Genomic DNA, 144179 nt, shown 5'->3' on the forward strand with positions numbered 1-144179 from the left:
GATCATCAATTTGTTTTCAATGCTTAAAAAAAATGACTCCCAGGGGCCAGAGAGATAGCATGGAGGTAGGGTGTTTGCCTTGCCTGCACAAGGACGGTGGCTCAAATCCCGGCATCCCATATGGTCCCCCAAGTCTGTCAGGAGCGATTTCTTAGCATAGAGCCAGGAGTAACCCCTGAGCGCTGCCAGATGTGACTCCCCCCCAAAAAAATGACTCCCATATCTTTACAGTCTTCTTGGTCTATTGGAATTTACCCTTTTTTGATTCCATTGGAAATTATTTTGGGGGATCAACCACACACAGCAGTTTCATGCTTGAAGTGCTCTGGGGTTCCCACATAAAATCATTTGCTACAATCCTTTGAGTCATCTTCCTAGACCTCCTTTGAAAGTTTAGATAAGAGTAAATTTTAATAAACCATATAAATTTATAATTTATAATTCACTCTAGGTAATAAAGTATTACCTATATAATGATAATGTGCAGCCCCACAAATAAATCAAAAAACAAAATTTTCAAGTTATTCATAGACCAGATAAATATGGCTCAGTAATAGTTTATCAACATTGAATAGAGATAGACAGACATAAGAAAACTTACACCAGAGAGATCAAGGTTAGAAGGTAAAAATAACTTGAGTTAGGACAGGAGCCATAGCACAGCAGGTTTGTCTTGCACATGGCTGACCTGGGTTCAATCACTGGTATATCCCATATAGTCTCTGAGTCTGCCAGGAGTAATTTCTGAGCATAGAGACAGGAGTAACTCCTGAGTGCCACTGGCTGTGGCCTAATTAAAAAAAAAAATGTAATGAGTTTACATTTTTGTTGGTTCTTTTTTCTGTCTGTTTGTTTCTTTGGTGGGTCACACCTGGCTGCGCTCAGGGGTTACTACTGGCTCTGTGCTCAGAAATTGCTCCTGGCAGCCTCAGGGAAACAAATGGAATGCTAGGAATCTAATCCAAGTTCATCCTGAGTCAGCATCGTGCAAGGCAAACGCCATACCATTGTGCTATTGCTCCAGCCCCATGAGTTTACTTTTTGTTTGTTTGTTTATTTTGGGGTCACACCCGGCAGCGCTCAGGGGTTACTCCTGGCTCTAAGCTCAGAAATCGCCCTGGCAGGCTCAGGGGACCATATGGGAAACCGGGATTTGAACCGCTGACCTTCGGCATGCAAGGAAAATGCTTTACTTCCATGCTATCTCGCCGGCCCCAAGTTTACATTTTTAATTGTTTTATTTTGATATTTGTTTTGGGGGAACCACATCTAGCTCTGTTCAGGGCTTACTTCTGATTCTGTGTTCAAGGATAATTCCTGGGGGTATCCAGGAGACCATATGTGTTGCTGGGAATAAAATCAGGGCCTGTGCATACAAAGCATTAACTAACCCTTTAAGCTATTTTTGCAATCCTAAAATTTTGCTTTTCATTTCCTGCTTTCAGTTTAATTATTATATTGGCTAATTTTATGTACTCATTAATAAAAATTAAAATTTACAATTATTTGAGGCCAGAGCAATAATACAGTAGTAGGGTTCTTGCCTTGCATGCAGTTGACCAGGGTTCAATCTCTGGCATCTCATATGGTCCTCCCCGAACCACCAGGAGAAATTGTTGAGTGTAGTAGAGTCAGGAGTGATCCCTGAGAATTGACAGTTCTTGACTCAAAACACTAAGAAAAATTAGTAAGCAATTTTGAGAATCAAAGCTCCCTGGGCCTAGGTCCAAGGTGGTTCCTTGTCCCCAGTAAAGCCACTGTAAAATATTTTTCCCAACTTCCCCATAGGCAGAGAGTGTTAGCCCAAAGATAAAACTGCAATATGTAGCCACCCTGTAAAGGGCAAGACTCTCCCTATTCAGCTCAAATAGAGAAACTAGGTGGGTCCGAATGTTCTACCAGATAAGAACCCCCAACACAAAGTAAAGTCAGCAATAAGTTGCAACATCAACCCTAAGCATGCTGTGGTTTCTGTTCAAGTGGCTGAAATGCTTGCATTGTTCTATTAACCAATGGAATGCTTAAGTTATGAAAGCCTGAATAGTCCTTGAAGATTTGACTCAGAGACCTTGTCACCTCCACTGGTTGGATGGTATTGGACCTCGGTTAGCAGAATAAACTCCCTTTTGCATCTTGTATTATCGGATGTAGTCGTTGACTCACACCAACTCGGGTGGTCTACTCGGACCCTAACACAATAAAAAATAATTTCTATTGTTATGTGAGTAGTACTATTTATTTGTTGATATAAAGAAAGTTTTTTTTTCCAATTTCAGGCTATCATGAATAAATCTGCTATTAGAATTCATGTACAAGTCTTAGTGTATAGTTTTCTTTTTTGTTTCTCTTAGATACTTAAAGTAAAATTATAGGGCTATATGACACATTTTATATATGACAGTTTTCTTTTTTGTTTCTCGTAGATACTTAAAGTAAAATTATAGGGCTATATGACACATTTATATTTAGCATTTTAAGGGTTTTTTTGGTGGGGTCACACCCTGCAGTACTTAGGGGCTACTCCTGACTCTGCGCTCAGAAATTGCTCCTGGCAGGCTTGGGGGACCATATGGGATGCTGAGATTCAAATCACCGTCCATCCTGGGTCGGCTGCATGCAAGGCAAATACCCACCGCTGTGCTATCTCTCTAGCCTCACATTTTAAAAATGTTTTAAGACTTTTATATTTATAAATATAATTACATAGGAATATTTAAGTATACAGGGCTGGAGGGATAGCTCAGCATTAGGGTGTTTGCCTTGCACGTGACTGACCCAGGACTGTCCTGAATCGATCCCCAGCATCCCAAATGATACCCCAAGCCAGGAGCAATTTCTGAGCACATAGCCAGGAGTAACCCCTGAGCATCACCCCCCCAAAAAGAAAAGAACAACAACAAATATTCAAGTATTTTAAGAATACTAGCTATTTTTGAAATTTTTTATTACCACAGCAACATATAAAATGCTAGCTAGCAACATCAAACCCTGCTAGTTAAAACTGCTTGTTAAGGACCCGGAGAGATAGCACAGCGGCGTTTGCCTCGCAAGCAGCCGATCCAGAACCAAAGGTGGTTCGTTCGAATCCCGGTGTCCCATATGGTCCCCCGTGCCTGCCAGGAGCTATTTCTGAGCAGACAACAGGAGTAACCCTTGAGCACCGCCGGATGTGGCCCCCCCAAAACAAACAAACAAAAAAAAAACTGTTAGGGGCCGGAGAGATAGCATGGAAGTAAAGCGTTTGCCTTGCATGCAGATGGTTAGTGGTTCAAATCCTGGCATCCCATATGGTCCCCTGAGCCTGCCAGGAGCGATTTCTGAGCGTAGAGCCTGGCGGAACCCCTGAGTGCTGCCGGGTGTGACCCAAAAACCAAAAAAAAAAAAAAAAAAGACTGATTGTTAACACTGCTTTTAGTCATTTCCATCCGTGGACATCTATTTAGTATCGATTTGCATTTCTCAGAGACTAATGATATTGAATACATTTTCATGAGTTTATTTGCTATCCATATTTTTATTCACTGGTGTTTGTTCAAACATTTTGCCTATTTAAAAACCAATGTGGGGCCAAAGTGATAATATAGATTAGAGACTAAGGTGATTGTGCTGCCTACAGCTGACCTGGGTTTGATCTCCATCATCCTATATCGTCCTCTGAAGCTGCCAAGTGTGATTTCTGAGGTCAGAGCCAGGAGTAATCCCTGAGTGCCTTCAGGTGTGGCCCAAGCCTCTCCTTCAAAAAGCAAACAAACAAACAAAAAAAAAAACCTCAAAAAAGCCTTTATTGACTTTATTGATAATTTTTAATGATAAGTTGCAAGAGTTTTTTTTCTGGGCATATATCCCTTAGTGTGTCTATATTTGTTTTGTTTTGTTTTTTGTTTTTTGGGGGCCACACCCGGCTGTGCTCAGGGGTTACTCCTGGCTATCTGCTCAGAAATAGCTCCTGGCAGGCATGGGGACCATATGGGATGCTGGGATTCGAACCAACCACCTTAGGTCTTGGATCGGCTGCTTGCAAGGCAAACACCGCAGTGCTATCTCTCCAGCCCCAGTGTGTCTATATTTTGCGAATATTTTTTCAGTTTATAGTAAGTTGTTTTGTTTTCTTAGTGTCTTCTGAAGAGCAAAATTTTCTCTTTTTTTTCCCTTCACTTTTTTTGTTTTGGAGCATATATACAGTGGTGCTGAGGGTTTACTACTGGCTTTGTGCTCAGGGATTATTCCTGGGGGACCATATATGATACTGAAGATGGAACATACAAGGCAAGCACCATATCTACTCATGCTATATCTCCTGCCCTCCTTTTTTTTTTAAGTGAACTTCCCAGTGGTGCTGGGTACCTTACAGTGATTAGACTGGGTACCTTACAGGTTAAGACCTGCTGACTGCTGATTTAGTGCTCAGGCCTCATGAGAAGATCCTGCTGGGAAGGACCTTGTTTTTCATCCAGCTGAACTGGGTTTGATCCCAGCATCCCATATGGTCCCCCAAGCACTACCAGGAGTGATTCCTGAGTACAGAACTAGTAATAATTCCTGAGCATCATAGGGTGTGCCCCACTGTTGAATTACTGGTCCTACTCTAATCAATAGTCATACTCCACCCTAGAGTGTGATCTGGTGATGGGATTATTGGATTATTCCCTACTTAGTATTCCTCTCCCACACTAGGGTGTGGCCTGGTTCTTGTCAATAAAAGAGGGATCTGAGGAAGGCAGGTGCTAGTTCTCTGATCTTCCTCTACTAAGCTGTTTTCCTTTTTAAAAGCAGAAGGCTGTGTGGTGGGATTCCTTGCTTGAATGCTGGATTTCCTGGACCCATTCTTGGACCTTTTCACTGTGTGGATTATTTCCTGCATCAACTTTTGTTTCCAGACCTGTGTCTCACCAGATTCTCATTTTGGAGCCTGAGGCTCCACTTATACTCCCCCAAAAAGGAAGAAGCTACTAAAACATGGTGGTCCTGGGAGCCTCATACACAGGGCTTCATCTATGCAAAGCATGCCCTAACCCTTCAAGTTATCTACCCAGCCTCCAGAGAAGTTTTTTATTTGCTTATGAAATTACAATTTTCTCTAATTATGTGTTTTATTTAAAAATTCTATGTAAGGGCATAAAAGGACAAAAAAAAATGGGTGAAGGCCATCTCCTTCCACAGCAGCTGGAACCCCTTGAGTGATGAGCAGGTGAACTTTTCACTCTTAAAGAGACAAAAACAGAGGAACACAGCCATTCTCTTTTACTCCAAGGTTGCCTTTATCATCTAGTCAATGTACATCAGCACAACACATATACAGGATGGAATACTATGCAGCTGGATGAAAAGTAAAGTAATGTTGGGCCAGAGCAGTGCTTCTCAATTATTTTCTGTCATGCCCCCTTAGGAAGAAGAAAACATTTTTCACTCCCCCCGCACTACTGAAAATAGTATCTTTCTTTTTTTCTCCACATCCTTGAAAATAGTATCTTTATTTAAAAAAAACTTTAACTACAAAACAAAAATATATAAAATAATTTGAGCTGATTTTTGTTTGTTTGTTTGTTTGGGTCACACCCGGCAGCGCTCAAGGGTTCCTCCTGGCTCTATGCTCAGAAATCGCCCCTGGCAGGCTCTAGGGACCATATGGGATGCTGGGATTTAAACCACTGACCTTCTGCATGCAAGGCAAATGCCTTACCTTCATGCTATCTCTCCAGCCCCTGAGCTGATTTTTTTTTAATCATAGGTGATGTCTGGATTAATGGCTACAATAAGCACGTTTTGCAAAGCATAGCTTTTCAAAGTGGGGTTTGAAGCAGGACACAACGGGCTTAGCTTGTTATGACAGTGTTTGCCAAGGTCAAACGTGCCCCTCCCTGGGGGGCGTGCCTCACTATTTGAGAAGCACTGAGCCAGAGTGATAGTACAGTGGTAAGGCATTTGCCTTGCACACAGCTGTGCTGGGATGGACCTGGGTTAGATCCCCGGCATCCCATATGCTCTGCCAAGCCTGCCAGGAGAGATTTCTGTGCACAGAGCCAGGAGAAACTCCTGAGCACTGTTGGGTGTGGCCCAAAAACCCAAAATTAAAATTTTAATTAAGTAATAAAATTCGCCTATAAATGGACAGACATGAAGACTATTATGCTGAGTGAAATGAGTCAGAGGAAGAGAGATAGACATAAAATAGTCTATTCATCAGTGGGATATAAGAAAAATAAAAGACCAGGGCCTGAGCAATAGCATAGCAGTAGGGCATTTGCCTTGCATGCACCAAGCCCAACTGACCCTGGTTCAATTCCCGGCATTCCATATGGTCTCCTAAGCCTTCCCGGAGCAATTTCTGAGTGCAAAGCCAGGAGTTACCTCTGAGTGCTGCCGAGTGTGACACCCCCCCCCACCGAAAAAAAAAAAAAAACGAAAGGAAAAAAAAAAGACAGTACAGTTATAATATCCAGAGACAATAGAGATGAGGGCCGGGAGGACCAGCCCATATGAAGCTTGCCACTAAGAGAGGTGAGTGCAGTTAGAACACTAACCAGACTGACAACTACCGTGACAATGATAGTGAGAGAGAGAAGCAGAATACCTGTCCCAGAGACAGGCAAGTGTCAGGGGTATAAGACGGAAATGGGGACATTGGTGGCAGGAAAATTGCACTGGTGAAGGGTGATGTACATTCTATTAATGAAACACAGCTATAAACATTACTGTAACCACAGTGCTTAAATAAATTTTTTTAATTCTACCAAAGAAATAATTGTCTAACAATATCCCTATATTTCTTCCTGAGCTTTATAGGTGTTGGCACTACATTCTAGAATAGGGGTCTCAAACTCGCGGCCCGCGAGCTGTTTGTGGCCCTCCGTACAACATTTTGTGGCCTTCAAATATCACAGTATTCGCAATTATTCGCTTACCGAATAATTACAAAAAAAAAAAATCGCATTAGTGGGGCCGGAGAGATAGCATGGAGGTAAGGCGTTTGCCTTTCATGCAAGAGGTCATCGGTTCGAATCCCTGCATCCTGTATGGTCCCCCGTGCCTGCCAGGAGCAATTTCTGAGCCTGGAGCCAGGAATAACCCCTGAGCGCTGTCGGGTGTGACCCCCAAAAAAACACACAAAAAAAATCGCATTAGTACGAAAAAAATCGCATTAAACATTCGCATAACCCGAGCAGTTCCATTTGGGGGTATGCAAATGTTTAATGCGATCTTTTTCTTACTAATGTGATTTTGTATTGCGAATATTCGGTAACGGAATAATCGCGAATACTTTGCGCCTAGCTCAGACGTCATTTCCGCTGCTCCTGCCCGCTGTCCCTTGCATTATCAGAGGCCTAAGGGAGAGAAGGGAGAGAAGTTTATTACAGAATTAGATTTTGTCATACCTTCATCATGACTTCATCAAAGCCTGCAGTGAAGAGAAAGATTGATGACGAGCACAGACAATTTCAGGAAAAGTGGGAGACACAGTATTTCTTTGTTGAGCACAGGGGCATCCCCACATGTCTTATTTGCTCAGAGAAAGTTGCAGTGCACAAGGAATACAACTTGAAACACCATTATTCAACTGCTTCCTCTCTAAAGCCAAATGTGGTTCAGATTTGTAAGAAGAAAAGCTGTCAAGTCTCTGGCAGCAAGGAATAGGCATGCCATGTTCAGAAGAACTGTTCATGATCTTCACTCAATGTTCTGTTCATGTTCAGAAGAAATAATTAAAACTGTTAATAATGATATTTGAGGACTTTTTCTTTGTGAAATCCCTTATGCGGCCCTGCCTCACCCCGACTTTCTCCTGAGGCCCCCAGGTAAATTGAGTTTGAGACCCCTGTTCTAGAATCACCAGTTCTGTTATTTGCAGTGTAAAATTCCTTTGCTGCATTTCATGAGACTTACAGCTCTTTCCTCCTTTCCCTCCCCACCAAATAAATAAACCTCAGAATTACATTTACATTGGTCTCTTTGTTTCCCTCCCAATAGAGAAAGTGGGAGTAAAGAGTTTTCCTTAGATAAATTTCTGCTGAGATAGGAAGAGACAAACATGGAGTACTTTCCTCCTCCTCGCCCCTCAGGGGGTTGGCTCAGTGGCAAAACTTCACTCATGTAGCAAAAGTGTTGTCTTGCAACTTTAAGATGTTCAGTTCCATGTGCTGCCACATCTCAGAACAGGGTTTCAACCCCTCATCCAACATCATCCTACCCTAAAAACCCCTGCAAAAATATAGTGTGTGGTCTCTAGTCCACTACAACTAAATGTATATAAAACCACAATTTAAGGAGTGTAATCCCCAATTGGCACCCCAACTGAATGTGTGAGACTATAACCAAATCTCATTGTGACCCTCAGTAACTATCAAAACAACAGCAAAGGGAAGGAAATAGACAAAACAGAACTTTCCTCCCAGCTACCAAGCACCGATTTTTACTTTAACAGAGAAGCTGCATACTCTGAACTGTTTCCTGAAACTTCTGTACTGCTTTCTGATTTCTCACTATGGCTCTGTTCCTGTTGCTGCCTGTGTTGTCATTAAGTCAATGTCTCCGAGGTGCACAGGTCTATTTTGCCTGAAGCTCTCTATTCTACCAGTTTGCTCTTTCCTTAATTTAGAAAAGCTGCTTCAACTACAGGTAAGTTACACTCTACCATGATGAAATTTTATCTAAATTCACTAATGATATTGTTGATCTATTTCCCATCATTGCTTTATATCTTCAATAATAAATGAGCACTTTGAACCATCTGAATTTCACATCAACATCTTCTGATTTTAAAGAAAAAAAGTTTCAGCCATCTTCATATTGTACATAGTATTTTATGTAACCTACTGGCATATATATGTTTTGTAGACAGTTTAATAACTGCATAACTTCTGCCAACTTTCATAATACACAACTAGTATTTATATTTCTGCAATGTTTTAAAAGTCGATTAAAACTGTTATTAAAAAAATGTTGAGGAGCTGGAGAAATAGCCTAGCAGGTAGAGTATTTACCTTGCATGCTACCTACCTGGGTTCAATCCCTAGCATTCTATATGGTGCCCTGAGCCTGCCAGGAGGGATTTCTGAGCGTAGAACCAGGAATAACCCCTAAGTGCTGCTGGGTGTGACCACCCAAAAGAAAAATTTTAAGGGTTAGAGTGATAGCACAGAGGGTAAGGTGTTTGCCGTGCATGCAATCAACCTGGGTTGGATCACTGGCATCCCATATGGTCCCTTGAGGCTGCCAGGAGTTATTTCTGAGTGCAGAGCCAGGAGTAACCCCTAAGCACTGCTGGTGTGCTTCCCCGCCCCCCCCCCCCCCCCCAGAAAAGGTTGAATCTTATTTATTGTTGTAAGGGATTTCTGGGATTTTTTTTTTTTTTTTGGTATCACCTAGTAGGGCTCATGGTCTACTCCTCATAAATTTTCATTGGACATTCAAGGGACCATGGCAGTGGCAGGAAATTGAAACCCAAACTCCTGCAGGGAAAACATCCACTACAGTCCTTTGAGCTATTGCCCAGTTTCCAGCCATGATGTTGTATTGATTTCAAGCATTTACATGCAAAACTTTGGAAGTACTGGTTTATATCTCTATATGTGTAGTTTCTAGTGGTATCTCATTAGTACCATCAAGATATTTCCCTCCAAACTTAAAGATGCACTGCAAAGTAGCAACAAAGGGCCAAAGGCAGGAATGCAAATCCACGTTATTGAGTTAGTGGAAAGCGTGTGGGGGTTGAAAGAGAGGAGCACTTGGGTACATTGGGTGGATGTGTTGTTGGAATCATGTGCATAGGAAACCATCACTAACAATACTGTAAATCAGGGGCTGAAGAGACAGAACAGCCAATAGGGTGCTTGTATTGCAAGCAAAAAACCTGTGTTCAGTCCTCTACACCTTATACAGTCTCCCAGCCCCATAAAGAATAATCTCTGAGAGCAATGCCAGGATTAAGCCTTGAACAATGCTGGGCATAGTCCAAAAAACAAACAACAACAAAAAATGCTCACTATTCAAGGACAGAATTAGTAAAAGAAAAGAAATAGAAAATAGAAACCTCATTTTGAAAAAAATAAATTACCTACCTACTACACTATATTTATTATGCATTGTTGTTTGCATACATATGCACATATGACTTAGGGGGCCAAGGCTTAGTGGACTTGAATACATGCTATGTGTGCAAGAGACCCAGTGGACGTTCTAGCCCTGGAACCACATGGTCCCTCAAGCACTACCAAAGATGACCTTAAAGTACTAAGCCAGGTGCTTTAACTCTGAGCACTATTAGATATGGCTAATAAAGAAACAACAACAGACAACAGAGAGATAGATGGAATCTCCTCTCTCCTTCCCATACATAGATTTTTAATAATGACAATGGCATTGTAGTATTTGTTTAGATTTTTGGGCCACACCTGCCTGTACTGTGGGCTTACTCCTGGCTCTGCTCTCAGAGATTACTCTTGGTGGGGCTCTGGGTACCATATGGGGTACAAGGGATTGAAGCTGGGTCCACAGCATCAAGGCAAGTAAGTGCTCTCCCACTGTACTTTTGCTCTGGTCCCTCATTGTGATTTTGTTTACTTGTTTGTTTTTTCTGGGCCACACCCAGAGATGCTCAGGGGCTACTCCTATCTCTGATCCCAAGGATCATAGCCGGTAGTGCTCCAGGGACTATACAAAAGGGATGCTAGGAATAAAAAGGGTTGAGAGCATGCCCTACCCACTGTACTCTTGCTCCAGCTCCAGCACTATAAGAATTTTTGTTTTGTGTAGTTTTTGTTTTTGGGCCACACCCAGTGACGCTCAGGGGTTACTCCTGGCTATGCGCTCAGCAATCGCTCCTGGCTTGGGGACCATATGGGAGTCCGGGGTGGGGGGGGGGGGAGGATCAAAACAAGATCCATCCTGGGTCAGCCATGTGCAAGGCAAAAGCCCTACCGCTGCACAATCGTTCCGGCCTCTGGCACTATAGTTTTTAAAATAAAATATTACTGATTTGCATTGGTTTACAAGTTGTATTTGTTGTTGTTTGTTTTGTGTTGCTGGGTAAGTTTGGGTGCTCAAGAGGGCCAGAGGCTTCTCTAGTAGTTTTTGACTAAATAGATTCAGTTCCAAGGCTGGAGGATGCATTGTGGCCAGAGCTTTGAGGTGCAAAGGAAAACTTGCTGGGACAGCCCAGCAGTGCTTGGGTCATAAGCGTTATGGCCCAGGTTGACAGATGGAAGCACTCTGCAAAGCTTAAGCCAGGATTTTTTTTATTAGTTTAGGGGACTCAGTGGACAAAGACTGCAATTTATACAAAGAAAGGCAAATTGCAGCCTCCAGAACAGTTCTTCCAGTCCTTTTAAAGCGTAGGGTACATCCTCCTAGAGCAAATATGCACAAGTAGATAAGCAGGTTCCCAACAATGGGGACTGTGTTTACAGTTACAAGGTCAATAAGCACTAGTTCTCAGTAAAAAACACATGGTTATTTTTAGAAGGAGCCCCCCACCATCCAGACTCAACTGGCTTGTGGCTGGGGGATGAAGAGGGGAGTCGCGACAGTCCGCCCCACCCCCCTTTGTGGCTTCCTCAGCATTTGTTTCTATTGCTCATTAATGGCACATGCAGTCTCCCTGAGGACAACCCTGCCCAGGAGCCCCTCCTGACTGACCCTCCCCCTGAACCCACCTGCACTCCAGACATACAAGGACAATGGGACAAGGGACACTTGCTCGAAAAGTGGGCAGAGAGAATGCCTGAGTCCAGGATGGGGGTGAAGGGTTCTGGGGTATCAGAGGGGTCCTGGGGGCAATGGTAAAGGAGAGCAAGGTAGCCAATGGGCTCAAGGTACCAACGTCCAGGGGTTCAGAAGAGTCACTAAAGAGCTTGGGGGAAGGGTGGGGCCCCTGAGCTCCTGGTTGGTGTCAGGGGTCTGTGGCCAGTTCGAGGCCACTCAGGGGCCACTCCCAAATCCCAGCCAGGCCAGGGGTACCAATGCTCCTGCTCCAGTTTTATGTTGATTGGAAGAGGCCACAGATGCTCCGGAACTACCCCCTGACTAGCTCTCCCCACTTCAACTAGCACATACAGACTTGCCTCTCCCTCCCCTCCACTAATTAAGGAAATTCCTACAATTTTAGAAGGTGGCCCCTATCTCTGGGCTAAACTAGTTAAGGGAGTTCTAATCTCTGAAGCACTAAAACCAGCAATAATTGACTAGTCCAATAATTGTGGTAAGTATGCAGGTTTACTTAAGGCTACTGAGTGTGGGTGGGTGTCCTTAAAAAGAAAGCTCACCAAAAAACTCTTTAACTATGGACCTGCAATAACATTCATTTTTCTTGGCCTAGGATTCACAGTAAGGACCCTGGCAATTGGGTTAAGCTTACCCCTGTACTATATCTCCTGTCCCCTTTAAGTCTCAAACACCTGAGACCACACTCCAATGTCATTACCCTACCAAAATGAGCCCTCTCTTCATTCATGTCACAGGTGGCCCTCGGAGACCCCCGAACAAGGATCAGCCCCATCCAAAGCAAGAAACTTGATCTCTCCTGACCTTTTTTTCTCACACATAATTTAAAAATTTGTTTGTCATATACTTTGTTTATTTAAAATTCCACTTACAGGTAAAACCTTCTGATCATTTTTTTTCACTTCTTTACATTTCTCATTTAGTGTAATCATTTCAAGTTCCATCCACAACATTGTTGCCAAAGCATAAATTTCATCTTTTGTAATATTCCATTCAGTATATATCCCCTTGGCTTCTGTATTTTCTTTCTCTTTTTCTTTTCTTTGGCTTCTGTATTTTCATCTTTCATTTGAGTTATTTCTAGAATATTATTTAGAATTTCACGATTTTTTTTCCCTAGGGGACTGAGACTATTTGTTCTAGTTTGGAAGTTTTCATTTCATTTACTGCATCTCTACACTTAGAAAATACCAACCTAAGTAGGAAATCTCTCACTCTCCCTTTTCTGTTTGAGTTCAGTGATTATGGTTGGGTCTGAACTAGCCAAGGAAATTTGCTGTAGTTTACTCTATTAAAGGTCTTTTTAATGATGGGAGAAGGGGTTCTCCCATATCCACACTGTGCTATTCTCCCTTCACAATGTTAAACTACTTGATGGGTTTTTACAACCCAAAGCAACGGTAACTACAAAGGCATAACTAATGGTGAGTGCAGGGGAGCAAGGGCTTTCCCCTTTCCTTTTATATAATTAAAACTCCCTTGGATTTTTGTGTAGTCTCAGTTCTCTACCTTGAGCAGAAGGATCATTTTTTCCACTATGATAAACACTATATGCTGGTGGTGTCTTGGAGCAAAGTATGTTCTTAAATTTAGACACTTTTTCTGCTTTGAATAATTTTTAACAACTTTTATTCTCTAAAGCTGAGCTGGGGCTTCTCTTTTGTTTGTTTTTCGGTTTTGGTTTGAGGACCACACTCAGATGTGCTTAGAGACTATTCCCAGCTCAATTCAGTGCTCAAGGGTTGCTCTTGGTAGTACTTGGGAAGCCATGTGAATCCTGGTTCAGCCTAAGACTGGACTTACTCTGATTCAGCCTAATCCAGGCCTTCTGTTACACAATATACACTCTTGCTTATTGATCATCTCTCTGGCACATGACCTGGTTTTTATAACCCATGATATTAGCAGCTGTGAGGATCTATCTTTGTAGGGTCAGGGAATGGGGCTCAACCTGCCCAACTATGTCTGCTGAAAAGACTTTGGTTCAGTCTCACAGTTGTATTCAGATTCCTATAGAAATGAGACAACTCCCCCCCCCCCCCCCACTATCATAGTTTTAGCTTTTTACCTGCTTGCTCAACGGATTTCATGGCCAGAGCTTTATGACTCTGCTTTGCCATTGTTGTGGATGGAGTTCTGAACTTTATTCTAAACCCACTGACTTCTGGGCACCCACCGTAAAAAATATAGGTGTCAGGCTGGAGAGATAATATAGGAACTAAGTTGCTTGCCTTTTATGTGCCTTACCCCAGTTTAAATTCCCCCACATTACATATGGTCCACTGAATCCTGCAAGGTATCATTCATGAGCACAGAAACAAAAATCGCTCCTAAGCACTAAAAGGCATGACTCTAAAACACACAATGAAAAATAAAACAGGTGTTTAATCAGACAACACTAATTTGTTAAACTGGTCTGAGTTAAAAAAATATGTAGAGTTGTTGATTTGTGAGTTTTAAGAGACTTTACCAACACAGTAGTTTATCCATGTTTTATGAAATGTCCTTGGAGTCTTATCCATAGAAATTCTAGAATCACTACTTTTTTTTTATGAGTTTTTGATTTATATGTAATATATGCATTCTCCTATTTAAATGAGTTATAAATTGGTCATATGTAAGAGCTACCATATATTTATGTCTAAAAGAAGATCCTAGGGGCCAGAGAGATAGAAAGAAGGTAGAGTGTTTGCCTTGAATGCAGAAAGATGGTGGTTCGAATCCCGACATATGATCCCCTGAGTCTGCCAGGAGCGATTTCTGAGCATAGAGCCAGGAGTAACCCCTGAGCACAGCTGGGTGTGACCCCCCCCCCAAAAAAAAAGAAGATCCTATCTTTTAAATCTGTAGATGTGTTGAACTTAGGATAGCCAAGAATCCCTTCATGGCATGTAACCAAATTTCTGGTAAGATACTACTAATAATACTAATGCTGATAATACTACTAATAATATTAATACCTAATAATACTAATACTACTAGTAGTATTAGTAGTTTCTAATTAGTAGCATTAGTAGTTAGTTACTAATTAGTATATCAGTAGTCCACTATTATGTTGGGAACTCTCTCAAAATTTAAATTTCTCTTGGGAGTCAGAGCAATAGTACAGTGGGTAGGTGTGCCTTGCAAGCAACTGACCCAGGTTCAATCTCATATGATCTCCTGAACTCACTAGGAGGGATCTCTGAGCACAGAGCCAGGAGTAAGCCCTGAACACTGCTGGGTATGCCACCTCCTACCCCCCCAAAGAATAGATTTTAATCTTAATTGATTCTATTCTTTTTTTTTTTTTTTTTTGGTTTTTGGGCCACACCCGGCAGTGCTCAGGGGTCACTTCTGGCTGTCTGCTCAAAAATAGCTCCTGGCAGGCACGGGGGACCATATGGGACACCGGGATTCGAACCAACCACCTTTGGTCTGGATTGGCTGCTTGCAAGGTAAACGCCGCTGTGCCATCTCTCCGGGCCCAATTGATTCTATTCTTAATCGTGGGTGCTAAAGCAATAGTACAGCAGTTAGGGCATTGCTCATGGTCAATCTGGGTTTGATCTCCAGCATTCCATATGGTCACTGAGCCCATCAAGAGTGATACCTGAGCATAGAAGGTAGAAATAAGTCCTGAGTATCACCATGTGGACCCCAAAAGAAAATAAAAAATTTGTTTTAAAAGACAAAGATGCAAATTCTTTCTAAGAAAAATTAGTTCATGCTCTATTGGTTGACCATAGTGTTTCATCATAGAAAATAGTTTTCTTCTGATAGTAAGGTGAAAATATCAGTTACAGTTGACATATTAAATTAGAGCTTTCTATTTTGTTGTTGTTGTTGTTTTTGGTTTTTGGGCCACACTCATTGACGCTCAGGGGTTACTCGTGGCTATGAACTTAGAAATTGCTCCTGGTTTGGGGGACCATATAGAACACTGGGGGATCGAACCGCAGTCCGTCCTAGGTCAGCACATGGAACACAAATGCCCTACCACTTGTGCCACCACTCTGGCCCCTTCAGTGGTTCTCTTAAACCAAGGCAAATGTGGTTTATTTTTCTTTTGGTCTTTCATTATTTCATTATTTCCTGTATGTATTCAAATCTACCTTTCCAGAGCAATTTGGCACTATGTCTTTTTACTTTAATATAACTTTGTTTGATCTTCTCATGGAAAGTCAATTTGCCTTTCTTCTTGCTTTTGTTGCACATGGGAAAAGTTGGTCACACCAAAAAGAGGGTTCCCAGGTAACTTGAGAATTATGTTACAAGTTACCCAACTCCTGACTACCTCATTAAGTGTTTCGGTGACTTGAGTAGTACAGAGACTAAGGCAGGTAACCTCGAGAATACAGTGCTACTTCGTCCCTGCCCATCCCACCTTGTTACTGGAGAAACACCCAGGAGGGTTAATACCTTTACAGTTGGACACTAGTCTCTCACCAGCCCCACTGGGCAGTTTTCAAACTGCATCTAAGTCTACTTTATCTACATGGCATTAGAACTGATCCTCACTGCCAAGTTTTCAGGGAGCCATAGACTCAGATTGGAATGAGAAATTGTTCTTTACAATAAAAGTAAAAACAGTTTCACCCAGGTTTTCTAGGTTGTCTCCCCTAGCAGAAAAGAATTAGATAAATAGTTAAGTAAAATAATTTTATTTAGAGAACTATAAAGAGAGGGAGAGGGAGAAAAAGAGGGGGAGAGAATGGGAGAGAGTGGAAAAAGAGGTGGGGGAGAGAATAGCACAGATTTCTCCAGAGGAGAGAGCCTCTCTGAGAGAGATCTCAGGTTGAGAATCAGGTGACTTTCCAAGATAAGGAAGGCCCTACTTGCCTTGACAAAGATGACTTCATAGAAGAGCTTTCTCCAACACTGTTCCACGTAGGGCTTTGTTGCTAGGGTATGGCCAAGAAAAAGAACCATGGATTCTTGACTGTCCTTTCATAACCTAACCTGATCTTTTATGATGCAAGAACAACAGTGCAGCAGGTAGACACTTGATGGTTCCTTGAGCCCACTGAAAGTGCATGCATCAGGAGTAAGCCCCAAAACAAAAACTATTATCTCTGAGTTATGCCAGTTTCTACATCTGGGTTGTGCCTTCCATGCCTTGGACAACTTTAGGACTGATGATTTCACAACTCCTTTAAATTACATTTTGGGATTATTTTCTGGGAAAACCCATACTCAGTGTATCCTCCCTGTCTATCTGCTTGCCATGTCTTTAAGACAATTTAAGATTTTACTCTGTTAGTGAGCTCCACAACTGAAGTAATGTGACCCAAGGGTCTGTGGCCCACTGTGAGCCCCAAATTAAATGTGTATGTACCACAACCAAGTGTGCATAATTCACCATCATTCAACATTGACAGAGGGAAGGGAAAATATACAAAAAATAAAATTTATATTTATAAATAAATATAAATATTAAATACAATTTATTCTACTACAAAAGGGGAACTATGGTAATTAAATTGATACTTAAATGAATAGAAGAGGTACTTTTTCTCCTTTAGAATGAGAACTGAAAATTGATGTACATTCTATCACCTTAAAGTCATATCACTGGAGAGACCAGAGAAATAGTGCTTTTCTTGTTTTGTTTGACCAGGGTTTGATCCCTAGCATCCCATGTTCCCCTGAATACCACTAGAATCAGTTTCCCTAAGTGCAATTGCATTTTGTCCTTATTTACTATATTACATATTTTTAGGGTTTTGTTTTGGTTTTGGTTTTAATTTTTTTTTGGGGGGGGGTCACATCCGGCAGCGCTCAGGGGTTACTCCTGGCTCCAAGCTCAGAAATTGCTCCTGGCAGGCTTGGGGGACCATACGGGATGCTGGGATTCGAACCAATGACCTTCTGCATGAAAGGCAAACGCCTTACCTCCATGCTATCTCTCCTATCCCTAGAACATATTTTTCATTGGGCCATCTACAAACTATATTTACAAATATCTTTCTCTACAGGCTATCACAGCTTAGAGAACAGAAATATGTTGGGCAATTTTCTCTACAAAACCAGAAAATGTGATGATTTCTCATTTATTTTCTGAAAAAATCCCTAATTCATATCTATTTTATAAAAAGAGAGGACAGAGCTTCTTTGATTTCAGATACTGAATGTAGACCAGAATACTATTTGAAAAATTTATGAAGTCTATTTTTAGTTTCATGAGTTAAATTTCTAGCCTTTATCATATCTAATTCCCCCAAAAAAGACTTTCCCAATGGCCTGAGGGTTTTTGTTGTTATGCCATACTCCTGGACTACTCTTTTTTTTTTGGGGGGGGGGTGGATTTTGGGCCATACCCAGCAATGCTCAGGGGCCACTCCTGGCTATGTGCTCAGAAATTGCTCCTGGCTTGGGGGACCATATGGGACGCTGGGGGATCCAACAGAACCATGGTCTGTCCTGAGTCAGCCGTGTGCAAGTCAAACTCCCTACCACTGCGCCATTGCTCCGGCCCCATATACTACTCTTGATGTGTATGTATACTTTTGATTTTGATGTGTATTTTCTTTTATAAAAACATTACACAGTTGCAGGCTGGGACTATATCAGTAGTAGAACACATACATTATATGTATGATATCTAGCCTTCAATTCCTGGAACTGAGCAAATCTGTAGTGAATTAATTCTATAGAAAATTGTGTCCTATTTCTATGAAGATTAGGAAAATTCTTTATGATAGGCCTTAAGTTGATTCTAACTTAGGATTTGGACTTAAAATGTCCATCAACTCATGAATGAATAAAAAATACAATACTCTGCAACACTTTTAGAATATTTTTGACCAGGACCAGAAAGATAGTACAGCAGATATGGAATACATTGATGTCCTGCATGCAGCTGACCCAGGTTCAATCCCTGGCATCCAACATGATTTTCTGAGTACCAGGAGTAATTCCTTTTATATATATATATTTATTTTTGGAGCCACCCCCAGCGGCACTCAGGGCTTATGCCTGGCTCTGTGCTCAGAAGTTATTCGTGGCAGGCTTGGGGGGGAGGGGGGCACATGGGATGCCTGGGATTGAACCTGGTTTGGCCACAGGCAAGGCAAACACCCTATAGCTGTGATATCACTCCGGTCCTAGAAAAACTTCTTTTTTCAGGGGCTAGAGAGATAATATTGTTGGTAGGGCACTTGCCTTGCATGAGCCTTATCCAGGTTCAAAGTCCTACATCTGATATAGTCCCCCAAGCATTGCCAGGAATAATTTCTGAGTGCAGAGCCAGGAGTAATTCTGAGTATCTTTGGGTGTGCCTCAAAACAAAATAGCAAAATTTTTTTCTCTAATGAACAAGTAAAATAGAACATTTAATTTTTCTTAGGAGTAATTGTGGTGATTAATTTAAATGGCATTAACTTTCTAAATTAGTGATCATATTCTCTCTCCAAAAAGGTCAACAATATAACAATGACTCACTTCTCTTTTAATAATTTTTTTTTTGTTTTTGGGCCACACCTGTTTGACGCTCAGGGGTTACTCCTGGCTATGCGCTCAGAAATTGCCCGTGGCTTGGACCCTTTTAATTTCTTAAGACAGCTAGTTTAAATTACTTTTGAGCTTACTAAAGACTTTTGTTTTCTCTCCATTAATATATTTTGAGATACAAGTAAAGGATTTCATGCATCTATAGGGTATTTTTTTTAAATATTCAGGCTTAGGGCACGTGGCTGACCGAGGACGAACCTGGGTTCGAGCCCTGGCATCCCATATAGTTCCCCAACCCAGAAGCAATTTCTGAGCACATAACTAGGAATAACTCCTGAGTGTTACTGAGTGTGGAACAAAAACCTCCTCCCAAAAAATATTAAGGTTCATTTTAAAAATAATATTTAGGAAATACCCTGTTGAAATTACAGAAAAATTTTGCCTTGAACACAATAGGATTTTCAAAATTCTGTGCTGAAGTGAATCAGTTGGTGTATTATCAAAAATGAAGACTACTTGGCTTTTCCTGAGAACTTCAAGTGGAGTTTGATAAGTATGTTCCATATATTTGCAAACAAATAACTTGCCCTCGTATTTCCTCCCTCCCTCCCCATGGAGGCATTTTATTGATTCACATTTTATTGATTACATCCCTAGGAAAAGAATTCCAGGATTTTCCCTCCTGTGTGTTTTCGTCTTGCTTATTCATGGTTCATGATGCCAGCTGAAGTTGTCAGTACAATGAAATCAAACTGTGGATTGTTCTGCTACTTCTCTAGATCTTTGAGCTGCACGTCAAATCTGGGGCTGATCACACCACTCTTGTTCAACCTGCCTGTGAGGTTCACGACAATTTTCTCGGCTTTGTGATCGTAGATGATTTCAAATTCACCAATGTAACCGTGCTTCATCATCACCGTCAAGAACCTCTCAAAGACCTTGGAGCACGGCCTGATGAGCACCTGGTGCTTGCCTGGCTTCTCGGCATTGTTGATGCTCTTGAGGGCATCCGCCAGGACATTCATTCGCACCATGGTGGTGGCAAGGAAAGATGGCGGAAAGAGGCCGGGTCGCCAGGCACACAGAGTAATGGGTCACCCTAGTATTCTAATGCCATGATCCTGGAACTACATTTTGAGATAATTAATATTAAATATTTCTATGCTTTCATATCTTAATGTGAACTATAAATCCATTTCAATGAAACAGTTGTGGATTTTGAAGGAAGTACCTGAGAAGCCAATGTCTCTTTTTTTAATGTCTTCTGAATATTTATTATTTATTTTGTGGTTTTGGGGTCATACCCTGTGATGCTCAGAGATTACTCCTGGCTCTAGACTTAGAATTTACTCCTGGTGGTGTTTGGAAATCATATGGAGTACCCAAGATTGAACCCAGGTCAAGTGCATGCAAGTTTTACCTGCTATCCTATCTTTCCAGCCCATATATTCATATAAACATATGAATTTATTAATATAAACATATGAATATTTTATAACAATTACAGTTGTGATGGTGTCATGGGTTATACTTGTTGCAATATCTGGGATGGTGCTCCTTGAATTCAATACAGTTCCTAACTCATGCAAAGCACATGCATTATCACTGAGTCACATCCCATAAACCCAGTGGTCAGTATCTTAAGTAATTTCCACGTGTTAACTAGCCTATGCCTTGAATCTCTCAAGCGTGCAATACCTCCAATTTTTACAAATAAAATCTAAAAGGCAAAGTAACTTGCTAGATAGTATAAAAACAATATTTTGGAATTTTGATCATTATAACTATACTGAATATTTTGTTGGAACTCAAGGAATTTAATTTTTCTCAAAGATTCAAATTTCTCATTAAAAAATGGTTTGAGTCAAAATTAGTAGAAACTCTGCCCAAGTCAATGCAAAAATAACTACTTCTTCAGATAAGATCTAAGGTCTATGAATGAATTAAAGCAACTTTAGTTAATATAATCTGATAGCGCTATGCCACTTCTATCAGGTTATATTATGATATAAGTGATATCAGGCCATCATACATATCATATACTTATAAAAGAAAATTATAATCACAATCAAATTGTTATATTTTAAATAAAATTAAGAATACGTCACAAAAACAATATATCTGATTATTATTAAATGATATCAGGTGATAGATTGCATATCTGATAGGTGATCACTATACAAATGGATATGATAGATTATCATTAGATTATAGGTGTCATACACCACATAGGTCTGAATTTAAGGATTGCAAGTCTCATAGCTTGTAACAGAGTCTGTAATTAGCAGTGTATACTTATTATATCTAAGCCAATGATGAGACAAAATAATCTTTTAAAAAATTCTTTATCTGTCTGAGTATCACATATTGTATGACTAAAAGTCAACTATGAAAAAATTTGTAATTCAATCAAAAATTTATTTTAAAAAATCTTTATTGTTTAAAAGTTACTAGGGTGATTTTTTTAAGCACTACAGCTTCAACCAGTTTGATTAAAAAATTGGGAAAACAATTACTGTGCTTTAATAAACCCAGTAAAATAATATATATATATATATACATATATGGTTACATGTTATATAAGCAAAATGTAATCTGTGTTGGTCAATATTAAATTATCTTTCTGAAGGCTCATACTCACATTTTAATTTATTGTGGTATCAGAGATCAAAATCAGGTACTGATATATTTTAAATGACAAAAATTATTTAACACACTGGAAAAAGAATTAAAGTCCTAAAGTCTACCTTCAAAGTCATAGAAGAACTCAGAGATCCTGTCACGCTTTTCATAACCTTAGTGAAATAAGGTAAGGCTGAAAATGAAGAATTTAATCATCAAAGACATTTGTGTTTTGAAATTCATCCTGTAATTAATTTATTTAACTAGAGCTTGCATGAGGCCAGGTTCAATCCCAGGCATTGAATATGGTCCGGAGCCCACCAGGAGTAATTCTTGAGTGCAGAGAGGAATAATCTTAGAGCACAGCCAGGTGTGACCTCCAAACAAAACAAAAACAAGTAACACCTGGGGAGAGAAGACAGGTGTTAAAATCCTGGAGAACACCCCTAGAACAAAAATGATCTTTGCTGGAAGAAGAGTAATAGGACAGTATGATAACTTAAAAAAGTTCTAACAAGTTTTTTTGGACATATCACCTTATAAAATAATGTTTCATGGCTTTTAATTTGTAGCATATTTTGACAAAGCCATTGGCTCTGGGGGGTTACTCCAGGCTCTGTTAACAGAAGTTACTTCTGCCAGGCTGGGGACCATGTGAGGTGCCAATGACTCAGGATTTACACCTGGTTCTGTGTTCAGGGATCACTCCTGGGTGGGTGTGTAGGGGTTGTGGAGTATTAGGAATTGAACTTGGGTCAGATGTGTGCAAGACAAATACTGTCTCTCCTACTGTCCTATCCTGTTCAACTATCTCTCCAGTCATGGCAATAGTTTTTGGTTTTAAATGCCAATTTAATTAAAATTTCCTGTATCTAAAATGTTGTCTTTTTGTTAAAATAAAATGCTCCTTTTTTTACTTAATGACAAGGATTTTATAAGATTGTTGTATGGTATCAAATGAATGATATTTAACATTGTACATTCTATTTTTGTTTTTATTTTTTGGTTTTTGGGCCACACCCGGCGTTGCTCAGGTGTTACTCCTGGCTGTCTGCTCAGAAATAGCTCCTGGCAAGCACCGGGGACCATATGGGACACCTTTGGTCCTGGATCGGCTGCTTGCAAGGCAAATGCCGCTGTGCTATCTCTCTGGGCCCAACATTGTACATTCTAAGGGCGAGATGGGAAATAAAACTCCCGAATTTTACATTCTAGTGAGGTAGACAATAAAATCTATGCAGTGTAACATGAGGTAGTAAAAAGTGCTTGAAAGAGTAAAGCAGAACAAGGCTTAGTAGAACTTAAGGCTTAGTAGAAGTAACATTTAAAGCAAATTCAACATTCTTACACTAATCTCATGCCAAAAAAAAAAAAGGGTTTCAATATCCTTGATCACTTCCTAATAATAACTTCACTTTACTGCAATCTAAATGCTGCAAAACTTTGCATATATTTCATTCACTAGCAACTTCTTTATCTTTTTTCCATTATCTTTGATCCTGCAAAGTCCAGTAAATGAAAAGTAAATTCCCTTCTAAAGTGGAAAGAACTTGTTTTTCTTTTGGTTTTAGGGTTACGCCCTGTGCTCAGGGGGTCATATGGGATGCAGAAGACCAAGGGCCTATCCTGAGTAGGTCACGTGCAATGAAAGCAACTGCCTTATCTGCCTTACAATTGCTCCCAGAAGAAGAAAATAATCTATTGATCCAACTGAAAACATTTCTTTGATATTTATTACTTCCCAGTGTTTCTACATTTCAGCCAGACACAAACCCATCACTGAAAATAATTTTATTTTCTTAATTTACTTTTGGTTTTGGGCCACACTTGGCAGTGCTCTGCACTCAGAATTCACACATGGCAGGTTGTGAGGATCCATATGGGATGCCTGGGGTTGGGGGTGGGTATCGAATCCGGCTTGGCCCTTTTCAAAGCAAACACCCTATCCATAAAGTTATTTGCTTGGTGCAGAGGACAACGAAGAGGGAAACTCAGCCCTGCTTTCTGCACTGAGAATTCCACTGGGCACCTTAAGTGGATATTCAAGGCTGTAGCAGTCGCAAGAGTTTTGAGAGCAGCCATTGTGAAAGGCCTAGTTGCTGCTACAGTCCTGCGTGCCCTAAGATGGCCTAAGAAAAGCGGAGCAGTTTATCATTTATTATTTAATTTGTTAATTATATTATTTATAATATATCATTTAATATTTATAATGAGAACTAGCTTTCTTGGAAGAGAAGTTCAGGCCTGGTCTCACCCAGCCACACTTGAGGCCTCCTGAAAAGAAAGCAGATACCTAAATCTACACTAGCACAAGGATTAAGGGAGGGGTGTGTGTGTGGGGGGGGGGGTCTAAAATCTGCATTTTAATCCTGAATACCTCCAGGTCATTATTATGCACGCCTAAAACTCGAGAGCCCCTCCCATCTTTTTCTCCCTCAAAGTTCTGAATTTAGGCAGTTTTTACCTTTTTGCTAGAAGGGTTTATTCAAGTTGCAGTCCTCACTTTGAGGGTCAGAACCTAGAGGCGGTCCAAAGCAGGCATTAAGATTTAATGATTAACAGTTATCATCAATGGTCTTCCAAGTTAAAGCATTGATGCATCAATACATGTCAACCCTAAACTATAAGACGATTTGCAAAATCTATTGTTTTTTTGTTTGTTTGTTTGTTTGTTTTTTGCAAAAGCCAATTCTATTGCAACTACCAACAAGCAATAATCTCGGAAAAACAACCGCACAAATAATCGTGTTTTCTGCTTATTTCACCCATACTGTATTTTGAGTCCAATTGAATCAATAAAACTTCAAGATCTTTATTTAAAAAAAAAAAAAGATGTGCTGGGAAGAGAGCCTGGAGCTTGCCCTTGGCAAACCGAAGGCTCGTTCTTTTATTGCTTGTTTGTCGTTTTGGCATTTCAAAGACCCCTTTGAGTTTCAAATCCGGGCCTGGGCAGCACCGCGCCCCAGCAGGCCAGAGCCGGAGGCGATCGATGACAGCCACGCTCCGAAGTAGCCAGCCCAGAGGCCGGCTCGGCTCGAGGAGCTCGAAGCTCTGCTACCGGAACTGCCCCGACTCCCGCGCGCGCCGGGCCCCGCCCCCGCCGCCATCTTGGTCGGCCCCGAGGGAGCTCGCTCGCTCGCTCGCGTCCGGAGAGAGTCGAGTCCCCCCCCGGAGCCGGCTCGGGGCTTGGGGAAGAGAGAGAAAGAGAGAGAGAGGAGGTGCGCGCTGTCAGAGGCGGCCCGGCCGCAGAGGGCGAAGAGAGGGGCGGCTTTCCCAACGGGGGCTTGGAAATAAGCGGGGCCGGGGGTGCGGGGGACGCCGGGGCCGGACGCCGCCTCCGCCTCCGCCCCCTCCCGCTCCCGCCTGCGCGCGCCGCGGCTCCGCCCCCTGTTGAACGCGGCCCGGGAAAGCGCTGGCGGGAAGCGGCTGGCCGGAGTCGTCGGAGCCGGCGCGCGCAGGTTCGGGGGTGGCGGCGAAACAAGGCCCAGGCCCTGGCGCGTGCGGTGCGGTGCGGCGCGGGGTCCGAATCCTTTCGCTAACCAGCACCGGCTTCTCTCCCCTCTCCTCTCCTGTCCTTTCTTTCCGGCCACAGGGCCGCCGACATGACGACGGCGCCGACCCCTCGCAGCCCCCTCTCGCCGCTGCTGGAGACCCTGGAGGACCCCGCGGCGTCCTGCGACGAGCGCACCGACGCCTACCTGACGCTCACCAGGTGCGGCCGCGCGGCCCGGGCCGGATCCGGGCTGGCGACGTGGGGGGGGGGGGTTGGGGTGACGGGTGGGGGTGGGGCGCGCGCTCCTAAGGCGTCTTCCCCCCCCCTCGGTGGGTTGGGGTCCTGCGGGGGCTCGCGCGTGCACCCTGACCTAAGCCATGTTTGCTTTTTCTTTTTTACAGTGGTTTGGGGGGAGCTTTTGCACGTGGAACTCGGCCACCCGTGTCTTTAAAGCAGCAAGGCCTGGTTGCACACTGGGCTGAAGGGTTGGCTGCAGCATGCATGGGTTTGGTTTTTTTTTTTTTTTCTGGGTCACCTACTAGGGTGCACAGGGTGGCCACCAAGAATTGCTGCTGCTTTTTTTTTTTTTTTTAGAGCAACAGTCCCTATTCTATTTTTTGCTTTTTTTTTTTACAGCAACAATTCCGATTCTATTTTTTTTTTTGCTTTTTTTTTTTTTTTGTCTTCGCTTGTTTCTTTTGGGGTCACACCCTGCAGTGCCCAGGGGTTACTCCTGGCTCTACGCTCAGAAATCGCTCCTGGCAGGCTCTTATGGGGACCATATGGGATGCCGGGGTTCAAACCACCGTCCTTCTGCATGCATGCAAGGCATACGCCCCACCTCCATACTATCTCTCTCTCTCCGGCCCCAACTATCTTAAATCGAATTTTAAGGATCTTAATATGTTATATTCCTCTCCACCCCCAGGCAAACGTTTTGATGGTTTATCTCCCTGCCTATTAGGACATTAACTTGAGCCCCCAAAATAACTTAAGTTCAACTTTCTAGCTCAGTTTATTTCGTGGGGATAGCTTCCTTGCTTGCATAGTGAAGCTCTCTGTCAGCGTGATAGCCTGGATGCAATGCCTTAGGACTTTTACTTTTTGCATTTGTTCCACCTGTGCATTCAGTACATAATGTGATCTCTATTAAATTGCATATTTTGGATGGGCGTCAGGACACACACATACAATCTATTGGTGCATCATATGGGACACACCCCCCCACCCCCCAAGGCGCTGGCTCTGTGCTCTGGAAATCTATTGGTGCATATTGGATGCCAGGCAACCCAAAACCAGTCACTTGTGTAGATTAAGTACTTCTAGTACTATGCCTCTGGCTCCAAGTTACATTACTCTTAGGTCATTTTGACAGTTCTGGTGTACCTTTCAAAGTTTATAGTTATATTAGTCATTATGCTTTTCTATGTGTCTGCTACTAGCTTACGTTTGTGTTCTTTTTTGCTTTGAAGTCGTATGACTGGAGAAGATGGAAAAGAACTCATTGCAGAAATTGAGAAAAAACTCCCTCGACTCTACAAGGTTTTAAAGGTTTGTTAACTAGTGTTCCTGTTTTTATGGGAGGAAAATTACCAAGATAACTCATTCTTTGTAAAATAACTGGAGAAATAGCACCTGGGTGGTGGTTGTGTCTTAATTATCTCATGTCTTTTCATCTTCTCTGTCAGGCTACTCCTATATCACTTTGCAAGTGAAATTTATTTACTTTGTCTAAAATTGACCTTGGCTACTAGGATCCAAAACTTGATTTTTAATTTTGAAAGTTGTGGTAAGGGTTGACAATCTGTTCTCTCTTTGGCTGTGGGATGGGGCACACCTGACATTGCTCATGCTTGCTCCTGGTTCTCTGCAATCCTTGCTCAGGGGTGAGCTTGGTGAACCATATTAAGTGCTGGGAATCGAGCCTACTATGAAAAGCCCCTTACCTGCTATCCTATCTTAAAGGGTCCCTATTTTCTCCATTTGTGGAGTGTGCTTCTAAGTAAATGAGTCTATAAGTCTTTGCTCAATTTGGGTAGCACTTTAAAAAAATATTCAGGTTTTGGAATTCTTTCTTCCTGGTTATTATAATTTTTTTAAACTTGAATGATTGAATGATTGCTTTTTTGGGCCACACCCGTTGGTGTTCAGGGGTTATTGTGCCTTATTATTATAGTAGTACTAGATTAGTGAATACTTTCTGTAAGGTGGGTGTATCCTTTAATTATCCCATTTTTTTTAATCTTCTCTGTGAGGCTAACTCAGGTGCTATCTTCTGCTCTGCACTCAGAAATTGCCCCTGGCAGGCTGGCGCCCTATATTGGATCCCAGGGATCAAACCCGGTTCCTAGGACCAAGTGCCCTATTTTTAAATATGGTGGTTTTATCTTTTAATGTCAAACACATGGACCAAATGTTCTTATTTTAATGACCTTGTATTTCTCACACTTCTAGTTATGGTGCTTGCATTCATTTAGGTGAGGTGCATTTATATTATGGTTATGTTCTGGAGTTGTGATGCTCAAGCACTCCTGGTTGAGGGTTGTGATCTTGGCTGAGGAGCATCACTTTTTACAAGGGGCTGAACTCAGCCTCATCCTTACAAGGCATGCTTATAAGGGGGTGCCGTGAGGGGCTACACAGGGCTATTGCTGGCAGTTTGGGTCATACCTACACCTAATGCAGTGCTAAGAACTTTGTGGTGCTGGGATTGGCCATGTACAAGGCAAGTGTCTTAATCCCTGCACTATCTCTGGCTCTCCATTTATTTTACATTATAAGATTTTGTGTGTATGTTTTTTGGGTCACACCCGGCAGTGCTCAGGGGTTCTTCCTGGCTCCAGGCTCAGAAATTGCTCCTGGCAGGCACGGGGGACCATATGGAGCGCCAGGATTCGAACCGATGACCTCCTGCATGAAAGGCAAATGCCTTATGTCCATGCTATCTCTCCGGCCCCACATTATAAGATTTTGCACTGACATTGTATATTAGCATGATTTCTGGCTAAATATTATAATACTTAAAGTACTGCTAATCCTCAGATATTCCTGTTGCACTCAACACTATTTATAGTGTTGAGTATATATATATATAAACTATATAATTTATGTAATTAGGAGCTTTTATTGTATTGCTCTTTAGGCTTATTAATCATATTAAGTAATACTTTGTTTTTTTTCTATATTCTAGCAGTATAGTTAATGTTATAGAGACTTGAATCTATTGACTTAGTACTTTAGCACATGAAGGATCAATAACTCACTTGCTTTGATTTTTGTGTCAAATTGTACTGTTTGTGAATAGGGTTTGTAATAAAAATGTTTTTTTACTAATTTGAAGCATATAGCTGTTTCATGTTCAGGCAATCAAGGGAAGCTTTCGGGCAAATTGATTTAAGAATTAGGTGCCTTACTTGTTGAAATATACCATGCTATGTTATTCTTAAGATTTCTGTTAGTATTGTCTAGGAACCCACAACATTTGTATGATATAAGACTCATTGCTTTTGGGACCTGTTGAAACAGTGCAGTAGTATAGAGCTGCCTGCCTTGTAGGCATTTGGTCACTAGTTTTCAAGGCCCTGACTTTCTAAATGCTGTGCCTGTGCCACTTGAGATCTTGGTTCAGTTTAAGCCTGGCAATTGAGCTTGTGATCTGGTGCTGTGAGAAATTTTTGGTGATGTTAAAACCAGGTGTTATATGTCACTCTGTGCCTTAAATACTGTGAAAGATTTGTGATTCACTTGACCACAATAAAAAATTAAAAAATAAACCAGGTGTTGTGTAACTACTGCCAAAAGGGGTGCATGCACCCTCTGGTAAGCACATGATGTGAGCACCACTGGATCCCCTGTGGTACTACAAGTGATAATGTGACCTAGGAAGGCACATGTGCAAAACTGCAGCTTAAGTAGTGCAGACCTCAGTGAGATATGTGAGCATGCTATCTATCTCTCCAGCCCCATCAGTGGAAATTTTTATTTTTTTTAAGGAAAAAGTTTCTTTATAGGCCACTCTTTAGCTTTCCTCTGGTCCTGTGGTGGTGAGTGCCCCCAGGCCATATCTTCTTAGTGTTATTTTTTGTTTGTTTGGTTTTTTGTTTTTGGGCCACACCCTGCGGTGCTCAGGGGTTACTCCTGGCTGTCTGCTCAGAAATAGCTCCTGGCAGGCACGGGGGACCATATGGGACACCGGAATTCGAACCAACCACCTTTGGTCCTGGATCGGCAAACGCCGCTGTGCTATCTATCCGGGCCCAGTGTTATTGTTATAAGCAGTGATCTGCATTAGTGCCAGAAGGATCAAATTCAGGGTTTTCTTCCTGTATTGCAGTGCATGCCTGCATTTCAGCGTAATTCCCTGGTCCTCTACTTTTATTCCCCCAGCCCCTCTAGTCCTCTATTTTTTTTTTTTTAAGTCCACTATTTTTGAAAAATTGTTTTGCTGTCTAGTTCTGCTTACGATCACTTCTTTATAATGCATGGTTTTGTTTGTTCTTTAGATTCATATTTCCAGTCAGAATTCAGAGCTCAGTAGTGCTGCTCTTCAGGCCTTGGGATTTTGTTTCTATAATCCAAAAATTGCTTCAGCATTATCAGGTAAATTTACTGCTTATTGGACTTTACATCTATAAGTTATTTGGTATCGAGTGCTGTCACACTCAAATGTATTAACTTGTAGCTTTTTTTGTTTGTTTGTTTGGGCCGCACTCTCGGTGACGCTCAGGGGTTACTCCTGGCTATACTCTCAGAAAGCGCTCCTGGTTTGGGGGAGCATATGGGATGCCTGGGGATTAAAACACGGTCCGTCCTAGGTTAGTGCGTAGCAAGGCAAACACACTACCACTTGTGCCACCTCTTGGGCCCTAACTGGTAGCTTTTTTTTTTTTTTTTTTTGGTTTTTGGGGCCACACTTCTGGCACTCAGGGATTACTCCTGGCTCTATACTCAGGCATCACTTCTGGCAGTGCTGGTGACCATATGGAATGCAGGGATTAAACCAGTGTTACCCGGCTGTGTGCTTGCAAGACGAGCACTCTACCCACTGTACTATCTCTCCAGTCCCAACTTACAGATTTGAGTGAGTGAGAGAGAGAGAGAGAGAGAGGGAGGGAGGGAGGGAGGGAGGGAGGGAAGGAGGGAAGGAAGGAAGGAAGGAAGGAAGGAAGGAAGGAAGGAAGGAAGGAAGGAAGGAAGGAAGGAAGGAAGGAAGGAAGGAAGGAAAGAAGAATATATTGTCAGGGGCTAGAATGGTAGCATAGTGGTAGGGCCTTTGCCGTGTATGCAAGTGACCTAGGACAGATCCCCAGCATCCCCTGAGCCAGAAGCGATTTCTGAGCGCAGAGCATGGAGTGACTTCTAGGCAAAAAAAAACAAAAAAAAGATTGTTATTGTTGGAAGATTACTTTTTCCTTAGATAAGGCTTTCTAAGTTTTATATCTTTTTTGGGGAGAGCACACCCATTTGATGCTCAGGGGTTACTCCTGGCTATGCGCTCAGAAATCGCTCCTGGCTTGGGTGGGGGACCATAATCGCCGTCTGTCCTAAGCTAGTCGCTTGCAAGGCAGACACCTTACTTCTAGCGCCACCTTCTTGGTCCCAAGTTTTATATCTTAAAAGATTGAACTAAATAAGCCAGAGAGCTGGAATAGCTCCGTTTTAGAGTCTGTGTGATGCCATGGCACTGTAGTGGGGGTGGGGAAGGGGCAAGGGGGGCATGGGATGTATGCTGGGAACAGGGGTGAAGGGAGGACAAAATTGGTGGTGGGAATACCCCTGATTCAATGTCACTATATAACTAAAATATTACTGTGAAAGATTTGAAATCCACTTTGGTCAAAATAAAAATAATCGAAAAAAATCTAAACCTTGTCTTATAAAACGTTTTCTTTAGAAGTTAATAATTTATGTGACCATTTATTTTTGCAGTTTTATACACTAAGGAAAATGCAATGGACATCCAGGACTTGGTGTTTTTAGTTTTAAATAATCACAGCTATTGTGCTTCCATTAGTGCTTCGCTATTAAAAAATTTGTTAAATTGATTATTGTTTTTAGTCTAAAGACAAGTTTGTGTGTGTGTGTGTGTGTGTGTGTGTGTGTGTGTGTGTGTGTTCACCTAAAGTACTAGTTGATAATTTTTGAATAGAAATACAGGATTCATAGCACCTTGGTATAAAAATTTTCTTGTGTTTAAGCATAGTAACTGAAAAATTATTTCAGTAACAATATTTGGTTCAGAATCTTAATTGTTTTCTCTGGCTATATCAAGTCTGATATTCACTCAAGTGATTATCATTCTCTTAGGCTATTTTCACCTTTTTATAAAATAATGTTTGAAATTTTAAAGGATGTAAACTAAACATTGTTTTTTCAGAGTCAAATATTAAGGAACTTCTTTCAAATCTGAATGATGTTGTTAAGAGTTTAGACAAAAATGTCCGCACTCGGGCTCTCTGGGTGATATCTAAGCAGACATTTCCCCCCGAAGTTGTTGGCCAAGTAGTGAGTATAGTTTTTGTATGTGTTTTTTCATTTTCATATCATTTAAGCAATTCAAGCTTATTTGATTTTTATTTATGTATATTTGTTTTTTAGGTACCTGATATAATTGATTCTTTAGAACTGATACTTAATAAAGGAGAGGTACATTCTGCTGTTGTTGATTATGAAGCATTAAATGTCATCATCAGGTATGTGATTGTGTCGTGTGCAAAATTGAAGGGAGCTAGAGCAGACTTTGGTGCATGAAATTTAAACATGTAAAACATAATCTTCTAGATTAGTCAGTGTATTGGTTTTTTAAAAATTATCTCAGGGCCTAGAGAGGTAGTGTAAGAGTTTAGGTACTTCTGTGGAAGTGGCCGGTAGTGCTTATGACCCTGGTTTAGATCCTTGGCATATGGTCCTCTGGAACTTTGTCAATGATTACTCCTGAGCACAGAGCCAGGGATAACAGTATTGGTGGGTTGAGTTCACTCTGAAAAGTTAAAGGCTAGAAAGATAATGCAGAGGTTAAGGCACTTATCTCACATATAGCCATCCTGGTTCCATACTCCACGTAACTTCCACCAGGACCAAATTAGTTGCTGGGGACTGAACCCAACTTGTCTGTGCGCAAGGCAAAGTCCATGACTGCTGTATTATTCTCCCTTAAAGCTTTTGTAAGACTTTAAAAAATATACTTTTGGGCCCAGGGTGTTAAAGGACTGTAGCACCAGAGCACATACTGTGTTTGCTACAGTCCGGAGCTGGATCTCCAGCACTGCATAGTTTCCTGAGCACTGCTGGTTATGGCCTTAGTGGTCCCAGCATAGCTAGCCTAGTATATCTGAGTAGTCTGGCACCTGAGTACTGCTAGGGAGACTTACCACCAATATTTGTCCCTTGTAAGTGAACTCTAAAGGGTATTTAGAAGGACATTGACAGGTGCCAGCTATGATGAAAGAATAGGCAGACCAGAGCATTCGTAAAGTATGAGTAGGGTTTCTGTCTTGCATGCTGCTGCCCTGGGTTTGGTCCCCAGTACCCCATATGGTCCCCTGAGCATAACAAAATAAGTCCTGAATAACTACAGACAAATAGGGCAGACACTGTTACTTTATTTGGGTCCCCTGAGCATAACAGAAATAAGTCCTGAACAACTACAAATAGAACAGACACTGTTACTTTGTGTGTGTGTGTGTGTGCGTGTGCGTGCGTGTCTGTACGCGCGCGCGTGCGTGTATGTATCATGCCCAGCCATGCTCAGAGGTTATTACTGGCTCTGCACTTAGGAATTAACTTCTGGCATTGCTTGGGGGGGCCATAAAGGATACTGGCATATAACCCATGGTTAGCTGTGTTCTGTAGTCTCCAGCACTGACTTTCGTCCACATGCAACAGAACTGTTGATACAGTTTGTCTTGGTTTTTACTTTTTGTTTATTTTTGGGCCTCACCAGCAGTGCTTTGTACTTATTCCCAGCTCTGCTCAAGGAATCACTCCGGGGAAAATATGAGGTGCTGGGGATTGAACCTACCGTATTTTCCGGCATATAAGATGACTGGGTGTATAAGACGATCCCCTAATTTTGCAGTTAAAACATAGATTTAGGCCTATATTCGCTGTATCAGACAGAACGTTTCTGTGCTGCAACTGTATGTACCACAGTGAGCCAATCACAACAAGCAAAGGTTCAAGGTTATACTGTAATAGACTTCTTCCCTGACTCTGGCCAATCTGAGCAGGCTTTTGACAGTGTAGATTCTGGTCCAGAACATTGTCTAATTTGCATGCATAAAAAGCCTGCTTGGATTGGCTGCCGCCTTGCAGTGATTGGTTCCTTATCATAGGCACCTTTTCTGGCAATTCCCTGGTGGCATCAGTTAATCTCCTCCACTACATGAACCAAACAACACCCCATCCTTGGACCCTAGCACTGAACCACCAACATGGTTAGCTGGGTTTTGCCAGAAGTGGCCCCCAGATTTCCTGAGTACTGTTTGGGAGCCCCCAAGAAAGAGATTTGGAAACTCTGCGGCCTGAGTTTAGCGACATACTGAAACATTTTTGGGATATACTCAGCGTATAAGATGATACCTGATTTGACTTTTGGTTCAAAAGTCGTCTTATACGCCGGAAAATACGGTAGGTCAACTGCTAGCAACGGAAACACCCTACCTGCTGTACTGCTCTTGCCCCTTTGGTTTTTACATCTTATAAAGCTTCCTGTAGTTTTTGAGTTATTTGCCTTTAAACTATCTAATGGGCTCTCCTGATTAATGTTCATATTATATTATGGTTCTCTAGGAAGATTGAATTTACCCAAATCAAAACCATTGATATAAAATTCTTTAGTCAAGATAAAGTTACGTGTTCTTTTAGACATTTATTGATAAAAGAAATGCAGAAATCTTCAACTCACAAGTTGATACTTATATTATACATGTGTACATAATTAAAGTAAATGACCATAATGATGTTATATTTCTGTGTGTACTGTATATTTTCCTAGTAGTGAAGGAGTAAAAAGTTGAGGTCAAGTGAATTTATTTATCAATTTTCCTATTGCAGATTAATAGAACAAGCTCCAGTTCAAATGGGAGAAGAATCTATCAGATGGGCGAAACTGGTCATACCTTTAGTTGTTCATTCAGCACAAAGGGTACATCTGCGGGGAGCAACTGCTTTAGAGATGGGAATGCCATTGTTGCTTCAGAAACAACAAGAAATAGCATCTATCACGGAGCAGCTTATGACTACTGTAAGTCTTATGTAAGGCATATAATGGTACTGTAATCTAGGAACTTTTCTGAATTAAAACAAAGGTTGGGGATGGGGTGTGCCACATTTGGCTTTACTCAGGATTTAACCTCTGGCTCTGCAGGGATTATTCCTGGCAGATTCAGAACTATGTGGGTCTCAGGGATTGAATCTACCCACAAATGCCCTACCCACTGTACCATTGCTCTGGCCCATGGAACAAAGATTTGTTTGAACTAGTGTTAGTTAGTTTATTGCTTCAGTGTTACAGTAGGGAAGGAGCTGCTTATTCGGTGTTTGTATGAATCAGTTATTTTACTTAAAGCTTTGGTGAATGGTGAATTGAGAGAGATCGTGGTTTTGGAAAAGAGCATTACCTGATTATGATTAGCACTGATTGGAGTTGAATTCTAGCAGAATGTTCATAAATAAATACTATTTGTGTAACTTCTTTAATGAGAGTTTTCTCCTTAGCAATGCTTAGGTACACTAAGGGGCCACTCCTAATGATACTGGGCATACTGGACAGGTGGTTCAGAGCTTGGGCTTGACCAGACACCAGGGATTGAACTCATATCTTTTTATTTATTTTTTCTCATGTCCTTTTTAATATAAGGCCTGCTCTCCGACCCTTGAGTTGTATCTGTTTTTATATAAGTGCCTTAAAATCACTACTTGTCTCAGATTTTAAGTATTAAGGTTTGTTTTTAAAAAAAAATTAGTGTTCATTATGTACTGGACATTGTTCTGCACACTGAATACATCTGTGAGCAAAAGAAACTGAAGTTTATTTGAATAACCTGTGAGGTTTTAAAATGTATATAGTTCATTGGGGCTGGAGAGCCAATTTTGGAGGTGTAGCTCCAAGAATAGCCCTGAGCATTGCTAAGTATGGTCTAACCACTTTAATCCTCTCCCCCACCAATAAGTGAAATGGCCCATCTCTTTCCCAACTTCCCTCCCAAAAGTATGATTGAAATAACAGGAAATAAGATGTGGATGGAGTATAATCCACTTACGAAATAGGAAAGAGGAAAATAGGGTAAGGAGAAGGAAAGTATAAGATGTTTCAACAGTAACATGAAGGTGATATATAGAAAGTTAATTTTTTTAGGTCATTGCAGTGGAAGAACCATGATTTTATAAAACGGTCTTTAATACTCCTGCCTGTTGGTGTTCAGTGGGTATGGGACTGTATAGCAGGAATGAATAAAGGTCACTGAAATAGGAGGTGACAGGAACAGCCTTTTGAAAGGTATTTGCTTTTTAGTGTGGGTAGTATATTGAGAGGCATATTTGAAGATTTTTGAGTCTAGAAGTTATAAATGAACTTGTTTTAAAAGAACCACTGTATGCTGGGGATTACAGGCTCTTAGCAGGATTCGAGGAGTAGGAAATGAGTTTGGAGGTGCTGTAATCAGGCGTTGAAGGAATCCTTTCCATACTCAAAACATGGCTTGTTTACTTTTAAAAATTCAGGAAGCCTAATATATAGTTTAATATAGTTTAATATAGTTGCTTTGGTATTTGAGGGCTATTTCAATACTAAGTTTATTTTTTGTTGTTACTGATTTTTGTGGCCACACCCACAGTGCTCATGAGTAACTAATTCCTGGTTCTGCTCTAAGGAATCAATCCTGGTGGTGTGTCCGATCAGGTTGGTTATCTTTCAGCTCCTAAATATATATTTATTTTAAAAATAGCTTATATAAAATTGAAGTATTAAATGCCTTATATATAAAACTTAATTTTTTTAAAGTTAGAACATTTTAATGATCAGAAGATTGAAACTTTTAGAGGAAATTATATTGAAGGTAGAATAGCTTGATAGAGGAATGGAAGATGGCTAGATCCATGATAAAATGAGCATAGTAAAATGTTAATGGTTCCTATATTTGTACATTTACTATATAAAATGTTTTCTCAGTAAAACATTGGAAAGTTAATAAAATTGCTACTGTATACTTTCCTCAGTTCAATACTCTTCACTGTTTTTTTTGGCTTTTATTTTCACAGAAATTACTTTCAGAACTCCAAACACTATTCATGACTAAAAATGAGACTTATGTATTAAAATTATGGCCTTTATTTGTTAGACTTCTTGGGAAGGTAAGGCAAGAGTTATGAATTTTTCGTTAATGAATTTACATGCCTTGCTAACCTTTTTATTTATTAATATTTTCATTTGCTTTGCATGTGTCTATGTAAATTCACCTGCGCTGTGAAATTTTTTTGTAAATTCGGTTTCCATTTTGGGGGCTAGGGGTGGTTTTTGCCATAACTCGAGTTAACTCAGGAATTATTCCTGGCTTCACTTCGGGGTCTTTCCTGGCTGGGTTAGGGAATTATATGTGGTGCTAGAGATCCAACCTGAGTCAGCCAGTGCAAGGCCAATGCCCAATCCACTTTTTCCTGTTACAGCTAGTATATTCTTAGTTTCATCCTGGTTTACCTATAAAGGTGTGGGAGACAGGGTGCTGTTGAGGTCTCCCACTGTTATTGTGTTGCTATTGATATCTTTTTTCAGATTTGTTAACAACTGTTTTAAATATTTTGCTGGTCCCTCATGGGTGCATATATCTTTAGGAGTGTGATTTCTTCTGTTGTACGTATCCCTTAATTATTATAAAATGTCCATTTTTTGTCCCTTAAAACTTAAGTCTGATGGTTGTGTCATCTGATATTAATATGACCACTCCAGCTTTTTGCTTTGTTTTGTTTTGTTTTTGGGCCACACTCGGTGATGTTCAGGGGTTACTCCTGGCTATGTACTCAGAAATCCCTCTTGGCTTGGGGAACCATATGGGACGCCAGGGCATTGAACCGTGGTCCTCCTTTGTCAGCATGCGCAAGGCAAACATCCTACCACTTGCACCACCACTCTGGCCCTCACTTCAGCTATTTTAATGGAGCTGTTTGCTTGGATGATTGGCCTCTAGCCCTTGATTATGTATGAGTCTATGTTCTGACTGTTCAGATATTTTTCTTGTAGGCAGCAGAATGTTGGATTCAGCTGTTTGATCCATTTTCCACTCTGTCTCTTAACGGTGAGAGATAATTATCATGGGATATAGTGTCATCTTTGTCTAGGACTTTAGTGTGTCTTTTGGTCTGTCTTGTCTTAAAGTAGACCTTTCAGTTTGTATTTTAAGTCTTGTTTTGAGTCTGTAAAGTTTCTGAATTGTTTGTTCCGGAAGCTCTGTATGTTTTCTTCAAACCTGAATGTGAGTTTGGGTGGGTGAAGTATTCTAGGTGCATTCTAGGCAAAGCATTCATTTCATTGCGTTTTTTCACTATATCCCACCACTGCCTTCTGGCCTTGATGATTTCTTGTGGCAGGTCTGCTGCAAATTTTAAGGATGCTCCTTTGAATGTAATTTCTTTTTTTCTTTTGATCTTGCTGCTTTCGGTATTCTATCCCTATCTGGGATTCATCATTGTGAATAGGATGTGTCTTAGGGTGCTTTAAGATTTTTCAGATCTCTTTTCGCTGGTACTCTTTAGGCATGTAGGATTTGGTTACATGGCAGTCTTTGGGAGTTTCTCTGCAATGAAGTCCTAGACTGTTGATTCTTCCTGTGGATTTTCTTCCTGGGTCTCTGGGACTCCAGTGGTTCTTATGATGCTTTTGTTGAGTTTTATTATATACTTCTTTTTTTTTTTTTTTTTTTTTTTTGGGTCACACCCGGCAGCGCTCAGGGGTTACTCCTGACTCTACACTCAGAAATCACCCCTGGCAGGCACGGGGGCCCATATGGGATGCCGGGATTCGAACAACAAACCTTCTGCATGCAAGGCAAACACCCTACCTCCATGCTATCTCTCTGGCCCCTATCACATCTTTTTCATCCTTTCCCTTTCTTTGAGGATTTTTCCCCTTGTCTGATCTTTTTTTTTTTTTTTTTGGTTTTTGGTTTTTGGGCCACACCTGGCAGTGCTCAGGGGTTACTCCTTGGCTGTCTGCTCAGAAATAGCTCCTGGCAGGCTCTGGGGACCATATGGGACACTGGGATTCGAACCAACCACCTTTGGTCCTGGATCAGCTGCTTGAAGGCAAACTCTGCTATCTCTACCGGCCCTTGTCCGATCATTTGCCTTTTTATTTATTTATTTATTTATTTATTTATTTTTTGGTTTTTGGGCCACACCAGTGGCACTCGGGTTGCTCATGACTGTGCTTAGAAATAGCTCCTAGATTGGGGGACTGTATGGGATACCTAGGGATCAAACCACAGTTCATCCTAGGTTAGTGCATGCAAGGCAAATGCCCTACCACTTGCACAACCGCTCTGGCCCCTTAATCCTTTGTTTTAAGACTTTTTCCAATATCTTCTTAAGACTTTCCAATCTCTTCTGTGTGTGGGTTTGTTGTGTATCTCATCTTCCAGTTACTGATTCGGTCCTCAGCTGCTGTTACTCTGTTGGAGAGGCTTTTCAGTGAAGTTTTCATTTTGCCTACCAAATATTTCAGTTTCAGTTTCTTGTTTTGTTTTTTGTTTGCTTGCTTGCCTTCCTTTGGGCCACACCCATTGACGCTCAGGGGTTACTCCTGGCTATGCGCTCAGAAATCGCTCCTGGCTTTGGGGGAACATAAGGGATGCCAGGGGATCGAACCATGGTCCATCCTAGGCTAGTGCAGGCAAGGCAGATGCCTTCCTGCTTGCACCTCTGCCCCTTGCACCACTCTACCGGCCTCTAAGTAATTATTTTAGATTGTAAAAGGAATTACTCTTTTTATTTTTAGGTTGTTAGTTGCTGGTGTTTGGAAACAATTGACTTAGTTGCGTCCATCTTGTACTTTGTATTATTTATCATACATAACTATATATTATATTATATAACATAATATATTCGTATTAATGACATTTAGGACTTAATTTTACCTATTTCTTATTTTTCTTATTTTTAAAATGGTCTTTATTAAGTATTACATGGTTTGTTGACGATAATTTTGTTTCACCATTTGGAATTTTAATGCAAATAGAATTTAGTGTTTATTTTAGAATTTAGTACTTTTTAAAATGTAAATTTCTGAAACTATGTAACAATGAAGTATTTTGATAAATTTTCTCCACTTAAATAACTAATTTTTTTTTTCATTTTAGTCCTTGCATCGAAGTGGAAGTTTTATTAATTCTTTATTACAGCTGGAAGAGCTGGGATTTCGAAGTGGAACACCTATGATTAAAAAAATTGCTTTTATTGCTTGGAAAAGTTTAATAGATAATTTTGCTTTAAATCCAGGTTAGTAATACTTTAACATTATTTTATATATCCTTAAGATAAATTCAAACTTTTTTTTGAAGCTTTGTGATTTTTAGTTAGCTGGAATTTATAGTTTAGAAAAGAATCATATCTATAGCTCAGTGTTAAAACTCACAACTTGCATGTATGAGGCTTACACAGGAAATTAACTTGAAACTCAATTTAAGAATAAAATTCTAGCATTTGAACTTTTGATTTACCTCACCAGCTCAAACTTCAAGTCTGCTCTAGTAATGCCAAAAAAGAACACCTTGCCTATTCTGCTTGCTTTCTTGCGCCTCCTCCAATAGTGTGTAATTACAGGAGCTAAATAATGTTGATTTCATACACTTATGCACCCTTCCCATGTTTTTGTTTTATTTTGGGGCCACATCCAGCAGTGTTCATGGCTTCTTGCTCTGCACTTAGGAATCACTCTTGGTAGTGCTCGGGGTACCATAAGGGACGCCAGAAATGGAATCCCTGTCTTCATGTAAAGCAAGTTTTTCACTTGCTGTACTATCACTCCAGCCCAACTACTGCAGGTTTTTTTGTGGAGCTTCACCTGGTGAAGCTCAGTGGGTACTACTGTCTATGAGCTCAGAAATTGCTCCTGTCTTAGGGGACTATATGGGATGCCGGGGGATCTAACTGCGGTCCATCCTAGCTAACTTGTGCAAGGCAGACGCCCTACCACTTGTGCCACTGCTCCAGTCCTACTACAGATATTTTAAATAATTATTGCATGATCTGGGTTTGTTCCTTGGCACCTACGCACTGCCATAAGTGACTGTGAGCCACAAAAGTACAATCAACTTCTCTCCCCACCCCCAAAGAATAAAGGAAATTGTTTAATTTTATACTGAGGTACAACCTGCCTATCCTCAAGATTTTTGGCCATGCTCAGCTCTGCTTTGGGTGCACTCCTCGATATATTAGGGGACCATTTGGATGCTAGGGTTTATACAGTAACCTCCTATACTAGTCTCTTTAGAACCTCCCCGAGTTGGTTATCTTTGTGTGTTCTACCTTTTTTCCTTGATAGCTTCAATTGAGGGATGCAACTTCAAGTATTAGTTTTTGTCTGTTCATTTGCAAGTGTGATATCATCTGGTATTTATCTTTCTCTTGTTGATTTACTTTAACTCAACAACATCCATGTTGTCCAATTGTGAAATTTCATCTTAAAGTTAAGTAGTATTTCATATTGTCTGTGTGTGTGTGGGGGGGGGGTCACTACTATTGTGTGTGTGTGGGGGGTCACTACTATTGCATTGGATTGCATCTAGGGTGGCTGTTGGAAATTAGAACGTCAGGTGAAGTACTAATAGGCATGCAGATACCTTTTTGGTGTTTTTCCACAATATGATCTGGATAGATGCCCAGAAGTACAGGGCTGGTAAACATACTTTTGTCATCTTAAACTTCTATTTGGGAGGTTTAAGTCTATATTTTAAGTTAATCACTGTCTTTCTCACATTTGAAGAGAAAGCTTTCTCCGTTTTTAGTTTTTGGTCCCCTTGTCATGAATTTATTTGCCTGTTTATGTTTGGATTTATTTCTAGAGCTGTTTTGTTCCACTGATTCATATGCCTGGTTTTGATTCAGTAATATAATATTTATTTGATTACATGGACTTTATTGTAGAGTTTAAAGGTAGAACATGTGATGCTTCCTGCCCTTTTTTTTCTTTCGGGCTGCTTTGTAAATTCAGACTTGTGATTTTATTTTAATTTTAGTATTTTTCTTCTTTTTTTAATTCCAGTATTTTTCTATTTCCAGAAGAATGTCATTGAGATTTGATAGGGATTGCTTTGAATCCTCCAGTTTATGGCAGGACGATCAGTTTGAGTGTTACATTTTTCAATCCATGCATATGGCCCTTCCTTTTTTAAATTTTTTTTCACTTTTCTCTAAATATTTTTATATTAGAATTTTTATTTTACAGATTCATTTTGAAAGTTTAATCATAGGTGAATAAGGCAGTTATAAATAGATACTTGTCCTTAATTATTTCCGTATCAGAATGTAGCAGATTTGTGTTTGTAGCCTATCACTTTTATTGGTCTGTTGCTTCTTCAAGTCTCTGGAGTCTACTGTATTTTATTTGCCAATAGTGGCTTACTTAATTGTTTTTTTTTGGGGGGGCATACTTAGCAGTGGTCAGGGATTGTTCCTGTCAATGTTTCCTCCTGGCTCTAAGCTCAGAAATCACTCTGGCAGGCTTGGGGGACCATATGGGATGCGGGGATTCGAACCACCGTCCTTCTGCATGCAAGGCAAACACTCTACCTCCATGCTATCTCTCCGGCCCCAATAATAATGTTTTAAATTGAATCACCATTACAGAGATACAGAGTTGTTCATGGTTGAGCTTCAGTTATACAGTGTTCAACACCCATCCCTTCGGTGCATATTTTTCCCTTCACCAAGCCCCAGTTTACTTGCTGTCCTCAATATCTGCTGCTATCTGGCAATCTCTCTCTCTCTCTCTCTCTCTCTCTCTCTCTCTCTCTCTCTCTCTCTCTCTCTCTCTCTCTCTCTCTCTCTCTCTCTCTCTCTCTCCCTCTCCTGTCTCTCTCCCTCTCCTGTCTCTCTCTCTCTCTCTCATCCCCACCCCCTTTCTTCCTTTTAGACAGAGATTTGCTATTGTTACTGATGGGGTATCACATATATCACTTTATCTCCTTTCAGCACCCTGTTCTTGTCCAGAGTGATTGTTTTCAACTATCATTGTCATAGTGGTCCTTCTCTACCCTTATTGGACTCTTCTGTTCTTTGCTGCTAGCTACCATGGATCAGTCTTCCTGGCCCTCATCTCTATTGTCTTTAGGTATTATTTTTGTTTGTTTTTGGGTCTTCTTACCTGGTGATGTTCAAGGGTTACTCCTGGCTATGTGCCCAGGAATCGCAGGTGGCTTCGGCGACCATATGGGACAGCGGGGGATGGAACTGCGGTCAGTCCTAGGCTAGGGCAGGCAAGGCAGATGCCTTACGGCTTACGTCACTGCTCCGGCCTGTCTTTAGGTATTATTACCATACTGTCTTTTTTTTTTTTATTCCACAAATGAGTGAAACCCTATGTTTATCCTTATCTTTCTGATTTATTTTCCTCAGCATATCCATCCACGTATAAGCAAATTTAACAACTTCATTTTTCCTAACAGCTGCATAGCATTCTGTTGTATAGATTTACCATTGTTTATCTACTCATTTGTTCTTGGACACATAGGTTGCTTTCCAATTCTGGCTATTGTGAATAGTGCTGCAGTGAATATAGGAATGCAGGTGTTTTATGCTTTTTTTTTTTTTTTTTTTTTTGGGGGGGGTTTGGGCCACACCCGGCAATGCTCAGGGGTAACTTGCTCAGAAATAGCTCCTGGCAGGCACGGGGGACCATATGGGACACTGGGATTTGAACCAACCACCTTTGGTCCAGGATTGGCTGCTTGCAAGGCAAACGCCGATGTGCTATCTCTCCGGGCCCGTTTTGTTATTTATTTATTTATTTACTTGTTTGTTTGTTTTTATTTTTTTAATAAACCATTTTGTATTATAGTTTGAAGTTAGGAGAAATGATGCCTCTTGTCTAAGGATTGTTTTAGCTATTTGTGGAGGGATATCTTTCCATCTGAACTGAAATACGCCCTGGATGCAATCCTGGTAGAGATTGCATTAAATCTTTACAATGCTTTGGGGAATATTGTTATTTACTTATTTATTTATTTTGGTTTTTGGGTCACACCCGGCAGCACTCAGGGATTACTCCTGGCTCTATGCTCAGAAATCGCCCCTGGCAGGCACGGGGGACCATATGGGATGCTGGGATTTGAACCATCCTCCTTCTGCATGAAAGACAAACGCCTTACCTCCATGCTTATTGCTATCTCGCTGGCCCCAGAATATTGTTATTTTAATTATGTTAATCCTCTTAATTCATGAATTGGGGTGTGTTTCCATTTCTTTGTGACCTATATTTTATTTTATTTGGTTTTTGGGCTATACTCAGTGGCCCTTGGGTTACTCCTGGCACTGTGCTCAGAAATTACTATAGAAGTTACTGGGGAAGGTTTGGTGACCATATGGGATGCTGGGAATCAAACGTAGGTCTGCTGTGTCAAGGCAAGTGCTCTATCTACCTGTTGTGCTATCACTCCAGCTTCCACTCAAGACTTTGTTTTTGTTTTTGGGTCACACAGAAGTTCTCAGATTCGGGAGTATATGTGAGAACTCCTGAATATTTGCTCAGGAATCACTCCTGGCAGGTTGGGGTTGGGGGGAGATTTTGTGATGCCAGAAATGGAACCCATGTTGGTACATGCAAGAAAAACTCCCTGCTGTACAGTGCTCGAGCTCCCAGTTCAGCCTGTTTATGGGAGTTGCTTGCTTGAAGGATTGTTCTCCAATTTTTGACTTTGAGATATTTGCTCTGACTATTCACGTATGTTTCTTGCAGGCTGCAGAATGTTGGATTCAATTTTCCTTTTTGCTACTTTGTCCATACATTTAGTTCATTGATACAGGGGTTATCATGGGCTTTTGTGCCATCTTTTTATAGACTCTTGATGTGTTTGGGTGGTTTGTCCTGCCTTAAAACTCCTTCAATTCTTTTTTTTTCTTTTTTGTTTTTTGGGCCACACCCTGTGATGTTCAGGGGTTACTCCTGGTTATGTGCTCAGAAATCGCTCCTGGCTTGGGGGTGGGGGGGGGGGAACCATATGGGATGCCAGGGATCGAACTGCAGTCTGTCCTGGGACAGCCAGGTGCAAGGCAAACTCTACTGTTGCGCCACTGCTCCGGCCCCAAATCTTCAATTTTTTTTTTTTTTTTGGTTTTTCGGGCCACACCCATTTGATGCTCAGGGGTTACTCCTGGCTAAGTGCTCAGAAATTGCCCCTGGCTTGGGGGGACCATATGGGACACCGGGGGATCTAACCAAGGTCTTTCCTTGGCTAGCGCTTGCAAGGCAGACACTTTACCTCTAGTGCCACCTCACTGGCCTGGATTTTTTTAAAGTTAGTTTTACACAGTAAAGTTCCTGAGATACTGTTTGTTTTGCTTTTTTGGTTTTTGGGCCACACCCAAAAACACTCAGGGTGACACTCAGGGTTTACTCCTGGCTATGCGCTCAGAAGTCACTCCTGGCTTGGGGGACCATATGGGACGCCAGGGGATCGAACTGCAGTCCGTCCAAGGCTAGCGCAGGCAGGGCAGGCACCTTACCTCTAGTGCTACCGCCCAGCCCCTGAGATACTGTTAATCTGAAGCTGTGCATCCTTCAGACCTGGGTGAAGGCATTCATTTTCTTAAAAGTTTTTTTCACACGATTCCACCACCGCCTACACTTTTCAAGGATTGTTTTTGACAAATCTGCTGTATTTCTTAAGGATGCTTCTTTGTAATAAATACCCTTTTTTTGATCTTGCTGTTTTCAACATTTAATGTGTATATATGTATATATGATTTTCATCATTGTGACTAGGATGTAACTTGGGGTGTTTCTTTGGGGTCTCTTTAAGCTGATAGTCTTTGGCCCATGTGTGGGTATTTTATACTTTTCAGCTCTGGAACTTCTCAGCAATGATGTCTTCATTGCTTCTACATAGAGGTTTTTTTCCTGGCTCTCTGGGATCCCAATCATTCTTAGGTTTCTTAGAACTTATCCCAAAGTTCTACTGTTTATTTTGAGGATATTTTTTCATCTTCTGTTTATTTGAGGACTTTTTCCATCATTATTTTCTCAAGGTTTTCTCCACTTAATCTTCGAGCTCAATGATCCTGTTCTTAACAGCTGTTAGTCTGCTGGTAAGGCCTGCCAATGCGTTTTTGTTTGTTTGTTTACCAAGTTTTTTAAGTTCTGATATTTCTGTTTGCATTTTCCTCATTCTATATTTTTTGTTTTTTTTTTTTTTTGTTTCTGTTTTTGTTTTTCGGGCCACACCCGTTTGATGCTCAGGAGTTACTCCTGGCTAAGCACTCAGAAATTGCCCCTGGCTTGGGGGGACCATATGGGACGCCGGGGGATCGAATGGAGGTCCTACCTTGGCTAGCGCTTGCAAGGCAGACACCTTACCTCTAGCGCCACCTCGCCAGCCCCTGCATTTTCCTCATTCTATGTTTTATTGGCATTATGCGCCATTGTTTCTTTGAACTCATAGAGCATCCTAAGCATTTCTACTTTGAACTCTCATTTCTGAGGTTATAATAGGGGATTTGTACTGATAGAATTACAGTCTTCACCCAACAGGCATGGTAAGGTTCTGTTGCCTTACCATGTCTCCTTTTATAGTCTCAAGGTGCTTCTTACCTAAATCAGTCCATCTTATCCCCTGCCAGGGAGGTTAAGGGTGGTTTATGTGTGTGAGAGATATCTTGTGGCCAGGTAGGCTTTGGTCATCTTGAGAGAACACACTTAAGGGTGTGTTTTTACGAAACCCTGTGGATGGGCAGAAGTCCATTCTTTACCATAGAGCTGGGTTATTGGCTCAGGCTTCGGTGAACAACATGCCCTAATAGTGACTTTTAGAATTTCTTTTCCAATGCAGATCCTTTTTTCTTTGATTTCTCTGTGACTTCTAATAATAAATACTAGTGAGGATAGTAGGAAACCTTTTGTAAGGGCTTTGTGTTATCATTGAATAAGGTCTGAATTATACATTTGCCATTATAGCTTTATTCAATTATAAAATTTATATTTATATTATAATTTATATGAATTTATGTACATTTATAGCTAATTTATAATAAATATATGATTTATAATATAATTATCAAAATATTAAATTCCTTTTTCCCCTTTTTTGGGGGGTTTGTTTTGGTGCCGTACCCAGCAGTGCTCTGGGGGTTATTCTTGGCTCTTACGCTCAGGATTCTCTATATCCTTTGCTTCAGTTATAATAACCAAAAATAATGTAGACATTGTCAGCTGTTCTTTATAGAAAGATGCCCTTAGTACTGTATTGATAAAAGCATTGATACTTTTAAAGCTAATCATCATATCCTAGGGTGTTTTTAAAAAAAATAGAACTGATATGGGAATAGTTTGTGATTTAGGAAAAAAATTAATGTTTTCTAGACCCGTGGAACGGATTACTTCAGTGAATGTGTGAACCCAGGGATTAATTGAGTCCATGTTCTGAGCTTTTTCTAAGTCATTAAACAACCTTTTTTGGGGGGGGGGGGGTTCTGATGGGCCACACCCTGTTGTGCTCAGGGGTTACTCCTGCTGAAAAAAATTTTAAGCAAAAGAACTTTCTTCTAATAGCTGGAAAGAAGGCTTACAAAAAACACATGCCAAACATGTCATTGAACTACCTTTGAGGTGTGGCCCATCAGAAACCCCCCCAAAAAAGGTGGTTGTTTTTTTTAATGTGCTCTTGCTGTGTTAATAAGACTCAGACTATTACTTTTTTTTTTTTGCTATTTAATACCACCAATTTGTTCATAAGAGGGCAATTCTTTTTTTTCTAATTTTTATTATAACATTGATTTACCGAATTGTTCATAAAATAGTAGCTTCAAGCATTAAATATTCAAACACCAGTCTCACAACAGTGTGACCTTTCTTTCACCAGTGTTGACAATCTCTCACTCACCATTATAGTCTGCTTCCATGCAGGCACAAACAAGTTTACTTCATATTTCTTGTTACAACACAAAGGCAAATGGTTCTATCAAAACTGAGATCAACACAGTTCAATTTGAAATGACTGTTAGATTTCTTCATGGTGTTATTACAGTTGGTGCCTAAGAATTTACTGGTCTGTTGGTGCTAGTTGAGCCTTCTGTGTTACTGTTTAGGCTCACTTGATAAACATTCTTAAAATTTATACTTTCTTAAATGTCTCCTTATTTTAAGAAATACTATGTAGTGCAAAAAGACTGAAGCTGTTGATGCAACCTTTGAGTTCAATTCATGTGAGAACAGAAGCTCTAGCACTAACAAAACTAGAAGTCTGGTGGTATTTATTGATAAGACTGGGACCTCATCTTCCAGCTAACTTTGAACAGGTAATAATACTTTTATACAAGTGTTGATACTAATTTGTATTTTTTAAATGTGTCCTTACATTCTTAGCAGTCTAAGCTGTTTTCTTTGCCATGTACACAGATCAGTATTAGTATTATAAAGGATTCTTTTAAATGTTTTATTGACCGATGGTGCTAGTGGGACCATGAAGTACTGTCAATTAAATCTAGTTATACAACTGCAAATTATGTGCTCCAGCACTTTCAGCTATTTTAGATATTAGAATAGTATGTTTTAGGATTTAGAGTATTGAGAAATAAGATATTAGAAAATTGAGAATTAAAAAAAAAAAAGGCCAGAGAGATAGCATGGAGGGTGTTTGCCTTGCATACAGAAGGACGGTGGTTCAAATCCTGGCATCCCATATGGTCCCCTGAGTGTTGCCGGGTGTGACCCAAAAACCAAAAAAAGAAAATTGAGAAATTGTTACATAGAAACCAATGACTGAGGTAACTTAGGGTTGAATCAGGTTGTCTTGTTTTTAAAGTTAATTTTTCAGAGAAATAATTTGTTTTTTAAGGCTAGTCAAGTGAAGCAGTGGGAGTGGAGAAGGAACAAAGAAATCTGTAACTGGCTGTGATCAATTAATTGTAAATACCATTGCACTCAGACCAGCCGAGAAACAATTTCTTTTTTTTTTTTTTTTTTTTTTTTTTGTGGTTTTTGGGCCACACCCTGTGACGCTCAGGGGTTACTCCTGGCTATGAGCTCAGAAGTTGCTCCTGGCTTCTTGGGGGACCATATGGGACGCCGGGGGATCGAACCGCGGTCCGTCCTAGGCTAGCGCAGGCAAGGCAGGCACCTTACCTCCAGCGCCACCGCCCGGCCCCGAGAAACAATTTCTTAACCCAAACATTTCATATTAGTTTAAGAAGATAGGTCAGTTCAGAGACATACTCTTCTTATAGTATCTTTCCGGGAATCATGATAACTGTAGACATTTATACATTCACTTAGTCACAGCAAACTTTAGAAAAGTGCATCTAGTAAGGTTATAGTGATTAGTCCAACAATGTGAATGAAATCAAATACTTGGGCCAGAAGACTATAAAAATGAGATTTTTGGTTTTGTTTAAGTATTAGAAGCTATCATATTCTATAACATTCTTTCAGCAATTTTTCCAGGCACCTAGTATTTAATTCAGTCATATATTTGAAAGTACAGTTAATTATGGATTTTGCATCTCTCTGACTCCCTCACCCCTAGAGACACCTGCCTGTACTCAAGAGTTTGCTCTTAACTCCTTTTATGATCACTTCAAATGGGGCTTAGGGAACCACATGTGGTATGGAGAATAGAACAGGATCTGTCATCTACCGGGCAGACACCTTACCTGCTGTATTATCGCTCCAGCCCTTTATTGATTTCTGTAGATTAAGGTAGTTGGCTGGCATTTAGACTTGAGATTAATCTTAACTTGGTCTCTTTCGTTTTGGGACTAATCTTACTCTTATTTTCTGTGTTTGTGGGTTTTGTTATCAGGTAAAAATGGCTCTGATAAGATTTCATCTTATTTCTTTATTTCTTTTTTTTGGTTTTTGGGCCACACCCGGCGGTGCTCAGGGGTTACTCCTGGCTGTCTGCTCAGAAATAGCACCTGGCAGGCATGGGGGACCATATGGGACACCGGGATTCGAACCAACCACCTTTGGTCCTGGATCGGCTGTTTGTAAGGCAAACGCCTCTGTGCTCTCTCCGGGCCCATTTCTTTATTTCTTATCTTAAAATTTACATCTTATTTTTGATTCTGAAGCCTAGTCTGTATGACTGCTTGAAGTTTAAAATCATGCAAAAAGTGACTATTGCATGTCCAAAGGCAAAAAAAAAATCAGTGGAAAGAAGAAATCATTATACACAGTTTTGTTAGAAATAACATTACTTGTGAGTATTCTTAACAAAAGAGCTAAAAGAAGAAATTATATTGAAGACAATAAGATCATACTAACGAGAAAGATAGTACAGTGGGTAGAATTCACTTGCACGAATCCAATCTGGATTTGGTCCCTAGTAGCCCTGTGATTCTTCCAAGTTTCATGTAGAGTAATTCCTAACTGAAGAGCCAGGAGTAACTCCTGAAAATTGCTTTGTCGCCCAAAAAAAAACAAACCAAAACTAAACTGTAGAAAGGATAACCTCATCCATGGATTGGAAGAAACATATCATTAGAATGTTCTTACTATTTATTGCGTTTTCTATATATTGAATGCAATTTCTGCTAAACCTCAATGGCACTTAACCTTTGAAAACTTGGAGGCTGCACCTAGCAGTACTCTTGACTGCTCACATTTCAGTGCTCTGGGTTGTGCTTGAGGGACTGTTGTGTTGATAGTCAGGCCCAACACGGAATTGTCTCTCTGACTCCTCAGTGACGTTTTGTTTTCTATGAGGCAATATTTGGAGTGCTATTTCTGCCTCTGTTCCTTGGAAATCTCTTTTGGTGGTGTTCAGGACCATTCATGGTAGTGGTAAAGATGTTCTTAGTCACTCCTTACTCTGCTCAAGAATTCCTCCTGGCAGCACTCAGGGAAGCATAACTGGTGCCTAGGGCTTGAACCAGCAGCTGCCATGTGCAAGGCAAGTGCTTTACCTACCTGTATTACTCTCAAGCATTTTGTCTTGTTTTATTTGTTTATTATTTTTTTGTTTTTGGGTCATACCCAGCAGCGCTCAGGGGTTATTCCTGACTCTATGCTCAGAAATTGCTCCTGGCAGGCTCAGGGACCAAATGGGATGCCAGGATTCGAACCACCGTCCTTCTGCAAGCAAGCAAGTGCCCTACCTCCATGCTATCTCTCTGGTCCTCAGGCATTTTTTTATTTGAGAAAATAAACATTTCTGAAGTATGTGTAGAAGGGCTGGAGTGGGTAGAGTGCTTGCCTTACATGTGGAGGACCCAGATTTGATCCCATATGATTCCCTGAGGACTGCCATGAATAATTCCTAAGCATTGTGTTTACTTGTATTCAAAAGTTTAAAGAAAAAAAAAATTTTTTTTACGTTTTGGGCCACATGAAGTAGTACTTAGGAGTTAACTCCTGATAGGCTCCAGGGAATCATATGGGATGCCAGGGATCAAATCTGGGTCAGCCATGTCAAGGCAAATGTCCTCCCTGCTGTGCTATCGCTCTGCCCTAAATTTTTTTTAAAATAAAATTATGAAAACTAAAGTTTGAATACAGTCCTGAAAAGGGGAAAACTGCAAGTGTCGCATTTCCTTTTGATAAAAATGAACAATATTTGTCATACTGGAACAAAAGCATGAAGATCAGTAGGATGATATGAAGATCTAGGAAATAAGCCCACAAATAATAAGAACAGTTAATATCAAGAAAGGAACAAAGAGCATATTATGAAGAAAGAAAAGCCATTTTAAATATTGTTGGTGAAACCAAATATGTAAACCATGAAATTTGATCATTACTTACACCTGAAGTAAATTGAATTTGTTAGTGACTTATCTAACAATCTAAAGTCATAAAATGTCATAGGGGTGGGGGTACACAGGTAACAAAGTCACACCTTAATCTAGTTTTGTTATATTTGGAGACTCAGCTCCTTTTGCAGGGAAATTAAAGCAAGAGAGTAAGCAAATCAACTTTTAAATAAAAAAGAACAAATGGGACTAAAGCAAAAATAAGTGACACTTTACTAATTATGTCAAATATCCAGATACCATCCAAGTGCACATCAGTTGGGATTGGATAAAAATGTTACAAACAGTAGAATCCTACTGTCCTTTTGTGATGAGATGTATGGGACTTGAAGTAGTCGGGCAAGAGTAGGGATGTAGGGGATCAAATCCAGGTTGGTTGCATGCAAGTCAAACACTTAACTATTGCTGTGCCTGTGCTATTGCACCACCCCCCACTTTTTTTTTTTAAGACTTTTAGTTTTGGGTCACACCCAGCAGTGCTCAGGAATTACTTCTGGTTCAGCCCTTAGAAATTGCTCCTGGCTGGCTCAGGGGACCATATGAGATGTGTGGGATCGATTCCAGGTTGGTAGCATGCTAGGAAAACATCCTACCGCTGTGCTATCACTCTATTCCCAAATTCTTTTCAAAGCCTTGTAAGTTTCAGATCATGAATTAATTTTATCTGAATTTTGATAGTATTGGTTATCAGTTAAAAAAAAATTGGGGCCACAACCAGCTCAGAAGACCATGCCATTGTGTTTAGCCTTGTACATCATGCAAAGCCCGAGCTCCTCCAGTCATTTGTGCTTCTTTTCCACACCTCTCATCAGATATTTTCTATATTTTGCCATCACCAGGTCTTCATGGGCTAATAATATCTAGCTCTTTGATTCTTTCATTGGAATGATCTTAGAAGTGAGCAATCTTCTTGAAATTTCTTTCAAACCTGATGAGATTAAAGTACCAAAAATTCAAAGAGTATTACTTACATATATTTATTCATCTGGCATCTAGATGAATTTTTTTTTGGGGGGGGGTGGGGCATACTCAACAAATGCTCAAGGTGTGTGCACTGTCCTAGCTGTACTCAGGATTCATTGATAGTGCTCTAGGGAACCAGATCAGCCACATGCAAAGCAAGCACCTTATTTGCTTGCTGTACTGTCTCTTCGGCCTACAAAATTGAGCATTTTGACGAACATTAGCAGTTCGTGTATACTTTATGACTTTTCCAAATTTCAGGTTTTTGCCTCTGTATCACAAGAGCCAATACAATTTGAACATCTCAAGAATTTGGTTATAGAAATTTGGGCTCATAATCCCAAATAAATTTTAAGTGTGTAAGACTTCTTAAAAAAATATGTCAGTCAAAACAGTTTACATATGCAGTTTTTTTTTACTTTAATAGGTTTGTGTGCCTCTAATACAGAGCACAATAAGCAATGATTCTACTTCACCTCATGGTAATTCATCTAGAATAGCTTCTTCCCCAGCTTTGAATCCACTATCTCCTGCACACAAAGGTAAGAGATAGATCCTCTCTCTCCTCACACTCTTTCTATTTTCTTTCGTTTTGGTTTGGTTTGGTTCTTCAGATTCTCATACAGTACAGAGGAGCAAGACTGGAGTTCTTTTATAAAAAAAAAAAAAAAAAAAAGACTTTTTTTTTTTTAACCAATCTTTTTTTTTTTATTTAAACAAATTTATTACATACATGATTGTGTTTGGGTTTCAGTCATGTAAAGAACACCACCCATCACCAGTGCAACATTCCCATCACCAATGTCCCAAATCTCCCTCCTCCCCACCTAACCCCCGCCTGTACTCTAGACAGGCTTTCTATTTCCCTCATACATTCTCATTATTAGGATAGTTTGAAACTTAGTTATTTTTCTTTGTCTTTTTTTTCTCTTTTTTTTTAATTAATTTTAATTATGACAACAAAGATGCAAAGAAAGAGGACATGGTAAAGTTACAGTGGAAGCCCAATCACCCATAAGCAGAATTCTCGGTAGTCCCAACGATGATATCCCAGCCTTGATCTTTCAACCAAAGAAAATTAAGAAAAACAAAACTGAACCCATGTACAATACAATTAATTTGTCCCTCAAATTCCCAGTTGTATTACATACTATTTCTTAGCAGCACACAATATAATCCAAAGAGATTAGACTTATGTAACTCCTTAAACATTGAGGGCAAAGTACATTTCTCTAGTTCCATGCACATGCTTACTAGTTTAAGTTAACCTCAAAAGTTTTAGTGGGTTGTTTTTCTTAAGGATTGGAGTCAAGGGAAAATAGTAAAAAATGGTGTTAGAGTGGCATTTGTTTGCATAGGCCCACCAAAATATAAGGGACATGGAAAGAAAAATTATGGTCTAAATACAAGGAGACCCTACCCCTGAAGTTTCCCGGCACAGGACTGACTCTAGGCTCCAGGCAAACTAGTTTTGTCCAATTCAAGTCATTGTCTGTAGTGGCAATACACCTTCATTCCTCACATAGTCTCTGTTGTTGGTATCATGTTTCTGTATTAAAGGTCCTGGAGTCTGCATATCCCATATTGCAGTCAGGATGGTGCAGAGCATCCTCTCGTTTCACCTCACACTTAAGGGGCACTAGAGAGAACCATGTCCTGTAGAGCAGGTCATTGTTGTTGTCAAGTCTTCTCAGTGTAAACGGAAGTCTCTTTTTAGGAGGTCGATGTCAGACCCTTGGTAGTGTCTTTCCTGGTAGAGGACTGCTTCCTCTTCTCAGTGTAAACGGAAGTCTCTTTTTAGGAGGTCGATGTCAGACCCTTGGTAGTGTCTTTCCTGGTAGAGGACTGCTTCCTCTTCTTCTCAGTGTAAACGGAAGTCTCTTTTTAGGAGGTCTATGTCAGACCCTTGGTAGTGTCTTTCCTGGTAGAGGACTGCTTCCAGCTGTTGCTATAAAAGACCTTGGATGTTTCGTAGATAGCTTGCCTGGTTCTGGCGTGAATGGAGGATGCCCATTCTTCTGAGGCCTGTGCCAGGGCATTATATCAATGTTCAGGGTGTAAGGTACATTGTACTGAGATTTATTAGATAAGAACTTATCTGTAGGTATAGTGTTTTCCTATTTTAATGTGTCTATGCAAAGAAGGATCAATGCCATGAAGCGTTATTGGTGCATCTGGAGGCAATAGGAACAAGACCAGCAATTTCCATGACATAGTTCAATCATAGGCACTAAACTGAGGGACAGTTCCACCAACAATCCTTATTGAACAGCTTACAAAGAAAAGAAAAGATGAAAAGTGGATAGAAACACCATGGTAGAAGAATATAGAGAGAGTTACAGCCGTTAAAGAAAATATACATAAAATATTCAAAAGATATATGTGTGCAATTTATGTCCTTCTAAATAGTTCTGGGATTGTTAGATCCACTGTATGTCTTTGGTCTGAGATTAGAACTGTGTATTATTGAAGTTAAGAAGGGTAAATCGGGGGTACTGATGGTTGGGAGGAGAATACGTTCGCGCGGGGGCTAGCGCCCCCGCGCGGTTTGCATCATGTAGACTAGTATAAAATTGCCAGTGATAGCTTGAGTATAACTGAACAACTATCTGCCACCCCACAGATCAAACACCATCCCCCAAGCCAATCTCAGGAGCTCAAGCCCCACCCTAGGCCAATCTCCGCAGCTGGCCTGGGAGTGGGGAAAACCCAGGGTGCCCCATCAGGTCCTCCCAGAAACCCACCTGGAGATCCGGAGGAAAGGGGGAGAGGGGGGTCGGGTGACCCAGGTCCGGGCCCCCCTACCCTAGGCCGGGCCAAGTGGCCCCTGGCACATACGGAGGTCTGCCAGGAGCCAGCCCGTGCCGGCTGAAAATCCTGCCCCAGGAAGGGAGGAAAGCCCTCCCAGGCCCCAAGGACCAGAGCTCAAGACCCACCCTAGGCTAATCTTCGCAGCTGGCCTGGGAGTGGGGAAAACCCAGTGAGTTCCCAATTGGAGTTTTCAAGCTTTGGTAGCAGTTTGCAGTCCACACCTGGTATCTTAATCACTTGCTTTAATTATATCTGCTGAGGCTGAAAATGGGCAGATTTCCATTTTAGGGATAATAATTGTTCCTTTTAGAAATTACTAATAGTCTGTTAGAAGAAAATATCCCAGAAACTGTCACTATTCATTGTTTCTCATTTTAGTCTCCAGGCCTCTAAAAGCTTAAAACAAGAGCAAACTAATAATTACCTTTGAGTTCTAGAAAATGAATGTCATAGTTGTAGAAAGGTAACTTTTTTCCCCCTTAGAGTAGAGGACCTGTCACATATTTTACCTTATTGACTACAAGGGCACCCTTATTTAAAGTAAATTAATTGTGGGTTTGCTTTTATTGTTTTGCTTTTGGGCCACACCCAGTGATGCTCGTGGTTACTCCTGGCTTTGCATTCAAGAATTACTTCTTGAATTAATTCTTGAAAAAAGACTGTTTTTATGTAAAGTGAAACACTTAGAATTTTACCTTTATTATATATTTTACTTATTTTCCACATATATTGTTTACTGTTATAATTGAATTGTTGGGAATGATATGGTTTTCTAAGAGATAAGGATTTTATATGTATATTAGGGAAATAAAATTTTCTATATACTGTTTTCTTTAGTTTTGAGTCAAAATTCTATGTTTAAAATTCTGTCGTGCTTGCATATTAATACTTCAGGGTTAGGACTAATGCCCAAGAGTTTTTACCTTCATTTAAATAATATGCCAGTGACCTATTACGATTGAGAACACAACCACTTTCAACTTTCACTTGAAAACAAACTTTTTAAAGGCATATTGATTGAAATGTAGTTAACAAATGTATTCTTTAGAGTAGCTAATTTAACATTTCTTTGTCTTTTTTTAAATTGAAGGTGCTTCCCCGTTTGGATCCCCTGGAACTACCCAAATTAACCTCAGTTCAAGTTTTGGTGGAATGGCTACAATTCCATCCATTCAACTTTTGGGTCTTGAAATGTTGCTTCATTTTTTGTTGGGTCCTGAAGTTTTAAACTTTGCTAAGAAGAACAAACTTGTACTGAGCTTAGGTATGTTATTATTTTAAAAGTTCAGTATTAAAACAGTTCATATATATTCATATATGCATATGTACATATTCATGTTTATGTATATAGTAAATGTGTAATATAAATGCATATACGATATGTTAATATATGTATATATTATATATGTAAATATAGTAAATTTGGGGAATTTTTTTTAGATATAAAGTATTGTATAATTGAGTTGATAATATTTTTATAGGAAACTTATCAATTTACCGTCTTTAATATTTTCCCTTCATAAATTTGTGTATTGTTAAGGTGAGAACATACTTTAAAAATTTTTTTTTGAATAATTGTCTTTTTTCTTTTCTCTTAGAGCCCCTAGAACATCCTTTAATCAGCAGCAGCTCTTTTTTTTCTAAACATGCAAGTACACTTATCTCTGCTGTTAATGATAGCTTTGTTACAGTTGGAAAAGATGCTTCTGGTAAATATTTTAAAGTTAATATTTTTGTTAATTGAAACCTACATTTAAGAGGAAACAGTATATATTTGAGGAATATGAGTGAGGTTATTCTGCAAGAATTTTATGTACACAGTAGTCATTCTTTTTACCCATTTTCACATACTGTGTTTTTAGTACTTTTTCAAAATATGTTTAGTAAGAAATTTAAGAAGTGGGCCAGAGAGATAGTATGGAGGTAAGGTGTTTCACTTGCATTGCAGAAGGACGCTGGTTTGAATCTCGGCATCCCATATGTTCCCCCAAGCCTGCTAGGAGTGATTTCTGAGTGTAGAGCCAGGAATAACCGCTGAGCACTGCTGGATGTGACCCAAAAACAAAACAAAACAAAATTTAAGAAGTAGCACACTCCTCTAATAGCTTTAGTATACTACTTTTTGTAGTTTTAAACTTAATCCTTTATTATACTAACATTATAAATGTGATGCATATTTTGCTGAGTGCATATGGGAAGAAATCAGCATATATGCAAGAGTCACTGCTAACAGAAGAAGGTATCCCTGTGATTTAAGAAGGGCTAATGTTATTTGTGCTGTTCTCATTGTAGCCTTGGGTCATTTTGTAGAGATGGTTTTGGGTTTTGTTGTTGCAGAAATAATTTAAAATCACATATATAGTTAAGTTGTAGAGTTGTGATTCAGAGTAAGGCTCTCTACTCAACATTTATACCTGAGCCTGGAAAGAGAGGTAAAATATTTAAAACTTGGTTTTCTCTGTAACTGACCAAAAATTTTATTTCAAGTAGCCTTCCTAAACACTGATTTTTTTTTTTATTTGTCTCAAAAGAATAGGAGGTAAAAATGATGAGAATATAGGAAAAAAACCTTCATTACATGATCTGTGTTACTGTGTTTAAAGTGGTTTGGAAAAACTATCCCTCATTTCATATATATCTTTTTTTTTAAGAAAGGATAGTGTTGTTACTATATTATAAAGTTTAATACTGTAAGATTCCATTGTAAATTGTTTGCTTTACATTAACAGTAAGTGGGGAGTCTTGTGCCCATATATATTTCATTCTTTGTTTTTTTTTTTTTTTTTTTTTTTTTTTTTTTTTTTTTTTTTTTTTTTTGTGGTTTTTGGGTCACACCCGGCAGTGCTCAGGGGTTATTCCTGGCTCCAGGCTCAGAAATTGCTCCTGGCAGGCACGGGAGGACCATATATGGGACGCCGGGATTCGAACCGATGACCTCCTGCATGAGAGGCAAACGCCTTACCTCCATGCTATCTCTCCGGCCCCATATATTTCATTCTTACATTAACAGTAAGTGGGGAGTCTTGTGCCCATATATATTTCATTCTTAAATACTTATGCTTTTTCACTCTTTGGCAGATGTAATAATCAATGCAATTTGGAAGGAACTAATTAATTTGGTTAAGTCCGTTATTGAATCAGGTAAGCATTTCAACTGATGAGATGATTTTTAAACGTTTAGTGAATAGTTGGCTCTTGTATATTGAATTTTAAAAATCACCTTGAACAAAGCTCATTATTAAATTTGTAATAAAAAAAAGTTGTATGTGTATAAGTATCTGTTTATTAAATTTCATTCCAAATGTTTAGATCACCTATGCCTCACCTCTTTTTCTTTGGATAGGTAACAAGAGAGAGAGACCAGGTTCTGAAGTTTTGACCCTCTTATTGAAATCTTTGGAAAGCATAGTGAAGTCAGAAGTAATTCCTGTATCTAAAACATTGGTAAGTATAGTACTTTAAGAAATATATTCTGAAGTAGAATCTGTACTAAAGATTTGCATCATCTTGAATTGACAACTTTTTATTTTATTTGTTTTATGACAATACCCAGTAGGACTCAGGTTAATTCTATCTCTGTTCAGGGACCATGCAGTTAGGGATTGAACCTGGACCTCTCATAGAACAATTTTTATTTTATTTTTTTATGGGCCACACCCACTAGTACTCAGGGATCACTCTTGCTTGTAGCTTGTAGGCTTCTGGGGGATATTATGGATCTTAGTTAGAACTCAGGTTAATTCTCTGCAGGGCATTTTCCTGTAAGCTGTATTATGCTACTCAGGCCCCCTGAGAACTATCCTGAGATACAGCATTAAACAGTTGATAGTTGGGAGTTTTCAGTTATACAATGCTTGAACACTCAATTCATCAGTGTCCTTTTCCGCAGTTACCCCAAGGTCCAACTCCACCCGCAGCCTTTCCTCTAGGGGTACCCTTATTTCTCTTCCTTTTACAAATTCTATGTACTATTTCTGGAGGGTATTAATGCATATCACTTCCTTTTAGTTTTTTTTTAGTTCATGTCATACCAGTTTGTTTTGTTTTGGAGACTCACCTTCCAGGACTCAAGAGTTACTCCTGGATCTGGAATTAAGTGTCACTCCTGGGAGACCATATAGAATGCCAGGGATTGAGTTGCCCGCATGCAAGGCAAATGCCCTTCCTGCTGTACTATCACTTTGGCCCCTAGAGAACATTTTTATATCAAATATTTACCAGCAGTTTGGACTTGTAAAAATGGCTCTTCTATTGTTACTGTTTTTATAGTTTTTAAAAATTTGTGTATTTTTGGGGGCCACACCTGGTGATGCTCAGGGGTTGCTCCTGGCTGTGCACTCAAATTTCTCCTGTCACTACATAGGGAAGACCATATAGGATGCTTGAGGATTGAACCTGCTGGTCAGCTATATGCAGGGCAAATACCTTGCCTTCTATATTATCACTTCAGCCCTGAATATTTCTCTGTATTTGAATTTGGTTTTGGTTATTTATTTATTTATTTTTGGTTATTTTGGAGAAGGGCAGGGTACACATTTGGGCTAAAACTGATCCTCAAGAGTTATTCTTTGCTGTAATTAGGCTATATGTATTCCAGGTATTTAAACCTGGTGGCTTTGCACCTTCATGTAAGACAAATATGCATTTGCTCCTATACTATTTCTGGTCCACTGGAGACATTAGTTGTTTAGGTTTGTTTTGGGACCAAATTCAGGGCTGTTGTTGGTTGTTCCCTGGTAGTGCTTGGAACCACATGTGCTAAGCTTGGTAGCGTTGCATTGCATGCATGGCAAAGTCCTTACACCTTTTATTTTCTTTCTAGGCCCTATTTATGAATATAAAAGTATATATATTAATAAACTTTCTGAACTAGTACTATTCAATAAATGTTATTTATAATATTTAATTATGGTTGAGGTCTAGAACTTTACCAAGTATAATTTTTATGACTAATTTATACTATCCTTTCTTAGGTCCTCATGGAAATTACAATTAAAGGACTTCCACAGAAAGTATTAGGTTCACCAGCTTATCAGGTTGCTAATATGGATATTCTTAATGCAAGTATCTTGAACGTAATGATGCTTAAAAATTTTTATAAAGTTCCAGGGTATTTCTCATTTTTAAAATAGTGAAATATAAATTGTAAATTTGTGAGTTGGATTTGGATATGCTGATAGGAATAGATAAGTGAAACTATTTTCTTGGGTTAAACTGCACGTCAAATGTATGTTGTATTGTTAATACAATAACGGAGCTATTAATTTTGAGTATAAGCAAACTGGTTTATGCTAAAATGTTTTTGTGCTGACTAGTTTTAAGTCACTGTACTTTTGATGTTGACTCACCGTTTTTAACTTGCCTCATGTAAATGAAAGGTGAGTTATGAAAGTAAAATGTAAGAAACTTGTTTTTTTCTTTAGTTTATAGAAATACATATGCTCTCCTTTTTGTCATTTAAGTGATGACAGAATTCCCAAACTTCTACTAGATGTTTGGATTTTTTTTTCTGAATTTTTGGGTCACACCGGTCACACCTGGCCATGCTTGGGTTAATCATGGCTCTGTGCTCAGTAATTGCTTTTGGCAAGGCTCAAGGGACCATATGGGTTGCCTGTGATCGAAGTCAGGTCAAGTCATTCCCAGCTCAGCCATCTGTAAGGCAAATGCCACTGTGCTATTGTTCCAGCCCCAAAAGTTTAGAAATTTATTTAAACTGAATTTTAAGAAATTCATTTTATTATTTAATTCATGCCTAAGATGAGTTTAACAAATTTGTATCCTGTAATAAAAAAGAGTAATTACAGTGTCTCATTCTTCTTTTAGGGAACTCCTGCTTTGTTCTTAATTCAGTTGATTTTCAACAATCTTTTGGAATATTGTATGACAGATGAAAGGTAATTTTAGATGAAACTTCGTTCTGTTTTGACAAGGCTAATTTGTAATGAATGATCTTTTCTCTTAAGTAATCATAAAATTGTATATTGTAAAATATTTTTTTGTTTAGGTAAAGGAATAAGTACTGAACCTACTGAGCCCTGATTCTGAGTTTTTAATATATTTTCATAAATTTATTAACTCATAAATAAGTAATAAGATCTGGATTAAATCATTTTTAGAACTTTCGGGTTATTTCTGACTTTTTCTCAGATTTATTTTCACAAAAATACTGACTCATGGTTCAAATGTTTTTATCAGGTTTTTCCTCAATTTGGAAACACTTGTAAGCTGTGTCCTTTCTGGTCCAACTTCACCACTGTCTTTTACTGACTCTGTTATAAGTGTTATTAGTCAAAATGCCAAGCATTTGGAAAATAAGGAGCATCTCTGGAGAATGTGGAGTATTATAGTGACCCCCTTAACGGAATTGATTAATCAGGTATGAAATAATGTCTTGTTTTCTCCAGAATTTAGTACTGTTCTTTTTTGTTTTCTTTTTTCTTGTTAATAGAAATTTTAGAAATTTGAGTGCAGTATCAACAAAAGATTCCCCCCCCCCCCCCGTTATTGTTTGAATATAGGGTTTGTGTGAGATAAGTAAATTACCAACCCTATTTTAACAGTCGGGGCAAAAGAATATTTTTGGTTCACACCCATTGGCCCTCAGGTTAGGTTACTCCTGGCTCTGCCCTCAGAAATCGCTCCTGGTTCGGGGGACCATATGGGATGTCGGGGATCAAACCTGCATTTGTCCTGGGTCAGCCACAAGCTGCAAGGCAAACACCCTACCACTGTACTTCAGTTGTCTGGCCCCTTTGGGAAGAATTTTAAGTTACTGTATATACTCAAGTATAAGGCGATACCCGCCCCCCCCAATTTTACCATAAAAACTGGGAAACTTAGTGACTCGAGTATAAGCCAAGGTGGAAAATGTAACACTTGGTATATTTCAAAATATATACCCAAAGCAATTAGAATAATTGAGGGATCAATAGGTTAAATATTTTTCAATAAAGTGCAGAATACCATAGCTTAACAGGTAATCAAGCTAAATCACAAAGGTTAAAATCCTTCAAAACTGGATTCTTCCTCATCTGTATGTCCAAACAGAGGTTCAGCTGTATCAGATGTGAGGGTGTCAGCATAGACTTTGTCATTATCTCTGAGTTTGCAGAGATCATCATCACTGCTGTCGGTCTCATACAAAGCGCAGAATATTGTGGGTTAAATAGTTCAGTAGCATATAGTTAGTTCAGTTCAGCCGCCTACCTCTTCAGCTCAGCCCTGACTTGTGGACCGAGCTGAAGCACTGCCCCCTACAGCAGGCGGCAGAAGACGACTGGAGACTGTGCATTTGATTCAGCATGCACCGAATCAAATAACCTGTATGACCCGAGTATAAGCCAAGTTCAGGTTTTTCGGCACAAATTTTGTGCCGGAAAAACTCGGCTTATACTCGAGCATATAAGGTAAATGAAGACAGCAATGGATATAGGTGGTAGGATAGTAGTTCTCACTGTTAAACATATTCTGGATGAGAAAGTATTCTTAAGAGAAATGTTAACCTCTGTATACTATAAAAGGTTTTTGTATTACCATTGGGATTCTTAGTATATAAACACAAAGCATTCCATTCAGGTATTTTGGGGTTTTTTTTGTTTTTATTTTTTTCCTTTTTTTCGGTTTTTGGCCATACCTTGTAATGCTCAGTGCTCAGGGGACCCTATGGCATGCTGGTATCAAACCCAGGTCGGCCACACACAAGGCAAGTGACCTACCTGCTGAACTTTATGCACCAACAAAAAGGCATTTGCTTTCTGGAATGCTTAACATTACCACAAATCTGGAACTAAAAAAAAGCCCCTGTCACTGTAGTTCACCTGTTAGTGTAGAAACTAGAAGTCCAAAAGTAATGTTGGCAAGATTTGTTTCTTCTGGAGAGTGTTTCATATCTCAGCTTTTAGTGGTTACTGACAGTTCATGATTCTTGGCTTGTATCATTTCAATTTCAGTTTCCCATCTTGACATGGCATTCTTTCCTGTATGTTCTCTATGTAACTCTTTTCTTACTAGGGTACCAATTACGGGATTGAGGCTAGCCAATATCCAGTGTTACCATTTTATAACTTGATTAACTGCAAAGACCAAATGATGTTATAGTCATAATTGCTGGGTAGGAACTAAGCCATCCCTTAAATATCTCAGTATCGGGGAATGCAATTGTACACACTTTACATAGTAAGATAATTTTGTCTGTGTCTAGAATTAAATTGGTGAAATGTTTAACATTAGTTTCCCTGTTTCAGACAAATGAGGTGAATCAAGGCGATGCCTTAGAACATAATTTTAGTGCCATCTATGGTGCACTGACTTTACCAATAAGCCACATTTTTCCAGTACCGGAATTTCCACTGGTAAGGCTTTGTAAATCTTTATTTTTGCTGAATTTGCATTTTATGAAACTTATTTTATCCTAGGTAATGGATTCCTATATTTTACCTAAAATGCCACTTCTTTATAATATTTAATAAGTTTTGTAGAAGAGGGATTTGTCTTGTTAATTACTGGTATTGCAATATATTCCAGTATTTCAATTTGAGCAGAGTGCACACACTGAATCATGGCTGCTCTTTGATACATCTAGGGTTACAGTGGTTTTAATCTTAATGTATTTCATTAGTTATGGGGCCAAGGCCACTCCTGGTTTTGCTATGAGGCAAAGAGAAAGGCAAGCAAGAGAAAGAAGAATCGTATTTGAAGTGTGGTGATCCAGTAGGGCTCAGTGCTCTGCCATTTGAGCCAATCTTTAATCTTTCAGTGTTTAAAAGGATGCTAAAGAAAATTCTACTAGTAGTTTGTTAGACATATGGACATTTTATTTATTCTTAGGTCACTATGAAAACCTTACTTAAAACTTGGTCAGAACTATATAGAGCCTTTGCCCGCTGTGCTGCTTTGGTGGTAACAGCAGAAGAAAATTTGTGTTGTGAAGAACTTTGTTCCAAGATAATGTCCAGTTTAGAAGATAAAGACTTTTCGGTGAGTTTATCCCATTACTGATCAATCTCTCTTCCTCCCTTTTTCCCTAACTTGCTACTTTTTCCACCTTCAAATAAATGGTGCTATAACGTTTCTAAAAAGCTACCACATTGTGAAATTAATGTTGTGCTTTTGCACTTTTGGGTTCATGTTTAGACTTTTTATCAGTGACTTATGTTTGTTATTGTATATGTATCATCATATGCTCATGACATTCTAAATTAACATTAGGAATAACTTGGTGTCATGAATCTTACTCTCATCTCCTATTGTTAGCTCTTTAGCATCAGTCAATCCTGTGGAAATCTGCACACAGGTCACTTCTGGCAGTGCTCAAAGAATCGTACCAGAAATTGAGTCAGTGCAAGGCCTTAACCCCTAAGTACTATCTCTCTAGCCTCCTTGGTTCCTTTTTTCTTTCTAATCTAGTTAAAAAAAAAATGACAACTATTGTCAACATCTTGATTGCATCATTTTAGATTAGACCTCTTTGAACTTACACATAATTATATATTATGTACATTAACATGGTGGCTGAATTCTGCTCATTAATGTTATGTTACTTACTCTAATTATTTTGATACAATAAAGAATGCCTTTAGAAATGTTTTCTGTGTGGTTATAGTGATAGTGCAGGCTTGACTGTAGTCAGCCTGAGTTCAATCCACGACAGTCATATATGGTCCTCTGAGCACTATCAGGATTGATTTCTGAGAACAGAGCCAGGAATAACCCCTGAGCATCACTGGGTGTGGCCCAAAAACCCACATAAAAGATTTGAGGTTGGATGTTCTGTCTCATGTTTCTTTATCATTTAGTACACAGTAGTGAGTTTGTTGGAAGCTTTTTTGTATACTTGTCAAGCCATGCATAGGGGCTCAGACTATTCCCAGAGATTCTAAAATGACAAGCAGTTCTGGAACCAAAAGGTCCACCACATGCAATTGAACTAACTTTTTTGTATTTGTAACTTTTTTTATTTGTATTTATATTTGCATTACCACTGGGGAGAAATATTTTTCCCCTAGTTTTTGGACCACACCTGATGGTAGTCAGGGGTTACTCCTGGAAATCATTCTTGGTAGGCCCAGGGGATCAAATGGGATGCTGAGGATCAAACCTGGCCTGGCCATATGAAAGCCAAACACACCCTACCTGCTGTGCTATTGCTCCAGTCCCCCCAATTATTTTTTATTTTTTGGCCATACTCCATTTTGCTCAGGGGTTCTTCCTGGCTCCGCACTCAGGAATCACTCCTGGCAGGCTTGGGGGCCATATGGAATGCCAGGAATCAAACCCACATCTGTCCCTTCCCGATCAGTTGCATGCAAGACAAATGCCCTACCACTGTCATCCCAAGGACAGTCCCCCCAATTTTTTAAAGCAAGATTTTGTTTTGGTCTTTGGACTACACCTGGTGGCACTTTCTCCTGGTCAACACTTACAGCATTGACCATATGTAACAATGATGGATCAAATAAAAATCAACAGCATGCAAGACAAGTGTTTTAACAACCTTTACTATCTCCAGTCCCAAGCTTTTATTTTTTCTTGTATCATCCTTTGCTGTGCTCATCGGCTCTGTGCTAAGAGATCTCGACACATGGTGCTCAGGGAACCGTAGATGGTGCTTTCTTGAGGCATACTAGTTTTGAAAATTATGTCAGTATTTCTAAGTTTCTAATTATTGTTCTTTTCTAGAACTTGTTATTCTTGGATAGGATTACTCATATTATGAATGTAATTGTAGATTGCATTGACTTCTCACCATACAATATTAAATATCAACCTCAAATTAAATGTAAGTATTCTAATTTTTATTTTGTTGACCTATGATTTTTGTGGCTGAACTGTTATAAGAACAAAGTTGTTCCCATCTCATTTTGCCTGTCTTGATTTGGTTGTAATCTTGCCAACTACCTGGACCTCAAATAAATGCAGGTGCCCTTTCCCTCCTTTAAATTTCCCATTGTTTTAACTCCTTTTTCTAAAGCAGAAAGTTAAATATTATCTTACTTAGAAAGTGCCTTAAAGTACAAGTAATTTTGCATATGTCTCATACAAGGAATTCTATGGATTTTTTTGTTTTGTTTTGGTGCCATACCCAACTTACTCTTGGCTGGCAGCTCTGGGAAACACGGGATAGCAGGGATAGAACCTTGGTCAGCTGTGTACAAGGCAAATGTCCTACCCGCTCTACTACATCTATCTGGTTTCTATATAGGTAATATTTAGAAATTCATGATTTGGAATACCTGAGAGATAGCAAGTAATTCTTGATCCCACGGTCTGTCCTAGGCTAGCGTTTGCAAGGCAGACGCCTTATCTCTAGTACCACCGCTCTGGCCCCTATTCAGACTCGGGTTACCCTGGCCATGTGCTCAGAATTCGCTCCTGGCTTGGGGGGACCATATGGGATGCTGGCGGATGGAATCACGGTCTGTCCTACGCTAGCACTTGCAAGGCAGACACCTTACCTCTAGCGCACCTCTCTGGCCCCTATTCAGACTTTTTTAGAAAAATATTTTTGTAGTCTCCTTTTCTCTGTTCTGTGTGAGGAGTCTTGATTGACCTGTTAAGGTTCACTATTAACATCACTACAGATGTGGTTAGATAGCAATAATTTCTAAACTTAGCAATATAACAGTTAATGGTGTTATGTTTGTGTATTTGGTTTACAAAGTTTTATTGTCAGCAAGGGAAATTATTATAAACTGATATTTAAAGTTTAAGTGTTAAGTAGTAGAGCACATATTTTGATGAGACCCAGGCTCAATATCTGTCATAAAATACTTATGTTTAAATAATAGTTTTGGGGATCGGGGTGATATAATAGCAGGTAAGGCCTTTCTTTCTTTGCCTTACACACAGCCGACCTTAGTTTGATCCCTGGCATCTCGTATGGTCTCCCAAGCCTGCCAGGAGTTATTTCTTTTCCTATTTTTCAAAAAATTTTTTAATTATTTATTTAAAGAAAATCTATCACATTATTGACATAACTGATCAAAATACATTTTTTTCATGATGACAGAAAGCAAAGTTATTAAGAAATAGAGAATAGAGAATTAAAAATGTGAAAAAGGAAGGGGAGAGATCATTAGTAGTTATATTTGTAAAAATTATTATATCACCAATAAAGTTGTTAATGCAGTAGCTAAAGGTTTAGTATGCTCCCCCCCTTTTTTTTTCCCCAGAGATGGGAAATACACTAAAAAAAAGAAAGATGTGTGTGTGTTTGGGGCAGTTGTCATTTGCGTAGGCAACAGCAAAATATGGAAGAAATTGGAAATAAACACCTATGGCCTAAAAAACAGGGAGATCTTACCACTGAAGCACTTTGGCATAAGACCAACTCAAGGCACCAGGCATGTACAGTTGTCCAACATCCTAGTCATTCTTGGTAGTCAGCTCTTCAGTCTCACAGTTGTTGTCAGGTTTCTGTAGTTATAGATCTGGTTTCTGTACAGGTCCTGTGTCAAAGACTGGGTGGTCTTCTGGTTCCATCTCTCCATCAGTTAACAATGTAGAGAATTCTGCCTGAAAAGTAGACTATTGCTGTTGCCTGGTTGTCTGGGTGATATAAGAACTGTTTTTGGAGTAAGTCAGTGCCACAGCGGTAATAAGGCCATCTTGCTAAAATTAGGTTCCTGGTGCTGGTGTGGGAAACCAGGTTTGTTTCCATAGGTGATATCCTTGGTTCAGGGGTGAATAGTCAATGTCGAATCAACTGGAGTCTAAGCCAACTCATTATGCTAAATGTCTAGGGTGGAAGGTCCCACTGCAGTATAAAAATTTTTGTGTTCCCATCTCTATTAGATAATGAACTTGTTTGCAACTGTTAACATTTCCCATTTTGATTTGCCTATGCAAAAAGGGACAGTGTCACTGGGAGTTACTAGTGCGTATGGGGGACCGAGGTGTCAAGACCAACAGTCCCCAGAACATTTTGTTTACATGAACTCTGAACAGAGATTTGTATATATAATATATATAGTGTAGTATATAGTATACTAGTATATTGAATAGAATCAAGGATAGGGGAAATTGTTGCTCTATGAGAAGATATTCGACAATGTTTATGCCTATTAAAGGGGTTATCTTTTTTTTTTGGTTTTTGGGCCACACCCATTTGATGTTCAAGGGTTACTTCTGGCTCTGTGCTCAGAAATCGCTCTTGGCTTGGGACCATATGGGATGCAAGGGGTCCGTCCTACACTAGCGCTAACCCTAAAAGGGTTATCTAAAATAAATATTCAAAGGATATTTATGACTTCTTTAACTCTTTTGAAATAGACAGGGAAGAGGTAAGATCTGGGGCACAGCTTTATTTTAATCTGTGGTTTGGTTTTGTGCAGTCTAGGGAGGATGGTTCCCAATTGTCCCATAACAGAAAATGTCCTCAAGCAGGGAATTTCTCAGGAACCAAATCTGGTAGCAAGCAAAAGTCCACAGTACTGGGAGGTGAAGGTAGAGGGGTCACCGAAACCAAATCAGTAGCAGCAGACTGTCTTTTCTTCTCATGTTGAAAATCTTTTTACTTAGGGAGCTGGTTGGCATCGGCTGGGCTGGAGAGAGAGAATGTTCTGCTTTGTGAGGAATTAAGGACTGAGTACAAAATAGGTTAAATATGGAGAGATAAAATGAGGGGCTCAAAGAGGGTTTGTAAGGTGTTAAACAAAAAAAAAATGCGGGAGGGTTATCTATGATACAGGGGACAACACTATACTACATAGACATATCTATTATGGGTGGAAATTAGACTGACGATGATATGCCGTACACAGACACTTGTGCAGCCAGATAGGTTCGTGGATTACATTTGAAAAGCTTTCCCAGATGATATGGGACAGAACATTTGAAGAAAAGAAGGGGAGAAAAGTATATAGTTGTCAAATCTGTTGTAAAAGGTCTCCCACCCCATTTGTCCCCTTTTAGGCTGATCATGTTTAGTAAGGGCAAACTAGATTGAAGAAAGGTTTAGTTTAGGTTGTGTGTGTAGCATTCCTAAGAGCAATCATGGGTTTCAAGTCAAAATGACCAAGTGAGATGGTAATGAGCTCTGTCTGGGGGAGACTATCCCATGAAATTGATAATTATATCTATTACAGATGAACATTAGACAGCCATTAGTATTAGTACCATCAGTATAGTAAACATACATGCAATCTATCGATGGGTTACAGTTAAAAAGCAGGCCCAGGTGAGATGGGACATAAAAAAGAGAGAGAAAGAAGAAATGGTTAATGCCAGGAAAGGGTCTCCATTTTCTACTCCAATGCTGTTTGGTGAGGGTAGACTTGACTTCACTGGGGATAGGCTAGCTAAATTAGATTGTATAAAGAGCATTCTAGAAAATATGTGATATGAGCACTATATGGGGAGTATAAACCATGTTATTTTTATCCAGTGGGTCATGCGCTTCACAATTTCTTTCCTAGAGGCACAATTATGAGTATTATGGTATCATGATAGACTAAGAAGGGTCACCCGCTTGGTTTGAGAGACTTTGATGAAGAGGAGAGAAAATCTCTTTCATAAGGCCTATGAAGGCTCTGGGGATGCGCTCCTGGCAGTAAGTCTCCCAGCCAAGCAGATGGGAGACACATCTCCCACATGGCAGTGGGTTCAAACAGTAGTGACACAGGAAGCCAAGACTAGGCCTCTGCTTAGTATACCTGAGCTGCCTAGACCTGCCCTGTGTGCCAGGTCACTGACCAGCATTCCCTTTCCCAAACCCCATTTGGGACCCACCTTTCTGCTGCTGTGCTCCAGTGGTTTGAGTTCCTGATTGGCTAGTGAAGGCACGGGGGCTGGAGTCCTGGCAGCAGATCTCCCAGCCCAGCAGAGGCACACAGTTCCAGGAGTGATTTCTAAACTAAGAGCAAGGAATAATTCCTGAGCACTGCTGGATGTGGCCCAAAATTGAAAAAAATTATTTTTTTGCTTGAATATTTTTATATGGTTTCATATTTAAAAATTATTAATATGTGGGGTTATAGAAAATATTAAAGGGATATAATCCTTAGAGAATGAACTCTAAGATCTGCTAGTTTTTTTATTACTATTTTAAATGTGTATTTGTTAACATTAAATATTTGGGTTTTATTCTATAAAAATGTAAAATTTGTTTGAATGTGTGTTACAAATGGTAAAGATTAACAGTGATACTTTTCCAAGTACTTGCATTTTAATAAATTGAATTTTGTCTTAGCACCACAGAGACCTTCATCAGATTGGTCAAAAAAGAAGAAGGAGCCCTTAGGGAAATTGACCTCTTTATTTAAACTTATTGTGAGGATGATATATTCTTTCAACTCGTTGAGCCTCAAGGAAGTACATTCTGATACTCTGCTCACTATTGGCAATTCAATCATCAGCATTCTTTCCAGTGTACTTGGACATATTTCTTTGCCTTCTATGATCCGAAAAGTATTTGCAACCTTAGCAAAACCTCTGGTGTTATTCTATGACAACTCAAAGTAAGTATTTTGGCCTTAATAATTTTGAGTCAAATATATTACTTAGATCTAGGTGCCAATTTGTTTTCCTCCCAGTTCTTATTTGATACGTTAAGATTGCTCTTCTGTTAGCAAAGCAACTCAAGCATAAACACAACGTTAAAATCTTTCTATGATATTTAATATGCTTTTAATTTAGTAAGATGGGGCCAAAGAGATAGTATATATAGTGGGTAGGATAAGGTACTTACCTGGCACAAGACTGACTATAGCTCAGTCCTTAGTGTACCCTATCTGAGGTCCCCTGAGCTCTGTTGGAAGTGATTGCTGAGCACTGCCCAGTTGTGGCCCCAAAACTAAAACGTAGAGACATTTTTTAAAATTTATGCATACAAATAATTTTACGTATTAAATATTCTATACATAAAAGCGTACTTTTCATGCTACTTCGCTATTAAGTATATGTTTTAAGAAATAACATAAATGAAGTCCTGAATTTTTTAATCAATTTTTAGAACATGTTTGTTTTGTATTTTATATGACTTTTGTTAGTCTCAGACCTATCTATGTCATACATAGAATTTTTATGATTGTATTGTAATATTTTTAGGTTTAACTTGCTTGCATATATACTGTCAAGTTTCCAAAATATAGATATCTTTCTATTTTTCTAGGCTTGATGAAGTTCCTAAAGTGTATAGTTCAATGAACAATAAGGTAAAAAGAAATAATTGTTTATAAAACACATTCATAGAAAGAATGTTAGGATTTAAATAATTGTCTATCTTAGATATAATTTAGGCCTGTTTTGAAGGGTTGCTTCATGTTTAATATGGATAAAATAAAAGTTTTTGGGCTTTGGTTTTTAAAACAGCTAGTTTTGGAGGACCTTTTTTTGGAGCCATGTCTTGTTGGGTGGGGAGCATCCCAAAGTGTTCAGGGGCTTTTTCTGGTTCTGTTCAAGAATGAACCGTTGGTGCTTATAAGATCTATGTGTCACCAGGGATTTGACTTGGAGTTAGCTGCATGCATGGCAAGTGCTAGGCCTCCTGTTTTGTAACTGATTTTAATTTTTGTTGTTTTTGTTTGTTTGATAGTTGTGTTTTGGTATTTGGGTCACACTCAGCGGAGCTCAGGAGTTACTCCTGAACCGGGTCCCTCCTGTACTAGCCGCATACAAGGCAAACATCTACTGCTATGCTATCACTCCGGCCCCCAGATTTTAATGTTTTAAATTTAGATAATTTGCCTACTTCTGTAATCTCTATATACGAGAATTGGTTTTAGTATTTTATATGTAAAATTTGAGTATGTATTACAGTACATATTGCATAATGAAAAAAATACGTTTTGTGGGAAATATTAATTTGTATTATGAATAAGGTGAAAATCATTTGATAATTTGTCAACCCCTAAATGGGAGATGGGAGCCTTTTAGAAATCTTGAGAAATTTAAAAATTTGAATAGGAACATGTAAATTATTTAATGTGTTTTGTTTCATGGTTTCTTGTGTTAAAGTAACATTTCCAAATGTTTCTTGTAAACTGTCTTTTCCTTCTAGTTAGAGAAGCTACTAGGAGAAATTATTACTTGTCTGCATGTCAGCTATACTGGAACTTATGATAGTGAACTTCTTGAACAAATCTCCCCATTATTATGCATAATATTTTCGCACAAGAATAAACAGATACGAAAACAGAGTGCCCAGTTTTGGAATGCCACGTTTGCTAAAGAGACATTGATTTATCCTGAAGAATTAAAGTATGCTAATAAGAAATTTTTATATTACTATCCTGTTGTAATCATTTAAGTAATACTTTAGTTTTAACATAAATTTTATCATGGAAAAACATTTCTAGGTTGAGTTTTTTAGTTCCGCATTTCTTGGGTTATGTGGTAATTACTCAACCATCAGTTATCGTTTTCCTTTTGTTTTTAAAGTAGTATTGACTTTAGGAATATTGAGCATTACTTAATTATCCTTAAAAGTACAAATTGCAGGAGATTAATAGTTTGAAATAATCTTGTATATCTATGCAGAGTGATTTAATGTCATTCTATTAGATTTTCATGTGATTAAATATTTTTTTATACCAACAACGGGTCTTTATTGGGTGCAACAATAGGTGCGGGGAGAGGGGACATGCAGGGTCCGGCTCCTGGGGCGACTCCCAAAGGCCAGGTCGCCGCACATGTATGTACATTTGTGTTTGTGCTTTATTTTAAAGACCAATATTGAGACAAGTCAAACAGAAAATTCTTCTTCTATTGCCTGGTTTGGAAAATATTGAAGTTACGGAGGAATCCATTGAGCCATATTCAGATGCAGTAAGTTGGGCTTCTTGAACTTTTGAATGTTAGTTTGTGCATTTTTATGTAACTTTTAAAAGCATATTCTGTGAATATTTCCTTGAAATAATAGAAAACTGGACAGAAGTTCTCTAAACATTTTTTATATAGTCAGATGTTCAACCTGAAATATACCTATAATCATATATAAAGATAGACTTACTTGGTTAAATTCTAGACAAATTTGATGATAAGCAATATCAACATTATAAACAGTATAAACAAATATAGTCATAAATAATCTGATTTATATTTATTGTGATCTCTTAAGGTATTGTTTGGCTAAGATAATTATTAAAACACATGTTTTTATTTTTTGGGCCACACTCAGTAGTGCTCAGGGATCATTCCTGGTGAGTCTCAAGACTGGTGCTGGGATGGAATCTATGTTCTTCCTGTCATAACATCACTCCTCATCCTGTCTGTCCTCTTAAAGAGGCTAGATTATGAAGGACAGATGCTGGAGAGATTGTTTTTTTTCCTACAATGTGTAGGTGCAGTAAGTAGGTCAAGGTTTGGACATTCTGCCTCATAAGCTAGGGATTATTATTAGTGGTTTCTACCAGAAATACAGAACCTCCCTACAGTTGTTTTGTCCTATTCAGTGACAAAGGGAGACTGGTGGTGGGGGGGTGTTAGTGTTTGTGTGTCTGTGTATACATACTAGCTGAAAAAGCCTCTGCTTACTGTTTATTTTAATTTATAAAGAACAATCTATCTAGCTTTTAGGCATATCCCAGCCCTCTAAAGTAAAAAAAAAAAAAGTTTTTATCAGGGGCCGGAGAGATAGCATGGAGGTAGAGCATTTGCCTTACATGCAGAAGGACAGTGGTTGGAATCTTGGTATCCCGTATGGTCCCCTGAGCCTGCTAGGAGTGATTTCTGAGCGTAGAGCCAGGAGTAACCTCTGAGCGCTGCCTGGTGTGACCCAAAATGATTTACCTGGACTTGTTGATTTCTTTATTGTAATTTGGCCTGAAATGTATATTTCTACTGAGAGCTACATATTAGTATTTTCTGTCTTGCAGGTTTTATTTTCATTTTGTGTGTGAGAGAGCGGGGAGGAGATGGGAAGGAGGGGGGAGAGGGAATGATTTATTTTTTTTCTTTTCTAAGTTTTGGGTCATACCCAGTGGTTGACAAGATTCCTACCTCCTCAGAGCCTGTCATACATATTTTGTAACAAAATATTTTAGCTTTTATGTCTTTCACATTTATTTTATTAATATAGTAATGTTAGTGCTGTAATAGAGTAATTATAATTGAGCGATTTATTGTATTTATGTTGTATCTTCAGAATTCATAAAACCAGATGATGTAGAACTTGTTCTGAGTATTCTTTCCACTGTGGAACTTCTTAAATGTGAAAAAGAAAAAATAAGCACAGTTGTACTTAATAAAATTTTGTTTTTTAATAAAACAGACAGAAAATTCACAATTGAATACGAAGATAAGTGGCATGGAAAGAAAATCAAGTGGAAAAAGAGATTCCTTTTTAGAAACTACCAAGGAAACAAAAGAAAATGTGAAACCATCACCCAAAGTACAGTTTCAGTTTGTTAAAGTTTATTAGACTGTTTAACATTGAAGTATATGATAATTTGAGAGCATAATTTTTAATTGGAAGCAAAAGTTGCAAGGCAAATCATAAGATCGAGTGATTGGAAATAGTAGTTTTATTTGTGATACTGTTAGCATAACAGACATCTAGAATCTTTAAAAATCTTAGAACAGTTAAGCCTGCATGCTAATCATACATTAAAGTTATTTCACACTGTAACCTCTCAATATGGATAAAATAGGCAATATGTAAAGCAAATTTTATTAGTAGAACTTAGATACATAGTAGAACATATCACACACGCACACACACACGCACACACACACATTATTTTAGGTAACTTTACTTAGTTTATCTATTAGTTGAGAGTCCTAAGTATACTTTCTGCCAAAAACACTTTCCATGTTTTGAAGAGAAGCACAGGCTAATTTTTTGGTTTTGGGGCCACACCTGGCAGAGCCCAGGGATTACTCCTGGCTCTGCTCAGAAATCACTCTTAGCGGGCCGGGGGGACCATATGGGATGCCAGGATTTGAACTACCATTGGTCCTGGGTCAGCTACTTGCAAGGTAAACGCCTTACCGCTGTGTTCTCTCTCCGTTGACGCAGACTTATTTTTAAAAGCTTTACAGTTTTTATTTTCTGATGAGTGCAGAATGAAAGTGAGAGACACAATACTAATTGTTATTAAATATATCATATGGCCTTGAACTTTAATTTTTATCGTCATCCAAAAATTTGATAGAATGCAGAAGAGACTGGGTTGAAATAATTGGGAAATAATTTGGAAACTCAATGCATTTCTTTTAAAAAATATTTACAGTTGAAGCTAGAATCTGCATCTCCTAAAACAAAGAATGAAAAGCCCTTGGAAGAAGAAAAGTCTACAGACTTTGTATTTATACCTCCTGAAGGAAAAGAACCCAAAGAAAGAATATTAACTGAGCACCAGAAAGAAGTACTCAAAACAAAGCGGTTTGTAATCCCTTTTATCTTATTTGGAATTCAGGTTTTATAAGGAGCTACAGCTTTATAATTAGCACTAATTATCATTACGCATAGCTAACTTTTTATTCCAAAATATAATGTTCATAAGTTTCATGATTTATAGATATCTACCAATGTATCAAATGTTTCTAAACTGAATTCCTTAACTGAAGTTTTGGATATATGGAATGAACTCCTGAGAAATAAACATCGATATCTTGATGTTTTGTTTTTTAAAAATAACTAGAAGTTAAAATTATGTGTTTATTTAATTTTAAGTGTAGGTTTATTTGAATTTGATGTTACATATAAAATCTTTTTCAGGTGTGATATTCCTACCATGTATAACAATTTGGATGCTTCACAAGACACTTTATTTTCTCAGTATTCTCAGGAAGAGTCTATGTAAGTAAAAAAAAAAAAAAAACGTTGAAGTTATGACCTTAGAGTTTTTACTTAGGACATGTGCTAATTTACAGATTTATTTATTTTAGGGAAAAAGCTACTGTAACCGAAAAGCCAAAGAAAGGTTCCGAGACATTTAAGGTATATTTATTTCTTATTTTGGGGAGCTTTGAATTCTGTTTTATCTCTTATCTTACCAGCATACCTTAGCAGAATTAGAGGCACTCTTTGTCAGGAGATGGGGTTGCATTAAAAAGAAATGTATTTGCATTGTTGAGTATTTATAATTAGTAACAAATTAATGAGTACCTGCCACTACAATTGTACTATTTGAAAAAATTAAGAGTTAGTGATTGCCTTTTGTTTCATTTTTGAACTTTTTTTTTTTTTTTTTTTTTTTGGCCACACCCGGTGGTGCTCAGGGGTTACTCCTGGCTGTCTGCTCAGAAATAGCTCCTGACAGGCACGGGGGACCATATGGGACACCAGAATTCGAGATTCGAACCAACCACCTTAGGTCCTGGATCGGCTGCTTGCAAGGCAAACACCGCTGTGCTATATCTCCGGGCCCATTTTTGAACTTTTTTACTTGTGGATCTACTGAGGAATCACTCCTGGCAATACTCTGCCATATTTGGGTGTTATAAGTGTTTCCTAGGAAGCAGATTTGTTGGTCTTGTATAAGGCAAGTGTCTTGCCTACTATGCTATTTCTGCCCATGATTGTCTTGCTAAATTAATAGTTTTACACTGAAATCTCTTCAAAAATTCAGATATACTGCCTAGCTAATGTCTACTTAACTGTATATCTACATTTCTGTGCAGGAGGATCATATGGAGACTGACATTCGTCAAGGTGTCATGGAAAACTGTGGTATGGATGAACATCTTGAAAAGGCTTCCCTTTCAAATAATGGTTCTGTTGAGGAAAGCAGACCAGAAATATTGAGCAATAGTAATGGTGCCAGAAAAAAACATTTAAAATCGTCAAAGAGAATATCTACTGCAGAAAACTCTTTCAGTGTCAACGGTAGCTCAGTATCTAGTGCTACTGTTTCTGGAACTCCCCCACAGCCTACAAGTCGAAGGCAGAGCTTTATTACTTTGGAAAAGTTTGATTGTTCAGAAAATAGACCTTTTAGTCCATCGCCCTTGAATAATATATCGACTGTTACAGTGAAAAGTAATCAAGAAAGTATGACTAAAACAGATAATCCACCAAAGGTAAAGAGAAGAGAAATGACTCTTTCAAAATCTGATTCTGACAAAGTAGTGCAAGGGATTAAGCGTTCAGGTAGAAGATCGAGTAAAACTGAACAAACTGGGACTAAAAGGTCTAAGTCCTCAAAATCTGAAGAGAAAACCACCCAGGAGTCTGTTGATAACTCAGTAGTCTCAGAAAATAATTCACCTACTTTGCTTAACCAAACAGAATGTGTACTAACTAGTCAGGCTCAGTTCTCTGAATCTGCAATGGAACATGAGGACACCATGATTAAACCAACAGAAAGTTCTTTATTAGGAAATAATGCAGAAGAGACAACCTTAGGAATGAATTTGGAGTGTAAAGAAAATACACCTCCAGCTGTAACACCAGCAGATCAAATAGTGAATGAAGAAAATCATAGTCAAATAACCCCAAATCAAAAAACTCTTAGACGATCTTTAAGGCGACGGTCTGAAACTATAGAAACAGCTATTGATAACCAAGATAAAGAAAATCATCAGAAGAAGGAAAGACATAAGGAAGAAGAAAAGACTCTTCAGAAAAGTTCTTTACCTGTAAAAGATGATATAATATCCAATCAAAAACTGATTTCTGAGCAAACTGTACAGGAAAATTTAATTGAGAAAGGTGATCAGTTACATGAGAAGACTGGTGGTGAGACCACTGCTAATAGTGAAATTGATGAAAACGGGGAAAAGCCAAATACTGAAACTCTTAAATCAGAGGGAGATGGTTCCCAGGATAACACAGATAAGACTTTTGAGAAACCAGTAAGGGGAAGAACAAGGTATCAAACAAGAAGAGCATCGCAGGGCTTGCTGTCTAGTATCGAAAACTCAGAATCTGATAGTTCTGAGGCAAAAGAAGAAGGTTCTAGAAAGAGAAGAACTGGAAAGTGGAAAAACAAAAGTAGTGAAAATATTGATGTGGAAGATCAAGAGAAAGCGATGAAACAGGAAAGCATAAAAGTTGGAAATTCAGAAGATTATAAACTAAATTCTGAAGTAGGTGGAGACATAAAATCTCAAATTTGTGAAGATAAAGAAGATAATACTAAAGATTCTACAGTATCTGTAGACTTACATCAAGTTACTGATGATTTATCAGATACACATGAAGTGAAAGAGAAAACTAGCAGATGTGCAGAACATTCCTTTTCAAATCCTGTACCAGAACCAAATCTAAGGACAAGAAATGCCAGTAAGAGATTAAATAAGCGGGAATCTATTGAAAGTAACAGTGCAGAAGAATCTTCCAAAATAGTAACATCAGACATTTCTTTGCATTCTGATAAAATGCTCCAAGCACTTGAATGTCAACACAAGAGAAGCAGGAGGGTAAGGAAATCTAAAGGGTGTGATTGCTGTGGAGAAAAATTACAATCTCAAGAAAAGTCACTTGTATTAAAAAATACAGAAAATTATGATGTAAAAAGCAATGAAACAAGAAATACAGATATACAAACATCTGAATCTGAAATGGATATTTCACAGGAGTCTGATAGCATAAATTTTCATGTAGGGTTCAGAGAGAATGATACTGCTAATGATTTATTAATTACATCAGAAAATGAGTTGAAAGAAAATGCTGTTCCCCTGGAAATAGTAACATATAAAGAAAAACCATGTAATTCAGAGTCTAAGGAATCAATATTTCTTGAAAGCCAAGAGCCAGCCAATAATAAATGTAAAATTATTGACCCATTGAATCCCAAAGACATTTCAGTGGAAGGTTCTGCTTTGGAACCTAAAGAAGAAACAACAGAACATATCTCAAAGAAGGAACTGAGTACAGAGAACAGTGTTAATATTGAAGCCAATTTATGGAAAGAAAAATCAGAATTCAGTTCAGAAATAGAAGATAAGGAATTGGATGTAGAAAGTGATAAATCTGAATCTGGCTTCTCTGAACAAAAGAACAGTGATATTTCTGAAATGGTAACTGAGGAAAACGGTGAGAAAAGCAATGAATCTGAAGTAGTTGCAGCTGAAGAACAGAATGCTGAAGAAGCAGCAATTGAGGACTTTAATTCAGGTATCAATCATTCTCATAATGCCAAACCAGTTAAATCAAGTGCTCAGACAGAGGTTTCTGAAGAAACATTTGGGGAAAGTAAATGTGATCAAAGCTTACCGGAAGAAACCAGTGCTGAAATGGAAAATTGCGAAGAAGCAGTGATTGGTGAGGCTAGTCCCGAAACTGAAACCAGCCTTGTAAGTGAAAAAGATGAAGACCAGATTGCCAAAGCACCTAAGCCTGTAGAAACAGAAAAACAAAGTCTGGATGTAGAAATGGCCAATTCATTGCCTATGATAGCAGAGGCTGTCTCTGAGGAAGGAAAACTTGACTTCACCAAAACCGACACTAATACTGAACTTCAATCTGAAGAAGCAATAGAGGATAATCAGATGACAATGGAAAATGATGACATTTTACAGCAAGTTTGTACTATTGAGAAAGTGGAGGAATCAACACTGTCTTCATCTGAAACAGCTAATTCTGAACTGATAACAGAAGATAATTCATCTCCTCAAAAATCTGGGGAACTTGATTCTTCACTTGTGTCAGTTTGTGAGAGTCCTAGTGGCATGCAGACACGATGTGTCTGGTCTCCTTTGGCTTCTCCATCCACCAGCATTTTAAAGAGAGGACTAAAGAGACCCCAAGAAGATGAGAGCTCCTCACCTGTTAATAAGGTAGGGGAACCGAGGCTGAGTATTTTGGCCATAGGCTGACACACCTGGTGAATAAGAGAATTATACCCAGAAGACCACTGCTTTTAAATATTTAGCCCATGTCAACTAGGCAAAGGCAAGTAGAAGGAAAGGATATTCAGGTCCGTTAGATATACTGTTATTTCAGGACATGAAAAAATCCCTTTCAACCATACTCAGCTTTAATGAAATCGATGTTAATCTGATCATTATTTTTTCCTGTACCTCATATATGAGGAAATGAGTGAAGAAGTCTTTTGAAGTTTAGCTTACTAATAAGTAACACTTTATTATCTGTGTCACAAATTCCTATTTTCAGTTTGTTTATAAATTGAAAAGGGGAGGTTTTTTTTATGTTGTGCCTTCATTGGTTACAGAGTGATTTTTGTGTTTGAGGTTTTGGGGCCACACCCAGCAGCACTTAGGTTGCTCCTAACTGTACTCAGAAATTACTGTGGCAGGCTTAGTGGACCATATGGAATGCTGGGGATATAACTCAGGGCATACAAAACATTCTGGTTCCTGATGTAATTATTGAAATTCCCATATTCACTAAACTTAAACCTCCTTAGGTTTGGGATTATAGATTATGTATTTGTACCTAGTTCTATAACTTGTACATAATTTGTTAAATCATGAAAAGCTGCATGTATATAATCTGCTTCAGCAAAATAGATTTCCTGGAAGAAAAGAAGAATGATTTATAAAAGTGTGCTATTTAATGTAGAATACATGTTTTACATATGCAGTCATGTTTTTAGAAATAGATGAAAAATTAAAAAAAAAAAAGACCTGAACTTTTGTATGTTGAGAATCCAGACAATAGTTCTTGAGAGTAAGGCATGTCTTAAGTGTTTTTGCTTTGATAGTGTTTTTTTTTTTTTTTTAAGGCCAGGGGCTGAGTGGCTTTTTAGGTCTTTTTTTTTTTTTTTAATTCTTTTTGGTTTGGGCGCCATACCCAACATCGTTCATGGGTTACTCCTGGCTCTGCACTCCCGAAATCGCTCCTGGCAGGCTCATGGGACCATATGCGTTGCCAGGAATTGAACCAGGTCCATCCTAGGTAGGCCGCATGCCAGGGGCAAACACCTTACTGCTGTGTTAATATTCAGGCTTCTTTGTGATTTTGAGACAGCTTTCAGAAAGTAGAGTTAGTGGGCTATAGAAATTCTTGAAAACTTAATGAAGATAGGGCCGGAGCAGTGGTGCAAGTGGTAGGGCGTTTGCCTTGCACACGCTAACCTAGGACAGCTAACCTAGGACAGGCAGCAGTTCTACCCCCTGTTGTCCCATATGTTTTCTCAAGCCAGGAGTGATCCCTGAGTATCACAAGGTATGGCCCAAAAAACAAAACAAAACAAAAAAAGAAAAGAAAAGGGCCAGAGCAGGGGCCGGCGAGGTGGCGCTAGAGGTAAGGTGTCTGCCTTGTAAGCGCTAGCCAAGGAAGAACCGCGGTTTGATCCCCTGGCCCCGGCGTCCCATATGGTCCCCCCAAGCCAGGGGCAATTTCTGAGCTGAGTGCTTAGCCAGGAGTAACCCCTGAGCATCAAATGGGTGTGGCCCAAAACAAAAAGAAAAGAAAAGGACCAGAGCAGTGATGCAAGCTTTAAAGCATCTTCTTGCCCAAACTAGACTAGGATGGACTATGGACCGACCACGGTATGATTCCCTGGCGTCCCATGTGGTCCCCCAAGCCAGTAGTGATTGCTAGTGCATAGCCCGGAATAGCATCACAAGGTATGGCCCAAAATCCAAAAAAGAAAAGTTTATGAAGATAGAGTGGATTGGAGTTGATGTCTAGGTTTTTAAAATAGGTGTGTTTTTTTTTTATAGTAGTTCATATTTAGACAGCAGTAAATAGACCAATATTTTCTGTATTGATGTTCAGATTACCCATTCTTGGGAATCAAGATCAGTAGTCATTTACATATACATTGAATGCACACATGCTTTCTTGTTTGCTTCTATCAAATGCACATTTAGTGAGCATATTGGAGAAGCAGAGAAAGCAAAAATTATGTGAAGTTAGGACTAAGAAAGATTGAAATTGCCTCCCAATTGCTGAGTCAGCTATGTTCAAGAGTTCAGATTAGTAAAATGAACCAGAGTAAAATGTATTGCTTTGTGCTCTGGGATCTTTCCTGATGAGCTTGGATAGATCATCTGGGGTATTAGGGATTTAGCCTTTTCATTATAGTCAGTAAGTTTTTATGGTCAATAGAATTTAATTATATAGTTTTAATTGTCAAGATGGAATTCCATTGAATTTCTGCTATTAATCATCAATTAACTCGGGCAGTTTACAGTGTGGTTAGAATGACCTGGGAAAAATGTCATTAGGAATGCTTGTAGAACTTACTAAGTTTTTATAAAATAAGCTGCTAAACCTACATTCTATTTTATGGGCTTCCTCAAGGGGCATCCTTGAAGTGAATAAATTTAGTGTTACTTTTTGAATCTTGAAGGTTTTAATAAATAAAAAAGTGACCTGTACTTTTAGGTTCGACGTGTCTCCTTTGCAGATCCAATATACCAAGCAGGATTGGCAGACGATATTGATAGACGGTGTTTTACTACTACTACTAAGACCTATGGTTTAAATAGTTCTCCGGTCACAAAAAGTGTTAAAACTTCGCCTACTGCACAATATAAGGTAAACTGTAGACTTTGAAGCGCACCTTTATGCAGATACATAATTATATTGCACTTGTTCTAAAATATAACTAGGAAACAGAATTTTTGTTTGGATATATTGTTCTTTAGCCTGTTGCATAGTAAGCAGATATGAAGACATAGTAAGATAATAACGATTCAGCTATAATTGACTAGTTATTTGTAAATTATATTTTAAATTTTCTACAAATAGTTATAAATTATTGTAGTTAGTAAAGTATAGCTATCTAGGGTTCTGAGTTTTTTCTCTCTCTCCTTATATATAGAATAATATCACTTCAATCAAAGGATTTCTGTCCCCAGGATCACGTAGCCCTAAATTTAAGAGCTCAAAGAAGTGTTTAGTAAGAAATACTTTAGTTTTCATGCAACTTTTTATTTTCAATTCAGCCATGTGACCTCTAATGACTTAAAATTTTATTCTAAGATTACAGAAATGGTCAAAGAATCCATGCCAGGCCCGACAGAAAGTATTTACCCAGCTTTGGTCAACTGTGTTGCACCAATTGATAAAATTTTACCTCAAATTACATCAAACATGTGGTAAGTATTTAACCTTTAAGAAAAAGACTTAAAGGTGCCCCTTTTTTTTGAGAGATATTTAAATGAGTTTCATAGTTTAGAATTACATATACATTTACTTTTTATTTAATTTGGGGCCTCTAGAGGTGCTTTACTAGATCCAGGACCCTACTCAATTCTAGCCAGCTGGTTGGCAATAGGACCTAAAGATACAATACTATTCAGGCCCTTTTTTTTTTTTTTTTTTTTGGGGCCACACCCTGTGACGCTCAGGGGTTGCTCCTGGCTTCTTGGGGGACCATATGGGACGCCGGGGGATCGAACCGCGGTCCGTCCTAGGCTAGCGCAGGCAAGGCAGGCACCTTACCTCCAGCGCCACCGCCCGGCCCCACTATTCAGGCCCTTTTGTTCCTCAGATACCAGCATCACTCCAGCAGTACTTGGGGATTCCAGAGCTATCCCCAGTAATGCTCAAAGTGTTAATGCTAGACAGGCACTCTTAACAGGCCCTAACACATTTTATTTTAGAAATAAAATTACAACTGGAAAGGTGGATCTGGAGAGGGAGGAGTAAGAGAATAATTTCTTATATATTTCAGATATTAATAAAAGTTCTATAAGGAGTATAATATAACATACTTGTTTATAAGATGTACTTTACAAAAGTTGTTCTATTAGAGTTAAGCAATTCATGTCTTAATGGACCATGAAGTACACATTAGGCCTTGTCTCTTTCCATGCCCTCATGCGAGGCATGCACATCAGATTTAGATTTTATTTTAAATTGGACACACATGCCTGTCCTCAAAGTTTGTATAGGCGAGTCTATATAATGTAATAGTTAATTGTAAATCATGAAATTCTGATATGGATATGCTCTCTCCACTACTATATAACACGATTTAATGACCTGTTTTTCTCATTGGTTTAGGGCAAGAGGAATAGGACAACTCATTCGAGCCAAGAATATAAAAACAATTGGCGATTTGAGTACTCTTACAGCATCTGAAATAAAAACTCTTCCTATCCGTCCTCCAAAAGTGTCCAATGTAAAAAAGGCTCTCAGAGTATATCATGAACAACAGGTAAAACTTAAAAATTACTTAAGATGGTGTACAAATAACCTATGCCTATGTAAATACAGAAATTTCTGTTTAAGCTATTTTAATATAAGAAAGGGGCTACATCCATTCTTATTCAAGTGATTGTACTACAATAAGCCTGGACTTTTATAAGCTAAGTGTTTGAGCTCTTTGAGTTGCCTCCCTACCCCAAGATACCATCCCCCCTTTAATATTTTTCAAATGAGTTGGTTTAATTTCAGATAGTACAAAATATGATTGGTTTAAAATCCTTAAAAGGGTGCACTTTGGAGGAGTCTGGCTAGGCTTATTAACTTCACAGATATTGTAAAAAAAAAAAAGTGAGAACTAAATAGGATGAACAACCTTATGAATTGGTTTTTTTTGTTTGTTTGTTTTTTTTGTTTTTGGGCCACACCCGGCATTGCTCAGGGGTTACTCCTGGCTGTCTGCTCAGAAATAGCTCCTGGCAGGCACGGGGGACCATATGGGACACCGGGATTCGAACTAACCACCTTTGGTCCTGGATCGGCTGCTTGCAAGGCAAACGCCGCTGTGCTATCTCTCTGGGCTCATGAATTGTTTTTTAATAGTTTATTCTTGTCTGCAATAGATTGTATAATACTTCATTCTAGCTACTATTGGTTTGTTTTTTTTAACAGAAGTTTATTCTTAAGTTTCTATAATACTTCATTCTAGCTATTGTCAACAGAAGAACCCAGATGTTTAGCCAGGAATAGAAATAAAGGTCACTATTGGCACAAGGAATAGCTTCCTAGATTTTTTTTAATCCCACCAGTGAATCATGTATTTTCTTGGGCTGCTTCAAGGATTTTTCTTGACACCTTCTTAGCTGAACATGGTGCCTGCTGCTCTGACCCCTGACTCTGCCACACGAAGCAGAATCCCAAAATAATTTTTATTAAAGACACAATTTATTGCTTGTTTTCTTTTCTTACCCTACAGTCAACTAGCTTTTATACTGAAATCTACTTATTTATTTTGTGTTGTTTATATATAAAGTGCTCTAGAGAAGCCTAACTTCTCTCTTAAAAGCTTTTTTTCTATTCTCTTAACATCTAAGTAAAATTCATTAGTAAAAACTACCTTTCTTCATAAAAAAGAAATTCTAATTATGCTATGTTCAAACCTAGTAAAATTTCTACTAGTTCTTGTAAATTTGAACACCAATATTTAAAAAATAGTAGCTGAGTCTTGTTTTATTTTGGGTTTCCTTACAGCTTTCAGTTGTTTTAGTTTCATTAGTGTAATGTTTGAAACCACATTTATCTCCTTTTCTTCTATGGAGATATGGCTTTTAGGTGCTACACTTGTTGAACAGTTCTTTTGTCAGCATATTTTTATTTCTAAGGTCATATACATGAAGTAGAATTGTTGGCTTATGACAACTCTTCCTGTTTTGAAATTAGTATGTTATCAGTGAGTTAAAAATTAGAGTTGGAAAATATAATCTTTTTCTTTTCTGTTATTTTTAAGGGGTGCTTATGGGCTGGCTATACACATGCAGGGCAACCGCCTTGAGCCGACTAACCCCAATATAATCTTTAAAGCAAGACTACATTATTTACTCTTAAAAGAAAGGCTTTATGTTATTTAAGCTTGCTTTTTTGTTGTTGTTTTGAGACGGCAAGTGATGGTTGGGGGACCATCTGGGGTACTGAGAATCAGACCTGACTCAGTCATGCCTGGCAAATGTCCTGTTACAGCAAATGTGCTATTGGTCATGCCCCTAAGCTTGGGAATTACTTGGTACTCATGAACTTGGAAAATATTGGGTAATTTTCCTTGTCTATATTTCTCATGTCTATATTTGTTTGAGAAATTAGAAAATACAATTATAAGCCATCTTCTGAAGAAGATACCTTCTAGTACTATTTGTGTATTAGCAGATTTTAGCCAAGCTGGTAATCATGTGATGTGCTATGGAATGCATTGTTAGATAATTTGTGTTTACAGTTCATATTTGTAAATACAACAACTGCTTTGCTTTTGCTTTTGCTGGATTGAATTTATAAATCAAGATGAAATCTCGTGGATTAGAAGAGATTCCAGTTTTTGACATTTCTGAGAGAACAATACATGGAATAGAAACTAAATCACTGTCCTTTGAAGAAGAAAGACTTGCTTCAGGTACATTTTTTTGCAAATTGAGATTTTTTTTTTTTATTTACATGATCAACTAGCTTTCTCCATCACATCTGACAGTACTTAGGACTTAACTCCTAGCTCTGGGCTTAGGGATTGATGACTCTTGGTGGGAATCAGAGATCATATAGGATTCCAGAGATTGAACTCAGGTCGGTCACATGTAATGTGGGTGTCTTTCTTGCTGTACTCTTCCCTCTTATTTTTTTTTTTTTTTAAGGTGTAGTCATTTTTAATTTTAACTCAACTATGCCATTTTGTTAATGGCACAGAATAAGCCACAGTAGATATTTTTTGTTGCCTGTTTGGTTTTGGGGGAGGCCTTTGATTTTTGCTTAATATTTCAGTTCAGTCTGAAATCTAGACCCTTAAACTTGTCATTAATTTAAAAGATGCATATATATATTAATTTTGACATTACCTGGAATTTAATTAATTTGCCTTCTCTCCATTTTTTAGATTTAATTGATCCTGTTGCTTTAGAAACTACGTTACCTAAAAACCTCCTTGCACAGATAAGTGCACTTGCTCTTCAACTGGATTCAGAAGATCTTCATAATTATTCAGGAAACCAGCTATTTGAAATGCACGAGAAACTTGGTATCATGGCAAACTCTATCATAAAAAATCTTCAGTCACGTTGGAGGTCACCAGCTCATGAAAATTCTATTTAGAATTTTAAAGGAAAACTGAAGCCTTTGACTCTTTAGATCACTGGATTTGTTGATTTTAAAATAAGTTCTGCAATATAGCACAGTTTCAGAAACTGAATCTTGCAAGGCTGGTAACATTTTAAACCTCACGTGACAAATCCATTATCTAAGTTCAGTTTTGTATGTTCATTATGTAAAGTCATTTATTTCTGTATACAATATTTTCTTGGCTGCTATACATAGTTTCTCCAAAATGTAATGTTTTTGAAAAGTAAAGTGAAAAAAATTCCAGGAACCAAATTATATTTAATTTCACCCCTTAAACTCATGCATCTTTCTATTGCCATTTTTTGGTAAAATACCTTATATGGGGGGAGGGTGCACACCTGTTGATGCTCAGGATTTATTCTTGGTTTTGCACTCAGAAATGAATCCTGGTGGTGCTCAGGGGACCGTGTGAAATGCCAGGGACCAAACCCGGGTTCACTGCATGCAAGGCAAGCGCCAAACCCTTGTTACTATATTTCCAGCCTCTTAAAATACCTTATTTAAGTAAGTAAAGTTTAATCTTTTGATTAAATTTTTTGCTAAAGAGAGATAAAGATATTTATACTTGCTTTATATTTGTTGTGCCTGAAGTTTTAAGATTTGTTCTTAAAACACTTCAAAGGAGACATGGAAGAGTTTGAATTTTTGCAGACATCAAATTTGGATACCAGTAGGTTCAACTTTGGGGCTTAAAAAGGGAAAACAGAATTTCTAAGATTTCATTTATTTGCAAATATTTGCAGCAGTATTTGCCTGTGAATTATACTCAAGTGAGAGACATAGTATTTGTTTTTAAATGCATGCTGTTTGTACATTGTGTATAGATTGTTTTTAATTTATAAATATCAATCTTTATTAATTGCATGGACTATTTGCAGCTTGTGAATACCTTTGTTTTGTTTAATAGGACTTTTTTGTATATACTGAATACTGAGATGTCAGTACAAAAAGTAGAATTTTGTGGGCTTTGCTGCAGATATTTGTAGGATTCTGTATCAACAAATAAAACAAATAGTTTTGTACTTAGTGATCTTAGTTAAGATAAATTTATTTTCTGAAATAACTAGATTGAGTAATGTTATAAATATAAAGTTTTATGTGACAATTAGCTATTACCCCCCCATTCCCACCCCACCCCCACAACTTTGATTTGGAAGAAGAGGGTATCAGCAATCACAAAGTATACCTCCGTACATTTTATTTAGAGGGAAGCAAGTTTGAGTATTTTCATTTTAATGTGATCTGTAAGAAATAAAGGGTTTATCTGGGTTTTATTTTCACCCACTCACACCTAAGGCAAACTTGGAAAAAAATTGGAAGCGTTTTTTTAAAGTATGTTTTCCTAGGTTTTATATATATATAATTAAAACATTTGTAAATTTTGCCATTAGTAATTAGTGCCTAACTTACTGTATTTGTGTGTTCTTCACAGTTTAACACTTTATTCAGAAATAACCCATACTTGAAAAGGCGCACACATGCTTTGCCAACAAGTCATAGAAGTTTTAATCCTTGTTTTTATTTTTAATCCTTGTTTCTAGTTAGCTCCTTTATTCAGAAAAGGACCAGCAGGCAGCAATAATAAAAGTTAATGCATTTTCATAATCATAAGTTATATATTCTTTGGTCTAAATATATGCTGTACCAAGAATTACTTTTAAATAGACATCTGGGGCTCTTGAGCTAAGGATTATAAAGTTCAACATTAAAGAAAGCAGGACTATCAGATAATTATGATTTTCATGATCATGTTTTCCTCAAGTTATATTTGGCAGTAAAGGAGTACGTATATTTTAGTGAAAAGATGTGAGTGTAAGAAGGGATGCAGTGTGTGTGAATGGAGGAGTAAAATTGTGTTCGTTTTATGACTGAATATGTGTGGAACTAAAGTTAATGTTGGAATGAAGTTCTTGGGAAGATGAACAGTACAGCAGAAAATATCATGTTTAGCATTTACTTTTAAACCACTGAATTTGATAACATGCTTTATGTATTTTGAAGCATTCTACAAAGATGTATTAAACATTTTTTTATTTTTTTGATGTATTAAATATTTTGGGGACAAACAATTTTACAAAATCTTCATTGCTGCTAACAGTTGAGTATGTATTTGAAGTACTTTATTTTCAATATTGCCTTAAAATTTCTGCAATTTTTCCCTGAATAATTACTGAATAACACAGAAATTAATCATTAGCTCCACGTGTTGTTTCACTGTTAAAGTGAAATCAGTTTTTCATGTTTACTCATGGCTAATAAAACTAATGGCAACAATTAATAAGAATAGTCAAATGTCATTATTGTATGCATTTATGTAAATAACCTTAATTAGACCCATAAATGAAATATAAAATCTACCACTCCAGAGAATCATTGAAAGATCCCAAAACTTATTATTCTTCGAGTAAAATAGAAGTGTCAGGACACGAAATAAAATTAATGATAGGCTGTCTTAGTTGAAATTAACAGAAAACATGAGCTAAAGTATCTTTGAACAAAAAGCCTTATGCCATTTCGTCTAGTGTTGGCTCTATAAAGGTATGACTAACCTAGATTTCATCTAATTTTCCATTTATTTTTTGAGAGATTGTTGGCTGACCAAAAAAGGCTATAAAATGAATAATGCTATGTCAAGACTTGGATGGAGCAGGCTTGCGTTAAGTACAACTTTATCTAATTTTTCTTTAAGCCCTTTCGGGACAAAGATTAAAGATAAAATATTGCTTTGATTAGTGCCTTCTATAAAATAGGCGTGAAGTGCTACATTGGAAATACTTAACCCCTGAAATCTAACATTTGAATAAGAGTTACATCTCCCTTTACTAAAAAACATAAAATTGAAGGCAGTATTTTAAAGTTGATGTCATAGAACAAAATCTGCCTATCCTCTACTTGGAGCAAGAGGAAGCATTTATTGGCCACATTGTACTTGCTTATAATTGTCAATCAGACTAAGATTTTATAGCAAATTTCCATGCTGGGTGAAAATATATGTGCTTTTATGTGACAGCTAAAATACTTGTAAGACCGTCCACTTTATAGTATAGGAACAACTGGACCACTATACTTGAAAAATAGCTGACAGCCTACATACACTTACATACACTGAAATTGTATGGTACATAAAACTGCCATAGTTGTACCTTTTGAGTGATGAATAAAAAGGTTTATTATGTCCTTTTCCCAGCAGTAAGCTAAGAAATAATTTGCACAGAAGAAAGTATCTTCAGTGGAAAAACCATGTGAAGAGTGGAACTAAATGTAATACAGTGTCAGCTGTTTTGGTACTTATACATATCTAAAAAAACTTTTTATATACTGGAAATTTTCTTTAAAAATATGGAATTAGGAACAAGAAACATCTTTAGTATAGAAAAAGAACTATAGGTCTTGAGTTTTACAGAGCAAGGATTAGCAAGGTACAAAGACCTGCCCATTTGATTTTTTGATCCTGAGTTTTATTTTCTAAATTCTTAGAAAGCAATATTTTTATATCAAATGTGCTAAAGCTTTATTGGGAGACAACTTTTATTTACATGTTATCAAACTGCTTTCTTGTTCAACAGCAGAGTTGAATGTACTGATTATAGATCTTTATTACCTAACACATGCTATATACAGCGTAACATATCTAGTTTACAGCAAATTTGTCCCATCCCCTTTTAAAATGCAGGATAGAGATCTTGACTCCTTAATTTCTAGTGATATAAAAACAGGTTTTCCTAATTTCACAAATAGCTTATATGTCAACATGACTTTAGGCACACTTTCTTGTTTGATTAAGGTTTTGCGTGAATATTGAAGGGCCTACATGTGTAAAGGAAAGACATGGCTAAATAGCAATTTTTGGTTAAATAAATTAGGAATTTGGGAAGTTTGCTTTCTGTGTTGGCAAATTACTGCTTTCTGTTTTACTACCTCTTGTGAATAGACTCGACTAATACGCACTTAGTGGAGACTGGAAAAAATGCCAAATCAGTCCCTGTATTAGCTCTGTAATTTTGTTCTCATTTGATAAGAAAGCTTAGTTTTACATTAGAAAGTTTATATTTGATAAATGGTGAGTTGAAGTTTCACAAATACCTGATCATTCCTGAATTTTGCCATTAATAGGGAAATGGTGTTTCCATTTGATCTGTTAATATTTTATACAATGTTTGAAGCAGTTAAATGTATGTTAAAACTTATTAGGTACATGATGACAGTTGAAGGAACTATGTCTGATCCACAGTAAGTCTTTTTCTTCATCTATTGAAATTCACTGTTACCACTTGACAATGGAAACTGGATATTGAAACTTTTTAAAAAAGAGATGCACTTTAATCTGAAATAAAACAATAATGCTTGTACATTTGTTAATTCTGGTGTTTTTTTGTAAAGCCTAAAATGAGTAGGAGTGTAATTCCAGTGTAGGAGCATTCCTTTGCTCCATAAACACTTTAATTGTATCTTCTTTATTTCATTTTGGGCCCACACCCAGAAATACTCTCCTTACTCCTGGCTATGCACTGAAGAATTACACTTGACAGTGTTTGGGGAACTACACAGGGGGCTAGGGATCAAACCGACTGGCCAAGTAAATTAAGCATCTTATACACTGTACTATCCAGACCTAGAGGTTTATTTTAACCAGTTCATTGATCTCATATACTTTAAAAGTTGTGTTTTCTTTTCTTGTTATTTTTTTCTTCATAATTATTTTTTGAAATACCTTTAAGCACCATGGTTATAAACATGTTTGTAGTTGGATACCAGTCATAAAAAGTACACCCCCTTTGCAAAACTCCCACCACTAATGCTCCCCAGCACCCACCTCTCCCACTCCCTGCCTGTCTTCGACATAGGCATTCTATTTCTCTAACTGCACTCACCAATCTTTGTGGCAAGCTCCATAGCATGGCCTGGTTTTTCCAGCCCTCATTTCTGTTGTCTCCGGATATTATTACCATACTGTCTTATTTTTCTTAAATCTCACAGATGAATGAGACTATTCCGTGTCTCCCTCTGACTTATTTCACTCAGCATAATAGTTTCTATGACCATTCATATCTAGGAAAACATGACTTCATTATTTCTGACAGCTGCATAGTAGTCCATTGTGTATATGTACCACAGTTTCTTTAGCCACTCATCTGTATCTGGGTTGTTTACAAATTATGGCTATTGAAAACAGCACTGGAATGAACATAGGTATGCAGAGGGCATTCATAGTTTGTTTTTTGCTTTTGTTTTTCGGCCACACCTGGTGATGCTCGGGTTACTACTGGCTATGAACTGAAATTGCTCCTGGCTTGGGGGACCATATGAGAAACCGGGGAATTGAACCGTGGTCCAGCCTAGGCTAGACAGCACTTTCGCCACTGTTTCGGCCCCTTGTATTGTTTTTGTGTTCCTAGGTTATATCCCTATTAAAGGTATAGCTGGATCATATAGGAACTCAGATTTCCAGTTGTTATTTTTTTTTTTGAGAAATCTCCATATTGTTTTCCATAAAGACTGGACTAGAGAACATTCCTACTTGCAGTGAATGAGAGTTCTTTTCTCCCCACATCCCCACCAGCACTGACTTTTGTAATTTGTAATGTGTGCCAGAGTCTGGCATGAAATGGTATTACTCGTTTTGATTTCCATCTCCCATGAATAGTGTTGTGGAACATTTTTTTCATGTGTCTTTTGGTTATCTATTTCTGTGAGGAAGTGCCTGTTTATTTCTCCCCATTTTTTGATGGGGTTAAGTTTTTAAGTTCTGTCAGTACATTTGTATATCTTAGATATTAGCTCCTTATCTGATGGGTATTGGGTGAATAGTTTCTCCCATTCTGTGGGTGGCCTTTATGTACTAGTCACTATTTCCTTGAAGTGCAGAAGCTTCTCAGCTTAACTATAGTCCCATCTGTTTATCTCTACTTCCACTTGTTTGGACATTGCTATTCCTCCTTGAACATGCCTTTGGTTTTAATGTCATGGAACGTTTTACCTACATGGTCTTTTATGTACCTTATTGTTCTAGGTCTGATAGTAGGTCTTTAATTTGGATTTGACCTTTGTCTGTGGTGTTAGAGGGAGGTCTGAGTTTACTTTTCTGCATGTGACTGACCAGTTGTCCAGGCATCACTTGTTGAAGAGGCTTTCCGTTCTCCATTTTGTGTTTGTTGACCCTTTATCAAAGATTAATTGGGGGAGGTGTATGACTGTCTTGATGAGCAGTTGGATCCTATTTCGTAAGATATTGTGAGGATCTTTGCATCTGTGTTCATCAGAGATATTGGTCTGTAGTTTTCTTTTTTTGCAACATCTCTGTCGGGTTTTGGTATCAGGTTGATGGTAGCTTCATAAAAACTATTGGGGAGTGTTTCTGTTTCTTCAATTTCCTGAAAACCTGAAAAGGATTGGTAGTAGGTCCTTTGACTGAATTTGTTAGTGAATCCATCTGGGCCTGGTATTTTGTTTTGGGGAAGATTTTAATTACCATTTTAATGTCCTCAATAATGATGAGTCTGTTGAGATATACTAGATCATCTTGATTCAACCATGAGAGATGATAAGAGTCCAAGAATTTATCCATTTCTTCTAGGTTCTTACGTTTTGTGGCACAGGGCTTCTCAGAGTAGTCTCTGAGTACCCTTTGAATCTGTAGTATCTATAGTGATCTCCCCCTTTTCTAATTCGTTTATTAAGTTTCTCTCCCTTTGTGAATTTTGCAAGTGGCTTATCAATCTTACTTATTTTTCAAAGAATCAACTTCTGTTTCATTGATCTTTCAGATTGTTTTTTGGATTTCCACTTCATTAGCTTTTTAAAATATTTTATTTATTTTTGGTCCATACTCAGCAGCGTTCAGGAGTACTCCTGGCTCTGTCAGAAATCACTCCTGGCAACCTCAGTGTACCCTTTGAGATGCCAGGTAGTCTATCCATATCTGTGGTCTTCATCATTGTGACTAGTATAGTCCTTGGACTGATTTTTGTTGTTTTTTTTGTTTTTAGTTTTTCAAAAAAATTTTGGTGGGGGCATCACACCCAGCAGTGCTCAGGAATTACTACTCCTGGCTCTATGCTCAGAAATCACTCCTGGCAGGCTCAGGGGACCATATGGGATGCCGGAATTCAAAGCACCATCCTTCTGTTTGCAAGACAAACGCCTTACCTCCATGCTATCTCTTCGGCCCCTCAAAATATTTTATTTTTTTCTTTATTAACGGCTTTATACAATTTAATCACAAACATGATTGTAGTTGGGTTTCAGTCATATGAAGAACAACCCCCTTCACCAGTGAGACATTCCCATCACCAATGCCCCAAATCTCCCACCTCCCTACACCTCTACATTTCCTGATGTTATTTGATACAGGTTTTCTACTTCATTCACCTCTATCTCATTCATTTCTACCTCATCCATTCACATTGTCAGTGTAGTTATTTCTCTAATTGCACTCAGCACTCCTTGTGGTGAGCTGGATCTTCCAGCCCTCATCTCTATTGTCTCTGAGAATTATTACAAAAACGTCTATTATCGTGTCAGGCATGCTGGATTTGGTTGTCTGCAGTCTTGCTCTGATTTTCTCTGCAATGATGTCCTTGAATGTTGATTGTTTCTGGGGATTTTCTTCCTGAGTCTCTGGGACTCCAATGATTCTTACATTGTTGTTTCTGTTGAGTTTATTAAAGACTTCTGTTTTCGTCTGTTCCTATTCTTTGAAGATTTTTGCCATTGCCTGATCATTTGTTTTAAGATCTTTTCCAGTCTCTTCTGTTGTATATAGTTCTGCATCTCATTTTCCAGCTCACTGATTCTGTCCTCAGCCATTTACTCTATCAGAGAGGATTTCCAGTGAGGTTTTTGTTTTGTCTACCAAGTGTTTCAGACCTTTTATTTCAGTTTGGAGTTTTCCCATTTCTATTTTCATATCAATTTGATTCTTACTTGTGGTTCTTTCAGCTTGTTCCTTGCTTTCTTTGTGTTCCATGAGAATCCTCTATATTTCTTCTTTAAAGTTTTTATCTGAGAGGCTGAATAGGTGGTTGGCACTTTTCAGGTCATCTTCATTCTCTATACATGGTATTGGCCTGCATTGTTTCCTAGTAGTCTGGTGTTTTATACATGTTGTGCTGGGGTTTATTCACTAGGAGATGTGTGTGGTCACTGAGTAGACTGGACAGGCTCCTCTGGTTTTACCCTTCATGGGTAGGATTAGCTCACCTCTGTTAATGTGCCTTTCAAGACCCCTTTGGGGCATGATGGTTCCCACTGGCAGCAGTGGCAGGTCAAGATGGCACCTGCCTCAAAATTTCAAGTTGTGTTTTCTTGAGTGTGGACTGGAGTACACTTAGGGCTTTCTCTTGTCTGTTCAGAGATCTTACTGGTGGGCTTGAACCTAATTCTATGTAGAAAATAAGTGCATTCCTGATTATATTTTTCAGCCTTTCAATTTATATCCATCTCTTAGGGGTGGGGGATGCACGATCTGATGGTCCTCAGGCTTTTTTGTGGTTCTGCTCTGCAGTCACCTCTGATGGGTTTCAGAGAATGCCAGGGTTCAAGCTCTGGCCAAGTGGAAAGCATGTGCTCCTACCTACTGTACTATCTAGCCTCAAGTCCCATGATTCTCCATGGTAGAGTATATATATATATGTATATGTATATATGTATATATATATGTATATGTATGTAAAGGACTCAGGGACAAAAGCAAGCAAATATAAGGAAGTTGAGTGAAGAGGAAAATATTAAGTATCATCAAGTGTGTTTATCTCAGCTGTGCTTAATTTTTTGTGCTTAATTTTTGTTTCAGGGTCACATCCAGCTGTGTTGTGCTCAGAATTTATTTTTGACTGAGATACTTCAGATAGGGTTGTGGGACCATATTGAATTTTGGAATTGAACCTTGATATATTATGTGCAAAGCAAGCATCCTACCCTGCTGTGCTATATCTGTAGTCCCCTTAATTGTGATAGTTTCGAGAAATGTGGTCAAGATTTGTTTTAAGATAAGGACACTAGTGAGGTAGAAATGAAATCAGTGAACTGTTGACTTGTTAATTTAAAGCTAGGAGATACTGTTTGTAGTATGGTTGTCTCTTTGCTGAACTGTTTTCAGCTTAAAAGATCTTTGGCAAAGCAAGACCAAAAATACAAAATCCAGAAACTCCAACTTCTCCAAAATAGCCAAACTTTGAGGAAAAGCAGTATTGCAGTGTTAGTACATGGACAGATCCTTTGCTCATTTTGGGGGGTTTTGTTTTGGGGTGACCCATCTAGCAGTGTTTAGCTTTTTCCTGGCTCCTCATCCCGGAATTATTCCTGGAATTCATCAGGACTTTACAGGGTTCCCAGGATTGAGCCCAGGTTGGCATACAAGGCAATCACTGTGTATGCTGTACTATTGCTCTGCATTTTTAGCTGCACAATCTGCATTTTTATTTAATATTTGCTTTTTTCTGAGCAGCACCCGGCTGGCAGGAGACCATACACTAGTAGAAATAAAATTTGGCAGCCCTACATACAAAGCATATTTTCCTGTCTTTTGAGACATCTCCCTAGCCTCTTTAAGTTGAATTGGGGTGGAGTATACCTTGCTGTGCTCAGGAGTTATTTCTGGCTCTGCTTAGGCATCACTCCTCTTGGGAGGGACTAGGGACCATATAGAAGACCAGAGATTGACATCAGGTAAGCTATGTGCAAGGCAATCACTTTATCTGCTCTAGTTCGTGTATCTTTCATTGAAGTTTGTCAGTACTATCTCTTTGTCCCTAATTTTTTTAGTGTATTTAGTGTAAAGAATTTGCTTTTAATTGAAATATATTTGATTTGTAGAATTAAAGCTACTGAAAAGTAAGAAACAGTGGCATTTGTTGCAGGATTATAGGTTTTTATTATTTACTAATTTTTATATTGTCTGCTTTATAACCAGACCTAGATTAGAAATAAAGACATCATCATTCAGTCAGGAATAGATTAATTTCTCTGCCATTTTCCCTTAATGTACTTGACATGTTCAGAATATCTTAGAGAAGATTTGAATATTTTTACAAGGAAGACTCGGCTGATACAACAATAACAAGTTTTAAAAACATGTATCCTGAAATTAAATTTTAACATAATGGAGCCATATAGATTGCATTTACCTGAAGTTTTGTGTTAACTCCAGCAAATAAGTCCAATACTTTTATCTTACTGAAAAATTATTGGTATTAGAGTAGAAACAAATGAGGGTGGTACATCATGTATAGTTTTGACACAAAAAAAAAGACCACATTAGTTTTAGCACTTGGTTACATTCTGGGTCTATTCAGCCTTCAGGCAAGTATGATACATTCAACTGCCTACATAGCTTCAACATAGTTGGCTGGAAGCATGCCTGTCCTGCCGGTCCTCTGTACAGTGCCATACATCCACCCTTCATCAATAGCTTGAACATTGACAATAGCATCTCCATCTTTGAAGGATACCTCATCTGCATCTGCAGCCATATAATCATACATGGCACGGAAGATTTTCTATATGAACATGGGAAGAAAAAAGAAAATATTGTATATGAATGTATTTGTGACAACCCAAACACCTTATTTTAAGCTCTTCAGTGACTGCAAATTCAATTTGCATCAAAGAGCAGCTAGCATTAGAAGAGTGAAAATACTGCCCTCAAAAATAAGATGGAAGTCTTATTTTGTACTCCATCTATATAATAGGCTACTATGTCGAATGTATAAGAATTTATACAAATCTATCCCTTCCCAGCCCCCCCCCAAATGGTGGGGTTTATATTGTGGACTGTACAAACCCAGAGGTGCTCAGGAGCTATTTGTGACTGTACAGAAATCATTCCTGGCAGTGCTTGGGGAGAAAATGCCTTGTGTAGGGGACGGGGTCTGCATATGGGTAACATTTAGAGGGGCTTGGTATCACATGCAGTGCCAGGGATTAAACCAGGTTGTGTCTTGCCCTGTTCTATCTCTGGCTCTCTGGACAAACTTCAATGAAAGATACACAAACTAGAGACAGATAAAACAAGCACAGTGGGTAAAGTGCTTGCTTTGCATGCAGCTGACCAGGGTTTGATCCCTGGCCTCCCACACACATGGTCGTGTGAGCATCACCAGCTGTGCTTTCTCCAAAAAGATTATCTTCACATCACTTGCCTACAGTGAAAACTACACTGTATTTCACTGTAGAAAACTGAGATAATATGTCATCCACACCAGAATGGTGGTAATAAAGGTTGATGAACAGATTTTTGAGAAGGATGTGGAGAAACTGAAACCACTAACAGCTGGTGAGAATGTAAAATGGTCTGGCTGTCTTTGATAATAATTTAGGGAGTTTAACGTTAAGTGTTCAGTCTCAGTGAAATTCAAGGTGAATGATAATATGGGCACACAACTCAATACCCATATTAATAATGGCACTGTTTGTAATATCCCTAAAAGGGAACCCATTATTTGGTATTTCCATACAATGGAATATAATTTGGTAATAAGAAATGAACTACCAAACTGACACAACAGATGAAAAACGTTAAGTAAAAGAAGACAGTTACAAAAGATCCTGTCATGTGATTTCATTTTCATTAAATATCTCAAATGGTGGTGCTAGGGTTTGGAGTTAACCATAAAATACTTGGAACTGTATCAGGGGCCTCCACATGCCAGGCATGTACTCCAACCCTTTTAGCATTCTCACCAGCCCTCTGATCATTTACTCACTCCAGCAGTAGATGGATGAGATGGGATAGAAGATACTGTTGTCTGTTGGGTGGCAGCTGAAGATGATCGTTGTTGTGGGAGCACAGTAGTTTTAGCATGTTTGTAAGCTAGGAAAAATAAAGGAAAAAGTGGTTCATAAGCGAATGTTGCTAGACATTATTTAATCTCCACTATTCTATTATTTTTCTCAGTTGACGTTGCCAAATTTATTCACTTTTTTGCTCATGACTTATCTTGTAATGACTAATATTTAGTGAGTTGGGCATTTGGTCTAGACTGCCATTTGTACCTGTTGAGGTTGCTGAGAAGAAGACTCCTCCATCACTGTAGCTGGAGAGGTGGTGGTCAGCATTTTCTGAGGGCTCAGACTTCTCCTCTCCCCCACTGATGCTCAGGGCACTGGCCGACCGGGACTGCTCCCGGCTCCTGCGCTGTGCTTGCACTATAAGGATAAGACTGCAGATGGAGCATAGAGGACACCCCACAGCAACCAACCCCTATTTTTTTGAGCTTGATTTCAAGTTTGTGCCTGATACAAATAGCATAGTTTCATGTAGATTTCCATGGAATTGACCCTCAAAAACTCTTATGCTATATGGTTAATATCTTTATATTTCAGAATTTAACACAAGCATTAACATTTAGTTTGCCTGCCTTTAAATGCTGGAGAATGTCGTTTCCCACACCAAGGTGCCCTTCAACAGATGAGTGGCTAAAGAAACTGTGGTACATATACACAATGGAATACTATGCAGCCGTCAGGAGAGATGAAGTCATGAAATTTTCCTATACATGGATGTACATGGAATGTATTATGCTGAGTGAAGTAAGTCAGAGGGAGAGAGAAAGATGCAGAATGGTTTCACTCATCTATGGGCTTTAAGAAAAATGAAAGACATTTTTAACAGTATCTCAGAGACAAGAGAGATGAGGGCTGGTAGGTGCAGCTCATGACATGAAGCTCATCACATAGAGTGATGAGTGCAGTTGGAGAGATGACTACACTGAAAACTGTCATAACAATGTGAATGAATGAGGGAAGTAGAAAGCCTGTCTCAAGTACAGGTGTAGCGGGGTGGGGAGGAGGGAGATCTGGGAAATTGGTGGTGGGAATGTTGCACTGGTGAAGGGGGGTGTTCTTTACATGACTGTAATCATACAACTATAATCACATTTGTAATCACGGTGTTTAAATAAAGATAATTATATATGTATATATATAAAAAAAAGAATGTCGTTTCCCCAGCTCACAAAAATGGGTAACAGTCACGTGAATTTTGCCTCCAACTTCTCCAGATGAAATCTTCCCTGACATTGGGATGTATAGGTGCCCTTTCTTTACATTCCCACAATTCATAGAAAAATTAAATTGAACTCAAATGTAACTCTGGATTTTCTCCACTTCCCATATCAGTAGACTTTAAATCCTGGAGGGCTGGCATATATTCTGTATTTTACCTTGAATAAAAGACAGACATGCAACTCATTTTGCTTAATAAGTATTCTTTAAGAGCTGGGGTGAGTATAGCAAATAAGGCACTTGTATGGTTGATCTGGGTTTGATCCCAGGACCACAGTGACCCCTGAGCACTGAACCACGAGGAGTCCCTGAGTACCACTGAGTGTGGCCCTAAAACCAAAACCAAATAAATGTTCTTATTGACATAGAGTCCAATCAAAGAAGATTTTTCTTTTGTCTTTTTTTTTTTTTGGTGGGGGGGTCACACCCGACAGCACTCAGCGGTTACTCCTGGTTCTATGCTCAGAAATCGCCCCTGGCAGGCACGGGGGACCATATGGGATGCCGGGATTCAAACCACCATCCTTCTTCATGCAAGACAAACACCTTACCTTCATGCTATCTCTCTGGCCCCCGTTTGTCTTTTTTTTTGGGGGGGGGTCACACCCAGCAGCGCTCAGGGGTTACTCCTGGCTCTGTGTTTAGAAATCGCTCTTGGTAGGCTCAGGGGACCATATGGGATGCCAGGATTTGAACCACCGACCTTCTGCATGCAAGGCAAAATGTCTTTACCTCCATGCTATCTCTACGGCTCCATCTTTGTCTTTTTTGCTACTACTTTTTCATTATTTCTTAAATAGAAAGATGCAATATTGATTTTTTTTCCCAGGGGAAAAAAATAAAATGGCCCTTTAGGACACTTAAACTGAGTCAAAGAAGTTATCGTTCCCCAACTTGAACCTATTCTGTATTTTACCACATAATTATTGTAGATTTTATACCAAATTTTATTTTGCAAAATGGAGGGTATTATAACCATTATGTAAGGCATTAAAAAAAATTGTGCCTATGGGCCAGAGTACATCGGATAGAGCACTTGTCAACCCATATTTGATCCTGAGCACCACCAGGAGTGATTTCCTGAGACAGCCAGGAGTAAGGCCTGAGCACTCCCAGGAATAATCTCCAAATAATATAGATGTATTTATATGCCTATATTATTTAAAAAATCATTTATTACTAAACTCCTTGGGGAAAATTTAGATGCATGGAACACTTAAGACGACGAATCGCAAACCCGTGGCCCACGGGCCGCAAACAGCCCTCCGTACAACATTTTGTGGCCCTGCCCTAGAGGAATCATTTTTTGTTTTGTTTTAGTTGTTTGGGTCACAACCCCCAATGTTCAAGGCTTACTACTGACTTTGCACTCAAGGATCACCCCGACTTTGCCTCCTGCGGCCCCTAGGTAAATTGACTTTGAGACTCCTGCTTAAGACTGTTTAAAATATGGTGACAATTAGATGTAAAATATTGTTATCTAGAAAAAGTGTCAGGCTCACTACTCAAAGAAGTGCTATTTATGCTGAATGAGAAATTCAGAAATCAGAAACTCTGAAGTAAAGTAATTTCAGAACTTTGAAGTCATTGATTATAGGTTTATAAAATGGCAATGATTTCTGTCCTAGGAGACTTCTGAAGTACAAGTTTACCATTAATCAAGTGTAAGCTTCGGGATTGAATGTTGTCCTCTGCTGGATCATAGTCAAAAACAGAGCCAGGATTAGTACGCCAGACACGCAAACCTGGAAAGGAGATTAAGTATCAGTGAAAATGTACTTAGCTGCTCCTAATAATTTGGAAACTGTAGTATGAACTTAAGTAACCAAAGGATTATTAATATGCCTTAGATTTGAGTTATGTCTTCTTCTGAGGAGAATAATGTATAGGGAAGATGTCAGCTTTGCAAACTGAAATAATAGGGTGGTATTTTTTTCACATATAAAGAAAATCCACGTTTGTCTTGATATAGATAACATCCCTTTTGGTCTTCCATCTCCCATCCTTTCTCCTAAAGTTGTTTTCCTCAGATGGCTCTCTTACCTGAAACAGTCTCCTGATCCTGGTCATTTCGTTTTTGTCCCATTTCTACCACTTTTCTCTGAATGCCTCTGTAGTTAATATCACTGAAGTCTTGTGTATTTTTCTTTACTCGTTCAGTGATGGGGTCTGTCACCACTGGTGTGAAGCATCCTTTATGTTTCTCAAAGTCTTCATGGTACTTTACCTGAAATGTCATGTACAGACTTGGTAAGGTCAAGCTGTGAACATAACTTGATTTTATATGTTAACAGGCCCACTATAGCCAATTTCAGGGAATTTCTCACTTACTGTTGAGATGTTGCGTTGGGTCTCCCTCACCCGTCTCATCTCTGGAGTGTCTAAGACATAGGCAGCTTTGCCTTGTATTTGTTTCCGGAAGCTATCAGAATAGAGGACCTGATGAAGGAGAGACCATAAATGAGGATGTGATGTGTTTGCTTAATAAAGCCTCAAAATTGTGCCTGTGGGTGGAGCTGAAAGTAGGTTAATCAACCAAGGGACCCAGAGAGTCATATAGTTGTCCTGGGGATAAGTGAGGATGAGGTGGGACTAGGTTGACATCAAGAGAAAACAGATTATTTTTAATCTCTGTTGGCAGCGTTAATACCATTATATACACTAATGTCTGATGCCAATACTTGGAAAACTTAATTTTTAAAACAAGGGATCAGTTTTTTTTTAGGTTTATGTTGAGATTATATAAGTCAACATGCCAATATAAAAATCAAACCTTTCCAAACAGAAGAAAACAGAAACAAAATATCAGATCCAAAGAAGGCATTCATTTCCTAGTATTAGGTGTTTCACAAAGTACTTTGAAAATAGGACAGGAAAGAATGAAGAGATTAAGAAGTCAATATGTTACAGTTGTGTTTTAAGATTATCTCAGAGTCCACTAAAAAGGGTACAGAAAGTGGCTATTAACTTGTCTCAGTATGTCTTAGTAAGATCATTTGTCATTTAAAAGCAGGATGATGTTAATTTCAGTGTAAAATTTGAGTTGAGTAAAAGAAGTACACATTTTTATGGTGTTAAGATGTTATTTTTCCAAGATACTGCATCTCTCTTTTTGTTTTAGTTTTTTTTTTTTTCAGTTGAATGAGAAAGCACATTTTTTATTATGTTAAATGTTATTTTCCAAATTGTTGCACTACCACTCATTTGCATCCTAAAAATTACCGAGCTAATGTTTTCTTGGTTGCGCTTAGCTCTTTCCATCTCTGGAGTGACAGGTGTCGGAGTTGCTTTTCTCATATTTTCTTTGTACAATACCTATAGTAGCCAAGAGGCATCCGGATATCAAAGAACAGAAACCCAGTTCTAAAAATCATCACCTAGCTGAGGTTATGGCTCAGTTATAATCACACTCTGTAATGAACAACGCCGGAAGAGAAAGCGATTAAAATGTTATTGAATAAAGCAAAAGATGAAGAAGGAAGGAAATAAATCGGTTTGAGTTGGTGGGGTGGTGATGTTGTTTTTAAGTGATTTTAAGAGAAACACAAAGTTTGAGGGAAACACAGTGAGGTAAATTAGTGGTAAACCATATTTGCCAGGCTTGTGGAACCATTGCTTTTCCCCTTCTCTGAAATACCGAGCTAAAGTTTTCTTGATTGCGTTTGACTCTCTCCATCTCAGGAGTAATGGGTGTGGGGGTCGCTTTCCCAGGACTCTCTTTGTATAACACCTATGAGATATAAAGTTGAATCCTAAAGTCACTAGAAGGCAATATTCAGACTTTTTAATATAATGCAGTTGGGTGGCAGGAGTGAGAGGTGTTAAGCTCCAAGTTTAATCTTTTACAATTAGTGAGAACAGCTTTCAAGAAGAGAACTTAAAAAATAGTTAATGGCAATGGTACATGTAGTATGACATTTAGAGGGAAACTAAATAATTGGTATTTTTTGTGATTTTTAACTGAGATGGAGTTAGAGGGTAGACCATACTGCAGGGGTTACTTTGCACAATTAAAACCATTTCTTAAGACAATACCGAGCTAATGTTCTCTTGATTGCGTTTGACTCTCTGCATCTCTGGAGTGACAGGGGTTGGGGTGGCTTTCCCCACATTTTCTTTGTATAAAACCTATGCAAGGGCCACGTATCCAAAATAGTCCAAAAAAGGAAAAAAGAAAAGAGTTAAGTTACCAAAAGAATAAATCGAACACAGAATTTGTTAGGAGGCTCTGAGTGCCACACTACTTGGTCAATAAAGTTAGAGGAAGAAACAGATGTTTCTGAAGGAAGTTAATGTAATTGCTACAAGACAGATAGTTTCAGGGCCTAGCTCTCTCCTGGAATCTGTGGCTACAAGACACAGTTGTCTGCTGCAAGATATGGACTCTATCCTGCAAGGTGAGACAAACTCTGTTATACAATTTTATCTATAAATGTCAAGCACCTGACATCATGTGAAGTCTAGTGATTTTCAACTACAGGCCTACAGACCAGTGCAGGTCCACAAGTATGAAAATATAGAAAACCACTGGTCTTCTGCGGTGCTTATCTGCCTATGGTTGAGTCGGTCCTTGGTTAGACTTGTCCATTAAAAGGATGAAACTCCACTGATTGAAGTAGAACTTGGGACTGGGGCTGGAAAAGTCCTGAGAAGTTTAAGGGTAGTCCTTAGTGTGCTAGGAAGTGCTGAATCTTCCTTCAGGGGTTTAAACTATACATAAATGCATCAGTAAAGTCATAGGCCCTCAAACCAGGAAAAGACTTTTTCCCTTTTGGTTCTTGCTAACATCTGTGCCTCTGTATCTAGCTTGTTTTGGAGCAACATCATACTTAATCAGAATAATTATTTTCAGCAATAACATAATTTCATAACAAACTAATAAGGAAACATAAGGATACACCATACTAAATCGTGAATCTGTCTCACCTCACTTGTGGAATACCAGAAGTTGGGAAGAATTCTGTTAAAGAAGTGGTTTTCAAAGTTAGAATCTAGGGGTCTGGGGATGCTGCTCAGGTTTATGATTTTATGCTCGGGTCCTGTGTTTGAACCCCACCACCACAAAAAGAGGTAACAAAAACAACATCAGAATCATGAAGCAACAGTACATCGAGTAGGGCATTTGCTTTACACATCATTAATCTGGGTTTGATCCTTGGCACATCAAAATGGTCCCCTGAGCCTACCATCAAATGACCCCTGAACATGGAGTAAGTTCTGAGCCCTCCAAAATAAAAACAATAAAGAGCCAGGATAGAAAAGTCAAAGTCAACTGAGAATTGACTGTTAGTGCAAAATCTGGCCTCACAGCAGACCTACAAAATGAGAAACTGCAGAAGCTAGAACCAAGCCTCTCAGGTTTAACAAACTCTCCATGAAAGAGTATTTGTCTTGCTCATGGCTGACCCACATCCCAAAGGGTCTCACAAACCCACCAGGAGTAATTCCTTATGGCCAAGCTAGGAATAAACTCTGAGCATTGCCAGATGTGGTTCAAGAACTCCCAAACAAAACCTCTCCAGGAAATTCCAATGATGTTGAGTTTGGGAAGCAGAGTGCTCAGGCACTGCTGAAACCAGAGACTGCAGAGTGAAAAAAGCATGTTCTTGGGGCATAGGAGATGGCTGAAGGTTGCAGCATTGTTGTTTTTTTTTGTTGTTTTTTTTTTGTTTTTTGCCAGAGGCCTGGCTTCAGTCCCCAAATTTGGCTGGGAGCAACCATCACCCAGAAACCCATTGGATTTTAAACACTTCCAGTGTGGCCCCCAAACTCAAAAGGACCATATGATCTTCATTTAATAAATTAACCAAAGTACCAGAGAAACTTCAAATTCCAGGGTATTTATGAACAGATATACTGTCACTGTAACAGAGAGTGAACTAACAGGAAACCAAGTTAGCAAGACACACTAAAGTCAGTGACAAACATCACAAACCAAAATTGGTAAAAACAATACTTTGAGCAACACTCCTTTTTAAGTAAATCGATACTGATTTGCCAAAATCACTACTGGTTCTTAATTTATGTCATTAACCTTAAAAAAGAGAATCAAGATTATTTTTTCAAGGCCTCTTTGTCCAAATATGACAGAGTAAATTAGAATCTGAAGTTATAGAACCCCCAAATACAACAAAATCCCAATGCCAATGTGCCAGAAGCTCCTTTGCAATTTTCATGCTATACCCTTCTCCAACCCCATATCTTCAAATTCTATGAGCATGTAAAACAAAGAGACCTTGTGGGATAGTAGACAGTGAGTTTGAGGAGAGATGAGCTAAGGGATGTTTTTATTGGAAAAATCCTTTACGTCCTGTAATTAGAACTTTCAGTTATGCAGAAAGCAATCTTGTTAGGGGTTAAGGCTGAGTTGTCCTCCAGCAAAGAACGATAAATGTGATAAGGAAATCCACAAGTTTAAGTTGTCTTTAGAAAGTCAGATTAATAGGAATTATTTAAATCATTATGAAAATAGTTTTGCTTTTCTTGCCAAAGTACCGAGCTAATATTTTCTTGATTGTGTTTGACTCTCTCCATCTCTGGAGTGACAGGTAAAGGGGTTCCCTTGCCCATGTTTTCTTTGTATAACACCTGTGTGATGAGAAAGCATCCAGGAAAAAAAAAAAAAAAGAACAAATATAAGTAACATTTCAATTGTTGTGATTTTAAGGGTGATTTCAACTTCCTTCTACCAAATGACACAGTGATCCAAGGAATCAGAAGTTAAGTGCTGGCAATGTCAGTAAGTACCACAAATGATTTTAAAGGCAGAGGAAACTCTCAGGAAAGCAAATGAATCTGTCCCTCCTGAACAAACTCATGGGCATTGGAAATTGTTAGAAGGTGGTGTGTTGGTATTTAAACAAACTAAAAGTTAAGGGGTTTAAAAATATTTGTAAATGTCAGATAAAATAGAAATCAGAATTAGTTAAAATCAAAAGAAAAGAATTCAAAGTAGGATCACGGAAATGTCCTTGTATATGGATATGGTCATGGAAATGTTCTTTGGCTAAGTAAGGTATATTGGATTGCAAAGGAAGGAAAGTGGGTTTTAAAAAAAGAAAAAAAGTTTGCGTGTCAATTTACATTTAAACTTAAATGGCATCTTATTTTTCCCTTCCTCCACCCCCAATTCCAAATGAAAGTTTTTCTCCATTGTGGCCAACTCTTTACATCTCTCAGGTGTGAAGGAACTCCTGTCTTCGGGTTTTCTTTGCATAGCACCTGTGGTCAGAAAGCCCCCCAGTACAAAACCAAAAAACGAGCAGTTAACCACCACTGCATCTGGTCTCCTGGAGCAGTTGGGAGAATAGCAAAAAGGGAGAGAATGAGTCAGAGGAAGAGAAATTCTAGAAGCATGCACCTAAGTCATCCTTAAAAGCCCAAGGCATGTGGGAGGGAACAGCATGAACTAAGAGAGGAAATGTGTTATTTTTGCTGCTTGACTTAATTGCTGTAAATGCGGAGTAGTGTAGAACAGCAGAAAAAGGTACTTGGAGGCCCCAGGTAACTGTGAGGAGGGAAATGTGAGTATAGGACAAAGAACTGAAGCAGCTGTTTTCAATTTTGGAATGTTAATAGACTAGATCGGGGTCTTTGGGTTTTACAAATACTGCATTTATGAAATGCTTTCTCCACTTGCCAAAAATATGTCTCTCCTTTTTCGTTTGTATGAAATCCTTTGGGGAATAACCATTTTTAAGGCAAATAGAAAAAAAAGCCTGAAAAATAATTGGAATGATACCGGTGGGAACAAGGAATTTTAGGTTAGAAATGAGGAAGAACGGTCTATCATTGCAGAAACAAAGTTGTAAAAGCTTTATGTTCAGATCAGATTTGCCAAAGCAGAATAAAGGTGGAGATTTAGACAGTGAGAACATTAGATTTTTAAGGCTGGAATATCGTATTGAACACTTTCATTTTTAAGTCAAATTATTATATTAATGTTCAACCAAAATGGGGAAATTGATTCATAGGATGGTGTGACATTAGCTTGCAAACAAGACATCAGTGTTTTTATAGGAATAAGTGGATTAGATTTTAAAAATAGTTATTAATCTTTACAAAAAAATCACCAGTTAAAATCATTTAAAAATAGTTATGGGTAATTTTTTTTTTTCTTTTCAATACCGAACTAAAGTTTTCTTGATTCTGTTTGACTCTCTCCATCTCTGGAGTGATGGGAATTGGGATTCCTTTCCCGAGGTTTTCTTTATATAACACCTGTAGGACACAAAAGCATCCAGAAAGAAAAACAAAAAACAAAACAGCAGTTACAAGGGCCTTACCTTCCTCTTACTCACAAGGGCCCTATACTGACACTGCAGGTATCAGGACAGACAACACACATCTGAATCCAGAAAGATAGGAGGGTAAGTTTTTGCCTTGCATGTGGCAACCGACTTAGGTTTGATTTCTAGCATCTCTTAAGATCCCCCAAACCCGGGCCCGGAGAGATAGCACAGCGGCATTTGCCTTGCAAGCAGCCGATCCAGGACCAAAGGTGGTTGGTTCAAATCCCGGTGTCCCATATGGTCCCCCGTGCCTGCCAGGAGCTATTTCTGAGCAGACAGCCAGGAGTAACCCCTGAGCACCGCTGGGTGTGGCCCAAAAAAAAAAAACAAAAACCAAAAAAAAAAAAAAAAAAAAACAAAAAAAAAAAGATCCCCCAAACCCACCAGGAGAGATCCCTGAAAACAGTGCAAGGAGTAGGTCTTGAGAATTGCTAGATTTGTCCAAAATTAAAAAAATAAATAAATCAAACAACAAAACAGTCAGTGCATGGAGTCAGTTTGTCTTTTGTTTTGTTTTGTTTTGTTTTTTGGACCATAACCAGTGACGTTCAGATTACTCCTGGCTCTGCACTCAGAATTCATTCCTGGCAGGGTCAGGGGACCATATGGGATGCCGGAGACTGAAACTGGGTCCATCCAGGGTCATCCACATACAAGGCAAATGTCCTATTGCTGTGCTATTGCTCCAGACCCATGAGTCAGTCTGTCTTTTCAAGGATGAGAATGTCTTCCCACTTTCCTTAGCTAAAGTGCTAGTATTTGATATTTAGGTTCTTACTCTAACCCACAAATGAAATAATTGCTTCCTGTTTCAGGAATTGAAAGACAAATATAAATAATTTCATAAGAGTACAAAAATGTCTATAGTATAATAAAAATTACTTTCAAATTATATTGGCAACTAGTTATTTTCTCTAAACAGAACATCTGAGTGGTGGAATAACATGAAAACCTGGAGTCATGCCTATGAAATATGGAAATACTTGGCTTTGTTGAATCTATTCAAACTGTAAGAGGTAGCCAGTTCTATAAGTTAATGTTGGAATCTGGAGCACTGTTCTTTCCTCATAGTATTGTAGGGGCTCTATGTATTACTAGAAATTTTATTTATAGGCAAACAAAGTAAAAAATAAAATATAAATGGTTACATAAAAATTAATAGCATAGAGGGTAGGACATTTGCTTTGCACGCAGCTGACCCAGGTTCAATTCCTGGGATTCTGTTTGGTCCTGTGAGCCTGTAGTAGTGATTTCTAAGTGCAGAATCAAGAGCAATCCCTGACCACCACTGGGTGTGGACCCAAAACTAAAAAAAAAAAAAAAATTGTCCAGGATCATTAGGTTGCAAATATATAAAATAATATAATTTAATAAAAGTAATTATTCAGAATCATTAGGCTGCAAAATAATAATATACTCCAATATATAAGAATAAAGTTAAAAGTAATTTTTAAATTATTTTTGTCATATCCACTGATACTGAGGGATTACTCCTAGATCTGCATCCAGGAATCATTCCTGTGGGCTTGGGTAACATATAGGATGCTGGGGGTCAAACCCAGGTCAGCTGTGTGCAAGGTCAGCTCCTTATCCACTTTACTATTGATCTAGGAATAAAAAATAATCTTGAACACACACAATCCTTTACCCCAAAACTGTTGCTAATGATGATCTCAAAAGAGCAGTAAACATTATATTCCAGAGACTTATTAATTTACATTAAAAACAGAATTGAAAGGCTGTTAGCACGTACAAGGAAAACAAAATGACAGTGAGACCAAAAAAAGTTATTGATCTGATTAGTTGAAAGAAATTTCAGAAAAATGTTTTCAGAAAATATTAAATTGATAATTAAAAGTATTTTGGATTAATCTTTGTGCTTCACAATCCCCTCTACACACCCAAAAACATCCAGCTCAATTTTCTTATTTCATTCTCAGTCTTAGGCATAAGCAAAACTAAAAGAGAAGTTTCATGGACTATTTGGGTAGTATAAGGTTTTCAGCAATAGTACTGACAAAAGAAGAAATAACATAAAATATAGCCTCATTATCTAATTTGTATATTTTTTTAAAATTGTAAGGGTTCAGGGACTGGGGTGATATTACAGTGGTTAGGGTGTTTGCCTGGCATGCAGCTGACTCAGATTTGATCCCTGACATCCTACATGGTCCTTGAGCCTGCCAGGAATAATTTCTGAGTGCAGAACCAGGAGTAACCCCTGAGAGCTGCAGGGTGTGACCAAAAATAAACAAACAAACAAAAATGGACAAAAAATTGAAAAGTTTCTATTCTATAAAGTTTCTTTAGGAAAAGTATCAAAAAAGATTGTTTTGGGTTTGAATACTAAGCAATTATTTTTGTGCTGCTGTGTTTACACATAAAATCTCAAAAATTTTATGTACCCCAGGAATGTGTGAGGCATCAAGTCTTACATCTTTTCTTATAGTGCTATGGAAAATACCTAGTACTTATGGAAAATACCTAGCAATAATTATTGATATTTATATATGTATATATATTTTAGGGGTATATCAATTAACTTAAAATGTCTCAGCATTGTGAGCCAGGGTGACAGTACAAGGTTTAGGCTTTTGCATTGGATAAGGCCACCCTGGGTTTAATCTCTGGTGTCCTATGTAGTCCATCAGGAGTAATTCCTGAGCATGGAGCTAGGAGTAAATCTTGAGCAATGATAGGTGTGGCCTAAAACCAAACAACCAAAAATCCCAGCAGTGACATACAAGAAGAAAGAGAAGAAAATAAACTAACAGTTTTAATAGATAATTATAAAAAATTATAAAAATTAGAATTCATAGTGCCAAGATAAAGAAAAGACTATCAGTTATCAATTGATAAGATTTTTTAAAAAAGAATTTGTTAAATTGATTATTTTAAAGGTGTTGTTTCATAGGTGTTATTATACTACTATATTGTTTTATAGATGTTATTATTTTAATATGGAGTTAAAGGAACTTCCTCAAAATACCGAGCTCAAGTTTTCTTGATTGCGTTTGACTCGCTCCATCTCAGGAGTCACAGGCATGGGGGTCCCCTTGTTCAAATTCTCTTTGTACAAAATCTGTGTGCAAAAAACCAACATCCAAATCAGCCCTGACCCATCTTTTAAGTGGACTAAATCTTTCAGAATAATATAAATTAGGCCAAAATCACATTTAGAAGAATAACTGAAGTTGGAGAGATAGTACAGTGGTTAAGGCCTTGCATGTGGCCAACCTGGGTTAATTTACCAACACTATGATGTACATGGAATCTATTATGCTGAGTGAAATAAGTTAGAGGGAGAGAGATAGACACAGAATAGTCTCACTCATCTATGGGTTTTAAGAAAAATAAAAGACATTTTTGCAATAATTATCAGAGACAAAGAGAGGAGGGCCAGAAGGTCCAGCTCACGACATGAAGCTCACCACAGAGTGGTGAGTGCAATTAGAGAAATAACTACGTTGGGAACTATTATAATAATGTGAATGAATGAGGGAAGTGGAAAGCCTGTCTAGAGCACAGGCAGGGGTGGTGTGGGGAGGAGGGAGATTTGGGACATTGGTGGTGGGAATGTTGAACTGGTGAAGGGGTTGTTCTTTACATACTGAAACCCAACTACAATCATATTTGTAATCAAGGTGTTTAAAGAAAGATATTAATATAAAAAATAATTTACCAACACCACGTATAGTCCCACAGAGTACCACCTAAGGTCACTCCTGAGTAGAGAGCCAGGAATAGCCCTTGATCACTGTCAGTGTGCCGGCATCATCCCTCCCCCATATAAAAAACACATCTAGAAATAAAACAACTATAGACCATTTTTGGGCTTTCAGTGACACCTAATGTGATTCTGTCTCAAGTAACATTAATACATATAGCAATTTGTTGACAGTTATATATATAAGCTTTTTCACAGACAAGATTAAGCCTTGTTTGACATAATAAAAGTAAATATTTACTATGAATTACAATTAGGAAACAGTGAGAAGGATATGTTTGAGGGAACAAAATAACTACTGAAAAGAAAAATTAATAGCTTTAAATGATCCTGAGAATATTCCAAAGGAAAGATTATTTATATTTTGTGCAATCTACAGAAAGTCACTGAGGCAACTAGATTTTTATTTCTAAATTACTGCCAACTGCTGTGTTGTCTTTTGTATGAAAATGTATAAGAATCACATTCTTTTAGGAAAAGCTGTAAACAAACAAAAAATCAGCATCAGTCACAACAAACACAAATGAAATTCTAATTAACAATGTCCTTTCGAGGAAGTGTTAGATTTACCCAGGAATTTTGCCACACAAGTTAGAAAATCTACTGTAATTAAAAAAGGATTCGGGGATGAAAATACTGAGATGACAGGAGTTTAAGGAATGTGATGAACAGCATTGTTTTAAGGAAAACACTGTTAAAATGTCACACCAGAACTGTATTAACTACTAAATTAGATTTGGATAGAAAACTGAGGCAATATTTGGATAATTATTTTCATTATATGAATTTAGTGATTTTATAGGAAGAAAAATCCTATCTTTATAACATGTTAAATATTATTTAAATAAACATTAAGGGATTTTATTTTGTGCCCCTGAAGAAATACCGAGCTAAAGTTTTCTTGATTGCGTTTGACTCTCTCCATCTCTGGAGTGATAGCTGTTGGGGTTCCTTTCCCCAAATTTTCTTTGTACAAAACCTGTGAGATACAAGAAAGTACCCAGAAGACATTCAAAACCACACAAGATTAAGAAAGAAAAAAAAAATGTCAGGGTGAGGGTCAGGAGGGCATTGTTTAAAGGAAGGAGTTTTTAGTAAGGATAATACTTTCACTGTTTACTGCACACTTTTAAGGATGGGCTCTTTAGTGCTAGTTCACGTAGTGAGAATGGAAATATCATTTTAGGGGATGAGTATAATGATGAGGTATCTTGTATTAATTTTACATAGTGTTTTAGATCGAAGTAGGCACACTTGTCAGTCACTGAAAATGTTAAAGTACTATCAGAAAAATGAGTTACTTTGTGTAAGTCCAGATTGTTTGGGTGAAATGATAGTACACACCCACATACACACAGAGACACATTCACACACATCACACTGAATTGTTGTTATGATGTTACTTTTTAAAAAGGATGATGGGTTATTCTGGTCACTTATTAAAGTGGGAAATAATTTCTTATTTAACATATTTGTAAATACCGAGCTAAAGTTCTCTTGATTGCGTTTGACTCTCTCAATCTCCGGAGTGACAGGCGTTGGAATGCCTGTTCCCAAGTTTTCTTTATACATAACCTGTCGGAGATAATTAGAATACCCAAAGATAAAATGGCCACTAGCCTTTGAATTACATCTACTGTGGGCTATTTTGTGAAAATTCATAGAGATAGTCTAGTTTTCAAATATGACAATCAAATAAAGAAAAATAAATATTTATTTCTTCCATGTACCATTTTGTTATTGTTCCATTAATGTTAAAATGCTCAGTTCCCTTCCCAGCCCCTTAATGTAAAAAATTTACTACTAAAAAAAAATTACTACTTAGAAAATTGGGTACTAAATTTTGCAGTTAGTACAGTCAACATTTAATATATACCGCAGTAGATCCAGGTTCAATACTAGGTACTACTTAGCCATTAGAGCACTAAGCCAAGAGTAGCCTCTGAACAGGTTTGTGGGACACCTGAGAAATACCTAGTAGTACTCAGGTGGTTCTGAATTACTGGGGATAGAACCCAAAGTCCTGACAGAAATGTGCTATAGACCTATGAGCTTTCTTCCTAATATCTTAATGCTAACCATTTTTTTAACACATGAATTTTTTTCTTTGTTTGTTTTTGGGCCACACCCGGTGACGTTCAGGGGTTACTCCTGGCTATGAGCTCAGAAATAGCTCCTAGCTTGGGGACCATATAGGACGCTGGGGATCAAACCAAGGTCCATCCTGGATCAGCCGCATGCAAGTCAAACAACCTACCGTTGCGCTATCCCTCTGGCCCTCATGAATTATTTTTATTTACTGATATTTACCTTGTTTTTTGGGAGGAGAGGATGGATGAGTCTACACCCTGCAGTACTCCTTGTTCTGTGATCAGATATCACAACTTGGGAAATCATATGCAATGTCCTGGCCAGCCACTTGTAAAGCAAGTGTCCTATCCTTTGTACTATCATTTCAGCTCTTTATCTCTTTGGAGTGCTGGAGACTAAACCTAGAGCTTCATACATGTAAGGCAAGCACTCTACTACTGAACTACATCTTCAGTACATGAATTCTTTTTTGTTTGTGTGTGTGTGTGTGTGTGTGTGTGTTTGGTTTGTTTTATTAGGCCACACCTGGTGGTATTCATGGAATACTCCTGGCTCTATGCTCAGAAATTGCTCCTGGCAGGCTTGGGGGACCATATGAAATGCCAGTAATTGAATCCAGGTCCATCCAGTGTCAGCTGCGTGCAAGGCAATCACCCTACCTCTGCGCTATTGCACAGAATTATTTTTGTTTGTTTGTTTTTGTTTGTTTGAGGGCCACACTGTGCTGTGCTAAGAGCATAATCTCAAGGATCACTCCTGAGAGTGTTCAGGAGACCATATGGGATTCCAGGGATCAAACATCCCTGAACTTTGACTTGAACTTTGACCTCAACACACACTGTGTACTAATGTATAAAATTCCTCTTAGAAAACAGATTTGTTGGGGCTGGAGCCGGTAGGTCATTTGCCTTACACATGGCAAACATGAGATGTATCCCGCAAACTCCATACAGTTCTCTGAACCCTTTCAGGTGTGATCCCTAAGTGCAGAGCCAGGAGTAATCCCTGAGCACAACCAGCAATGATTCCTGAGCACAGATTTAGGAAGAAATCCTGAGTACTGCCAGGTATGGTTTAATAGCCAAACAAAAACCATAAATACAGGATTGATATCAATCTGTCTTTGAGGGTAGATGTCAGCCAACATCTTAAGTAGACTCCATACTTATAAGGAGCAAGCAGAGAATACAGAAAGAATTCTTGAAAGGGAGAGAGATAGCTGCAAAGACTTCACAAGTCTATACATGGTTTAACCAAAGACAAAAACTTTGGAGTTTAACCAAAGACAGACATACATGCAGATATCTATGTTTGTAGATGGATATATACCTTATTTTATATTACTTTGATATATACTTTTGGTTAATTAACCTGGGATCAATAACCTTGTTACTACTGTCAGCATATTTTACTCTAGGAGCTACAGATATAATGATCAATGTCAAATTTCATCTATTCCTTGATTATATGAAGACAGAGGGTTCTACTCTAGTCTTGCAAACTTAGTATGTCTCTCAAAACCAGGGGAATATTTGCACCTGAAAGCCCAGAACACCCTTGGTTGCAAAAAGGGATGAGGCCAAATTAGCTTTAGAACCAAGAAGAAGGAAGGTAGCATTATGGCTGAGCAACAAGGCATGAAGTAGAGGTATCATTAGAATTGAGAAAGAAGGGATGTGATAAAGCTAGTCCTATGGCTGAGGAGGAAGTCATGAGATAGACTTAGCATTGTATCAAGAGAGTATCAAGTTAGTATCAAGGAAGAAGGGATGAGATACAACTAGCGGGCTGGAGAGATAGCACAGCGGTAAGGTGTTTGCCTTGCATGCAGAACGACGGTAGTTCGAATCCCGGCATCCCATATGGTCCCCCGAGCCTGCCAGGGGCGATTTCTGAGCATAGAGCCAGGAGTAAGCCCCAAGCGCTGCTGGGTGTGGACCCCCCACAAAAAAAAAGAGATACAACTAGCATGGTGGCTGAGGAAGAAGAGATGAAGTAGTTAGCATAGCTGCTGAGAAGGGAAAGATGGATGCGGCAGTTAGCATTGTGATTGGGAAGACGTTGAACAGAGGTTGAGCATTTGGGCCATTACCGAGCTAATGTGCTTCTGTGTCTCTTTGACACGTTTCACTTCAGGCAGATCAGGGATTGGGGTTCCTTGTCCAATCGCTTCCTTATACTTCACCTGCAGATATAAAATGGCAAGAGCTAAATGGTCATTCTTCTTAACATTGGTGTGCGTTTGTTTGATTAAGAGCTCTGTAACTTTTACTGCTTAAATAACACTATTTTTATACTTGAAAGCTTTCAATTATAATGCAACATTTATTATTGCATTTCAAGTATAATGCAACATTATAAAATACAAAGATACAGTGTTCTGTTATCTCTCCTGTTAATTTGAGGTTTTAATGATGAGGAATATATTCTTAGGCTATGGCCCAAAACCCAACAGTTCACAGACTATATCTATACCAGAGCAACAGTCTCATATGTGTAGTCTGAAAGCTGGTTTCTTGGGTGAACATAACTTTAGTAAGATTCCTCTGAAACCTTTTCCCAACAAGGCCTCCCATTTGGATTTTTGTGACTTCATTATATAGCTTTTATTTTATTCATATTACTATTATTATTATTATTACACTTTTGTTTTGGGTTCAGACATGGTAATGCTCAGGAGTTATTCCTTGCTCTGCAATCAGGAATCACTCCTAGTGGATTCAGAGTATAGGACAGGGCCCAGAGAGATAGCACAGTGGTGTTTGCCTTGCAAGCAGCCGATACAGGACCTAAGGTGGTTGGTTCGAATCCCGGTGTCCCATATGGTCCCCCGTGCCTGCCAGGAGCTATTTCTGAGCAGACAACCAGGAATAACCCCTGAGCATCGCCGGGTGTGGCCCAAAAACCAGAGTATAGGACAGAATATATAGGACACTGGAGATTGAACCCAAGTTGGCTACTTGCAAGGCAGGTGTCCTACCCACTGTATTATCACTGCAGCCTTCATCATGCAGTTTTAGTAGGATCTTTGTTGGCTCAGTTTAGCCAGTTTGCCCCCTATCATTCCTCCAGTCTTCACATCTCATCACTCTTGATGTATGACCAAATTTATCACTTCCTACCATTCACACATGGGGTCTGATCTCCCTGCTGTCCCCAGCAAGACTCCTTTAGATTGGTTTAGCTACTAACCCTTTCTACTCCTGATATTTTCTCGGAATGCTTGTTTTTATATTTGTTTTCTTTTTAATACCACACCCAGTGATGCTCAGGGGTTACTCTTGGCTCTGCACTCAGGAATTACTCCTACTGTTTTCTAGGGACTGACTATATGGAATGCCACAAATTGAACCTAGGTTGGTTGTGTGCAAGGCAAATGTCCTACCCACTGTACTATTGCTTTTGCCTCTTCTCTGGACACTTCTCCATCCACTGATCCTCTCTAGATCCCTCCATCCCACTCATTGTCTCCTTTGTCTACTGGCTATGAATTAATTCTCCTTTTCTTTTTTTGTATTCATAATTGAGCTCAGATCTCTACTGAAATCTTTTCTTCTTATATTATAATAATCCTGTATATAATAGTTATTTGGGTAGTTTTGGGTCAGACCCAGCAGAGCTCAGGGATTATTCCTAAATCTGTGCTCAGGAATGATCCCTGGTAAACTCTGGGCCCTATATGTAGGGCCAGGAACCAAACTAGAGATGGATGTGTGCAATGCATCCTACACTGTCTCTCCAGCCATCCCCTTGCCTATATGCTTATTTTAGCAGAACTGGTGTGGTTTGACACAGTTCTCTTCTTTTTGCTATTTCTACTCTCCCCTCATTAAAACTTTAGCAGCTCCACACTGAGGTTACTGAACAGGGGTGCCTGTCTTAGCAAACTGTGCTGCTTCTGTAACAAAAGTGAATTCAGGGGCCGGGCGGTGGCGCTGGAGGTAAGGTGCCTGCCTTGCCTGCGCTAGCCTAGGACGGACCGCGGTTCGATCCCCCCGGCTCCCATATGGTCCCCCCAAGAAGCCAGGAGCAACTTCTGAGCACATAGCCAGGAGTAACCCCTGAGCGTCACAGGGTGTGGCCCAAAAACCAAAAAAAAAAAAAAAAAGTGAATTCACCATCCAGCCACCCACCCTCCCTCCCTTCTTCCCTTCTCCCTCCTTTTCTTTCTTTTTCTTTTCTTCTTTCTTTCTTTCTTTCTTTCTTTCTTTCTTTCTTTCTTTCTTCGTTTCTTTCTTCTTTCATTTTTCTTTCTCTTTCTTTCTTTCTTTCTTTCTTTCTTTCTTTCTTTCTTTCTTCTCTCTCTCTCTCTCTCTTTCTTTCCTCCCTCCCTCCCTCCCTCCCTCCCTCCCTCCCTCCCTCCTCCTTCCTTCCTTCCTTCCTTCCTTCCTTCCTTCCTTCCTTCCTTCCTTCCTTCCTTCCTTCCTTCCTTCCTTCCTTCCTTCCTTCCTTCCTTCCTTCCTTCCTTCCTTTCTCTCTCTTTCTTTCAGGGGGATTTGGGTCACACAGGCAGCACTCAGTAATCGCTCCTGGCAGGCTCAGGGAACCATATGGGAAGCTGAGATTCTAACCACCATCCTGCATGTAAGGCAAATGCCCTACCTCCATGTTATCTCTCTGGTCCCCTCTCTTTTTTCTTTCTTTTCTCTTTTCTCTCTTTTTTCTTTTCTTTCTTTTTCTCTTCCTCCCTCTCCCTCCCTCCTTCTTTCCTCCCTCCCTCCTTCCATCCTTCCCTCCCTCCTTCTTCCCTCCTTCTCTCCCTCCTTCTTTCCTCCTTCTCTTCCTCCCTCCCTCCTTCCTTCCTTCCCTCCCTCCCTCCTTTCTTCCTTCCCTCCCTGCTTTCCTTCCCTCCCTGCTTTCCTCCCTCCCTCTCTCCCTCCCTCCCTCCCTCCCTCCCTCCTTCCTTCCTTCCTTCTTCCTTCCTTCCCCTTCCTTCCTTCCTTCCTTCCTTCCTTCCTCCCTTCCTCCCTCCTTCCTCCCTCCCTCCTTCCTTACTTCCTTCCTCCTTCCTTCCTTCCTTCCTTCCTCCTTTCTTCCTTCCTCCTTCCTTCCTCCTTTCTTCCTTCCTCCTTCCTTCCTTCCTTCCTTCTCCTTCCTTCCTTCCTTCCTTCTCCTTCCTTCCTTCCTTCCTTCTCCTTCCTCCCTCCCTTCCTCCCTCCCTTCCTCCCTCCCCCTCCCTCCCTCCCTCCCTCCTTCCTTCCTTCCTTTCTTCCTTCCTTCCTTCCTTCTTCCTTCCTTCCTTCCTTCTTCCTTCCTTCCTATGGGGTGAGGAGTTCAGGGCATACCGGGGCCCACATGGTATGAATCTAATGTGGGTCAGCTGAGTATAATATTTATAGTGCACAGTGGGTACAGTCTTACTCATTGTACTTTCACTCTGGACCCCTGTGGCAAAAGTTCTGAATGCAGCACAAAGGCCAATGTAAATCTTTAAAGTAAATAGCCAGCCACTCATGTAAACTTTTGTGAGGGGGTGTCAGTTTGGGCTACACCTGATGATAATAAGGGGTTACTCCTGGCTCTGCACTCAGGAGTTACTGCTAGCAGTGCTTGGGAGACCATATAGGAAGCTGGGATTAAAACCAGTCTGCCATGTGCAAGGCAAATGCCTTACCCCCTTACCCACTCACTATCACTCTGGACTCTATCCTTGTAAATTTATTAAGGAAAATAGAGAACACTGACAACAAGCCCATAGCTTTACCGAGCTAATGTGGTCTTGTGTTTGCTTCACTCGCATCATCTCTGGTGTCTTTCCAATCGCTGTTCCTGGTGAGACATCCTCTTTGTATAAAACCTGAGTATTGAGAATTAGAACAGGGTTACAGAGAAGAAAGGAAAACCCAGAAAATTCTGGAGAAACATTAGAAACATAGATTCTGTGAAAACAAAGGACTGGAGAATGTTGTTAGGCCATGCAAAAGGATCTGTGGCCTTTCCTCTCAGTAAACTACATCTCCAACTACATCTATACAATATCGCTTTGCACATCTTGAGATACAGATGAGAAATCCAGAAAAATATTGATTTAAAGAAATGAAACCTTTCTCTCTGAAACTAAAAATCCATTAAAGAAAGGTAAAGTCAGTCAGTTACTTTGGGAAGAAATAAAAATCATTGCCATGGTCAGTGAAATCTATGTTCCTAAAGCAAGACAACACAGGTTATTGCTTTGGGATTTAAAAAAAAAAAAGAAAGAAAAGTTACTTTGTCAGTGTATTTAAACTGTTATTTCAACTAGTCTCTGGCCAGCAAAGTATGAGGAATTTTAACAAATGCCCATTACTATTCACTGGGCGGGGGGATAGAGAGTTAGATGTTAATTGTTTGAATCAGTGTGAGGCTAGCACATGTCTTAAAGAAAAAAATGAAATTATTAGGTTAGCATCAAATGGAATATAAATAGTAAATATACCGAGCTGAAATTCTTTTGATTTTCTTTAACACGCAGTATTTCTGGCGTGTCTTGGACAACTGTAATTTTCCCTTTACTGTTTTTAAGGTCACACTGGTATTGCAGCTATGAAGAAAAAGTAAACACCTTGTTAGGTTCACAACACTATTGATATATATATATATTTAATTGTGTAATGGAAATTAAAATCCTGTATCGAAAAGAATGTTGATGCCATAGCAATAATCTGATAACCAAAAGAACTCCTTTAGTGAGAATTTGTGGGGAACATGTGGGGGAGGCACTAATATAGAGAAACCCTAAAAGATTTATAAAGTGCCATATTGATGCTTTTGTTTAAACGTTTGGAAGAGCCGCCCCTGGTGTTGTCCAGGAGCTACTAGTGCTAGTAGGTTGCTCCCTGGGGTACCAGCAATGAAACAAGGGTTTTTGCATCTAGCTAGTCGAATTATCTCCTCAGCCTCACGTTGAGTTTTAAAATTACATTCCTTGTCTAGAATTAATTTTATTTTGAAAAAGATAAATGATAGTACAAGTAGAAGATGTAATTGATGTAGTAGACAATACCAGTGCAAGATTATTCAATTTCAGTGATGAGAAGCCACCAACAAACTCACAGATGGGGCTTTTTCATGCGTTGGAGGTGAAATAAAAGATGGTCTGAGCATCTGTTCGATATGTCCACAGGTGGGAGTTGTACAGCCTCTATTTCGGTCGGGGTACCTGAGCAAGTGCTCAGCTGTTTCCCTGTTGCCTTCTCTCTTTCTAGTACCATGAACCTAGCCTTAGAATCAATAAATACTCACAAGGCTGAAATTCTTTTGGTTCTCCCGAACTCTCTGCATCTCTGGAGTGTCCAAAACAATTTCATAATAGGACATGGACTTCTCTGCATCTTCCTTGTACTTTTTCTGTGAATAGATTGCAAGAAGTCAGGGTGGTCCATGAGAATAAAAATAGTCCATTTTAGCTGTCTCCATTGTACTTTTTTTTGCTTATTTGTTACATTTTGTTTTGTTTTTAGGCCACACCAGATGGCTTTCAGGGGTTATTCCTGACTCTGAGCTCAGAAATCACTCGTGGCTTGGGGGACCATATGGGATGCAGACGGATTGAACCTCCATCTGTTCTGGGTCAGCCGCGTGCGAGGCAAATGCCCTACCACTGTGTGACCACTCCAGCCCCTCCATTGTACATTTTAAGCATTCCTGAAAATTCCTGGATCTTTGTAAGAATGGGACATTTACTTCTTTCCCATGATCATAAATTCTGTCCAGGCCTGGAGTTCACAGGAGACTAAGAGAATATAAAGGAAATAAAGAATCTAAAAAATCTTGAACCAACCTAAGTGGGAATGAAAGAGGTTAATTTTGTGTTTGTTTTTGTTTTTTTGGGTCACACTTGGTGGCACTCAAGGTTTACTCCTGGCTCTACATTCAGAAATCACTCCTGGAAGGTTCGGGGGACTATATGGGATGCTGAGATTTGAACCACGATCCTTCTGCATGCAAGGCAAATGCCCTACCTCTATGCTATCTCTCCAGTCCTTGAAAGAGGTTAATTTTTTATAGCAATGCAAATTGGCCCTACATTAACAAGACAATTCTGGGAAATGAATAAGAATGTTCAGAGCCTTTGATATGAAGCACAAAGACCCATTTTTCCTATAAAACCCCATAACAATGAGCCATTAACTTAGTCCTTTACTATGTTCTTCCCCTAAGACATCTTTTTTACTTTTCAACAAACTTTGCTATTTATAGCTATGAATCTGAGCATCAGAATAATTCACTATTTTTTTGTATTAGTGGTTATCTCTAACCATATTCAATTATAAGCTCTTAAACTTATAGTTTCACCTTCTTTTTTTTTTTTACATAAAATATTTAAGCATCATAATCACAAGCATGATTGTCGTTTGGTTTCAGTCATAAATGGAGGAACTTGGGAACTGTGAAGGAATTCAGACCTCCTCCATCCCTGCTCCTGTATCATTAACTTCCAAATGGAGTCTAAGGTAATAAGTTGTAAAACACATACATCTCTCTGAAAACAAAGAAATAATTTGTGGAAAGCAATAGCATGATTCCATTAGACAAATATACTCTGATCTGAACTGGATAACTGCCTGGCCATATTTTGGGCCTTAAAATGAATGGAGGAAATCCAGGAGAAAAAAACAATAGCAGAGAAAATGACTTTCCAAGTATGCTCCTATCCTGAGGTTTTCCTTAAAAAAGAACAATGCCCAAAGCAAAGAGCCTCTCAAAGTCCAAAGATTGAATTTCCTTTTCTCTTAAAGAACACAAAAGGAGGGTTAGAATGGCGGCCCAGCAGTAGGGCATTTGCCTTGCATGTGGCTGACCTAGGATGGCATACAGTTCAATCCCGACATCGGTCCCCCAAACCAGGAGCAATTTCTGAACCCATAGCCAGGAGAAACCCCTGAGTGTCATCGGGTGTGCCCCCCCCCAAATAAAACAAAAAACAAACAAAAAGAACACAAAAAGGGTTGGAAGGACTCATATGCATTAGATGGTGCTAATAAACATATTATCCTCTAATCTGGTTGGTCATTAACAGTTCATATGTGAAGATAAAAAACTTTAGAGGTTTTTAATTTAATTTAATTTTATTTGGAGTTATATGTGGTGGTGCTCAGAGTTCTCCTGGCTTTATGCTCAGAAATTATTCCTGGCAGGCTCCAGGACCATATGGGATGCTGGGAAAATGCCCTTTCAGCTGTACTATTGCTCTAGTCCCAGGGTTTTTTAAAAATCAGATTTTACCAGGGTGCAACTAGGAATTTTGTATTCACATGTGTCCATAATGCATAGCCAGTTTAGGTAAGGACTGCTTTAGAATTCACTGATTAGCTGGAGCAATAGCACAGTATTTTCTGTGCACGTGGCCAACACAGGAGGGTCCCCGGTTCGATTCCTGGCATCCCATATTGTCCCCCAAGCCTTCCAGGGCAATTTCTGAGCTCAGAGCTAGAAATAACCCCTGAGTGCCACCGGGTGTGACCCCAAAACAAAACAAAAGAACTTATTAACTAGAAGATAAACACAAATTTAAAAATGGGGTACAGTTCATCACTGAATAAACAAACAAGTGAGGGTCTACTAAATATATGAAGTTGAGCCCTTTTTTCCCCCTTCATTTTCCTATTTGTTGTAAATGGAACTTTATTCATTATTGTAGAAATCAAGTTTATATGGTTGGTATTGATATCATCTTACAGTGGTCTTCAAACTTTTTAAACATGGGGCCAGTTCACTGTCCCTCAGACTATTGGAGGGACGGACTATAGTAAAAACAGAAACTATGAAAAAATTTCTATGCACACTGCATATATCTTATTTTGAAGTGAAGAAACAAAACGGGAAAAAACACAATATGCGGCCCACAGGCCTTAGTTTGAGGACCACTGGAAGAGAATTATAATCCAGGTGTGGACTATCAATTTTGTTTTTTTTTCAGATTTGCATTAATGTTTTATATTTATATTATATAAAATTTTACATGTTAAACTACTGCTTAGTTACAGATATGAGATCCAAGTTCCTTTGGGGTTTTTTTTTGTTTGTTTGTTTGTTTGTCTTTGGGTCACATCTAGTGATACTCCTGGGGGTACTCCTGGATCTGCACTCAACAATTACTCCTGGCAGTACTCTGGGAATCATATGAGGATCCAGGGATAGAGCTCAGGATAGCCACTATCCTTCCTCTACAGCCCCAGTCAGAGCTCTTTAGAGCTTAACATTTTCTTAAAATATATATTAATGCTATTCAGAAATCCAAAAAGGACACCACTGCATAGCCAGACAAGATACAAACAAGTCAATATTAGACAATATAGGATGCTTAACACTTTTAAATGTAGGCCTTGAAAGCAGGAAAAAACACAAATGAAAAAAAAAAAAAACTTTTTATTAATTCTGGTAAAAGTGATTTGAAAATACTTCCTTATATATTAATGGAAAGACTTTTTTGCTTTTCCTATTAGGGTTTATGAATGATGATTTTGACTTACCTGGCTTGAAAGATTCTTGACTTGCTGGGCATGAATAATCTCTGGAGTATCAACCACAGAAGTGAAATTAGCTTTTTCCATTTCTGCTGATTGCTTATATTTAATCTGCAAAGGACACCCAAGAGTTGGGTAAATGTTTACAATGTGCACAACTATATTGGTTTGGTTTGATAAATAGGTAAAAATATTCATTTTTCCAGGAGAATGTATTCACTTGATTTCTATATTTATTTAACTTTACAAAGAGTAAGATTCTCTTTCTTTTTTTCCCCAAATCTCCAGCCATTGTTTTATTTTTCTTATTTCTTTTTTAATTAATATATTTATTTAAGCACCATGATTACAAACATGTTTTTAGTTGGGTTTCAGTTATAAAAAATATATATACCCCACTTCACAGTGTAATATTCCCATCAACAATGGCCCTGCATCTCCCTCCTCCCCCAATCCCAGCCTGTCTTTGAGACAGGCATTCTTTTTCTCTCACTCACTACCGTTATCATGATAGTTGTCAGTGTAGTTATTTCTCTAACTGAACTCACCACTCTTTGTTGTCACTAAGATATATAACTATTAAGGAATTAGACATACAAAGAAAATATAGATGTCCCCATTAAGTTTTTTGAGATAGTCTTGGTGGAGATGAGATCAGGGCACATTTTTGTCCCACACCATAGTTTTATTGAGTCTCAGCAGTTTGCAGCAGTAAGGATCAGGTAGTGTCCTAGAGGTGGGGGGACCCCTCTGGAGCTGAATCCAGTAGCATGCAATATTCCACAATATTCCATTGTGGGAGTGTGGGAGAAAAAGGGCCACATAGAATGAGTCAACAGGAGTGGTGGTTGCAGCTTCTTGTCTGGGCTAGAGATGTAGGGCTGAGAGGGTGTCCTTTTGCTTTGGGAACTGAGTAGCTGCTTTCAGTTTTTCTTTTAAGACTGTTTTTAAGTCTGTAAAGTTTCTGAGCTGTTGTTTATCCATGATGCTATGTATGCTTCCTTCATTACCTGAACATGAGTCTAGCTGGATGCAGTATTCTAGGTATTCAGACCTTGAAGATTTCTTGTGACAGATCTACTGTAAATCTTAAGGATGGTCCTTTAAATATAATTTCCCTTTTTGATCTTGCTGATTTCAGTATTCTATCCCTATCTTTGGGATTTGTCATTATGACTTTGATGTGTCTTGGGGTACTTTTCTTTGGGTCTCTTTTAGCTGGTAATCTTTGGGTATGCATTATTTGGTTGCATGCACTCTTTAGCTCTGAAAATTTCTCTGCAATGATACCCTTGACTGTTGATTCTTTCTGAGGATTTTCTTTCTGAGTCTCTGGGACTCCAATGATTCTTATGTTGTTTCTGTTGAGTTTATCAAAGACTTCTATTGTTTTCTGTTCACAATGTTTTGAGGATTTTTTTCCATTGTCTGATCATTTGCTTTAAGGCTATTTCCCAATCTCTTTTGTATGGAGTTGTAATGCATCCCATCTTCTAGCTCACTAATTCAGCCCTCAGCTGCTGTTACTATGTTGGATCGGCTTTCCAGTGAAGTTTTCATTTCACCTACCAAGTTTTTCAGTCCTATTATTTCAGTTTGGATTTTTCTCATTTCTATTTTCCTATCCTCTTGATTCTTATTTATCATTCATTCAGCTTGATCCATGCTTTCTTTGAGTTCTATGAGCATCCTCCATATTTCTTCTCCAAACTCCTTATCTGAGAGGCTAAATAAGAGGTTTGTACTTTTCAAGTCATTAGAGCTGCCATCTTCATTCTCTATGCATGGTGTTGGCCTGTGTTGTTTCCTTATTGTCATGCTTGTAGTGTGGTGTTTTCTTTTCTTTCTTTTTTTTTTTTTTTTTTTTTTTTTTTGGTTTTTGGGCCACACCCGGCGGTGGTCAGGGGTTACTCCTGGCTGTATGCTCAGAAATAGCTCCTGGCAGGCACGGGGGACCATATAGGACACCGGGATTCGAACCAACCACCTTTGGTCCTGGATCGGCTGCTTGCAAGGCAAACGCCGCTGTGCTATCTCTCTGGGCCCCTAGTGTGGTGTTTTCTATGTATTGTGCTGGTGTTCCTTGACCAGAAGATGTGCACAGTTGTGAAGCGAAGCAGCCATGCTCCTCTAGCTTTGCCCTTTGTAGGTGGATACAGGTCATCTCTGATGATGTGCTCTCAGGAGTTCTGATGACATGCCCTCTCGTGCTATTTTGGGCAGGGTGGATCACAACCTCACAGAGTTTACTGTGCACCAAAGTGCATGTCAGGTATCACTCTGGCAGTGATTGGGGACCATATCTGGTGCCAGGGTTTGAACCAGGGTTGATGATGTGAAAGGCAAGCACCTTATCCACTGTAACATCTCCCAATGTTAGTTTGCCTCATCTACCAACAGCTATTTGCTACCTCAAATTTTCTCTTAACTTTTTTATTATTTTTTCTCTTAATATTTTTTTAGACTATAGACTAAAAAAGGCATTAGAAGCAGACCTGATCAGTTCCAGATCTTTGAATTTTAATGAATTCCAAGAGGTGTATGCTTAAAAATGCCAATGTATACATTTGATTCACTGATCAACAAGTTACATAATAGGACAACTATGTGTTCTTGGGGCTGCTATTACTTTTTGGAAACACTGATACAGAATACTGACCTGACTGGCAATATCAGTAGCATTCCTGGCCCTCATAAAGTCTGGAGTTTCGTTGGCCATGGCATTCAGACCTCTTCCTTTGACTTCAAGCTCCAGGTCTCTCTTATATTCTTTCTGTAATAACATTTAAAACAAAAGTTACCCATACTTCATTGTTTGGTAATAAATGTATAGCAATATTCTAATCCACATTACTTGCCACTCCTTTGCTATTATTCACCTTCCCTATTCCAGGTGGAGGGAAAGGGTTAAATCAGGAAGTCTACTTTCAGAAACAAGTCTGCTCCTATTAACAGACATTAACATATAGTTTTCTTTGGACATTCAATATTCTCTACTTAGAAAATTAAACTTTCAAGTTTCAAATCTAATTTTGATTTGATTAGGTATAAACCACTCATGTGGGTATTTTATTTAAATAGACATATCATATAACCTCCCCACTACTCAATTTGACTGGCTTTGAAAAATAAAAAAAAATAAAAAATAAATGGACATATCAAATGTTGTAAGGTTGAATTAAATCATATTAGATAAAAAACAGGTTACAATAAGCACTAAAGAGACAGATTTATTTTATTTTACCAGCTTATCTGAAATAGAAATGTATTTTATGTGTGGCTACTTCACTACATGCTATGGAACTTTAAATTCAGCACTTCTCTTTTGATTTTTCTGTTTTGTGAATTAATGTTTGTGAGAGTAGGAGTGTAACTTGGCTAATAAGAAAGAATGCTATCAATTATGTAAATTATAAACATGCCTACCTCATTGAGGATCTGTGTGGCATTTTTTGCTCTTAACATATCAGGAGTATCTTCCATTTCTGTGAGACCCTTTCCACGGATACTTTCCTCTAGATCCTTTCTGTATTCTTTCTATATCACAAAATAAAAGGAGAAACCTTAATTGTTCAAAAAAGAAAACAAAACCCCCCATACCCTTCTGCTTTTCAACAGTTAAAATTTTATGAGAGATAAAAATAAAAATAGGGCATATGTTTAATTTATTATTAAATATAAAATAAGAAATTCAATTAATACAGTGTTAAGAAAAGTACATTTTATTATGTATTCAAGGAAAACAGAAAAATAATTAATGGTTAGGTGGTAGGACTAAACAGTGAACCCAACTTGTAACTCATCATTAAGTGGTAATAAAAATGGTAAAAGCAAAAATAAATAAATAAAACAAAACTAAAAGATAAAAGAAAAAAGATAAAAACAAAAACAAGAAACCAAAATCAACTCAACAACACCAAACCAACCAAACAAACAAAAAAAGCAAAAAATGCACTGATCAGAGTTATTAGTGAAATTATTTGGATTATGTAAGGAAAGGTAAGACCCATGGCCTCTACCTCACTGGCTATTTTGGTGGCATATTTGACATGTAACAAAGCTGGTGTGACCTCCAGACCAGTCAGGTTCCTGCCTTTAATGGACTCTTCATAGTCCTTCCGATATTCTTTCTAATGAATATGAAGGAAAGACAAGGTTTCTTTGTTTTTGTTTTTGTTTCTTTGTTACTCTGAGATGCTTAGTGGTTACTCTTGGTTCTAACCTCAGGAATTACTAATTAATTGCCTTGTTGATGCTGGAGAACCATATGGGATGCCAGGGTTCAAATCTGGACTGGCCTAATTCAAGTAAGCCCCCTACCCAATATATTTTTATTCTGACACTGGAAAGTTGCGTTTTAAAATAACCTTTAGTGCAAGTTGTTTCGTATTTTAAAAAATTCCCATTTTCCATGTGTGGCTCCTTCATATCAGCATTCTGTAGTGTCTTTATAGCTGAAATATATCTTCTTTTTCATGTTTGTTGAAGGTAAATGGTCCCAAAAAAACTTCACATGTTGACATCAACTTTTATGAGCTCCTTGTCATCCACAGGACTGTGTCCTGTGTCCACAAAGACTGTGAATCCATTTTTATTTTATTTTATTTTTTTTGCTGATGCCATCCTTCCCACCCCTCATCTTTTGCTGTTATTATTGCTATGTCAAAGTACATATGTATATAATTGGATGTCAGATATGTGCTGCGATTCCAGTGGTAGTGGCAGGAAATGCTCTTGGTGGAGGATCCAACTTGTGGCCTCAGACACAAGATTGATTCTTTTTTCATTAATCATTTTTGGGTTAGTCTATAAATACAATTTATTTGGAAGGGGAGAAGGGACTCAAAAGTGCTGAGAGTCTATTATTGGTTCTGAGCTCAGAAATGATTGTTGATAGTTTATCAGGGACCACTTCTAGTGCTGGGTATTTTAACTAGGCGTGAGGACACCACAACCATATGCAAAACAAGTGCTTTGTCTCTTGTACTATCTTTCTGACACCCATAATAACATTTTCCTTTATGCTGTAAAATACTTTGCTTTTTAATTAAAAGTGATTCAAGAGGAACAGATAATTCAGAAGTAGGTCCTGGGATTACCAAATGCAAACTTGGCTTTCATCATAATCATGATTTATTATTTTTAATCACTGAAGAATGGCACAGAAATAAACAATGGCTTAGAGAAGTCCTAAGGTTTTGTCTAATTCTCCATCTTTAATTCATGAAGTAAGCTCAGAGGCTGAAAATGATTGCTGAAAAGTCATTTTTATAATTTTTAATTTTGATAGAAATTTATAAAAATGCTGCAAAAATAGCACAAGGAACTTTCACAGAAACTTTAGATTTACCAATTGTTTTAAATTTTCAGTTATCTAGCAGTATAGTAAAATGTTCCACAAGCTGCTTCATTTATTTTTTAAAATTTTACCATTAGATTAGAGAGGTTAAAGACAAACCTAAATTAAGATAATTTCCCAATAAAGATTGAATTTATAAGATTCAGAATATGATTCCATTCTTCCCCATTACTGGTTACAATTGAAGGAAAAGGTTTAGATGACCCTCCTTACATATCGAGAACAGGAAATAGGGCATTTTGATTTTTGATTTTGGTAAACATTTTGGTGACTAAAATTCATTTATTTGATGTAGAGTTTCTATTAAGAGAAGACCAAGATGAAAAGTTATGGATACACCAGCCTTGCAGCTGAAAGCTGGCTATCTTGGTAGGAGAGATCAGACCAAACTTCCACCCTACCAAAGCCACATCTGTTGTGCCCATCACCCATAACTGCCTCTTTGCCTATCTTCACCAATCTTCTATGCTTCTCTGCGAAGACACCAATTTGGCCAAATTCCAGGTATACTGGTATTTAGGCTGATATCACCAAGATATTTTGGAGTGAGTATGGGCACCCTCCCACAGAATTCTCCTACTGCCAGGAGACCTGGCAGCTGAGAATATGCCCCACAAAAGCCTCAGTCTTAATAATCATGCTTAGAATTCCTAGACTACATGGCTGCATTTGCCATGTGACAACTTTATTTGTTTGATGCTGTCACTCCCATAGAAACACACCAGTTTAGATGCTAGTGTATAGCTGAGGTCACTTAATGTTCTGAAACAAATGAAATAACAAAAAGATCAGCTAGCAACAAGAGCTTACTAAACCTTCTGCTACAAATTTGCTTGTTGTTTTTTGCTTTTTGGGCCACACTTAGTGACACTCGGGATTACTCCTGGCTATGTGCTCAAAAATTGCTCCTGGCTTGTGGTACCATATGGGACACCAGAGAAATCGAACATCGGTCCATCCTAGGTCAGCGTGTGAAAGACAAACGCTCTGCTGCTTGGACCACCGCTCTGGCCACATCGTACTTCTTTTTTTTTTTTTTTTTTTTTGGTTTTTGGGTCTCACCCGGCAGTGCTCAGGAGTTACTCCTGGCTCCATGCTCAGAAGTCGCTCCTGGCGAGCACGGGGGACCATATGGGACGCCGGGATTCGAACCGATGACCTTTTGCATGAGAGGCAAACGCCTTACCTCCATGCTATCTCTCCGGCCCCTGTACTTCTTTTTTAAAATGGTCTTTCCTCTCTTCCTTTTTCTTTCTATTCTTTTTAAGATAATTTTGTACTTTCTGGAAACTAGGCTATGGTCAACTATGTCAATTATGTGATGCAAATTCTTTTTTTTCCATTTTTTGTTTGTTTTGTTTTTGGGGGGAGATGGGGCAATCACACCAAGCAACACTCAGGGGTTACTCCTGGCTCTACGCTCAGAAATTGCCCCTGGCAGGCTCGGGGGACCATATGGGATTCGAACCACCGTCCTTCTGCATGGAAGGCAAACGCCTTGCCTCCATGCTATCTCGCCGGCCCCCGATGCAAATTCTTTAAGTAAAGTATATGAGAGAAAAAGAGAGAGAAGATAAAACCAATGTGAATTGTGTCTGTATGTGTGGCTTTAAACGTTCCCTCATCAAAGAAAATTGGAATATTATTCAATGCCATTTGTTTCAGTATTGGACTAGCTTGCAATATTCAAATTCGATGAAAATGATGGTTAAAATAAAATTTGCATAGTAAACCTTACTATGTGGAACATACTTTATAACTGAATCACAGGCTTTCCAAGATGAAAAGATTTCATTGATCTTATGTAAAACAAGTTGTATCAGTTATCACCTTTGAGTAAGTAGGGATTCATATGTTTATGGGCAGTGCTTGTATCAGCCTGCTGATAGGCCTGTTTATCAGACTTACCCCACTTTGCATCTGCTGAGACTCTTTGGCAGTGAGGTATGTTGGAGTTTCAAAGTCCAACATGGGTTTTCCTCGTTCCTTTTCAAATTTCTCTTTGTATTTAACCTAGAGATTTAAAAAAAGTCTTGTTAGACATCTCTCATCTCCTCTTAACTTTATCCTCTTAATTTTAGAAAGAATCAGTTTAGGGTGGTATTTTTAAGGCCACTCAAAACAATTTCTTATTGCATTTTGGCTCCAAGACCTCTTGTTGTTACGTGGGGTAGTGATGGGGGAGGATTATTGTCTATACGGCATAATTAGGAGTTGAGTTTGATTTAAAGAGGCAAAGTGTTGAGCTGAAAAAAATGCAAAAAAAAAAATCTGCTGTTAATGAAAGGAAATATATTGGAAAATTATTCAGAAATAAGATTAGCCAGGACCTGGTAATATGTTAGAAGTAAACATGTTAATCAGCATTAATACAAGTTTCTGGAAAAAAATGCATAAGTTTTCTTTCAAAAGAACTGTTATCAAGGATCTAGGGTCTTATTTAATATATTATATGCAACTGTGTTTACGTAAATAACTACCAAGCTCTTAACTGATTACCTCTTTAGTTAGCCACTAAATGAGTTTATAACATAAACTGATATAAAGGTGAAAATAATTACTATTGTGATTGTCTTGCTAATCAACCTAATATTTTCAATAGACTTTTAAGGGCATTTTATTTATTTATTTATTTATTTATTTATTTTGTTTTTTGGGGCCACACCCGGTGGTGCTCAGAAATAGCTGTCTGCTCAGAAATAGCTCCTGGCAGGCATGGGGGACCATATGGGACACCGGGATTCGAACCAACCACCTTTGGTCCTGGATTGGCTGCTTGCAAGGCAAACGCCGCTGTACTATCTCTCCGGGCCCGGCATTTTATTTTTTAATTTTATTTATTTAGGTTTTGGGGCCACACCAGAGGTGCTCAGGGACTTAGGAGACCATGTGGTTTGACGGGGAACAAACCTGGGCTAGCTGTGCATAAGGCAAGCACTTTACCTGCTGTACTAGCCTAAAGCTCAGCATTTAAAAATATAATCCCCTGGGGCTGGAGTGATAGCACAGTGGGTAGGGCATTTGCTTTGCACTCAGCTGACCTGATTCAATCCCTGGCATCCCATGTGGTCCTCCACACCTGCCAGGAGTCATTTCTGCGCGCAGAGCCAGGAGTAACACCTGAGCTCCATGAAGTGTGGCCCCCAAACCACATATATTTGTCTATATACACAAATATATCACATACATTTGTGTACACACACACACATACAAACACACACACACACACACACACACATATATACACATACACAAAATCTCCTTGTCCTAATACCATTTGATTAGGAACAAGGAAAGCATACAATGATTCATATTTCATAGAGGAGACGTGGAAAAACAAGGCAAAGGTCCTCGGTCATTTAGCATCTTTTTAAAAAAAATTTATTTGGGGGTGTTTGAGTCTCAAGTAGGCATGCTCCATAGTTAAAATTTAGCACTGGTTGTGATCAGGGAACCAACCATAGATGGTGCTGGGGAATAAATTAGGGCCAGAGGTATGCAAGGGTAGCACCTTACTCCTATGCTATTTTTCCAGCCCCCATATAGTATGTTTTTTGTTTGATTTTGAGGGGGATCAGTCCCAGCAGTGCTCAGAAGCTACTCCAAGCTCTACACTTTGGGATCACTCCTGGGCATGGCTGAGGGACCATACTGAGTGCAGAGGTTTGAATTCATGTGGGCCACATGTAAGGCAAGTACCCTTCTACTCCATCCACTGTTCCCTTCCTTCCTCCCCCACACATACACAGAACATCTTTTCTGTTTGTTTTTGGATTCCACATAGCATCTTAATAGCAATGCTTAGTTCCAATGCTCTTGCTTTAGACATTAGGACAGAGATCTGGGGCAAGGAGCACTTAATAAAATGACAGAGAACATTCTAGAAATTTGGCCAATTAGATAATGTCCAATAAGAGACCAAAATAATGGTAAATTTGTTATAAAAAAGTCTTCTGAGAACTAGCTTCTAACTAATTAGCTAACTAACTTCAGTGTATTTCTCTGAAAATCTTAATTGTTTAACTATTTTTTAGTTTTTAAATATTCAAGCACTTCAAAAGATCACATTATTTCTTTCCTTAAGATCTTTATACTGTTAGTCCTTGACAATAAACTGAATAAAAATGTATTGCAGCTATATAGGCATTGATTCTCCAATTTATATGGTTACTATTGTTTTCAGTAATACCATGATATATTATTTCAAATGTTGCTCAATTTAAAACCCCTTTTACCTTAAACTATGGTTCAAGAAACTCTACTATCCTGGATTGACCAATCAAGAATTTTGGCCTAGAAGACAAATGTACATCAGGGAAATAAGTCTACTTGATTAACTTACTATACTCTGTAATTCTGTAGCCTCTTTCAGATGAAGCTGCTCCAAGTTATCAGGTATTGTGTGGTAGTGGCCTTTACTCTTTTCATACTTTTTCTTGTACTGGTACTGAGGGGAAAGTGGGAAAAAAGTCTCATTGAAGGAAAAAGTTACTCAACACTCCACATTTTCCTTTTAGAATAAACACAGTGGCAGGTGAAAGACAAAATCAAAGTTAGCAAGAACTAATTAGGTCAGTACTGAAAAATAAAGATCCAACTTCCACACCATCAGTTAATGTAAAACACCAAAACTTAATATGCATTATTCAAGGTAGGTTTTAAAAGTGAAGAGTGGAAAATTATTCCAAACTACTTTTTTTAAAAAAACTTATAATTTGTGTACTTACATAGAAAAAGCAATTGGTTAATCAGAAAAACCCTCAGATATTCTACAAAATAGAACTACTTTTACATTCTAAGAACTATTATAATTTGTTAAGATAGTAGATTAATGGTGTAATTAGGAAACATTCAAGCTTTCTAATAAATCTAATGTCTTAGATCAGAAAAAGACATGAAAGTGAGTTCTAGGAAGGTATATAATGGGAAATAGAGGAATCAAGCTATTTCTGGAGCAAATGATTGAGCTTACAGAACTGGCAAGTTGGCTTGTATTCAGGACATGATTCATTATTAGAGATTCTTTCATATCTGTCACAGGTTTGTGAAGTTTCTTTAGGTCAGCTTTATATTTAACCTGCAAATAAAGGGGAATAAAGAAATATCATTGCAGAAGCAATGGACTCATGAAAGCCATAAAAAGATATTTTATCTTAAAACAAATGGTGATGAACAGCATCTCTAATTCACAGTAGCTAAATAATGAAGACAACTCAACAGGCATTTGACAGGTAAATGTATGAGCAAATGAGGTGAATGTATATGATGAAATGTAATTTAGTCATAAGAAAAAATAAAGTGTACATTCTACAACAAGGATGAAACTGAAACTATTATACTAAGTAAAATAAAGAAGACAAAAAGGAGAAATAATTTTTGAAGATTAAAAGGAGACCTGGGGGCTGGAGAGATAGTAAGGGGCTTGCTTTGCATGTAGTTGTCCTGGGTTCCTCTCATTACTGATCAATGCCCAGAGAGATTCCTGAGTGGAGAGTCAGGAGTAACCCTAGATATTTGCCAGTTCTGACCTAAAGACCAACCAGCCAAACAAACAGCCAAAGAAATAAAAGTAGATCCAGGACATTGGGAACTAGAGGGAGAAGAAAATAGATAACATAAATATTCTGTTTAGGGTAATGAAACATTTGGGAAATAATGTTGACACTTATAAAACAATGTGACTATAATTAGTACCACTGAATTATACACAACAATTTTTATTTTATATACTTTGCCACAATTCACCACACTTAAAATATTTTACCTTAATTAAAAACAACATACCTCACTTGCAAGATTATTAGCATCTTTCATGACTTTGTAGAGTTGACTGTCTTTTGGATTGTATTTTGTTGTCTTGCCCTTCTCTTTCTTGAAATTTTCTTGGTATTTAACCTGAGAGCAAATATAAACAAATCATTACTGAAATGCAATTGATTTGAGGATTGAGAGACTATAGAAAGATAAATCAAAGTAATTTGTTAGTATAAAATAATTCTAATTTTTTGTTTGTTTTTGGTTTTGGTTTTCAGGCCACACCTGGTGACGCTCAGGGGGTAGGTACTCTTGGCTATGCACTCAGAAATCGCTCCTAGCTTGGGGGACCATATGGGATGCCAGGGATGGAACTGTGGTTCGTCCTGGGTCAGCCACGTGCAAGGCAAATGCCCTACTGCTGCACCACCGCTCCGGCCCCAATTAAGTATAAAATAAAAGAATTCCATAGTAGACCAAACTAGGACTATTATAGGTGTAGAGGAGCCACTATTAGTAATTAGTTTGAACAACAAAAAAATCCCAAATTAAATTCAAGAGATATACTATTTATTTAGTTCTTTGGTGGGGGTGTCATATCCAGTGGCACTCAGGGATATATAAAAGAGGAAGCAGAAATGCAACTTAAGAGCACAACAGAATGTAAGTGTATGTTCTGTTGACCTTTCTCTGAAAGAAGTCATTCTCACAGAAACAAAAAAGCCTGTGATGGAAAGTCAGAGGTGTCGGCACCAAATGGGAACTTTTCCTAAGATGTGAAATTCACAAGGGTCAGGCTGATCCTGAGAGCTGTGAAATGCAAAATAATAATAATAATAATAATAATAATAATAATAATAAATAAATAAATAAAATGTGCAGACAGATTAAAGAAGAAACTTAAGATGGATGCAAAGGCCCCATCTTCAGTACAAAAAAATACTCTTTTATTAGAAAGACATTTTAAATCTTATCATTTAGAAAATAAATCATTTCTAGGGCCAGAGAGATCGCATGGAGGTAGGGTGTTTGCCTGGCATGCAGAAGGATGGCGGTTCTAATCCCGGCATTCGACATGGTCCACGAGCCTGCCAGGAGTGATTCCTGAGCATAGAGCCAGGAGTAACCCCTAAGTGCCACTAGATGTGACCAAAAACAAAACGAAACAACATAAAAAAGAAAAGAAATAATTTCTAAAGAAATATTTTATTTGAAGTGCAGCAATTCTATTGGTCTCACTTTAGTTTCTTTTTACTTCTTCAGTTAATTTCAAATAAGCTTTAATTTACATCTTCTTTCTCTACAAAATAGCCTTCAAGCAAATAGCCTGATATAGGTTTTGAAGAATTTTAAGTGAATATGTAATTTTATTCAGTTTATAATTAAATTTTAATTAAAAAAATTTAAAAATTGCATTTTATTTTTTTGACTGTTCTTTTTCAATCAATTCTCCAACAAATACAACTACCAAGCAAGATTGGATATTTGGGATTACACCCAGTGATGCTTAGGGGTTATTTCTATTCTGCATTCAGGAATAACTGCTAATGGTGTTCAGGGAACATATATGGGAAGCCAAGAATTGATCTCGGGTAAACCACGCACGCACGCACGTGTGTGCGTGCGTGCGTGTGTGTGTGTGTGCACACGCGCAAGGAAAGTGTTCTACTCACTGTACTATTTCTCTGACCTCTTGATTAAATCATCTTAAAAATACTTAAGGACACATCTGATTTGGGAATCTAGAAATTCTTAGAATAAAATTGGAATATCAGTTAGCAAAACCATATACTTATGGCATTATACATAATAAAATCTTCCTTTTCTTTTTAACTATGGAAACTGAGGTTTAGTGAACAAGTATATATTACCAGGAATATATGTCTATCAGGCTTAGATTGGCCTATTATACATAGAGTATAGGGAAATGATTTAAAATAAATTATTCTTTTAATGTTTAATTTCATTTAAATGTCTACCATCCAATTGCTCAGCTTCATTTGAAAAAATTGAGCTTTTTAAAAATTGTGCTTTTACACAAAACAATTCTTTTATATTTATTTAGGTTTTGTCAATTTCTTCGTTTTGGTATGGTTATTGAAGTTGTTGTCTCCATTTATATTTTTTACTTTTTTTCTTCTTTTCTTTTTCTTTAGGTGCTCTGCCCTGTTTTTTATCTCAAGACCATGGCCTTTATGTGGTGCTTATCTTTATTGTTTGAGTGCTCACTGGATATTTTATTGGACACTTCTTTTTGTACTGTTGAGTTGTTTCACCTTCTTTTTCCTCTTCGTCTCTCCAACCTAGGATGAGAGCCTCCAGAAGGACTCGTCCATTTTTGGCGTATTTGATTTTTACCCCAGTTTATCACTTTTCTCTTCTTCAAACAAAACCACATAACTGGAACTATCTATCCTGCCTCCCAATTAGAGGAGGAAACAAGGGAAGTACCAAGACCAAAACAGGTGTAGGACCACTAAGTAGTAAACTAGGCTCAGAGGGGACCACGAATTCTAGCAGCCCTGGGGGTGAGGGAGGAAGATATGAGAGGTAGGATGGGAACGGAGGTGTAGGGAGGATAATTCAGTGATGGGAATCCCCCTGATATTATGTTGATATGTACCTAAAATATTATTGTTAACAATATGTAAGCCACTATGATCAAAATTAAAATTATATTTAAAAAATTGTGCTTTTAAAAATTTAAGAACATGGAGAGATAGCACAGCGGCATTTGCCTTGCAAGCAGCCAATCCAGGACCAAAGGTGGTTGGTTCGAATCCCGGTGTCCCATATGGTCCCCTGTGCCTGCCAGGAGCTATTTCTGAGCAGACAGCCAGGAGTAACCCCTGAGCACCGCCGGGTGTGGCCCAAAAACCAAAAAAAAAAAAAAATTTAAGAACAGGGACCATCCACTCCAAGGGTGGTCTTTGAGCTTTGGGGTCTGGAGGACAAGCTGGTGGTGTTCATAATGAATTCCAGTATGAAAAAAGAACAAGAAATAAATATAAAGACTAGTCCTGTCCAAGATGAACTCTGAAGATGATTCAGACTTCTGCAGATGGGTCTCTTGTTGGAAGAAAAAAGTGAGTTGTTTAAAGTTCTTAACCAAAAAGAAACACTGGAATGACCAATTAACATCAAAGACTTCTTAACTTTGGCCCAGAACATAGTGAAAATAAAAATTTTGGAGGTGTCACCCAAGAGGCATATGATCTTATGATTTCAAAAAATCCATCCTCTCAATATTGGAAAGAAGTGGCAGAAAGATGGAGGAAGGTTCTCCATAAAGCACTTACAGAAAATGAGAAACTTCATAAAGACATTGAACAGAAGGACAATGAAATTGCTCACCTGAAAACGGAGAATAAGGAACTGGCAGAAGTAGCGCAACATGTACAGTATATAGCAGAAGTAATTGAGAGACTGGCTGTTAAGTTAGTTACTGGATAACTTTGAATCAATGAATAGTCAGGAATTTGATTCTGTAGAGGAAATTGTTAATTCTGAAGTATAAGACTTGAGATTGGTACATGTGCTGAAGAAAGGGTATCTTCCTCCACAGATGCAAAGCTGAGTTTACTAACCTGACCTGAGAAGTGTATTGCCAGAACTGACCTCCACTATAGTTCTTTGTAGCAAAGCAGCAGATAACTATATTGCAAACTTGGAATCAAACTTTTCTTGTTTGAACCCTAGAACCCTCTGTATTCAAATAAAAATACTATGTATTATTAATCTATGGTGTTTTATGTAAATAGCATTTGCTTAGTTGTTAGACTTATGCATTTCATAAATAAACTTGTTTACTATTGAATACTTTGTGTGCTTGGAAGAATAAGAAAAATTAATTATTTTTATGGCTTAAAAAATTTAAGAACATGGGGCCGGAGAGATAGCATGGAGGTAAGGCGTTTGCCTTTCATGCAGAAGGTCATCGGTTCGAATCCCGGCGTCCCATATGGTCCCCCGTGCCTGCCAGGAGCAATTTCTGAGCATGGAGCCAGAAGTAAACCCTGAGCACTGCCGGGTGTGACCCAAAAACCACAAAAAAAAAAAAATTTAAGAACAGGTCCAAGAATGAGAAAATTAAGGCTGTAAAACACAGGGTCAATGTGAATGAACACATTTATTTCCTTCTACAAAGAATACTTTTGCCTATCACCATTTTAATAATTATAGCTTTGCAGTTCAGGCTTAAATACAATAAGCTATTTATAAATGTGTTTGATTGGAAATTTTTAACTTACTATTTTTTTAGGTTAAAAAAAATTTTTATAAGGGGAGTAGCTGGAAGGATTTCCAGGGATATTAGTGAAGGCACTTGGGTGTTGGAATGCTACCGACATGAAACTAATGGAATTGTAAATCATGGCATTGCAATAAAATGGCAAAAAAGGGGAGGAGGTGAGTTTTTGCTACAATTTATTTGTTTTAGACTTTTAGTTGGAATGTCACATCTTTGTTCCACTTAATAAGTTAATTGCTTAAAGAAATTTATTGACTTATAATCAAATACTATCTAGGAGTTTTAAATTTGGAAAACTTAAAAATATATTGTTTATCATTAGTCATTTGAGTCTATTGTATCTTCATAATTCTACCTTGTTTTATTCATTTTTAAATTACATGTATTTATAAATTTCCAAATTCGAATTTCAAGCTTGATGTTGCTGAAAGACATTCCATGTAACAACCAAATGTTTCTCAAACTTGTCTCAAAAACTTAAGAGATCAATGAAGAAGAAAGTAGGATCTCAATATTAGAGGAGAAATAGAGTATCAGCCTTATTTGAAAAATACTTGCTCTCTGAGAGATCAGGAGGTAGTTGATGGAGTCTCTGAACTAAAGACTGAAAACATGTCATAGCCAGGAGTAATTTTGATAATGAAATCTAAATAAAAGATCCAACAAGAGAAATGAGTTAATGTGGAAAACAGGTTTAGGAACTACATTTCTGTCTTTTTCTCAATAATATGAAATCTATTGTAGTGATGCATTGCCCTTTCACAACTTGCAGAGATCTTGCGCACTTATCAATACAAATTGTGGAATTATATTCTTCTTATTCCCAGTTCTTTTCCAAGGCATTTAGCATATGTACATGGAAAGACTGGCAATAAATAACAAATAATAGGGAGTGCATATGATTGGGGGGTCTAGAAATTAAAATCCTGACGCTTGTGAGCAATTTCTCCTGGATAACACCAGTATGGATCAGATCCTTGAGCTATAACTCTTACTGCCTGTGGAGATATTTAGTTAGTTAGTTTGTTTTTTATTGTTGTTTTTGGGTCACATCTGGCAGTGCTCAAGGGTTACTCTTGGCTCTATGCTCAGAAATCGCTCCAGGCAGGCTTGGGGGTCCATAAGGGATGCTGGGATTCGAACCACCATCCTTCTGCATCTAAGGCAAATGTCCTACTGTTGTGCTATCTCAGTGGCCCCTGCCTGTGGAGATATTTCAATAGGCCTTCATAAGCTGATAATTCTATTACTATAAGCTAATAAGTATACAGATACCTAATACATAATTATAGATAGAACAGTGAAGAATGAGAAAGGTCTAAAGATATGTGTGTGTGAGTGTGTGAGTGTGTGAGTGTGTGTGTGTGTGTGTGTGTGTGTGTGTGTGTGTGAGAGAGAGAGAGAGAGAGAGAGAGAGAGAGTGAGAAAGAGAAGATTTTAGCACACTTTCTCTTTCTGGAATCCACTTTTTCTTGCAAAGTTGCTTGGTGTCACTATATGTCCCTTTTTATTACCTGGCTGCTCAGCTTGGCTGCCTTCTTGGCCATTTCAATGTCAGGGCGGCCGAGCATGCTTAGCCCATGGCTACCTTCCTTTCGGTGCTTGGCTCTGTATTCCACCTAAATCAAAGAAAATCAAAAGGGTGAATATATTCCTTGCATGACTTGTTGGCAGTTACCATTGGGGACCAGGTTATGATTTTAATCATAATCTCACCTCACTGGCCTGTTTGGCTGCCTGTGTGGCCTTCTTGATATCTGGCCGATCTGCGACGGTGGTGTAATGCAGATTTTCTTTGGCATCTCTCTTGTAAGCGACCTTTATTTGGAGAAAAGAAAAAGCTGTCTCTTTCCCCAAATGTCCTCACTAAGAATAAGGCCCTGAGCAACACATCACACTTTAATAGTAAACTTAATTTAATCATCATGCTTTTTCAATTGTCAGATATAGAAAGTAGAGTGTCCGCTCGCTGGAACTTTGAGGCATTAAGTTGGTGTGCTCCCATTCTAGAAAACCCCACAGTGTCTAGAGAGGATACTTACATCACTCTGCTTCTTGGCCACGTCCATGGCATGCATCACATCTGGGGGCTCCAGCATGATGGAGTAATTGGACTTCCCTTTCTCCTTGACAAACTTCTTTTTGTAATTTGTCTAAACAAAGCCAGAATTGCCTATGAGAATTTTGTCTTAACAAAGACAGAATTGCTTTCAAGCAGCACTTGGAAGTGAACTGATTTAAGAAGGGTTGGGAAAAGTCCCCTAGTCTCCAGGAAAATGCACAGCTTCCCATTCTGGCACCAGTGTAGAATTTAGATCTTTAGTCCAAGTTCTAGTTCTTCATTCATTTTTCATCATGGTATCTAACCACAGAATCCCACACCATATTTAGAGAACTGATGAATCAGTGAATAAATTGCACTTACTATATACATTTTAAAATTACATAGGACTTATAAAATATAGTGCTGTGAATAAGGACATAGTGGGCAAAGATTACTGTGAAACAATCTATAGTTTGCTTTTCTAAAAGTGTTTAGCAGCAGTTTAATAATAGGAGAGGCCGTTTTTAATGATCAATGCCTCCTTCATTTGTTATTTAAAAAATTTAGTAGGAGTTACACATATGATGTTTGGAAGCAGGGGTACACAGTGGAGGGGATTAATGGAGGGTTCTGGGATCAAAGTCAGGACAAGACAACATTTCTTGGGAGACCCTTCTTATCTTCCCTAATGAGCATGTTGTCAAGAGTTACTGATAGTTACTGATGCTTTTACACCAGACTTCATAATTCACATTTAGGTATTTATAGTAAAAGAGAAACAAGAGGTAAATAAGAGTAAATAAGTGAAAAGGCAACATATATTATTCCTTTTTTTTTTTTTTTGGCTTTTTTTGGGTCACACCCAGAAGTGCTCAGGGGTTCCTCCTGGCTCTATGCTCAGAAATCGCCCCTGGCAGGCAAAGGGGACCATGTAGGATGCTGGGATTCGAATCACCATTCTTCTGCATGCAAGGCAAATGCCCTACCTCCATGCTATCTCTCCGGCCCCCTATTTCTCTAAATTCTAAAGTCAACTGACATTGCATCAACCAACGATTCAAGGCTAATCACTTACATCACTGACATGCTTGGTCACTTTCTTGACACGAATTGTGTCCAGCGTCTCTGGTAGCGTTGTATATGAACCCTGAGGCAAATGCTTCTTGGCATGTTTCTTGTACTTGTTCTGAGGGAATCCACAGTGAGCTTGTTAGAATATCTGCCTGGGACATTAGCCCAAAACAGGAGCAAAATACATTGGCTGCTGAAGGGTTACCTCAGATACCAGACTGCTGACATTCTTTGCCAGAAGGATCTGGGGGGTATCAGGTACAGCGTGGCAGGTTCCTCTTTCCTTGACATGTTTCTCTTTGTATTTCAACTGCAGGGATGAAATACACATTTCCTTAGCTCTCTACTATGTCTCTGTCATAGTTTATGAAGCCTCAGGAAACTAACCAGTGCTCAAAAAAAAAGCATCACTCTCATGGAAGGAATATTAATATTAGTAAGGGAAGAAATTTGGGAACATTGGTGGAGGAAAGTTGAATTAGTGGTTGGATTGGTCCTAGAACCACAGTATGTCTAAAATTCAACTATGAATCATGGTATAGTATAATATAGTCTAGTATAGTATACTATAATACAAAATTAAAAGAAAGAGAAGGGATGGTTTAAAATCGAGAAATACTCCAAAGAAATCAATTTTTCTTCTAAAATCCTTAGAGATAGGCCTGCTAATTCACAATAAACACCAATGGGACTCACTGCTGCTGCCCTGTTGAATCAAGTTACAAGAGGTCAAGGTGACCATATCACTTTACAAGACCCACCCTCAAGTCCTCCTACACTGATGTCTGCTTTGGCTTTCCCGAATATCCTTGTTGGAGAAGAGTTTCTGTGTAGCAGGGCGTGGATACTCACATCACTTTCTATTAGAGAATTCCTTAGAGCCAGCACCATGTCTTTATCATCAGTGACAGAAAGCTTACAACCCTTGAGGAACTCTCGGTCCAGCTTATACTCAAACTACAATGGAAAAAAAGCAGAGGATGGAAAGAGGAACAGGCACAGGAGAGAACCAACACTTACTCAAATTATAGGGGCCTCCTCTTAGTGGGTATTATGAGGTCTTCCACCAGAATAGGGATAAAGGCTTTCTGGACCCTTCAACTTCTCAGCCCCATGATCAAGCCTTCCTAGCTTCTTGCTGATTTTAGCCTGTCCCCATATCCTTACTATCTCTGCCTCTCTCAGGACTCTAAGCTATTCATTGTCAGTGTGTCTGAGAGACCAGGCTTTGGGGCCAGGTCTGCCTCCTGAGCTTCCCATTCCTCACACCCTTCCTGTCCTTCTTGGATCTCAGATGAACAAGGGGCACCCAAACCACAGTAGCAGAAATCATGAC

The 144179-nt window shown here is 38.6% G+C and overlaps 2 protein-coding genes and 2 pseudogenes across 3 annotated transcripts in view; 2 read left to right on the top strand and 2 right to left on the bottom strand.

The window, feature by feature from the left end:
• Nucleotides 1-19799: 19799 nt before the first annotated feature.
• Nucleotides 19800-20191, bottom strand: LOC126008578 (40S ribosomal protein S15a-like; annotated as a pseudogene).
• Nucleotides 20192-25361: 5170 nt separating this feature from the next.
• On the top strand, nt 25362-87836 carry RIF1 (replication timing regulatory factor 1). 2 transcript variants are annotated; one of them, XM_049773053.1, is made up of 35 exons: nt 25362-25480; nt 26734-26812; nt 29764-29860; nt 31638-31765; nt 31859-31953; nt 34316-34505; nt 36521-36613; nt 39610-39748; nt 47607-47758; nt 52602-52716; nt 56076-56249; nt 56584-56694; nt 58064-58126; nt 58329-58429; nt 59959-60045; nt 60812-60882; nt 61184-61364; nt 63232-63339; nt 63815-63964; nt 65666-65765; nt 70176-70443; nt 71097-71139; nt 71985-72184; nt 72652-72751; nt 74196-74315; nt 75157-75308; nt 75645-75725; nt 75815-75866; nt 76550-79648; nt 82167-82319; nt 82606-82683; nt 82767-82882; nt 83793-83946; nt 85986-86094; nt 86569-87836. In XM_049773053.1, exons 1-35 carry the CDS (start codon nt 25371-25373, stop codon nt 86781-86783), a joined length of 7284 nt encoding a protein of 2427 aa, XP_049629010.1. In that variant the 5' UTR covers nt 25362-25370; the 3' UTR covers nt 86784-87836. The 2 variants fall into 2 exon arrangements, with proteins under 2 accessions (XP_049629010.1, XP_049629011.1); XM_049773054.1 differs by lacking the exon at nt 82606-82683.
• A 9296-nt stretch (nt 87837-97132) lies between these two features.
• The window catches only part of NEB (nebulin), a 263307-nt gene continuing 216260 nt past the window's right edge, over nt 97133-144179 (bottom strand). The window contains exons 118-147 of the mRNA XM_049772977.1: nt 143696-143800; nt 143049-143153; nt 142848-142958; nt 141771-141881; nt 141445-141546; nt 141243-141347; nt 135510-135620; nt 134698-134802; nt 134068-134172; nt 131634-131738; nt 128386-128496; nt 127793-127903; nt 127026-127139; nt 124373-124477; nt 121143-121247; nt 120337-120441; nt 119626-119718; nt 116014-116106; nt 113313-113405; nt 107940-108032; nt 106308-106400; nt 103848-103940; nt 103450-103542; nt 103035-103127; nt 102144-102251; nt 101856-102039; nt 101465-101557; nt 98802-98954; nt 98513-98619; nt 97133-97306 (exon numbers count right to left, since the gene is read on the bottom strand). Of these exons, the coding sequence (XP_049628934.1) occupies nt 97133-97306; nt 98513-98619; nt 98802-98954; nt 101465-101557; nt 101856-102039; nt 102144-102251; nt 103035-103127; nt 103450-103542; nt 103848-103940; nt 106308-106400; nt 107940-108032; nt 113313-113405; nt 116014-116106; nt 119626-119718; nt 120337-120441; nt 121143-121247; nt 124373-124477; nt 127026-127139; nt 127793-127903; nt 128386-128496; nt 131634-131738; nt 134068-134172; nt 134698-134802; nt 135510-135620; nt 141243-141347; nt 141445-141546; nt 141771-141881; nt 142848-142958; nt 143049-143153; nt 143696-143800 (3279 nt within the window). The remainder of the gene's footprint in view (nt 97307-98512; nt 98620-98801; nt 98955-101464; nt 101558-101855; nt 102040-102143; nt 102252-103034; nt 103128-103449; nt 103543-103847; nt 103941-106307; nt 106401-107939; nt 108033-113312; nt 113406-116013; nt 116107-119625; nt 119719-120336; nt 120442-121142; nt 121248-124372; nt 124478-127025; nt 127140-127792; nt 127904-128385; nt 128497-131633; nt 131739-134067; nt 134173-134697; nt 134803-135509; nt 135621-141242; nt 141348-141444; nt 141547-141770; nt 141882-142847; nt 142959-143048; nt 143154-143695; nt 143801-144179) is intronic.
• Nucleotides 138451-139070, top strand: LOC126009358 (geminin-like; annotated as a pseudogene).

The sequence above is a fragment of the Suncus etruscus genome, chromosome 5, assembly GCF_024139225.1.
Source record: "Suncus etruscus isolate mSunEtr1 chromosome 5, mSunEtr1.pri.cur, whole genome shotgun sequence".
Taxonomy (NCBI): Eukaryota; Metazoa; Chordata; class Mammalia; order Eulipotyphla; family Soricidae; genus Suncus; species Suncus etruscus.

What these genes read in the sequence shown, in the direction of transcription:
- RIF1 (XM_049773053.1), top strand. Translation starts at nt 25,371, where the DNA reads ATGACGACGGCGCCGACCCCTCGCAGCCCCCTCTCGCCGCTGCTGGAG. An exon ending in AATTGCTTCAGCATTATCAG is followed by an intron (nt 29,861 to 31,637) that starts GTAAATTTACTG and finishes TTGTTTTTTCAG; the next exon opens with AGTCAAATATTAAGGAACTT. An exon ending in CAGTACCGGAATTTCCACTG is followed by an intron (nt 63,340 to 63,814) that starts GTAAGGCTTTGT and finishes ATTTATTCTTAG; the next exon opens with GTCACTATGAAAACCTTACT.